Source organism: Lytechinus pictus, chromosome 12 (genome assembly GCF_037042905.1).
Source record: "Lytechinus pictus isolate F3 Inbred chromosome 12, Lp3.0, whole genome shotgun sequence".
NCBI classification, from domain to species: domain Eukaryota; kingdom Metazoa; phylum Echinodermata; class Echinoidea; order Temnopleuroida; family Toxopneustidae; genus Lytechinus; species Lytechinus pictus.
The window spans coordinates 31,526,298-31,670,476 of record NC_087256.1 but is presented as its reverse complement, the minus strand read 5'-3'; the positions used below and the strand labels follow the sequence as shown (position 1 = coordinate 31,670,476).

Below are 144,179 nucleotides of genomic sequence, written 5' to 3'. Positions count from 1 at the left end.
GTCGTTGAGTAACCTCTCCTTACTTCATCCTGCTACTACTCAGATATGGATTATGGATATTCAGCTCATCTCATCTGGTTTACAGTCCTTTTCAGGACTTCACTCATTTTCAAGAAAGAATACTTTTAATTTCCTCTTTTCATCCTATCCCGTCTTTCAATTTCAATCATTCTGCCTATATTTCCTTCCCTTCTTCATATTACACATGGTGAACCGTAAACCTTCTCCACGTTATAAACTCCACCATGCAAACCTACAAAGATATTCTCATGGAATTTTGTTGCAATATATTGGTACAGTGAAATAAGTTTATATTATTATAATATCTCAGTAAATGTGTCTAAATTACAAAGAAAAATTGTCCTGGGGGCCTTGTGCAAGACTGCTTCAAGTGTGAAATAATTAAAGACCCAAATTCACAAAGGTGGTTTTGAACACCCATAGTTGAATCCATGGTTTATGCAGATTTCCTGTATAAATTCACCTAATTTTATAGCCCGCATTTAAAAAATGTCCAATGCTGATGCTCGCTTTTGTCACAGCGCGCCAAATTGATGCCTGTTACCATGGTTAGATAAGCTATTTCATTCATGAGTCCACTGTTTGAAGAGTGGACTCATTAATTCAAAACAGTGGACTCATTGACAATGAAATAGCGTAGATAACCACGGCAACATGTGTCAATTTGGCACACTGTGACAAGCGCGCATCCCCCATTTTTTTAATACGCGGTAAAATATGCATAATTTATACAGGAAATCTGCATAAATAATGGACTCAACCGTGGGTTTTTAAAAAACCTTTGTGAATTCGAGCCAATGTCAATTGTTAGCATCATTTTTTTTTACAGAACTTTGATGAAATCTTTCCCCACTGAAAAATAACTACTTATCAAATTTGAAAATTAAAGTTAGTCAGGATGTACATTTTATTTCAATTCAACTTTCAATTTCAATTTATTTCATTGTCATTGCAAATTTCTTCATGTAAGACATTAAAAAAAACTGTAGCATACTGGAAACAAATAGCCCAAGTTTAAAGTCTTTGGGATTTAAGGATTTTGTAATTCAACTGGTTAATATTCAAAGTGTTTCTGTAGACCTGTAACATACAGACCATGTAGTTAAAGGAGAATGAAACTCTTGGAGCAAGTTAGCTTTTGTGAAAGCAGAAAAATCAAAGAATAAGATCAACAAAAGTTTGAGTAAAATAGGACTAGCAATAGAAGAGTTATGAGCATTTGAATATCGAGATCACTAATGCTATGGAGATCCTCCCATTGGCAATGCGATCAAGATCTATGATGTCATAGATGAACAACTCTCCCCTTTTGGACACTGAAAATATACCCCAAAACATCCCTTTTTGCTCATTTGAATCATATGACAAACGATTCATCAATGATATGATGTTGTGAAACCTCTGTACTTGTCCTCTCATAAACAGAACACCTCACCTTGTGATAGACTCTATAAAAGTGAGAATATAAGTGAAATAAGTACTAAAGTAATGAGGGAGTTGTACGTGTGTGACATCACAGATCTTGGTCGCATTGCCAATTGGAGGATCTACATGGCATTAGTGATCTCAATATTCAAATGCTCATAACTTTCTTATTATTCATTCAATCTTCCTCAAACTCTCAACAATATGTTTCTTTGATTTTTCTCTTTGATATGGATTCAGCTGGTTTCAAGGGTTTCATTCTCCTTTAAGGTTTCAAGATGTATCTGATTCCTGGCCATTGTACAATATTGGGAAAAGGGCTTTATCATTATTTGCTTTGAACAGTCTACACCCCATTCATGGGTGATGATGTCATCATTGATCTTCTTTTATGCAGTTCTAAGTAGAGATATCCCTTTCTTTAAAGGGATCGTTTAACTTTGTGAGCAGCTGATTTATAAAATTCTCAAACTGAGTTGAAACGTGCGTATGAGTGCCTGTATTTGTCCTCAAAAACCCTGAAACAGACCACAATAGTGCTGCAAGTCAGGCGGCATGTTCGGGTTCTGTTCGGTTCGGCAGGGTTCGGCAAATTTTTTCCGAACTTTGGTTCGGTTCGGGTTCGGCAATAAATATACAATTAAATTATCAACATATAAAACTAAAGATTGCCAACCCTCGAAGAAATTATCATGTGAAATTTCTGTCGTATATTTATAATAAATTTTCTTTCTAAAAAGAATGGTTATAAAAATTGCTGCATAACTTTCTTTTAAATATTTCAATCTTGAAACCAAAAATAAGAGTCATTTCTACTTTCATTTTTAAATTGAATAAAAAAAACCAAAGAAAATAATATTGATAATGAGAGAATGAGGACAGAAACAGAATTACAAAGAACAGAATATTTTTTGTTCATTGATTATTCCATGTAGATATGATCATGATCGATTACAATGTCATTGCAAACGCAGCTTCTCCGATTGGAAAGTGTTGATCGGGAATGTCGGAACAGTAGACAAACAACCTCCACTCAACTGTTATTATAGTTGGTAAAATTCACATTCCAAAGAATATGAAATCTTTTAGAAAGTCCCTATTTTCTGAAAAGTGGTTAAATCTGGTCAATCAGTTACTTTAAAAAGATAAAATATCAGTCCATTCTTGGTCCCGAAAGATCGACACTCGAGTGACTTCAAACATATTTCCAACACGAAAATGAGTACATGGGACTGTACTGCGTATTTTAGTGTTATGAAATCACTCGGCGTTGATCGTCAGAACCAAGACGGAACTGAAAATTTATCATTTCATTTTCAGTAAATGACCAGATTAAACCACTTTTTAGAAAATATTGACAATGGAAAAACATTTCAAATTCGGAATATGAATTTTACCAGCGTAATAGCAACTGAGAGCAGGTTGTTTGGACTTCCTGTTTCAACTTTCCTTATCAACCATTTCCGGTACACGATCAGGGAACATGCGTTGACTTGCTTTGAATTTTTATCTTTTCTGTTTTTTCTAACCTCATTCCTTCATCTCTTATTTATTTATCTTTAATATTGATATGTATATTTCAGAAGGTGAAATATACTTACTTTACCATTACTTTGTCAGTCACAAGGAATGAATTTATGTCATTTTTTTTCTATTATTAAATACAAAACAATTACATGGACGCCCGATCACAATCATGATCGATTACACTTATACGTAATTCAACTACACTTTTTAACAGAGTTTAGCTTAAAATGTCCCCACATTTTATGAGAAAAAAAAATAAATTCATGGTAATAAAAAAATTGAGACTGATAAAAATTCAATCAAAGACGAGACCGAAGCTGTCATACTTTACATTTACGAGGAATGAATCTATGTCTTGTCCTTTTTCTTAATTAAATAGAAAACAATTAGGTCCGATTACGATCACGATCGATTACGGCAATACGTAATTCAACCACACTTTTATACCGAGTTTAGCTTCAAATGTCCCCTCATTTAATGAAGAAAAAATATATTCATGTTAATAAAATATTCTTAAGTTGATAACAATTCAATCAAAGACAAGATGTGAGCTTAAATGGTGGATTTAAAAAATATTTTGTGTGGAATTGTTATTGTGCACAATCACTAACCAATATTTTTTTTTCATTTTATATTTAAATATATGTATTCCCCGCTTTTATACATATTACGTAGTGAATAAATGTGCCGATTTTTTTTTTTTTTACCGAACCACCGAACCAGGCCTTTGTGTTCGGTTCGGTTCGGTCCGGTTCGGAAGTGCCAAGTTCGGCGAACTTCCGTTCGGTTCGGCAGTTCGGCTACAGCACTAGACCACAATATAGGATGAAAAACTCTAATTTAGATACAAATAGCAATTTATTAGCCTGATTTTGAGAACCGTCTAGTAGACGGGTTCAGCTTATGGCCAGTTTTCTCCAATTCAAAAAGTCCGTTGGCTATTTTGACTGCCTTCTTTTGTGTGTATCTCCTATACACACACTATTAGCTGCACTGTACATTCAGTGTATACCTTGACACTGTATGTAGGTCATGCTGTGTTCATCTAGAATTAACGTGTTGTGGTGCACAGATTCCCTGTATACACATAGTCATTGAAACCAACTCCCAATTATTTCAAACTTTGGTTTACATCTCCAAGGTTTTAAAATTGATCCTGTAAATATAATACTTTGAAACTTTTGGGATGGTATTTGTCATAGAATGACATAGTTTTGATATTCAGATATTGTTGCCTTTTGAAATGTTTGGTTTTTTGCTGTACTTGAGTTTAGACTAATTACCCTTCAAGGTCAAAGCAAGGTCACAGCTAAAACAAGACCGTTCGAAGGTACATCGACCTTGGTCGATCCCGAGTTTTCTTCGTTTTTTAATACAAAACTGAAGGTACGTTAAATTCTGTTCGATTAATATTACAGTGTAGTTTATGCTTAATTCCTACATATATTTCTGTAATGTATTTAAGGTGATTAGGGTCAAATTTAGACCTGTCTTTAAAAATGGATAATGGAAAATTACATAACTAACGTTAATACAAACGTGTTCAACATGACAGCGTACCGAGTGAAAGTTTAATTCATGAAAATTTGTTGTTAATGTAATTCAAGGCAAATGAGAGAAACAAACATGTTTTATGATAGTTTGTCAATTATTTGAAAACACGTATTTTGTTTAATTTGGTTCAATAACTCATACATTTGAGGTGAGATATGAGACCTATTTTTCTTACGCTAATCACTTTGAAACCCAATTGTACGGATATTTTTCCACGCACGTTTTCAAAGCGGAGGAATATTTTCTGATGTTTCTTTGGTGATTCGGCTTTAAGCTAGTTTCGATTAAGTCGTTTTTTGACAAATATTACAATACTTTGCTAAACACTTTGCAAAAGAAACTGAATTGTGCAGTTTGATCATAAATAATAATAAATGTTTATGTAATTTTTAGAAACAAAACAAATGACATTTCAAACACATTTCAGTGAATAAGAAGCTTATGTTTTAATGATATAGATAAGCACAAGTGTTTACATAAAAGTGTAATGAATAATAACACGTTACAGTTGACAAGTGAAAGAAATATTGATATCATTTCCAAGTTATTAACCCATTGTAATACTATGTGAAAGGAACCATTAGTACTTAATCAAGAGTCTAAATCTTTGTTGTTTAATTTTTGTTATTTGCTACAGGATTCACACACAGTTGTTGAATATATGCTACAAGCTAGCACCGCTACTGAGATACTTCCAAGTATTAAAAGGAAGCTAATTTTAGAATACGCCTCCTTTGTGGTTATTGTGACAACGTGGTATATGCTGACACGGTCTTAACAGTTCTTCAACAACTTTGCTGTATATTATCAACGCAAGATGGCTGACACAAAGGCTCTAAAGGTTTCGAGGCGCAATCTGAAGGGACAATTGACGAGGACATTAACAGCTATTGTCAACCTCTCCAATGACTCTGCAGATACTAGTCTCCTCAAGCAGTACATCGACAAGGCCGAGGAACAGTTCGCAAGGGTAGAAGAGACGCACGCAGAGCTTGTACAGGTAATAGAGAACGACGTTGAATTTGAAGCAGAGGAAACCTGGATGGTCAACTGTGAGGCAGACTTTGTCCAGAAGATTAATGATGGTAGGAAAATCCTCAGCAAACAGCTGTCGCCATCATCAATCAACCAAGCATCCAATCAACAGTCAACTACTCCTCCAAGCTCTCCTGCTCCTACCTCTCGGAATCAATCTGCAGGTGCCTGTGCTCCCAGGATGGCGAGACTTAAATTCCCAACATTCAATGGAGATATCAGGGAATATCAGAGATTCAAGGAAATGTTCCAACATTGTACGAAGGAACTGTCGGAGATTGAATGTTTCTTCCAGTTGTCAGAATCAATGATGTCTCAGAAGGAAAGAAACTTGGTCAAAAGCTGTTCGAGTGTAGCAAGAGCATGGGAGATGCTAGACCAACGCTTTGATGACAAAGACCGAGTAGTTGACAGACTGCTACAGGATTTGGATAGTCTCAAGCCATATGAGAGTAAAGGAAAGATTAATCTTCCTGCAATGGCAAACTTCATCCAGGTTCTTCAGAATTTTGAATGCCAAGCAGAGACGATTGGTTTAGCAGGTGAGATGAATAGCAGGATTATGCTGAGCCAAATCAAGTTGAAGCTCCCAGAGGAACATAGGATTCTGTATTACAAAAGTGTTCGCGATGACAATACTGATGATTCCCTCTCAGGACTCAGCAAATGGCTATATCAACAGCACATCCTAATTGAGAAATCAAAATCTACTACATCTGAAAGCTTGGAACCTACAAAGAGAGTTTCAAGGTCCTTCAACGCAGCCATGTCGAGGGAGGATACATCAACTGCACACATCCCAAAGTGCCCTCTGCACCCAAAGACCTCATCTCATTATCTGAAAACATGCAATAAATTCAGGTCTCTTGCGCTAAATGAGAAATTTGATGTGATGAAGTCTAACAACATCTGCTTCAGGTGTGGCCATAATAACTGTATCTCAGGCAAGCCACCTTATGACCACAGTAAGTGCCAGTTCAGGTCACCATGTCGAGTCCAGATGTGTGGTAGTGATGAGCACTTTCCCGCCATTTGTACCAAAGCCCATGATGATGCCAGAGATCAGAGTCGAAGAGTCAGTGCTAATCAAGAAGACATTGTGAGACCCATGCATTCCAACAGCTCAGTTCAATCTTCTACAAGCACAGAAGTAGGGAAACTGCAGGCTACCTTACCAACTGTGATGGGTTTTCTGCGATGTGGTAACAAACGACACCCTGTACGCATCCTGATAGATGGGGGTAGTCAGGCCACCCTCGTAAGAACAGGAATCTTTTCCAGAATTGATGGCGACTGTTACCAGGACCATGACCTGAGCCTTGTAGGTGGAAGCATCATCAAACGCAAGCTGAGGATCCTGGAATGTGAAATCGAGGATAGCCAAGCAAATTGTTCATATCCCTTGAGAGCCATTGAGATCGAGAAACCCTGTGGAGATATACCTGTCATTACTCCTGAGCAGCTGAAATCCTATGACCACCTGACAGGTGTAAATATTGATGAAGCCTCATCACCAGTAATTGATCTATTACTTGGAGTGGACAATACTCACCTTATGGTCTGGGAGGAATATATCAGAGGAGGCAGACCCGATGAACCAGTTGCGGTAAGATGTCCCCTAGGTTGGTTTATTCAAGGAGGTCCATCTAACACAGCACCACTTCTTAACTACGTTAACGTGGTCGCTTCAGGATCCCTAGAGGAGTTCATTGGACTCAAGACGGCTGGCTTGGAACCCAGGAAATGCAAGTGCATTTCTGATGATGAGAAAGGAGCTACTGAATCCATGATAAAGAGTGTCAATCAACTACCAGATGGTTCTTATGAGATCCGCTTACCCTGGAAGCGATCTCCAGAAGGGTTACCAGATAACTATGAGTACGCTGTAAAGAGACAGAAGAGCCTTGAGAACCAGTTCAGAAATCGCCCAAAGGAATGGGAGGTCTACTGTCGGCAAATGAAGGATCAACTGGAAAGGGGTGTCTCTCGGCTGGTGACGCAGGATGAGTTGCAACAAGACAGGGAAACAGGGAACAAGATGTGGTTCCTTCCACACTTCGCAGTTGTCAAAGACTCAAAAACTACTCCAGTCCGAGTCGTATATGACGGTAAGGCGAAATTTCAAGGACATTCCCTGAATGATTATCTTATCAAAGGAGAGAACGTCAACTCAAATTTGTTTGAGGTAGCCCTCCGGTTTCGTGAAAATGAAGTGGGCGTGATCGCTGACATTTCGAAGATGTTCCAGGCGATCAAGATTCCCCCAGATGATGCTAGATTCCACAGATTTGTGTTTAGAGAAAATCCAAATTACCCAATGCAAGTCTATGAACTGAGGACCGTTACATTTGGGGACAAGCCCTCCCCTACTGCAGCAATAGTCACTCTCAGACATGTGGCTAGTGAACATGCACCGGATGATGACAAACTACAGAAAGTAATCACGGAGCAATTCTATATGGACGACCTGAATGAGTCAGTCAGGACCACTGAGGAAGCTCTGGAGCTGAAGTCTAAATTGACGGACACGCTGAAGAAGGGAAACTTCAACATAAGGAAGTGGCAATCTAATGTGAAAAAGGTATGTGACGAGACAGAAAACACTGAAACTGCTACAGTTCTTGGAACCAGTTGGGATCTATCTAAGGATACACTGAGCGTGAAGAAGGTCAAACCCTCTGACGATACTACCCTGACCAAACGGAAGATTCTTGCTCAAACGGCATCCTATTACGATGTTTTTGGAATGCTTTCTGGTCTGTTGGTACGCCCCAAGATTCTTCTTCAAATGTTATGGCAAATAGACCTTGACTGGGACTCCCCTATTGACAAAGGCAGTGAATTGTATGCCATGATGAGTAAGATTAACAGAGACCTTGACAAAATGGATGGCATTGAGATTCCAAGATGTCTGATACCGGAGCCTTACAGGGGAAAGAGACCTCTACCTACAGCATATATGCATGGTTTTAGCGATGCATCGGAGGACGCTATGGGTTTCGCAGTTTGGCTGAGATGGTCCCATACTGACAGTCAACAAGCTCATTTATCCTTTGTCTGTGCCAGGTCTAGGGTGACGCCACTAAAGCAAACAAGTATGCCTCGGAAGGAGTTACAAGCTCTTCTCCTTCTATCCAGATTGATGTACACCATCCGAAGTGCTCTACGCCTCAACATAGAAGGATGGAAGATATGGACAGACAGCATGACGGTGATAAGTTGGCTAAGAGGGCAATCGAAAACCTTCCGCTCATATGTTGCCCATCGAGTTGGTGAGATCACTTCTGAATTTGACCCCTACAGTGATATCACCTACGTTCCCACAGATGAAAATGCAGCTGATCTCATTTCTAGAGGAGGCGATGTCACAGACATGCAGGAGGTCATTGATGGATCAGGATTCTTGAGATTACCTCCTCAATCATGGCCGAAGACACCTGAAAACATTCCCGTCAAACCAGGAGATCCTGAACGGAAGAAATTTCACTCCCGAAACAGCAAGACTTTCGCATTATCTGTGAATGCTGTGTCCAAGAATTCTCCAATTGTTGATGCAACCAAATTCTCTAGTTGGTCTAGACTCCAGATGGTCACGGCCAGGGTGTTATCCCTCAAGGAGATCCACGGAATCAATGGCTGAAGCAACTCATCCGGCAGATCTCTGAATGGCCATCCCAAAGAATGATCAAGGAAGCAGAGCTATATTGGGTCAGGCAAGCACAGAAAGGGATAGATTTCCAAGATCCCAATATACAGAAACTCAGTCCATTCTTTGATGAGGACCAACAGGTGTATCGTGTTGGCGGACGTCTTGGTAGGGCCCCTTTGTCGTATGATGTTCGCCATCCTTATCTTCTGCCAAAGAATAGCCACATTAGCTTCCTCCTTGTACGTGATAGACATCTACATGCCCTTCATGGTGGTCATTTGCGGACTGCGAATGAGGTCAGGAAGAGGTATTGGATAGTAGGCGACATGAACATCGCACGACGTGTTGTTCGTTGTTGCATCCCTTGCAGACGATATAGAGGAAGACCGGCACACCAGAGAATGGCCGATTTACCAGAGTTCCGGATCAGCCCTTGTTCTCCACCCTTCAAGACCACCTTGGTAGACTATCTAGGCCCAGTAATGGTGAAACTGAATCGTAATACCACGACCAAAGGATACTGTGCTTTATTCACATGTGCAGTTACCAGGGCTGTCCACTTGACTGTTGTCCAGGACCTCTCAACTCAGGCTTTCCTTCAAGCCTTGGAAAGGTTTGTCAGTGTTAGAGGAGCACCTGCCATGATGGTTAGTGACAATGCCACTTGTTTCCGAGGGGCTGACAATACAATCAATGAATTGAATCTTAAACTCAACCAAACACAGGTCCGTGAGCACTGTCAACGTTTCAAAATCGAGTGGAAGTTCGGACCACCAGGAGGACCTCACCACCAAGGAGCGGTTGAGCGCATGGTCCAGGAAGTAAAGAAAGCTATGCGGCATCTTGTGAAGGCGGATCGTCTAACCTTTGTGGAATGGGAGACCATCTTCTGCAGGATCTCAGGTCTCATCAATAGCCGCCCCCTGACTGCGATGTCTTCCTCACCCATGGACCATCCTCCAATTACCCCCAATCATTTTCTTATTGGTAGAGGGGAATTGACCTGTCCAGACATCCCTTGTGAAGACTACAAAGGAGATCCACGCAAACGTAGAGAACTTTGCAATAAAATGGTGGACGGGTTTTGGCATAGATGGCTTGGCTACATCCACAAGTTGACGCCACGTCAGAAGTGGCAACATTCTGCAGAGAACATAGAGAAGAACGATATTGTCCTTGTCATCGGTGATGACAAAAGACGTGGGTCTTGGAAGATGGCCGAAGTAGTAGACACCAAACCTGGACAAGATGGACTGGTAAGAATTGTTGAAGTGAAGTTTGCAGACGGCACATGTGCAAACAGACCCATCACTAAACTTGTATCTCTGATGAAGCGAGAGGAACGTTCAGACATTTAGACTTTGAGAACGATGATATTAATTACAGGACAATTATGAACATATTGGAGAAATTGCTCCTAATGATTCAAAATGCCAAAGATGAAAAGATGGGTATTGGAGAAATTGCTCCTAATGATTCAAAATGCCAAAGATGAAAAGATGGGCATTGGACAAATTGCTCCTAATGATTCAAAATGCCAAAGATGAAAAGATGGACATTGGACAATTATATTTTTAATGAACCTTTTTTATCAAAGTTTTAACGCAAGAATTGATTGTTGTATTTGTGACATTCCGTCACGCTTAGGGGGTTGGGATGTCATAGAATGACATAGTTTTGATATTCAGATATTGTTGCCTTTTGAAATGTTTGGTTTTTTGCTGTACTTGAGTTTAGACTAATTACCCTTCAAGGTCAAAGCAAGGTCACAGCTAAAACAAGACCGTTCGAAGGTACATCGACCTTGGTCGATCCCGAGTTTTCTTCGTTTTTTAATACAAAACTGAAGGTACGTTAAATTCTGTTCGATTAATATTACAGTGTAGTTTATGCTTAATTCCTACATATATTTCTGTAATGTATTTAAGGTGATTAGGGTCAAATTTAGACCTGTCTTTAAAAATGGATAATGGAAAATTACATAACTAACGTTAATACAAACGTGTTCAACATGACAGCGTACCGAGTGAAAGTTTAATTCATGAAAATTTGTTGTTAATGTAATTCAAGGCAAATGAGAGAAACAAACATGTTTTATGATAGTTTGTCAATTATTTGAAAACACGTATTTTGTTTAATTTGGTTCAATAACTCATACATTTGAGGTGAGATATGAGACCTATTTTTCTTACGCTAATCACTTTGAAACCCAATTGTACGGATATTTTTCCACGCACGTTTTCAAAGCGGAGGAATATTTTCTGATGTTTCTTTGGTGATTCGGCTTTAAGCTAGTTTCGATTAAGTCGTTTTTTGACAAATATTACAATACTTTGCTAAACACTTTGCAAAAGAAACTGAATTGTGCAGTTTGATCATAAATAATAATAAATGTTTATGTAATTTTTAGAAACAAAACAAATGACATTTCAAACACATTTCAGTGAATAAGAAGCTTATGTTTTAATGATATAGATAAGCACAAGTGTTTACATAAAAGTGTAATGAATAATAACACGTTACAGTTGACAAGTGAAAGAAATATTGATATCATTTCCAAGTTATTAACCCATTGTAATACTATGTGAAAGGAACCATTAGTACTTAATCAAGAGTCTAAATCTTTGTTGTTTAATTTTTGTTATTTGCTACAGGATTCACACACAGTTGTTGAATATATGCTACAAGCTAGCACCGCTACTGAGATACTTCCAAGTATTAAAAGGAAGCTAATTTTAGAATACGCCTCCTTTGTGGTTATTGTGACAACGTGGTATATGCTGACACGGTCTTAACAGTATTTTTACACTATAAGCCTAATGTTAGGCCCATTTTCAGGAACCAAAAGGAGAATTTTTTAAATCAGAACAAAGTGAAATGATCACTTTAACCTATAAATGTGTAAAACTTTTTTTAAAGTCTAGATCTGAAGTTTCTAGTGAAAATTTCAAAAATTTTAATATTTAATTGGATATCATTTTCCTTCCATACTTTGAGTATGACAATCCTGTTTGGTGCAATAGTCAGATTAAGCACAATCATTCAGTTACAGTAAAAGTAAGTCATACATGTACATGTATATTCTCATTTTATAAAGGCCCATATCACTGATCTTTGAAGGTAAAGTCAACTCCAGAAAAATATTGATTACAAATAGAGAAGAATAAACTACATATGCTGAAAAATATCGGATGTAAAATACGATATTATTTATGACATTCTTAAGTTTCACTTGATATTTTCCACAAAACAGTTATATGCACAATCCATCACTCACTTTTCCTTTTGTTTTTTATTGTTTGAATTACATGTATACAGTCAGTCCGCAGCCCGTCCGAAAGTGCTCTATTTTATTCAGCGGTATGCATAGCCGTCCGTGGTTATGCATACGTAATGAGCTGTGAAGACGAACTTTCCGATCGGTGTTTTTTGCTCTTAGAATCGTTTATTCCTCACATAATTGGTCTTATTTTATAGATAAAACTTTGAAATTTCTGATCAGCTAAATAAAATGCACATTTAATGTATTTTGAAGACCGATATTTAGCTTAGAAAAAATGATTTTTTTTCAAGAAATATATATGAATAAACAGAGCGCATTTTTGCATCGAAATCACACTTGCGTCAAATTGATATTATAATCAATATAAAGCGTAGACATTCTTCTTTACGACTGAAAAAGAATTATGAAATTTCATGATGTAGCAAAGTCAGGAACCACAAAAAACCACGGCAATGTCCATCGCGAAATGATTGGAATTGTAGTAGAATTGCCGACGCGTTCTGATTGGTCAACAGCGGCGCACAGACTTACAACATTATATATAGCTTAAAAAACCCGGAAGTAGTACGGAAGAGATCGATGGCGAATTGCGTGAGTGCTATGTTTTGACGTGTGCAAGGACCCTGGTTCGAACCCGCCAGACTGTTTTTTTTTTTTTTGGGGGGGGGGGTTGATGGGGATATGTTTATGCTTTTTCTTTAAATCATATTCCTTCATCGTTCCTACCCAGCTTTATTCTCTTTTTACTTTCATATGAAGTTCTATTTAGGCCTGTATTTATTAAATCATGGAGCTATTAATAGCTCTATGATTAATTCTTACTTCTTCTTAATCACTGCTTTTGATTTTCAAGTTCTTGATTACACTTATTTGGGCAGGGGTGGGAAGGGAAGTGAGTTAAAGGTCAAGTGCACATCAACAAAAAAGTATTTGAATAAATACAGAAATTTCCCTGTTTTAACACAAAACAGTTATATACACAAAACAATGGTATGCAAATAGAGTTGATTATGTCACTCACATCAAATTACTTTTTAAATTTTTGTTGCATTTTTATTATATAAATTTTAGCAAATTTGATGTAAAAAATCTTTCTCGAATCACAATAGGTTACATTTATGGAAACTACGAATGTTAATGGAGGAATTAAAATCCCTCTCAAAATTTGTTAATGAAAATTAAAATAAAATATACATGTCATGTACATGTATCAAACAAAAAAATACACAAGAAATTAGAGTGCGTATGACATAATCGGTTCTGTAATTTGCACATTGACCAAGATGAGCATATAATTGTTTTATAAAATTAGGCAAATTTCTCAATGTCAAAATAGAATTTTTTTTATTTTGAATCATAGTTTTTATGAAATTCTCTGCAATACTTTTTTTCTTTAAATTCAAATTAATTTTTTGGTGGGGTGGACTTCTCCTTTACTCTTTGCTTCGAATAGGGAATGCACATTAATATTTATCCACGAACAAAATTGTCTAAACATATGCAAATCAGTAATTGGACACATGCTCACTTTCCTTTCATCCAGGCCACTCCCTCACATCCACCAGGTTTACAGTCTTATAACAAAAATTATGAATTAATTATAATACCATCACACCATAGCTCCATGATCACACAACATTCATACAGTGCTTCACAACAAATATTTCACTTCTGTTCATATATGCAATAATTACTGTGGAAAACAAAAACAAGGCGTAACCACATTCAAATACCGTTTAAAAGGACAAATATATTATACCTTTCGAGAAAAAAAATTGTGAACATACATGGCACTTAACCTTCAGCACATTAGATAACATATAACAGAGTTGCTTGAGAACAAAATATAATTATGGGGCATTGCAAGAAACTTATGTTCAATTGCAAATCAACTACATGTTTGTGTTTAATCAAAGGACTTACCCTTAATTTTGGAATGTGTGATTGAGTAGAAAGTTTCTTGCAATGCATTAAAAATGTTCTTTGGTTTTGAATTGTGAATTTTTATTTTTGTCAAGCTGTATTCCTGTCCAAGTCAGTATTCTTAGTCCTCCCCAAAACTGTGCTCTAATTTTGTTGTTTCCAATATCGATAAAGATCAATTTTCTGTTGTATCATTATCAGTCCAAAATTTGCAAACGAAAAAAGGGCTTTGTCCAAATCATGGTCTGACCATTATATTAGTACATGATGGAATCTCCCAGAATGAAGTAGCAAGCAGAGACCAAAGTCAGCAAGTATGCAGATCTGTGTGTAGAAGAGACAAAAAAGAGAGAAATAGTCTAAATTATTCAAAGTATGAATTATGTTACATGTAAGTCAATTAAGAGACTAACTAAGTACTGTCTGTGACAGCCACAATTTTTTTATTTGAACAAAATGGTTTATAAATACTACTGAGTACGGTAGTACCAGACTTTTTACTTTGACTTTATACTGTTTATAGTCTCTAGAGTAGACTGTCTGAGCTAATCATCATTTAATTCTTAACCGCAGCCTGGGGCAAAAATCTTCATGGGGCTCAACTTCGACTAATTAAGAAAAAAGGTTAACAATTTTCAACATAAATCAAGAAATATCTCAATCTATAAAAACTTGATGGATTTCGGAAACCTGATAATCATTTGAATAAAACTTTAGAAGGGATCTACTTATTACGCTTCGTTTATATATTATTAGCCTAAGTCTTAATTAAAAAAAAAACAAGTCCACCGTCCACAGTCACAAATATAATGCGAGCCATCTGCCATCATTACAGAAGTTTCAACGTATGGGACCAAAGGCGAAATTCTACCAACCCGCGGCGAACGTAATTTTGGCATTATTTCGCGCCATCGTGGAGTGAACGAGAAGGTTACTTCCGGGTAAAACGTAAATTTCTTGATTTTTAGGGTATCATTTTCTCTAAAATAAAAATATAAGGTGAGTTTGCGTCAAGTTGGTTCTGACATATTTTGAACAGTGACTTTTCTTCTTTAAAAAAAAACCCCATCGTAACAATTTGGTTATGTAGCAAAGTCAGGAACCAAAAGTGAAATTCCGACTACAAAATCGAAGTTAAAATATTACTAAAATAAGCATCAATTAAAGAGGTAAAAATGGTAGGTTGAAAATGTCGAAATATGGAAAATTATATACCAAAATGTAGATGAAGGTCTTGAGAATAACTTACCACTATTCGTTTCGACGTAAACTGAAGTTAGCGACCAGTACAGAGCTATAACTTCAGCCCCTCCAATTCAGTGGGAAAATCAAGCCAAATTGATCGCACGTTTTCCTTCGGAGACCGCTAGAGGGCCGCTGAATAAATCTCCGTGAATATGCTCATGATCGAGCGAGCTGCGGTCTGACTGTATACAATATTTCATTTTTACAGATTTGACAATAAAGGTCAACTTGAATGAACCATATAGTATCAAAATAATGGCTAATTCCACATACTGTTCAGGGATGAATTACATTCAATCTTTGTTTCACTTAAGACAATGAGGAGAAAATTAGAATATTTCACATTTCATATACATGTAATAAAATACAAAAGAAGTAGTGAGTGGATGATGTCATCAGTCTGCTCATTTGCATACCAAGCAGGATGTGCATATATATAACTGTTTTGTGAAATTAATCAAAATACTTTAAAATGTCATAACTTTCTTATCTTATTATAGCCAAGTGTTACGCCCGTTTCTTTTTTTATTTGAACTTTTGTATGGGTGGACTTGTCCTTTACATGTTACAACATTACAAAGAATTTACTGTATCCTTCAATTCTGTCCAATTACATTTACATGCTTACAGTAAGAATTTGTTTTATACAACAAAACATACCATACTGTACATGTACTTTAAAAAGTCTGGAACCTGGCATTGTTAAATAAAACATCAAATTATTCCTTTTGCAAAAAGGGTGAAGATATAGTGTAGGCCTACATGTATATTGCTACCATCTCAGAAATGTGTAATTCATGAGATCAAACAGCTATTCCACAAAGTTTCACAGAGATCATATACAGGCAACTTCACTTTCATAGGCCTACAGTAGATGTAAATGAAATGAAAATCCACATTTCATTGAATGAAATAAAATCTGAAATATAGAAATACTCTAATAATTAATTTTGCCCAACACTGTGCAGATTGAAGTCTGCTCTATTACACCCTAAAGGGGTACTCCGGGCTGAAAATATTTTTATCTTAAAAAAAATAGAGTAATATTCACAGAGCAAAATGCTGAAAATTTCATAAAAATCTCATAACCAATAGCGAAGTTATTGAATTTTAAAGTTTAGCAATATTTTTTGAAAATGGGTATATGCACGTCATCATGAATATTCATCAGGTGGGCTGATGATGTCACATCCTCACTTTCCATTTCTTTATATTATTAGATGAAATTAATATTGTTTCATTTTTTCAAACATGTGTGAATAATGTGTCTCCTCTATAATTCATGAGATGAACACCTAGCTTAGCCGGGTAATATAGGAGCGCCTTGAGCACCTAACAAGGTGGATATACATGTGCGCAATATAAATACCCTATATTATTATTATTATTATAATGAAATAAGTTGCAGCAATAAATATCTAATGCAAATCAGTTGTCAATCCCAATTTTTCAGTTCTAGGTAGAAAAAAAATTGAATAAACCTAATTTCATAAAATACAAAAGAACAAGTGGGGATATGACATCATCAATTTGCTCACTGAATATTCACAAAGACATGCCTGGAACTGTTTCACCGGAATAATGCCAATCTTTAAAATGCCATAACTTTGTTATTCGTTGTCCGATTTAGATCAAATTTTCAGTGTTTTGTTTGTCTGATTTTTCTTTATTTTTATATCATATTATTTCCAGCCCAAGACATCCCTTTTAATGATATGCCAAACATCTCTTAAAGTCTTTTGGTCTAACGCAGCCAAGGCTTGAATTCTGACCTTCCAGTTGTGGGATATGCACACTATATACTGAGCCAACACATCGGCTGAGGTTTACGAACACAGAAATCTGTTCAACTAATAGGAGAAATCTGACTTAATCACATGGTTTGCTTACAATCTCAGCCCAGTTTCATTGAGAATCACAACTATGGCAAGGCCTAAAAGAAAACATGTTTTTTTGCAATTTAACATAGGTAAAAAAAAATGATCGGTAAGTCGTTTTTGTCCCCCCCCCCCCCCATGTCAATTATATGTTCCACCACACCATTCGCCAGTTACAAAGATAATAAAAATCAAAAATCAAAATGATGATAGGAGGCACTCGACGCATTTGAGGGTCAAATTTAAATAAAAATAAAAGTCGGCAGGTTTGACAAGGGTTGGTCAGGTTACAGCAAACAAACATTTTGCCATTATGGCTCAGCAGCCAATCACAATCAAGATTTTTGTGGAAGTTATACAATAACGGGCAAAGTTACCATAGTTGTGGCCCCTGGTCTAAAAACTTATGGAAATTTGACTCCATGTATTGTTTTACTTGTACAGCTGACCACATGCACACCTTTCCGTTATTTTTCAAAGACCTACAGGCTACACTTTAATCATCCAGCCAAGGCAGTTAAAGCTTAATGAACGTAGTTGCAGTAAAACACTGATTTCGTGAGAAAGTCTGTAAAACCAAGGTAAAGTATTGATATATCATCGTGGATCTAGATCTGGTACAGTTACATAAACTGAACTTTGTGAAATCATAATATCTAGCCAAAAAAAGATCACACTGAAGATCGCCAACACAGATAGGCACACATGGGACAGTGTATTATTATTGCTGGAATAAAGACCCGACGGAAGTGACCGAATCCGCGCCTATTTCTCAGCAATTACACAATTTCTTCCAGAATCCTTTGGCACATATTTTTTATTCATACAAACAGACACTTTGGTGATCATTATATTAAATTCTGTAAAAAGTCATTTTGAGATCGTTCCCACAACTGGAATTTATCTTTAAATCTAGTCGAGCATGGCTGGATTCAGACTTTTGTTCCCATCATTTTCATCATGCTATTACCTCCAGTAATCCATGGTATCTTGTTTGTAATGAATAGGCTACAATTAGATGAGGGAGATCTCGAAATGCATAAAAATCCCAGTAAAAAGGACATGCTTCAACAAACTTCAACAGAGGCATCTTAATTCCATCCAGGCAGTACATGAATGAATCTCTGGTATTAGAGTGATATATCTCCTTGGTATTACCAAGTAGGTAAAATACCTACACTGTACATGAATACTGGGTTACAAAATATCTTGTAAACAAGAAAGGTGTGGAGTCACATGGCACAATTGTGATTTTACCCTGAATTAAAACAAGCAAATTTAACAAAACTAAAAGCAAAGACTATACTCTTAAAGCTGATGTATTAAAGCATCCATATCATAATTGAGAAAAATTACAAAAAATTTCTAATTGCCAAAGACAGCAGTTTTCACTTGCACAATAAAAAAAAAAAACATGAGTAGTGTTATCTGTAATTATAATATGACAAACTACAATTCAAAAAACTAGATTTTAATTCGTCGTGCGGACGAATTAGGTGGTCTGTCCTTATTCTCCCCATCATGAGTTCATGCAGATCAATCCCGGGGGGGGGGGGCCACTTACATTGACGAGTGGATACCATGCGCGACCAAAAAAACACGTAAAAAGGATGTCTTTTTCAAGATAGGGCACGTTACGTACGTAACGTGTTAAGGGTGTCAAAAACACAAAAATAATGAAAAAAGGGTATCTATTTCGCTAGGATTGCTACGTGTTTAGGGTCAAATTTGCGGGGATGATAAAACAAAATTAAAATGTTTTATAAAGGATGTCCTTTTTGCCCCAACACTACATGGCTTTTTACATGCTTAGAGTCTGATTTGCGCGAGGTGTGGAAGGTGGGGCCGTACTAAACCAAATGGTGTGTAAAGGTAAAACCGACGACCGACGGACCCGTGACATAACAATAAAATATCGCTGTACTTGTTTAGGGGTTCATTTCAGGGAATACTTGCCAAGAGTATCGTTTTGTTTCCAATCCTTGTTAAGGGTAGGGTTTCAGACGTCAATACTTGTTAAGGGGTGCATTTTCAGAATATGGAAAATACGTGTTTAGGGTGCTTTTCGAGACCCCATGGTCGCGCATGGTATCCACTCGCCAATGGAAGTGGCCCCCCCGGGAGATCAATTGGATCTTCATGATGACAACAGAATGTTCATTATGGATGGAATACTTGTGAAAGACGGGAGATGAAAAAGCACTGTGAAAAAGGTCTCTTTAATATATACAGTGTACATGTGATATGAAAAAAAGTAATTATAATCTGTTTTATCTTGCTAAATTTTAATTTTATACCTTTTAATTGTCATAAAGGATCATGTACGAGGTGGTAAAAAGAAAAGAAAAGAAAAGAAAAAAAAATCATCTTGTTTACCCCAGGACTCGAACCTTCGCCCCCGAGAACGCAAGTCAAGTGCGTTATCCATTCAGCCACGATATTCCCCATAGAGATTACACGTAAGCAAATTTGAGAATTACAAATCCAATTTTGCAAGCGACAAACGGGCATGATCCCGGCATCTGATCGAAAAATGAGGGCAACATACCGAAAGCTTAGAATCTCAGCTACAACATACTAAAAGCTCAGGGATAACTGACGAGAAAAAATGGAGATATAGCTCACGAAATAGAGGAATGTAGAATCTAGTTTTGAGAAAAAGTCATGTCCCATAGAGATTACACGCAAAATGAGGAAAAATGACATGCCTCTTTTCATCGCTGTTTTACGCCATGGTGCGTTTCTCAAAATGAAAATTTATGATTATTGACGAGAAAGAGTACATTCTAAACTACAACATATTGAAATCTGGGCGAAAAATGATCAACATTTACGGAGTTATAATCAAATTTGCATAAATTTGATGACATCATTTTAGAAAAAATGAAATTTTCAGTTTAGGCGCAATTTTGATGACGTCATGATCAAATTGAGGGACAATGGTGACATGAAATCAAATCTACAACTCATACTCTATAGATATATGAAAAAAATTGGGGGTCAACGGACTATTTAAAGAGCTACAGTGAATTTTCAATAGACATGTTTTTGCCCATATATGGCCTATAGTGAGAGCTCGCGCACACGTGCTGCAAACTTTAACAGGTGTTAATTTCGTTATTAATGGTTGTAGAAGGTTGATCAAGGTATCAAATTGCTCAAAATTATATCATCAATGCAATGATATAAAAAAAAACGGTGTTTCTGCGTTGTGTTAAGGCGTTACGCGTGGAAAGGCGCGCGCATAAGTGTGCGCGCACAAATTTTTGAAATGCTTAGAATGACCTGAAACGTACTCTATTTTGGTCAAAAAGTGATTTTGAGCATTTTAAAATTTTGACGCACGCGTACGCGCGCACCGTGACCTTCAGGTGACCTTTGATGACATGACCTGATGACCCTTGACCTGAACATGATGTGATGTAAATTTGATTGATTTTTGATAATTGATAATGGAGATATGATTGATAATGTGATTTTACAAAATGGCGTCTAGATGACGTCATCATGACCTGATGACCTTGAAAAGCTTATTTTGGCGTTTCCATGACAGATCCTATTGATGACATGAAATTCAATGAAATTGACACTGTCAAATTCGAGATATCTTGGCGACAAATATGTAGCCATTGAAAATAAATAAAAAATAATAATAAAGAAAATTCTGACGAAATTAAGAGGTGATCTGTCACAGACAGACCACCTAATAATATTTGTTTTACAGACAAAGTTATTGCATATATTCAACAAGTGGATCGCCTCTGGCAGTCTCACCTGCATTATGTGATTCAATAAAGTAGCAGTGCTGACTTTAAAAACTAAGTACTATAGAATAATTATTCACAAAAAACACCATTCATATATTACGTTCATTGACCCTAAATTACATTTGACCTTGATCATGTGACCTACATGTATGTCGGACTATGTCCATATACTTTTGAAGTAATGATGACATTTCAAAAACTTAACCTTAGGTTAAGATCTTGATATTGACTCCCCCAACATGGTAAGTTCATTGACCCTAAATGACATGTGACCTTGGTCATGTGACCTGAAACTCAAGCAGGATGTTCAGTAATACTTGATTAACCTTATGTCCAAGTTTCATGAATTAGGTCCATATACTTTCTAAGTTATGCTGTCATTTCAAAAACTTAACCTTCGGTTTTGATGTTGACGCCGCTGCCACTGCTGTCGCCGTCGGAAAAGCGGCGCCTATCGTCTCAGTCTCACTCTGCTATGCAGGTGAGACAAAAATTACTTGAATAACTATAGCCTACTATTAATGATAGTAATGTAACACCATGACAAACTAGAAATATCGCTGAAATTGAATACCTCCGCCCTACATGTATGTCATTACCATGGGACGCAGTTTCCAACATATTTGGAAAATGACTCTTTCAGATGTCTTTACCCCAAGGTAAAGGTTTGTGCCAGATTTCATGAGCAATGGTAAAAAAACTGAGGGTGCAGTTTGATCTGCAATGAGTTTTGCTGGGTTTTGGCCATATATGCAATTTATACCACACGTGTACACACGAAAAATGTGTCTTTCACATCTTTACTTTTGTGACAAATTTTTTTGAGAGTTGGTTGAAAATTAAGGAAGTATTTCAAACCATATTGTCGGCAGTCATCTGAAACCCATTTTAGAGAAAATCGACTTCAAAATTTAATAGAATTTCCACACTTTGTTCCCAAGCCTTACAACATAGGCTAATCATTGATAGAAAAATACATGTTTAGAAAGAAAGATGAAGACAATTGCTGGACAGTGGTATCTTTATAATGGAGAAGTATATATGGCTCCATATTGCGTGCATTTTAGGGACGTTCCACAGTTAAAATGAAATCCATGTCATTTTCACCAAACTTTGCACATACATGTAGATACTTTAGAACCTGAATATTCAAAATATGCAAAATTTAACAAAGGTCCACGTGCTTGATTTTTTGCTATAGAACTTCAAAGTTGACCCAACTGGATGTTCTTACGAATTGCGCATTCAAAAGAATTTGGCATTTTTAGACCTCGCAAGATCACTACAATGAGTTTAAACCTCTATTACTCAGTCAAAATACATGAAAAAGTCATCAAATTTCGCACAAGAGTTAATAATTGTATTGTTAGAATGGAGAATCTATTTATAGTGCTATTTGTTTGCAATTTTTAGTCTAACAGCACTGTCAGTTCTTAAATATGGCGTACAACATAACAAAAACCCAATCTCAAAAATGTGAAATTTCAATAACAAACTACAAAAGTACAATAGATGCTGCACTTTATTCAAAATCCATGTCATTTTCACCAAAATTTGCAAAGTTGTAGAGAAAGGTATGTGTATACCTAAGAGGTGCAAACATTAAGAAATAGGGGTTCATGTGCTTGTTTTCAAACTATCAGCATTTTAATAAGAGCAAATGTGCTTTTTAAAACACCAAAAATGCGCCAAATGCTTTGTATCTATGTGAAGAAAAAATCAAAACCACTCAACCATTTATTCAAACTCGGGGTCATATTCGTGATTTTTGGCAGCACTGAAGATTAAAGTATTTTGAAATTGCAGAGATATTTTTTAATGGTCCATGGAATAATTAAAGTTTTTTAGCTTCATAAAATAACGCATCGGATCTGCAGTTAGAGTGCAGATGTTGAGAAAAATCAGTTCATATCCACATCTAATTAATCACCTGTTTATCCATTGTGACGTCAGCGCGCAGAGTGTAAAATATGCGCAGATCATAATGCGCACAAACATAACTGTGGAACGTCCTTAAGATAAAATTTCCAAAGGCTTGAATATAAGAATCACACACTTACATATTACAGGCTGGCATCAATTCTTTTTAATCTCTTCCCTAATATATAATATAATATAAAATCCCTCCAACTCCCAGAACTACCTCAGTCCGAAAAGGAAAAGATATACATTGAAAACATGAAAAAATGCAAATACAGCTCATGGTTACATTATGTCAGGAGGGCATACGATGGCACTATTTTCCCCTCCTTAAAGTTTAAAGCCCACCCACCACTTGTCACAGAAAAGTGAGTTTGACCCAAGATGAAGGCCCATTTATAAATCAATTCTGGTTCTGCTGGATCGATTCTGAGAGTGTTTTTTCTTAGCAACCAGATCTACATGTAGCACACACCATCAATTACAAAACATTGAAGAAAAGTGATAAATACCTTTTTAGAGTTTGCCACCTCACAGAATACAAGTCTTTTGAAGAGACTTCCATCAGAATATGCAATTTAAACTAAGTTAATAGCAATATCCTGTTGTACTCTTGATCAATTCAAAATGATCCAATTATCCATCCATTCTTCAAGAAACAAGGATTTTGATCACAAATTAATGTACATTATCATTATTACCAAAGTGAATTCACGTGTTGAAGAACCCTATAACCACAAACCCCAGCTGAAATAAACTCCACAGTTAAGAGAATCCGCAAAGAAAAATAGACTGAAGAATTCCTTGATATCCTTCATGGGAATTTCTGAGGAAATCTCAGACACTCACGGACGTCTTCCAAAATCACCATATCAAATCCATCACAGACTTAGGCTAATTCCAGGAAATTTATTTTTCATTTACTCTTCAAATAAATGTAGAATTATTGGAAGAAAAATTGAATTATGCAACTCCACAATCCCATCGTATTTCAAACATTGTACATACCGGTAAGTAGCAAAGTCGGTTTCCATCATTTAGATATACATGTAACAAGGTATCAAAACTCAGTCTGAAATAAGACTGTATTGAAAACAGATGGGCAATATGTCATGCATGAATGCCTGCCCCTTGAGTTAGATATTAATGATCATGTTTTTTCCTTGTTTTACTTTGTCACATGCTGTCATCTTCGCATCATCTCTCTCCCCTGAAATTGAATTTTTAGTTACAGAAGCCCAACAAAGCAGAACACTGCTTTAATTGCATCTGTACATAGGGGGGTCTTCTTTTCATTTGGCAAACCATTCAATTTGACTATTTTTGCCATCATAAATATTTTCAAATTTTGCTTTCTTTGAAAAAAAAAATATATATATACATGTATATTATTATTAATATAGAGAAAACTTCAAATTGATTTCTTTTCTTTCTTCTTTTCTTAAAATTCTTTTTCTCTTCTCTTTTTTTTCTTTTCAATTTCTTTTTTTTATAATTATTGTTAGGTACTTGGATTTAAAGTCGAGTAGGTGTCTCAAAATCTAAAACCAGGGCTTTTACTGAAAATATGCTTTGATATATACCCAGGATGGAGATGACAGAGAAAGCAATAAGGAAAATCACAGCTCCAATCCAACACCCATACCGGAGTACGGGGATATGTCTATCCTGTTGATGTAAGTTCAACGTCTGTGAAGTCTCGATCTTTCCCGGAGACAAGACGCCTTTAAATCCTACCTACTTTGGGAGACAAGCCCTTGTAGGATGGAGTGTGATTTTGGGTGGAAGTTTGGGGGGGGGTGATTGCCTATGTAAATAGGCACATGGGCAAGTCTCTTACTGAAATCAATTTTTTTTTTAAGTATTTTTTTTATTTTGGGGGCTACTAATGGATAAGCTTTAACATTGCAGTGAATGGGGAGAGCTCTTTTCAGCATTTCGGGAGAATAACTGCCTGAGCCCCCATGTATTTTTCCCCCTTGATCATTGCATGTATTTCTCAAATAACTCTGTTTTTTACTATGTTGTTTATACAGCAGCAGTAGCAGAAGTGGCAGTAGAAATAGAAATAGTAGCATTTTTATCTATTTGGCAAAATAATGAAATTATAAAAAGAATCACATTGAAGAAAAAGCTTTGATTCCCATGAGTACTGAAAGTTGCCAGAAATAGGACAGGCAAACTGAATAACTGAAATGAATTATACATACTTGAATTGGTTGAAGGTTGTTTTGAACGGGGTATTGAGAATGGAGTTCCGTCTGTGTCCCATGTTGCAATGAGCAGTCTGTGCCTTTTGGAGGTTGATCCAGGGTGACAGGGCGGGACCAGGGGGGATCAGGGTTGGGGTATCTCCATCCCAAGTAGCCATCCCACTACCCCCCTGAGGATGTATCCCAGGGGTGGGGTGGCTGGGTTGCAGGATGACCTCCAGGATTGACCTCAGAAACCTCATTAATCAACTCATATCTCTGTATAAAGAGAATATTCAAAATGATTACTTTGATTGTTGGATGTTTTTAATAGTATAAATCTAGGCAATTTGTCAAGTCCAACTGTCCGAGCCAATTCTTTTCTGCATGAATCCTGCAAGCAGCTTTTTATTTAATACCAATATTCACAATTTCTAATGGACAACACAGGAAAGATGAACTGAAAAGACGCAAAGCACCTTACAGCAGGATTCCCACTAAAGGACACGGCACAGACTTTGGACAAGTTGCCTAAAGCCCAGTGCACACTATGCGATCCGATACGAAACAATGTGAAAGTTCCAAGAAGTAAAATTATTTTGATCAAAGTTTGGCCTAATGTTAGAATAATAAAAATCATCATTTTACTTTGCGGCAAGCCCTGTGGTCCGAGTAATGTCAAAATCAGCTGCAAGTCAAATTCCTACAAGGAGGCTCAAACTTTATTTGGTCCAGTCCTTTGTCATATTTTTATGAAATAAAGTAGGTATGTGTGAATGCCGCCGCACCGCGAGCGCTGGTTTTGGCTGCACCGGTTTCGCGCGGGTTTTGCTGCAAGTGGCATCGCCTCTGTCTGGCCGGCTCCTCGAGAATGGGGTTTAATGCGCATGCGCACATAGTGGCATGCGATCTTGTGCCTTTTTTCAGACAGTCAACGATGTGCACTTTCTGTACATATACATGTAAGTTTCAATATGGATACTCGCCTGTCAAGTATGGATATCGGAGCTTGAAAGTTCATCAAATTTTTTTATGCATAAATGATTAAGTTATAAATGATCAAATTTAAACTATTGATCTTCAAAATAAAACCAAAGTGAACCGATTCTTTAAAAACGCAGGCCAGATATAAGAGTCACAAGCTACCCTTGTCACTGCCGGTCTCTCGGCAGTCGAGCTGCCCGATGCGGTGGGCTCCCGCCGGTCTCTCGGCAGTCAAGCTACCCGATGCGGAGGGCTTGGTGACGGGAGCGGTCGATAGTGAGTCGTTCATGCTGGATTGAACTGGATCTGAATTGTTTGTTACTTGATAATATTGTGCCTTTTTCTGAAATTTTCTGTCATTATACCGTAGACTATTATTCTGATGATTTTAATATATACATTTTGTCAAAAAAATATTTTTTCCTCCCAAGGTTATGTGACTCAAGAGTCAAGGTGGTTGATTGTTCAATCATGTTTCATCATTTGGAAACTGGATTCTTTTGGAAGTGGAATATCAATGTTGACATTTTGAATTAAAATGCAAAATCTATAGTGTTTTTTTTTTTTTCTTTTGTAGAAAAAAAATATATTTGGAAACTTTCCAATCATGTTTCATTATTTTGAGACTGGATTTGCTTTTGAAAGGGGAATATTATAAATGCTGACTCTTTAATTAAAATGCAAAAATTATGTTGTTTATTTATTTATTATTTTTTTTTTTCAGTTTTTTTTCACTCTTGTAAGAAAATACATGAAAACTCAGAGGAAAGAATATTTTATTTCCAGATGGGTCTAAGTCCTGTATTTATGAGTTTTTTTCTATTTTATTAATTTTATTTTGTTTCCCTTTTTTTGTTAGGGGTGCAGGTGGGGTTTGTTTTAAACTGGAAAATGGGGATGGGATTGGTACAAGTTTTTGTGTCACTTTTGTTTCTCTTGTTTTGAGTGTTTGTTTGGAGCTTTGATGTTTTTCCTGGTTGTTTTTTGTTTTGTTTTGAAAGAAAAAGACCACCCTTTTCCTTTTCTTTTGGCTTCAACTAAATAATTTGGTGCTTTTCAATTCTATCCATGTGAAGATTGGTATTGGATTGCTAAGTTCTTTTCCACAAAATCTTGCTAATTTTTTTGTTTTGTTTCATAATAGTATGGAAGTATGTGTAAAAAATTGTGTACATTTATGTGCAATGATTTCACTCTAGAATCTGAATTTATTTATTTTTCTCAAAAAAAGAGAGCTCAAACAGGGCCTTTGTAATAAAATGTATGTATACAAATCTAAGAAATGCATTGAAAACTGATAGAATATATCAAAGCTAAATTTTTATCCTTCTTGATACTTGTAATAAATTGCATACAATGCTGCATACATATTTTACACTCAGCTGCTCATCCCTCCTAAAAAAAAATGTGATCAAATGTCCATTGTCTCTAAAATCAAAAGCTACATATTATACCACCCATGAGTTCATTTCATCTCGCGTGCGAAGGTATATCAAATGCACGCGACACATCTTTCATGGGCTTTTGCCTAATAAAAGATTATTAGGCCTACATTAAAGTTAGAATTTCACATTATGACACTCACCGAACCATATGGATCCTTTGGTGACTTCTCTTTGCTGTTTTTTTTTAAAGGAATTTTTCTTGATCTTCACATACATGTAGAGCTAACCCAGGGAGCAAAGCGGGCCGGAGCCCAGGAGTCCACCGTGCATTTACACATAGACACTGGACTAGGGTAGATTGTGGTCTCAATAACTTGGAAAAAAAATTGTAAAAACAGAAATTATACACTTACCACGATGGATGAAGGTCTATCGTGTGGCAGTATCCTGACATCGAGGCACAGACTGGAACCTAAAAAAACCGAAAAGTTCTCTCCTTCTACCCCAGTCTCAATCGGCCATTTTGTTATGAATTTTGACAGAATTAGGAGAGGTATCGCGACAGAACTTTTCGTTTTTTTGAGGTTCCAGTCTGTGCCTCGATGTCAGAATACTGCCACACGATAAACCTTCATCCATATAATCGTGGTAAGTGCATAATTTCTGTTTTCACAATTTTCTTTCCAAGTTATTGAGACCACAATCTACCCTAGTCCCGTGTCTATGTTTAAATGCGCGGTGGACTCCTGGGCTCCGGCCCGCGAATGTAGATCATGCCCTTCGATCAGCGACAAAATCAATTTTGGCCTAAAGAGGGCGCGCGATATTATTTATAAGCCGGTTTGTTTACAGTTCTGAAGCTTGTACTGCTAGCAGCATTCTAGGCGCTCAGCATTATTTTCTTTCTCGTTCAATCCACTTTCATCATCATCTTGTCAAAAGATGGCGTACTTCACAGGTATAAGTATATACATGAGATGCAACCTGTTAATTTTTTTTGTACAATTTCCTATTATAATATTATGCGCTGACGACTTGAATCAAGACTGTTCGATAGGAAAAATTATATATCTGAATGACACGCGCCTCAAAACCCAAGATAACAATAACAACAACAACATTCGCATTTCGATTGTTGTTTGCGTAATTTCCACCGCAGTGTTAAGGATCTTCGGACAGAGTATCTTGGCCGAGATTTGGAGGTAAGCGTTAAAAATCATTTTTATAAATGATTTCGACTATACAGTGTATTTTTAAAATTAAGTTATTTAATAAGATTGAAATTTATGTAGTGAATAAATGTAGAAGGTTTTGGCGTGTTTTATTCCCTAACGTTCGTGTGATGAATGAAAACGTCTAAATCCATAGTCAACTCGCATGCGTTGTGCGAGGTTAGTACAGCCAACCTCGCATGCATGTGTCAGTGCATATTATACATGTATAACAAATTGTTGAAACAATAGAATACATAAGGAATTGGTGAAACAATCAATTACATCAGAAAATAGCAAACTTGTATTTTTATTTGGTCATACCAAGTACAAAAGGAATAAAAAAAGACCCCTGCTTACAATACTCAAGTTGAAAAAGAGCTTGTAACTATATCAGAAAACCAAATAAATACATTAGAAATTACAAAAACAATACTTTAAACAAATTCATTTAGGAAATTATCTATGTACGTGATGCTGTTTTGAGGCCAACTAAATTATATTATCTATCATGATCACCTTCATTTGGCAAAAAAAGAGGCGAGTTACCACGAGTAATTGTTATTTTGCATAATTTGCATAATTAATTAGAAGAAATTATATTACACATATTAAGAAAAAATATTACAAAACATGATTACACATCAATTGAGCTTTCTTTCACCTTTCCATTGATACCTGATTTTAAAAGCAAATTACTTCAAAGGGCTCAAAAACAAAGTTAGAGCCTGTTGAAGACTTGGGTTCAAAATGAAAATGGTCACAAAATGGTTTAAAAAAAATCGGTTCTGTATTTTATTAAGACCTTGACCACAAATTTGGATGAATATGCGCGACTTAAACTAGAATAACTATATAATTTCTTGAAAATTAGAGTTCTTGCTATCATCTGAAAGGTCTTTTTAAGAGCTTTCAAATGATACCAAATTTATCGATATTTGATGATTTTCATTTTATTTGTCACATACCTAAATAGACAGCTGGCAGCCGTCTGTTTAGAGTTTTTTAACATTTTTTTAAATATTTCTGCTCGTACACAGACGGCTCGCTATCGTGCAGCCACCATTAGGGGGTTAACAATGCAAAATCCCCCCGACGGGGCTCATCAATTTTTGTCTATATTTCACAAAAATATATAATTATAAAAAGAACTGCACCGAAATACAGATTATTCCGTTTTGGCCTGAAATGCACCAAAACGGGGCAAAATAAAAGGGGAAAACACAGCGACTTACTTCGGCTATCGCGCAACTTCACTTCCCTGTTTTATCCGAACTTAATACATAAACATATTATGGCCATTGAGTCCCCTGTAAAGATCGAGCTAGAACTTCGGTCTCTGTGTTTTGGTGAGTTTAGCCAACAGAGTTCAGCGGAACAACCAACATTAAGTGATTAACAGAGACCATAGCTTTTGGTCTAAAAGTAATATTAATATAATAAGTACTAAATAAGACTAAAGTTCTAAACAACATGGATAAAGACAAAAATCGATGAGCCCAGTCGGGGGGATTTTGGCTTTGCATTGTTTGTTAACCCCCTAATGGTGGCTGCATGCTGCACGATCGCGAGCCGTCTGTGTACGAGAAAAACAAAATGTTAAAAAACTCCTCGAAACAGACGGCTGCCAGCTGTCTAACGTTAGCCCGGCCCCTAGGAGCTTGCCGCTGGCGCTGGGCTCGGCAGCGAGACAGCTCGACAGAGCAGTTTTGCGCGGCGCTTTTTTTGGTTCATCATACCGTACCCATTCATGCAAATCATTCACATACAGTACAGAAAGTACGGAGTCGACATCAATTTAACAACTAAATTAGTTAAAATCACACATGAAGTGTTTTGATTTTCGAAAGGAGATTCTCACCTGATATTCATAACATCACAATATTTATGCCATTGTTGATAACAGTCTTCTTTCCCCCGAGAAACGTAGATATTTCCGAGCATTAAATTGTAAACAAAGAGACGACATTACTTAATAGATTGCGTCTCTGAAAGGACAAATCGAAAGGGGAAAATATAGTACGGCTTTAATACAAATGTTAAAGGACAAGTCCACCCCAACAACAAGCTTATTTGAATAGAAAGAGAAAAATCAAACAAGCATAACACTGAAAATTTCATCAAAATCGGATGTAAAATAAGAAAGTTATAACATTTTAAAGTTTCGCTTAATTTCACAAAACAGTTATAACTTATATGCTCATCCTGTTCGATATGCAAATGAGGGAACCAATGACATCACCCACTCACTATTTCTTTTGTATTTTATTATATGAAATATTTGATTTTCTCGTCACTGTCATATGAAACAAAGTTCATTCCTCCCTGAACACATGGAATTCCATTATTTTAACATTTTGTGGTTCAAGCAAGAGGGTCCTAATTGTCAAATTCGTAAAAATTGAAATATTGTATAATTCAAACTATATAAAACAAAAGAATTAGTGAGTGAGTGACATCATCGACTCTCTCATTTGCATATCACTGAGTTGAGCATAGAACTGTTTTGTCAAAAATAAGCGGAACTTTAAAATGTCATAACTTTCTTAGTTTACATCCGATTTTGATGAAGTTTTCAGCGTTATTCATGTTTGATTTTTCTCTATTTATTTAAATCAACTTTTTTCTGGGGTGGACTTGACCTTTGAGAAAAGGTGGAACATTACATGTGTTGTGAATGAAGCTCAATAAGATTGCACAAAATACTAAAAATGACGATGGGAATGACTATTTTTGGGGAGAGGGGGTAAATAAAGCTGGTTTCTCTTAATTATACATAAAAGATGCCACATAATTTTAGAAGAGCCTTAATTGCTTTGTACCCGGGCTTATACTTTCTCAGCAAAACTGAAAAGGAACATATTTTGTTTCATTGCTCCAAGATATATAGTTTTTCATCTTAACCAAAATTAATTTTAAGTTCCTTTTTATCCCGACCGTATTGATTTTGAGCGATTTACCAAATTGGTTAGCCTTTGATCATGTTTGACACACACGTTACGTCTGCTGGCATGGTACTGAATAACATTTTTTACATGTGCGATTATATTGCACCAAAAATTTGTGTGAATATCAAATCCCTAATATAGTTTGAATCCTATGTGTGATCAAATGGACACTGGTCGTTTCATTTTATTTTTACTTTTATCAAAGATCCTTCAGGTATCTCTTATTACAAAGGGCTTTCTATCCCCTTTCTATCCCTGGGCCGGCTTCCCCATCTTACACACACATACTGATGCATATACTCTTACGTTCTCTCACCCTCCCTAACTTTTCTCTCCATTACCTCCCCTACCCCTCAGGTGCCAAGCAACAGTTTTGAAAGTGGAGGGGGTGGGGTCTAACCATGCAAAAGAACATAATCAAACATAATTTTTGTTTTTGTACGTCCACATTTGATTGTCACAAATTGGTATTCTCTGTAAGTTCCCACCCATCTTTCCCAGACAAACCAATAAAAATTAATGTTAGTTTTGAGTGCGACCGAGCCTTCTAACCGATAGGAAGACCAGTAAAAAGAAAGGGCGTATCCTCAATACAGTAGCTGACACTGAACGACTGCGCATATATTACTGCACTTGTAATACATGTAATTATACAGAGACAGAAAGCTGAGATTTTTTTTGAAGTGAGAGAAAAAAAAGAAACAGAGGAGAAAAAGAGGATTTAGAATGTAGGGCCTAATTACTTGTAAGCATGAAAAAATGTCATTGAAAATTGTCATGGATGATGAGTGAATCTTATACAACAATCTAATCCGAACAATATCATTGTGTGCTTAACATATAGTCACTATGGGATCTGCTAGACAAGGGTAATAAATTTGATAACTTTTTATTGTATAAGGCCTTTTAGGGAGTGCACATTTATAAATTTGCATATTTTGTGTGTATGCTAAAGAGAAGAGACAAACTTTGGGACAATTTTTATAAAAAGTTATGACATCCAACAGAACATTGATTCTGTCATATCTCTGAGAGTAGATAAGACATCAAAAAAAGACAATGTTCAGAATACAACCCCAGAGGGCTCAACCGGTTTGGTGCAAATAAACAAGTTACCACTGCAGAATAAAGGCTTTCTGGACAGCCCAACTATGGATTGTTAAGCAGGGGCCGCGGAAGCGGGGGGGGGGGGGGGGGGGGGGGGGGTTTCAGCCCCCCACTTTTTTCCAAAACCGCGTGTACAAAAACGTAAAAATTACCATATGATTGTGATTTTTGCATGGTCAGCCCCCCCCCCCCTCACTTTGAAAACCGTTCCACGGCCCCTGTTAAGTGTTACCAATTAAGCACCTAACCCCAACCTATACATAAGAGGATGATTGTGAGACTTCCTGACAAAAAGAACATACATCTCAGGTGTGGATCCAGCCAGACTGAATCAAAGATACTACAAGGGGAAGATCGGACAATACATAGAACGTGCAATGTAACGCTCGGAAGAGCGCCCCACAGCGTTAAGTAATCAACTTTTTTTACCTTCGCGTATCGCGATATGGTTGTTTACAAAACATATGAGAGAAATGGGGGAAGGGGTGAAGGAATAGACGATTCTTACATTTAAAAAAAATTTACTCAAATTTGTTTTTCTTCAGAGGTTTCAAGGTAATAAAAGGTGGAATTATTCCCATGCGCCACCTTTGAGCCCTCTCCAAAATCCCCTCTCATTTTCCCCATATGTTTTATACAAAGCAGCGTGCCGATGTGCAAGGGTTTACTTACTCAATGCTAGTGGGCGCCCTTCCCCATGAGCATTAATCGAGCATTTCAAAAAAATTGTTGAAATGTCCGATCTTCCCCTTGTAGTATCTTTGATTGAATTCAATACAATCTTAGGGACTGTATTGTTTGTAGATCCGCCATTGATTCCATGCCACTAAAAGATAAATAATGAAGCTGCATCAAAGACTATTCATATATATAAAAACTGCTTTTATTCCCTATGAGGCATATTCGAAGATAAATACCAATTATTGTCAATCGAAAAATAGATATATATATCAGTTAAATAATTACAAATAAAAGAAGTAAAAACATAAAACTGCACTTTAATTTCCTTTAAATGACACAATCTGTAGGGTTAAAACAATCTTATGAGAGTTCGCATGGTGATAATCATAACCAAAGGGTCTGGCTGCAATTTCACCATACAGTAAATTAAATATTTTATATACCAGATTATCAAGCACAGAAACTTATACATAGCTCAAAGAATATATATGTTAATCCTAACGTCAGCTAATAAAGTGCACATAGAAGTTGGATGCTACAAATATACTGCTTTGGCAACATCACATCTGTTTGATAGTTGCACCTGTATAAATGTATAAAATGTCCCATTCTGATAAGTAAACCCACATTTCACTTTAGAACAAAGACTGTAAAATAGCCTTAAAAACGGACATACTGAAGCTTTTTGACATGTACTCATCAGAGTAAAATCGCATGAATGACTAAAACGCTAGAGCAAAACAATATATAATAGGACCGAAACCAGACAATGGACGCTAAATGGCGAGCCGTGATTGGCTGTCAAGTAAACAAGTTAGGCTTGGTACCAGCCGTATATTGAAGCAAAGCAACTAAAATAACGCCAGGGTTCTTACGAACTCCTTCTGGCGGCACAGAATCGGGTCTGTCAGCTGGATATACGCTGCCTCGAGCATGCGCAAATGAGTGAAACTCCTTGCTCAGCTGAGCACCTTAAACCAAGATGAACAGAACAAAAAAGAAGAAAAAAATAAACAATTGTATTCCATCTTCTTATTTAATATTCCTCACAAAGTCAATGTATAACTTTGGGGAGCGTCCTGGTCTTAGTGGTTACGAATCTCGTCTTTCAATCTGAGGGACGTACCCGGCATGATTAATTCCTTGAATGCACCAAGCTCCTTTAGCAGCTGGAGCTACAGCTGGGGTAATAAATATTGCGCCATTGAATAGGCAACTAGATAATTGGCGCCTCATAAATGCTATATATTAGTATTATCAATATACAGTGTATTGCAATTTATCTGTATAAACTCATATAATAATTTTCTTCTTATTTCATAACAAATTTATGTATCACACAACTTGGAATAACAACTTGGTTTTCCTATCTCAATTAGAAATCCACCACCTCTCAATTTGTTTAAAATTAATCTGACAATCTACCTCGAGAATTTTCAATAAAATGACAGTTTTGCTGCAATGCCCTTTGTAGCAATATTAGGCTTCTATGATTCTCTATATCTTTATTGTTTATCTTGTCATTTGTTACATTTATCTTGGTTTTACTTACTTATGTATTTAAATACATAGTCAAGTATATCCATGCAGAATTTTCCCAATTCTCACTCATAATTATCATCTTTATTTGATATTAATGTTGGACAATGATGGACAGCAATTTGATAATAAGACACATCTCAATTCATAAGTTGACATTTAAGTGTGACAAAGAGGCCAATATTCAGTTGAAGTACAAACAGAAGTCCCCCAATATATCATTGTGACACGACATTTGCTCCGGCGACAACTACTCTGGGCTTTATTTTGTCTAAGATATAAGGTTATATAGGGTTATCACTTATACAGTTGAAATAGGGTTTTATGTTAGGGTTAGGATAGGGTATAGTGTTAAATCAAGGGTTGAAGTTGGTCATTCCATTACTGTGTGGAATTTATAGCAGAGCAATTGTCGCCGGAGCAAATGTCATGGAACCAATATTACATCTGACTGCTTTTAAAGTTTTATACATTGCTTCATGATCCTTAAACATTGTCACAATGATGGACAGCCATTTCAAAATACATCGTAAGCAGCAAAGCACAGCACTATGAAGTGTGATAACCAGATAAAAATGCAGTAGTACTTCTAAGAAAACAATATTACACAAGTCCCTCAACAGTATATCTCACTGCTCTAAACAGTTTCTTTTCGTAATCTCTCTGCAATGTCATGATGATAGTTCTGACACGTACATCAACGTCAAATATATCTCGGGTGATAAATAGCTGAATATCCAGTTAAATCACTCCTGTGACAAAAGTATTACACAGGTCCCCAGACGGCATATTTCCCTGCTCTGAAAAGTTTCTTTTGATAATCTCTCAGCATTGTCCTGCCTTTGAGTTGTAGGCACCACAGTCAAGCAAGACCCAAGTATGATGACCATCAAGATTACACAGGTCCCCCAGTCATGACTCTGAATTTTCTTTTTGATAAACTCCCATTACTGAAATAGAAGTGTTATTGGGTCAGGTGGGCTGGCAAAGTCCTCTTGTAAGGTTTTTGTAGTCACTGTAGCAATGCACTATCAAGTATGACGACCAGGTAAATATGCAATTCTGTGACACCTAAATCACGAAGGACCGCTACTGCTCTGAACATTTTCTCTTGGTAATCTCTCAATACTGTGATAGCAATGTTAAAGGTTCAAGTGGGCTGATATAGTTCTCATGTTCTGGTTTGTAAGCACCAAAGTCAAGCACATAGACTGCATGAGACAAGGCCGCATAGAGACAATGTTTGTTGAACTGAAGACTGTACACAGGTGACTTGACGTTCCCTCCCACATATATTGTCTACAAGAGGAGAAAAAGAGAGAATTAATGCGTTTCAGAAATGATAAAGAAATGAGAAGTTTATCAGACAATCACACTCTCAGATCTTTGCATATGCTGGTCGTAACAAGTACACAGCATGCAATAATACCTGGGCCCCGTAACACAAGGTTAGTGATAAATCGCTAATTTGAAAGAATAATTATGATTGGTTCCTAGTCAGTCTACTGAGCAAAATGTGCATGCAACGATGATCATGATAGGCCATTTCATTTAGCTATCAATCACTAACCTTTATGTTACAGGGTCCTGGGGCCCATAACACAAAATTTAACAAAAAGATCGTAGAACATTTATCTACGACTGATTGCATTGACTACAATGTAAAATCAATCGTGAAATCAAGTGTATGATTCATCGCTAACCTTTGTGTTACAGGACCCTGGATTAATTATGCAAAATTATGGAAAATAGCCCTACTACATTCCTATCAGGAATACAAAAAAAAACGTTATTTGGCAAGAATGGAAAATTGGGGGAAAAATAAAAAATACAGAAATATGTTGTAGGTGTACAAATATAGGTGAGTCTGCTTACAACAAAATACCTTGGGACAATATAAATCCATTTGGCATAGGCGAATTTGACTTAGCAGATGGAAATAACACATATTTTGCACACTTTTGGCCCTGTAACATAAAAAATACAATCAATTGTATAATTAAGTGTAAATGTAAGTCTATGGAAAACCATGTAAAAAAGTTACAATGCATTGTAAATATCAAGCAAATTTATTTATGTTCCATTTCCCAAGATCTGACAGAATGCTGTGACTAATGCACTGATTGTAGATTAATGCACTCTATTGTAATATGTTCTTAAGGAATTATTCTCACTTGGAAACATATATCGCTCCTTCGTTTATCCCAGAATCGAACAATACCATGACGACAGTATCCAGCAGCAATGAAGTAGTTATTATCAGATGAGATACAATAGACTGCATTGTCACTTGGTTCTTCAAACTCCATTACCGGCAATCTGCATTCAAATATGAACAAAAACAAATAAAAAACAAAAATTATTTCTGATGGCATGGAAAGAGTTAACCTGGATCTAAGATAATTCACTCAATATCATTGTTGATGGCCTCATCAGATATGGCAGCAGACTCTTGATATACTAATCGATATGATGATGGCCATTTCATTATTATAAGACAATGGAGATTTTTAAAGACAAGCTATTTCCCTTTTGTTCCTTAGCATTACGGCAAATGGCATAATAATAATGATAATACATGTAACTAAATTCACATTTCACTCTGTAGAGTAATAAAGGTGCATAAAGAAATTAGGAAGTTGAATTGAATTGAATTTATTGAATTTCCACAATCAAAATAAAAGTGTACAAAGTAAGCATATTACAATGCAGTGGAGGGGATAACAAAAGTAAAATTACTTATCTAGGTTATCCCCTTACAAAACAACAAGTACACATAAAACATACAAAATTATACATTTCAATTTAATACGACAAAAAATTTCACTAAGTAAATAATTTACAATTTACAAGTTAATAGAAAAGCATACAAAGGTGGACAAATTTATAATTTTTGTATGTAGATACTGCATGATCAAAATATCACATTCAATTATTTCAGGAAATTAAAAGTAGGGACCTTTTTGAGCAGTTTATGCTGATGGTATAGTTACAGTGGATTGGTACCACACCAGTCCTCCTAGTTTATAATTTTGTGGAGCTCAATAAATCGCTCTCCTTATTTTTAGAGGAGCTAAATTGAGCTCCTCAGAATCGCTCTCCTTGAGGAGCTCAAATCAATTCAATACAATACATGTATGATAAATTGTAGATGTATGATAAATTGTATATTTTTCTTAACATCGTATATGCAATAGCTGTGTAGCTATTAATTAATCTGTGGTGAAAGTAGGCCTGGGTCAATACGTTTACAAAATATCGCGCTCCTGCTCAAAAAAAAAAATTGCTAAAATTTCACATTTTACATCTTTAAATCCATGAAATGGCTATCTATTTTCCATAATTCCTTGAAATTATTTTTATTTAGTTGAAAACTATCACAAAAATGAAGAATATTCACCTCTTTCCCGACTCTGATTTGAATTTAAACTCGGTAAATATTGTAGTCCCATATATGTAGATTTTCATGGCAACACCATGGAAGTCTAGTTTAGGAGCGCGATTTTTTGTTCTCCTTATTTTTTTTTAGGAGCGTGGTAGGGGCGCCGGCGCCATCGCGCTCCTCAAAATGAAGGTCTGACTTATAATAATACACATAATTTCATTATAAACCAAGGATGAATTAACATAGGATCTCTCAGAAGAATTACTCTCTATAATGCAATAATGAAAGGACCCACCTTGGAGTACGTATATCCCATTGTCTGACAAAGGTATCATATCCAGCCGATAGGAGCACATTAGAAGACTCGAAAATGAGATCCAGAATACCTTCCCCTTGCCTCTTGTTTTCTCCACATACTAACATGGGTGTGTTTTCACTCCTGCATATGAAATGACAAAACAGAAATAAATTATTCATCCATTTTTCAAAATCACTTGTGACCAGCCACCCTGAAACCAATATTAAGTCACCAGGAAGATTCTCTGTAAATAACTGAACTATTTTTTTTCTTCAAAAAGTACAAATTATAAAATTACCTTATCTGAAAAAGCAATTCTTCTTGTACTGTAGACATTTATGTCCCTTCTGTCTTTGTAATCATGTAAATTGCTGAGTAAATTCAATTGCTCTTTGTTGAAATGCTGAATAAAAAACAATAAGGTCAAAATTTCAAGTTTTAAAGACGAGATTCAAGATTTTTTTTTTTCAAGACTGCTTGGAAGTTGAATGAGATTGCAGTGTTGTACATCTCACAGTTGAGTGAACCAAAAACTTCAAACAATGTTTCCTCTTTTTAAGGTCTCACTGAATTTCTTTCTTCTGCATTCAATCAAGTACTATTGTTGCTTTTTTCTTGATCAATTTTGACAAGTTATACATCATTTTAAAGCTAAGGGTGATTTTTTTTCAAGTATGATAGACATTTCAATATCAATTTTGGGTGACTTGGTTTTTGGGGTTGGCAGATCACATTTTACAATAAGTCAGTAGTCCAAAGTTTTAAATCCCTTTGACGATGTTGAACAAGATGTCTGGATTCAACTAACACTCAGAGCGATTGCCCTTACCCCCTAGATGGTACTAAGTGTGGTTTATGGTACTAATGTCTAAACAAAATTATGTTTCCATTCATTTTGGGGGGTACAAAATTATGTTTCCATTCATTTCTGGGGGTACAAAATGAAAGTGGTGAGGATCCTTGTTATTTTAAAAATTAACCTAATCTGAAAACCATACATTTTACATTGATATCTGTCTATATTGACCATTCTAATGGAAACACAAATGTGACCTTTACAGACAGGTGACTAGACCAGTTGTTCTATGCCTCAATGAGAATCTGTTTTTAGCGGTCAATATAGGCAGGTGTCTGCTATAGGCAGGTGGCCGCTGACATGGGTTTGAATGTACCAATGGCTATGACCTCTCATCACTTGTCATAGTTGATAATGGTAAAAGGCCTTAACAGAGCGCCATCTATCTAGAAACTATCTACTCAGAAAAGTACTTTATCATTATCCTGGCTTTAGCTCATTCTGCCATTTCCAAAGTTGCGCATTCAAGGAATTAATCCTGCCAGGTACACATTCCCCTCACCTGGGTTGAGTGTAGCACAATATGGATGATTTTTTAAATGAAAGAAATTACCGTAAGTAACCGACTATAAACCGCACCCATGGATTAACCGCGCCCCCAACTTTGGACTAAAAAAAAAAAAAAAAATCCTCACATTATATTTGAGGTACGAAGAAACAAAAACTAAGTTAAAGATTTCAAAGTATTCAAAGAGATTACCGGTATGCGGAAATCTGCTGTTCTTGATCAATTCATCTACAAATGTTTGCAAGAAAGAAAGGTCCCGACAATATTGGCCACTTACACACTCACTCACCTCACTGTCACAGTGTACACACACACAGCACTGCCGTTCTTGTACATTGCAAACTACGATACGGTACCAGTACATCTTATCAAATAATGATCTGTGTCTTTCCCGCCGTAGGAGGAAGAAACATTCACATTTCTTGCATCACAAACTCACAATCACTTTCAGAATTTGTCTAGCATTCGATGTCTTAGCATGAATTTTGGATACAGGATTCCAGGAAGGTTCAAGAAACAAAGAAATTGGCATTTTTTACAGTTGTTTTGACGGCTTTGTGCCGTCTCTCTCGTTGCGTGGTGTACATGGTATCTTCTGAAAAGCAAATGGGAAAGAAAAAATAAGCTGGCGCGAAACAGGACTTTGGAGGGGATCGAGGGTAAAAAATGAATAGCGCCAGCTTAAGTCGCACTATAACCACAATATATACAACGCAAGCTAGCTCAGCTGTGACAAAATATTACCGAGTATGCTTGGCTTCTCTTTGAACTTAGCCAGGGAACTTCGCTGCTTTGAACCGAGAATAAAGTCGAAATTAGTGTCATGAAGGTGGGTGCGTTTGTTATAATCGCTTCTCATTACCCGCAGCTCATACCCCTCTAAACGACATTGCCCTGGGCGGCTACGCCCGGCCACTCGATGTGTTGTGAACTGGCAGAGGGGTTACGACGGGCTGGCTCAGACCCGTCACCGTGGATAAACCGCACCCCCGACTTTTGCTTCTATCCTGCCAAGAAAAAGGTGCGGTTAATAGACCGTTACTTACGGTATGCCATGGCTGGGATTCGAACCTGATATTAGGCAAATATATGCCTGGTCATTTGGTTGGAATATAGCTCATCATCTTTGTATTAAGTATTGTATTACTCACGTTGCAATGTCCCAGACTTTGAGTGATGTATAGTCAGTGATTCCTGATGTGCCTGTGGCAAATAACCTAAAAACAAACAGGAATGGAAGTACAACGTCAAAGAACCTGATGGAGTCATGAATATTTCATACATCACGGTCAAGCAGTGGTTCCAATTATTTGATTTTTGGTTCCTGATAGTGAGTACATAATGTAAAGTACTTTTAATTTGAAAACAAATCTTTCGGCATTATGTGTTTAAGATTGCATGCTCGATCTGTAATGAAAATCATAAGTCAGAAAAAATTGGAACCAGTGGGATTCGAACCTGCCATCTACTGCTTTCTGGGCAGCGACTTAACCACCAGGCTATTCTGTTTCACGGCTAAATCACAATGAACTGGAATTCAAATACCCTCGATCCTCTTCTTTCTGACTCATTAATATGCAAATGCAGTCCGCCGTGGACAATAGATAGTAAATAAAGAGGCTTTTAATAGGATGTAAAGTAATTCATAAAAAACGTATCAATTTTCTCATGACATTAAAGATAAATTCCAGTTGTGGGAACGATCTCAAAATGACTTTTTACAGAATTGAATGATCACCAAAGTGTCTGTTTGTATAAATAAAAAAAATGTGCCAAAGGATTCTGGAAGAAATTGTGTAATTGCTGAGAAATAAGCAAAATAAGCGCGGATTCGATCACTTCCGTCGGGTCTTTATTCCAGCAATAATAATACACTGTCCCACGTGTGCCTATCTGTGTTGGCAATCTTTAGTGTGATCGTTTTTTAGCAGGATATTATGATTTCACAAAGTTCAGTTTATGTAACTGTACCAGATCTAGATCCACGATGATATATCAATACTTTACCTTGGTTTTACAGACTTTCTCACGAATTCAGTGTTTTACTGCAACTACGTTCATTTAGCTTTAAAATTACAGAACTCCATTTATCCTCATCCAGGCAATTTGTCCAGGCATTCGCATATGTACATCTATTGACAACGTTGCATAGTTGTGAGCCCTTATGAAATGGGCCACAGATCAATCTTAATTATGAAAAAAAAAATCTATCACTGCTACATTTCTTCAGACTGTAAACGTCCAAAATGTCCCTAGGGAAACAAAGGAACAAACTGATTTGCTCAGACAATGATGATGTACAAGAATATTCATAGCGAGAAAACACTTTGAACAAATGGTACATTTTAGATGTTGCCTTTGCTGGCTTTCCATAGTTGTGACTGATCGGTCAAGAACAACTCTCTGTACAAAACCTAATGATTTACAAAAAAATATTGGTTAAGGATGCACTCAGCTATCATACCTTTGTGTAGGATCTACTATGAGAGACCACACCCGATCTTTCATGGGTACATTGCACACCCCTCTACCATCCGATTGGCTCCACATCTGCACCCCTCCACCATTGGTACCAGCAACAATGATCTCCCTGGTAGCATCAATGCTAACTAGGCTGCCGAAATTAGACTGCAGGGCTTGTATTGTTCTTCCACTTGCCTTGTCCCACACAATTGCTCGACCATCACTGGGATGCATAATAGTGAAACGAAATGTAATAATTATACAAGTTTTGGAACTCACTTTTTTTCCAGCAGTAATTCATGACGACTTCCTTTTCTCCATATACTATGGTTTCTTCTTGGCTGTGAAAGATCGCCTTCTGAAATTTTGACTCATAATTAACTACTAACATGAAAATGTACATGTGAGTCAGGGTCACAATCTTACGATAACACCAGAGGAGAGTTTCAGTAGTGATTTCTACTATATTAAAAAAATAAGTGGAATGCCTCTGGCTGTCTCGCCTGCATTACGCGATTCAATATAGCAGCAGTGCCGACTTTGAAAACAACTGTTGAATAATTATTCACAAAAAACATCATTCATATCATAATAAAATACGATGTTCATTGATCCTAAACGACCTTTGACCTTAATCATGTGACCTGAGACTCGTGCAAGATGACCAGCGATACTTGATTACCTGTAGGTCCAGGTTTCATGAACTAGATCCATAAACATTCAGTCATGACAGCAATTCAACAAATAGTTACCCCAACATGGATTGAGTTCATTGCCCTTATGACCTTCGACCTTGGTCAGGTGTCCTGAAACTTGGACAGGATGTTCAATGATACTTCATTACTCTTACATGTATGTCCAACTATCATGAACTAGATCCATAAACTTTCAAAGCTATGATGGAAATTGAACAAATACCTCCTACATGGCCAAAGTTCCTTGACCCTAAATGACCTTTGACCTTGGTCATGTGATGTGAAACTCAGGCAAGAGTTTATGTCCAAGTTTCATGAACTAGATCTATATACTTTTAAAGTTATGATGACATTTCCAAAACTTGACCTTGGTCAAGATTTCAATTTCAATTCCCCAAGCATGGTCAAGTTCATTGACCCTAAATGACCTTTGACCTGAAACTCAGGCACAATGTTCAGTAATACATAATTACCCTTTTTAATATTTCCAAGTTTCATGAACTAGGTCTAACAGCTTTGAAGTTATGATGACTTTGGTTAAGATTTCACAAGCAAACTGGTCTACACAGAACATTGGCTAAACCTATTTGGTCTAATTTGATCTATGCTACCCTTGGTCTAAAACCTATTAAATCTCATTGCCCTTTAGTCTGAAGGCTAGATGGTCTAATTTCTAGTTTGCCTACTTTTTATTTTTTACCTTGTCAAAATTTGGTTCATAAACAATTAATCTAACTATATAGACTGAGTGATTCTAGACCAAGTTCATATGAGATGAAATGGGCATAGCCTATTACTGATAATAAGACAAACTGGCGAATTGGCTAGATGACAATAAGGCCAAATGATTTCAAACTGGTCAAAGAAAACTAGAATTAGACCAAGTAGGAGGAGACCAAATAGAAAGTAGATAAAGCGATGAGTGCAGACTAATTAGCAAATGTGCCCACTTACCTTCCTCCACCGACAACATTATTCTCCTTAACCACAAATTTATTGACGTCTTGAGAATGGCCAGTGTACTTGATTTCTTTCTTGCTGCTTTGTAAGGAGCGCAATCTGCCTCCTGATTGTACCTTGTATCTGCTGATCTTATTCATATTACTAATGTAGAGATGATCAGTAGTCAGCTGTAACCATGGCAACAAGCTAGAGAGGGAGAGAGTAAGAAAGAAAGAGGAGGGGGAGGTGGGAAGGGAGAGAAAATTTTAAAAAACATCCAAATATGATCAATGTAAATGTAAATATACACATAGATGTAAAATGTTATGTAATTTAAGTGTAACTGTAAACATAAACAAATGTAAAATGTTAAACGTTATGCAATCTAAAAGCAAAGAAATTTGGGACACAATTTTACATCCTGGTTTATATTTAGTCATGTTACAATGAAACCCTTTACATTAAATCAATTGAGAAAAAAAATACAGGTATGGATAAGCCTTATGAACTCTTATTGCATATGCTTAAGGCAGGCAGTCATTTGAAGTGAAGGAGTTTTATATTGTATTGCCTATTGGAATAACATGTTTGACCAAATAGGTGTGTAATTATACACGCAAAATCATCCCTTGATTATGTGAATAAATGATGTGAGTAGACTCAGTTTTTTTAAAGTCAATATTCATTTCAGCAATAAGTTGACAGATTGCTGTACTCCACTGAAATAGAAGTGACATAACCTCTAGGAAAGGCTTTTTCTATAACATGAGTGTGACCCCATTATTTCAGACACCACTGAACCACCATTGCTGATACTCCACTTTCATATGAATCTTTGAACAGGCAGAATTTATATTTTGTGAATGGCCTTTGGTAATTAGGAGAGGAATCATCAGATTCCATATCACATTCTTGTTTGCTAGTTGCAGTTTTCATCATGCGAGAAATATGATAAACTTCATTTTCGGGAGATTTTAAAATGGGTAAGAAAAAAAATGTGATCTAGTGGATGTGTACTTTGATCAGGGATAATAAAATGTTATGGAAGGGACATACATTTGTTAGTTGAGGGAATAACAGTGTTATGTTCTTAAGAGCGAAGAGATCATCTTTGGCTGTACATCTATCGCAGCTACATGTAGATATTAAAACCGACGATATCCAGTAGCGCCGGCAGTGTAACCAATCATCTGGCTGCGGTGCCATTTTTTTTTTACATTTATAAGCCTTATAACGGAAATTACTTGAACATAATGAGTGATTCCTTACCAAAAGGCAAAAAACAGAATAACAATTCACTGTGGACAAAAGTAACAATGTGACAATGGGTATATCAGGTGGTGTTTGACAAACTAGGGTCACATAATGGAAATTTTAGGGAACCAAGACATAACACTTACCCAGTTTTAAATCTTATATAAATATGTTCCGTATGAAACCCTGTGCTCCAATTGTGTGCTATTCTGCACTGCTCCCTTAACGATAAACTTTCCCTATAAAAGATAGTGACAATACATTCACACATAAACAAAAGAATACAATCAATGATGTCATAGTAATAGTCAATTTTAATTGAATTACATGAAACATTCATTTTTTTTATTCAAATTATGCATCCGTACTCATGCAAAATTTGCTGTTTATAATGTTCAATTCTGCTTACAGCATTTACTCAAAACTTTAATGTTTTGGATATCAATATTGCAAATTTGAAAAAAAAAATGACTGTGAATGGTTACCAGTGAGACTCAATAGAAAAAAACCATGCAAAAATAATCTTGATTGGCCATTGTCATGTTACAATTTATTATCTTCAGTCAGATAAAGATGTGCATGAGAGAATCTTTCCTGGTATTTCTTGATAATTACTTGGTAAAAATTTATATCAAAATTAGTGTTTGCCACATTATTGACAAGTTTTCCTGAAAACACCTTCAAACGTTGTTGAATTAATGTTGGATTGGGAAAGAAGAACTTTAAAATAATCATGAGTCATTATCAAAATGCACTGATTTTGCTCTTGGCACAGAGGTTCTACTATGAACCAACAATGTTTGAAAGGGGATCACGTCCAATTCCAGACCATTTCCTTTAACGGTTCACGATTTATCAAAACAATACTGATTTATATAATATGCAAAATTCATACAGTGCTTTTAATTATCAAATGTTTCCAAGTACTGTATACAGTCCGACCTCTCTTATCCGGACACGTTGGGACCAGCACCAATCCGGATAAGGGATTTATCCGGATCTGGGAGACCCAATATTAAATACACGCAGCTGCCTCTCCAACGGCGGTACATGTAGCTACACGTAATCTACTGTAGTGGGCGTACAGACAGTATTCACTGCAGTGTCAGTGCAAATTATAGGCGGTATTTTTGCGAAAATGAAATCGATCGATGGCCAAAACTGTTGGATAATTTACCTGCTAAAATGATCGAGGTATACATCGAGCATACCTTGAAAGAAAGAGAATGACTCGATGAAACTAAGTTTTACAATTAGATCATCGCGGCGGGTATCGCAGCTTCGCAATGTCAGCCATTGTTATACTGAATGTAGGCTCAAACATGATAGATGGCGCTGTCCGTATTGAGGCCTAGCGTTGGCTATCGAGATATGTGTTGTATTTCCCGGGAAACAAAAAGAGAATGTGATGAAATGTTAGCGCTGCGCCCTGGGGGGCGTTTCATGAAAGGACTTGTCGGACGTTTTATCCGACAAGTCCCATTTTATCCGACAGTTACCATAGTAACAGTACCTCTCAGCCAATCAACATCAGAGAAAGATGTCAGATCTGACAACTTGTCGGATGAAAATGTTGATGAAACACTCCCCTGATTTACTGGAAAATTATCCTGCCTATTAAAGTTCGCTAAGTTCTTTCCGTGATTTGGGTGAGATATTTTCATGAAATTGAAAGATAATGTTGTTGTAGGTAGACTAAATTAGAAAATATATGTAATCAAAGTGAGTTTGTGTATATAGGATTGAGTTTAGATTGAAAATCTCATTTCCTCACGTACTAGATTGAATTGGAAAAAAAAAATCTTGGCAAGTGTGCATCCGGATAATAGAGAGATCCGGATAAGGGGAGACCGGATAAGAAAGGTCAGACTGTACATGTATTTCTACCCTGGCTTTAGCATGCCTAACCTGATCAGGGACCTGTTTTATAAAGAGTTGCAACTCTTCACCTAGGTCTAGTGAAGTTACCTGGTTGAAAGGAAATCCTTGAATGCTCGCTTGCATCAGATTTTGATTGGCTGCTGAGCCCTGTTGCCATGGTAGTTGCCATAATGGCAAAGTTACAACAGTTGCAACTCTTTATGAAATGGGCCCCTGGTGCAAGTGAGCATTCAAGGATTTCCTTTCAACCAGGTAACTTTACTAGACCTAGGTGAAGAGTGGCAAATGAAAATAAATGCCTTGCAAAAGGACCTACTTACTTTTGAACCTGTTATTAACTTACATATTTGTAATCAATTCTCGACCTGAAGAATTCTCAAAGTGTACATAGCTCTTTCCTAGTCTTCTCCAGATAAGAAGCCGACTGCAGACCTCCCTCATGCGTCTACAGGTCTCACACATTCGATTCAAGTCTCTGACTGGAAGATAGTCCAGTACTGCTATTATTAATTCCACTGGAAAATCCAAGAAGTTGGGCATGATCGCTTTCTGTGGGGCCAACTGTTCTCCATCCATATTCTGAAAGATATAAATAATATATAAAGATATAAATAATCTTTCTCTATACTACATGTATTATTTCCTATTTCCTTTATTCTTGCTACATCCCCCTCTTTTTCTCACCCTTTCACATGCTTACTCTTGCTATGCTTGCTCCTTTTTCCTGCTCCTCACCTGCCTGCCTGTTGATTAATTAAATCTGTTTCATTATATACATCTGCTCATTCAATATAACTTTGTTGTTATGTTATAGCATTTTTAAATATTTCTTTTGTGTAATTGGTTGAATAATGGTCACTGCATATATATATATCTATTTTCTCTTTTAAAATGTTATGTGTTTATTATTGTGAACTCACATTGTTAGTCTTTGGAATTTTTGAGGAGTATCTTTCAATATTAAAAACCAAACTGAATTGAATTGAATAATATGACATGAAACTATTCTACCACACATCACTTGCAGCAGCTTCATAAAACTTGACAAGTTACATGGAACCTGCATGGATCAACAAACTCAACAAACTTGTGTGTTCAATATCAATTTTCAAATTTAAACAGTAACATGAATCATGATTGAAAACGCTATTGCAAAACACAGTACACAAACACAATCAGCAGTGCACCGTTCAGTGTCAAAAATATAAAGCTGCTTATATGACGATAATCTTTAAAATTTCCCGCTTTCGTCAGCGTAACTTTATTGTGCAGTTTGACCCATCACAAGAAAGGTCAATTCTGACACATGCTTGTTTCACATGTAGGTTTCCACTGCAAGAGCAAATTTAAAAACGTTTCAAAACTCAATCGTGTTCAATGTCACATTCGCGATGCTGAAAATCTGAGCTGATGGCATTTCCATCACATCCATATCTTATTGGACCTTTAAATTTTCCTCCGAATCATGACTTGAAAGAGGTGTACTTTTACGACATTGACACGCCCTTTGTTTCTCATTATATCTGCGATTTGTAATAGCGTTTGCAATCATGATTTAAGTTGCTGTTTAAAGTATATTTGGAAACCGACATTGAACACAACCTAAGTTGAAGAGAAAACTGACCCTGCGCCAAGGTGTTGATTATGAATGCATTGTCGCTACATTGTACAGCGCGCGGTTATCCGTTTATCCGGCCTCTTGGCCGTGTTGTTAAATAAACCACACACTCCCACTCAATACTCCGTCTGGTAAATTATCTTTATTTCTATTTGTACTGGCGTGGTGGCAGCTTGTGGTCTGAACCTAAGGCCCTAAGGTGATCCTACCAACAGTCCGATAATTCTTACTCTAAACAAGGGGCCAGGCGCTCCGTTAGCCTAACGGTGATAGGTTTGAGTTCTTATGATTTTGAGTGTGTGTAGTCCCTTCAACGTATATTCATGTACAGTATGAATAGTTGCTCGACGATACATGTGGGCGTGTCCGCGGCCAAGGGCACCGCCTCGCGAGAAAGCGTGGCGGTTAACAGTAGAATGGAGCAATGCTCCAATCCTTGTAACTTAGTTATATCCCCATATTTTCATGCTATTGGTGGTTATGACTATAACTATGATGAGAAAGAAGTAGAAGTAGAGATTAGGAGTGCGTGTGAGGTGAATTTAATCAGCGAATCAATGGCAGAGATATTGGGATTGGAGATAGTGATTGATGAGATGATGATTGAAGAAGATTACATTGAAATAATACCTAAATATGTAAACAAGAATGGTATCATTGGCCTGACTTATTTCTCACTCTTCCGTAATGGCCTAGAATTACAATTTGATGGTTTGGTTGTTGAGGATGATGCCATGACAAATGCTGGAATTATTGCTGGTGCCCCATTTATGGAGGCAAACGACATCTCTGTTAGACCCGCTAGGCATCTGATCACATTCAGTGATGATTCTGTTTTTATCTATCATAGTAACTCAAGCGGTGTCGTGATCGACAAATCTTTGGTGTGCGAGAATGCTCGTGTAGATCTAGATCAGTCTACTCATGATGAGGTTGGTGGTGATGTTGATCCTATGCATGTGGCGTCTAGGCCAGACCCCATTGCTATAGTCCCAGGGAATAGTGAGCAAGAACTTGGTGTCTACTCGAATGAGAGTCAGCCGAATCTGAGTGTCGTGTCTAAGGTTGTCCACTCCTCCGAGTCTGAATGTTCCTCCACCTGTGTAGAGTCAAGTGGGATTAGTCAAAACCAACCGAACAGGAATCTCAGTGAAGTTGTTCACATTACTCCCCTAGTGCATGATGTCGTTGAGCATAGGCCTACATCCGATATTGTACCTGATACATCCGACAAGTTTCGTTTGCCTGTCTCGATGGCTCAGTCTCATCTGTCAGGTTCTAGTTTGACCGACCAAGAAGTGCAGCTGCCTGAGCTCGATGATTTGCACTCGCCTGTTTCGGCCTGCTCGTTACACAAACCCGATTCTATCGTTTCGCTGCTCACGTCTGATTCTCACGTTTCGCTGCGCTCGCCCGATTCGTTAGATGTTAAGTCATGCTTGCCTCATTCGATCGTTTCGCCGTGCTCGCATGATCCAGCAGCTGATCAGTCAAACTTAACCGATTTGGATCCACTCAACAAACAGCGCTCGTTCGTTTCGCTCGGTGACAATTTCGTGGTTGAGTTGGTGTCTAACATCTTGACATCTCCTCACTCACCTGGTCATTCACACACTACACCCCACAAACATGACACGTCACAAGCCTCGTACAATGATCCTTACATCAGTACACGGTACTTTCAGTCACATGACCAACCACACACGGATAGCCTGAGAAATCTTCCTCCGGCCATTGTTCGTACCATCGAGATGACTGATAACCACCCTTGTCGCTATCCACCAGATTCTGCAGAAGTCATCCCTATGAAAGTAACCTGCGATACAGCTCTTGACTCAGAGTTGCCAAATCATGTCGCCTTTGATTCCACCCCAATGAAGGTAGCCTGTTGCGCCGATGGACACGACTCTCCGTCACTAGCCCATGGTGCCCGTGACCGTGGTCCTTCAGTAGAGCAAAGAGCACTTGATCACCGTCCTCCATCTTTAGCCTGTGGTACCCATAATGACAATTCTTCATCAGTGACAGTAGCCCATGTTGCTCATGATCACAGCTCACCAGAGACAGTCACCCGTGGTGCCCATGGTCACAGTTCTTCAGTGACAGTAGCCCGTGATGCCTATGATCACGGTTCCTCAGAGACAGCCCTTGGTGCCCATGATCACGGTTCCTCAGAGACAGTAGGCCGTGGTGCCCATGATCACGGTTCCTCGGAGACAGTGGCCCGTGGTGCCCATGATCACGGTTCCTCAGAGACAGTAGCCCGTGGTGCCCATGATCACGGTTCACCTACCTCGAGAGCCCATGGTTCCCTTGACACTGACCTTCAGATGACAGCCAGCCTTACCGACCATCCTCAACTGACAGCCTGCGGTTTCCCTGACCCTCCAGGGCCCCAAGCTGATGACGGAATACATATGTTACCGGCCCCTACTCCATTTGCCATTCCTCAGCTCAGTAGTCCCACACCCATCCCTCCTGACATCCCTGAATGTTCTAGTAAGGTGCCTCTGCCCCTTTCTCACAAAGACAGTAGCCCGCCCATAATTCCCAATCTTTCCCAACCCGCAGGTTCCAGTCTCCATACGGCATCCCATATCTTTCAGTCAGGTATCACCCCCGATATCCCAGCAGCGGATGATGACTACCCGATCCAGCCTTGCCTGTTCACCACAGCCCATGACCACCCTCCAGAGTTTTCCCCTCTCGTACGTAAAGCCCAGGACTTTCACCTGCCCCATTGCTAGTCATCCCCTTGGACCCCCCATCTACCCCACATCATATGATTTGTGCTCATTAGGACTGGATTTTATATGTTGTATGTGTTGACTTTTTGCATGTACATTTTTCAGATTGTACTACATTAAACTGCTGTTTACCCCGATGTTGTGTATGTTTTTTCGTCAACCTGGCTTAATCGTGTTTGATTATATCCAATGTACTTTCTCATTTCTTTTTCCCTTTTTTAACGTGTATTTTGACACTGTAATTAGAGTTGACTGTTGATTAATGTTTCGGATTATTGCTGAGTTTAGGATGTGACTTTTTCTATGTTTGTTGATGTGTGAGTTAGTGTCTTTGATATTTGCTCTCTTGTTATTACATTGGAGGTAGAGAGTGTACTAAGTATTAATGTTTGAAGAGTTGACTGGACTGGAATGACTGAAATGCTTGTTTCATGAATGAGGGTAAGGTGCAAGAATGTACCATGATGCAGGTTGTGTCACGGTGTTCCTATGAAGTGAAGGTGGGATGAAGAGATAGAGTGAAGAGGTACAGTGTAAGGTGCGAGAATGTACCATGATGCAGTTTGTTATGTTATCCTACCAGTATGAAGTGAAGGTGTGATAAAGAGATAGGGTGAAGAGGTAGGGTGATGAAGAGATTACTACTTGATTGTTATTGGAATTGTAAATGACAGCTGATGCTTAATGATATGTAGCAGATTTATTGTATTGTTTGTACTGTTTACACCAGCCTACAATTTAATTATGGAGTAGTGTTTTGATAGTTTATTGACAAGTAATCATTGGTACAACTATAATCCTCATGTTTTGGTTTGCTATTTTGCCTCACATTAATGTTCAGATTACTTACTATAGACATTTGTTTATTGATGCATATCATATCCTTGTTTTATTTGGATTTAATATAGTCTTACTAAATAATTGTTTATCATCATACCTGTCATGTGTCTGTTATTGTTGTTTTATCATCAATTTGGTATAGGCATTATGAATAATTTGTATTCTCCTTTGCTAGTGGGATATTGTTTGTGTTTGATTTAACAGTGCATTTTATTATGTAAATATGTTTGTATGTCAATTGATAGGCAGGATTTATTTTGTATGCAGGCAATTTTATTATTTGAAAGTTTCTTGCTTTTCATGGATAAGAATTTGATTGGAGTTTAGTATAGCTTCATTTATCTTTTTAGAGTGTCATTGTATTTTATTGCTGTGTTTTATTATTTTAGCAGACTTGCCTGATTCACCCTTTTTGAATGGATATTAAGGAAATGATTTATATGTGTCTTTTAAAACTGCTTAATTATGTGGATTTGTAATGTGTATCTTTGGATGATTGCTGAAGTTTAATGGGATCTTTTTATATGCAAGTTATATGCAAGTAGTAATGATTTGTATGTTGAAAAGCATTTGATTGGTTTTTAGTTTGTAGATGATTTAAAGTGTTGAAAGGCAATTTAATATTTTATGCTGTAAGGAGAAAGTAAAACAAATGAGATCTGCTTAACAATTTTAGATATGTTAATGGATTAGTTGGTGATACATAGAATTGTGTTATGTTAGATTTAGTAGAGTTCTTGTTACTATTGGTTGGATAGTTTAGATATTGAGGGAGAAGAAAATATGAAGGAAAAATGAGTCACGCCAAGGTGTTGATTATGAATGCATTGTCGCTACATTGTACAGCGCGCGGTTATCCGTTTATCCGGCCTCTTGGCCGTGTTGTTAAATAAACCACACACTCCCACTCAATACTCCGTCTGGTAAATTATCTTTATTTCTATTTATACTGGCGCTGATAGAATGACAGGCATGCTCCAAACTTTAATAGAAAATAGTGTACAGTACTTACATTTAAAGTTTCTGTTAAGTAACGTACACAAAATTTTGGTTTACTACCTAATGTATAGCCGCTAACCCAAAGAGAACAAGAATCAAGATTGTGGACCGAGTCAGTAAACATGGGAAAACCTATATCACCTTTGTTATCCCCCCACTTTATATTCATACTTTATTTCATATACTTATTAATGATGTGGGAGGAAATTCAATAAACTAAAGATTAAACTAAAATCCAACATCATCCCTAATTTTTCACATAATCTGAAATGTGACGAAATACTTTATTTCATACACTTATTAATGATGTGGGTGGAAATTCAATAAACTAAAGATTAAACTAAAATCCAACATCATCCCTAATTTTTCACATAATCTGAAATGTGACGAAAATTCTAAAATCAATTCTGTACTCCATGATTTTAAAAGAAAACCTATCTATTTCAGTTTTCAACTTCTTTAGTAAAGCTACAGCTGAGCGTAGGAAGGTGCCGGCCGATCAGCCGGCGCAACTGTACGCTCAGCTGTAGCTGACAGCGATCAAACAATCAAAGAAGAACCTGGCTGATCCTGATCTGTTTGTCAACAAACTGGGGAATTTATCATAATAATAATTACTTATAATGAAGTTTAAAATTTCATTATTTGTTAAATAATATTTTTTTCTATAAATTGTTCTTAAAAACGGCATTTTGTAACATCGCTTATCGAAATTAACAGTATTAAACTAATTATTCATAATTACGTAATAAATTTTAGTATTTGTGAAATAATAATTTTTTTCAATAAATTATTCGTCAGAACGGCATTGCTAGCCGGAAGTACGTCATACATAAACAGTTCAAGGGTCGACGCTATTGTATTTCCGTTGTTTACATGTGGATTGAGGGGTCTACGCGGCATCAGTTAGGTAAGAAACCTTTATTTTCTACATTTTTATTTAATAATTTTTAAAACCTTCCTACGCATTAGGCGTAGGAAGGTGTGAAAATCAATAAAATTCCTAAACTTCACGTGATTTTGGTTTCAAAAGATGGATTTCCTAGGGAAATCTATCTTTGTTTTGGTCCTTCTCTTCTGCGACTATGGGAAGAGTGTCAAGACATCAATGATGAAGAAGTATATTTCATTATTTTAAAAGTCATCATCATTGCGTCCTCAAGACTAGGACTCAATGGCCATATGTTTATGTATTAAGTTCGGATAAAACAGGGAAGTGCAGTTGCGCGACAGCCGAAGTCACTCACTGTTTTTTCCCCGTTTTGGTGTATTTCAGGTCAAAACAGAATAATAATCTTTATTTTGGTAGTTCTGGCAGCCGTCTGTTTCGAGGAGTTTTTAAACATTTTTTATTTTTTAGATTTCTCCTCTTTGTACACAGACAGCTCGCTATCGTGCAGCCACCATTAGGGGACTTACAATGCAAAATCCCCCCGTCGGGGCTCTTCAATTTTTGGCTTTAATGAATCAAACTTTTGAAAATTAACACGACTGAAATGCAAATTAATATTCCCTCTTGGCATTAATTGCCAAAAAGCAGGGGAAAATCAAGTTAAAAGGAACAAAAACAGTGACTTACCTCGGCTGTCTCGCAACTTCACTTCCCTGTTTTATCCGAACGTAATACATAAACATATCGAGCTAGAACTTCGGTCTCTGTATTTGGTGAGTGGAGCCAACGGAGTTCAGCGGAACAACCAACATAACAGAGACTGAAGCTTTTGGTCTAATGAAGGTGTAGACCCTATACTATAGCCTATAGTATACTCGTATAGATAAATACAATGGAACAAATTTATGTGATTTGTAATTGTAGGTTTAAAGGGGAATCCAACCCAAATAAAAACTTGTTTTTATAAGAAAAAGAAAAATCAGACAAGTTGATAGGTGAAAGTTTGAACAATATTGGACAAACGACAAAAAAGTTATGAATTTTTAAAAGTTGTAAATATTGGTAATCACTATACTCATGGAGACTTCAAATTGGCCGCATATGGGATTCATAGTGATGTAAGGCAAGGACTACTCTTCCATGTACTCCAATAGTACATATTATGGCTAAAATGTAATTTTTCCCAAAAGTTTTATTTCAAATTATATTTCCTTTCATGAGGACATTAAACTATATTCTACCTGGGTTATATTTAGATTACTGCCCCAGGGGAATGGGTACTTAGGAGAAAACCACAAATCCCTGATAATAAAGTACATGGCCTATGGGAAAGTTGTCCTTGCCCCTTGTCATAATTTACTTACCCAGTTGCCAATTTGAAATCTACATACTATTAATGATCTTAATTTTAAAGCAGCTATAACTTTCTTATCGCTTGTCCGATTTCTTTCAAACTTTCACCATTTTGTTTAATTTATTTTTCTCCTTCCCAACACACCATTTTTTGGCCAAGGCTGGATTCCCCTTTAAAGATGGATTTCCTAGGGAAATCCATCTGTGTTTATAATATGTCCAGCTTAGGCATGTATGGGGAGGGTTGCAAGGCTTCGTGATGAAAAAGTATATATGTCAAAATATTTAAAAACACCATCAGAGAGTCTAACGTAACGAGTCCGGATGATCAATTTTAATTTAGAAAGTCATACAAGTAAGTTTCATCAATTTTTAGTACAAAATGTTAGGAAATAATATAGAGAACAAAATAGAAGATGATTACAACTATTGAATTCATATTTTTAGTGTAATCTAAAGACAAAAAAGAAGGCTTCAAGAATATAAAGTGTCCGGACACCCGACCCCCCATCTAGACAGCTGGAGCCGTCTGTTTCGAGGAGTTTTTTAACATGTTTTTATTTTTTTTATTTCTCCTCATACACAGACGGCTCGCTATCGTGCAGCCACCATTACGGGACTTACAATGCAAAATCCCCCAGTCGGGGCTCTTCAATTTTTGGCTTTAATGAATCAAACTTTTAAAAATTAACACGACTGAAATGCAAATTAATATTCCCTCTTGGCATTAATTGCCAAAAAGCGGGGGAAAATCAAGTTAAAAGGAACAAAAACAGTGACTTACCTCGGCTGTCTCGCAACTTCACTTCCCTGTTTTATCCGAACGTAATACATAAACATATAGCCATTGAGTCCCTGTACAGATCGAGCTAGAACTTCGGTCTCTGTATTTGGTGAGTGGAGCCAACGGAGTTCAGCGGAACAACCAACATAACAGAGACCGAAGCTTTTGGTCTAATGAAGGTGTAGACCATACTCGTATACGGTATAGATAAATACAATGGAACAAATTTATGTGATTTGTAGGTTTAAAGATGGATTTCCTAGGGAAATCCATCTGTGTTTATATGTCCAGCTTAGGCATGAATGGGGAGGGTTGCAAGGCTTCGTGATGAAAAAGTATATATGTCAAAATATTAAAAAACACCATCAGACTCAGTCAGAGACAGAGAGTCTAACGTAACGAGTCCGGATGATCAATTTTAATTTAGAATTAGAAAGTCATACAAGTGAAGTTTCATCAATTTTTAGTACAAAATGTTAGGAAATAATATAAAGAACAAAATAGAAGATGATTACAACTATTGAATTCATATTTTTAGTGTAATCTAAAGACAAAAAAGAAGGCTTCAAAAATATAAAGTGTCCGGACACCCGACCCCCCATCCTACTTCTACTAGGCCGACCGGCACGGGGCATGATCATGATGATTGACGCTTCGATCGTTGCCGTATCCTACTCCTAGGATTCCTAATCCTGCACTGCTGCGTGCTGGACGTCCGAATCAACGATTTTACACTTTTCTTATTCTATTTCTATTTTCTCTTTCATCCAAGAAATTATCTTCTGAAACTTGTACTTACATTCACGAAGTATTTTCTGGTGGAACTTGTAACTTAAAATGTTAAATGGATTCTCAATCCTGATCCAGCCGTGTTGCGAATGAGATCGCTGTATTACGCAATTATGAATGACGTCATATACCGGTATCTACCGGTAGCTAGTAGGGGAAGGCGGGGTAAGTTGTGACACTTTTTGCATTTTGCATGTTAGAATTGATATGACCAATAATATTGTAGTCATAAGTACCTTGCCTTTAAATTTGATTCTTGGGAAATATTTTTCACCTATATATAACTTTCTACCCCCACATTTAAAGTCAATGTGACCTTTGAAAAAAAACCGATGTCAAATGGCTCAACTTACCCCATATATGGGGTAAGTTGTGCCCCCCTCTGGGGTAAGTTGAGCCACAAAAACTATGTACAAAATCTATGCGGGAAGAACCAGCATGTCATTTTTTTTTTACTTGCTAATTCGCTGTAAATACTAACATCCTCTATAAGTAAAAGAACTGTCATGTGAATTTGCTCCTTTCTGCCTGCATATCAATGGCTTTTTAAGGTTTGTTTGTTTTTCTTATTGTACATTACCATAAGAATTACCATGGCTCAACTTGCCCCATGTTGTTTGGCACAACTTACCCCATTCCGAACTTAATGCAATATTTTCACATCCACACATTTTCTATGCATCTATCTTGTAAAAGACCATGACAAGAATGAGAATTCATATACCTGGACTAACAATATTGTTCTTATTTCTTTATTATATTTAAAGACGTGTGTGTGTAAAAAGCAATGATCTATTTCACACCCTTTTTTACTTTTTTGGCTGAAATTTGTATTTTTCCCTCTAAAAAAGTACTTTTTGTTTTAAAGTTGAAAACAATGTGGTGGGGTTAAGGGTTATGTAATGGGTCATCAATACATGACACCATGCACCATAATGTCTGACTCATTCATTATTGGCCTGGGGGTGGTGGCTCAACTTGCCCCTATGCTCAACTTACCCCGCCTTCCCCTACTTGTCTGAGATGCCAATTCTCGATTCATACACTTTCAGAATCGACTGGACTAGTGGCAATGAAATGAATGCCGCCGTGACGTGACCCAGTGCCCCTGCCGTGCCCCTGTCCCCCTACCTATTTACCTCTGGAGTACAGGGGGCCGAGGGGCCCGCCCCCCCCCCCCCTATTGGCGGAGCAAAAAAGGGGCGGAAAGAAAAAAAAGAAAAAGAAAGGAAAGGGGGGGAAAAGAGGGGGAAAAGAGGAGGGAGACAAGTGAATGTAATAAGGTGAGGGGAATTAGACTTGGGGAGTCATATCAATATATAAAATTTTCGCTCGCGCTTCGCGCTAGCATTGCATGATAGATACCTATCTTGCTCAATAGGCTGACATGGATCGAGCTTAAAATATCAAGTTTTGTATAGTCAAGATATATTTCAGCTCGGACATCGAGCTTTCTTTATTTTGTTTGATATACAAATTGATTTTGAAGAAGTGCTCGGTAAAATATCCGTTTTATTGTCTGAGTATCAAAAATTTTCATGCAGCTCGCGCTGCGCGCGCTCGTATTATCTAATTTGTCAATGACCTATATTCCATGAATGAGTTCTCAATCAATATTCAACTAGCCCTGCGCGCACGCATCTGATTGGTGCTGAGTTGAGCAATGCATACCTTAATAAAGTAATTCTTAAAAAAAAATTATTAAAAAAAGTACTTAAAAGTCCCATTTTCATGACAGTTTATCAAAAATCTCGGCTCGCGATTTGCGCTCGCATATATATGTTTAAGATATATTAACCCATGTATCTTATTCATAATTGCGAAATTGCTTAAAATGTCAAATTTTCAGGCATTAATATCAACAAATTTCGCGCTCTCATTAGGCTTATTAGATTAATAGATAAGATGATTATTAACAATTTCATGAATTCCTAACAATTAAATTGTCCCTTTTTCAGAAAGGATTATCGACAAGTTTTATCTCGTGCTTAGGAAGAGGAATAGGAAGATAATATTAATTTTCATGTCCTTAGAATGCCCCGGTCCCAGGTCAAAATAATAACAGTAAAAATATCAGCTCGCGCTTCGCGCTCGCATCATTTATTAAGTGCGATCCATATCCACTTCGTGATTTTGCTACACAGTGCTTGAATAAGTCCTTGAATTAACCCTTTTTCAGATCGGAATATCAAATATTTTCAGTTCGCGCTTTCCGCATATTATTGATTTTCATGAATGTATTCTAGGTCTAAATTTAAAACACGCACGCATTGAGATATGCAATTTTCTTTATTTCAAACATGCTTAAATTATCAAGTTTCAGATCAGGGGAGCGTTTCATCAATATTTTCATCCGACAAGTTGTCAGATCTGACATCTTTCCATGATTTTGATTGGCAGAGAGGCACTGTTCCTATGGTAACTGTCGGATAAAATGGGACTTGTCGGATAAAACGTCCGACAAGTCCTTTCATGAAACGCTCCCCAGAATATCAAAAGTTTTTTGCTCGCGCTTCGCGCTCGCATTATTAATGTAGGAAGATACCCAATTATCCCGGGAATTACTTCTTTTCATGATTTGCAAAACATGAATAGAGTGTCCCGTTTTGGGGTCTAATTTTTTTTTTCCGCTCGCGCTTCGTGCTCGCATTGTTTAGTTATATACCTATCCCGTTGTTGATTACAAAAAGTGCTTAGAATATTAGGTCGGAATGTCAAAAATTTTCAGCTCGCGCCGTTGCGCTCGCCTTATTTGATTGTTGAAATATGTATCGTCGTCATGGCTAACAAACGGTCCTTTAGAAATTCGATCAGGCCAGAACGCAGTGGCGTAACTACGGGGGGCATGGGGGACACGTGCCCCCCCCCCCCCAATCGGCTGGCCAAAAAAAAAAACGGGAGAAAAGGGTGAAAAAGAGGGAGAAGAAAGAAACGTAGTGGGAAAGACGATATTATTGCACATTACAATGTTATATCATATTGTATATGTTATGTTATATTACATAAGAAATATTTTTGTTTTAACTTTATGAAACATAATTTGCTCAGGGCCTATTTGTTCATTATTCCTGGTACTCGCATTGTCTGTTTAACGAGAATTATAATCATGTTGTACTAAAACGTCTTGTTTTCAAGTCAATATGCACCAAATATATTTCATCGCACTTCGGGTTATTATTGTTTTATGTATATAGTGACATACGCTTCTTTTTCATGACTACTTAAAGTGATTGCCCCATTTTAAGGTCTGAATGTAAAATGTTTCCTGTCCGTGCTTACGTTCGAATTAGTGAATTGATGAGATGTCTGCTCTTCATGAATTCTTAAAATCAGTCCTTAAAATGTCTCTTTTTCTTCGCGCTCGCATCATTTGGTTAGTGAAATACGTATGGTCTAAGTAGATTCCTACAAACAAGCCTTAGAAGCCCCTCTTCAGATCTGAATTTCCTATATTTTCAGCTCCCACTTTGCGCTAGTGAGATGCGTATGATAATCATGATTACTATGACTAAAAAAGCTCTTCATGTGTTTGGATGTGATTCTATAACAAAATCAGCAACCGCTTGGCACTCGCGTTAGATGACTATGCTGAGATATGTATACTCTTAATGGATTCAAAAAAAGAAATAGTCCTTAAAATGTCCTTGTTTGGGGTCAATATATACAAAATTTTCAGCTCGCTCTTCGCGCTCGCATTATTTTGTTAATACGCATGATCTTCGTAAATTCCTACAAACAAGCCTTAAAATGTTTTTCTTCAGGTCTGAATTTCTTAAATTTTCAGCTCGCGTTTCGCGCTCGCAATATTTGATTAGTGAGATGCGTATTTTAATCATGATTACAATGACTACAAAAAGTGTTTCATGTTTTCTAGCAAAATCAGCAAGCGCTTGGCACTCAAAATATTAGATGAGTATGGGGGGAGATATGTATTCTCTTGTTTAATTCCTAAAAATAGTTCTTAAACCGTCTCTGTTTGGGGTCAATATAAATACAAAAATTTCAGCTCGCGCTTCGCGCTCGCATTGTTTGTTTAGCGAAACAGATACGTATCTTTATTTTTGAAAAATTGCTTATTATATTCCCTTCTTATGTCTGAATATCAAAAATTTTCAGCTCGCGTTTCGCACTCGCATCATTTGATCAGTGAGATACATTACATATTCGTATAATGGCACAGTCCTTAAAATCTCTCTATAAGGTCAATAGGCCTATACCAGGCAATTGAGCGCGCTTTGCGAGCTCACTGAGTGACTCAAATTTTTTTCTGGTGCTCCCCCCCCCCCAATGCCGTGACCCAAAGTACGCCACTGGCCCAGTGGCGTAACTACGGGGGGGGGGGCATGGGGGCACGTTCCCCCCCCCCCAATCGGCTGACCAAAAAAAAAAAAAAAAAACCGGGGAAAAGGAGAAAAAAGAGGGAGAAAGGAAGAGAAACGTAGTGGGAAAGAAGAAATTATCATTCATTATAATGTTATATTATATTATAATTATGTTATGTTATATTACATAAGAAACATTTTTATCATAACTTTATGAAACATAATTTGCTCAGGGCCTATATCTTCATTGTTCCTGGTGCTCGCATTGTCTGTTTAACGAGATATATAATCCTGTTGTACTAAAACCTCCCGTTTTCAAGTCATATACACCAAATATATTTCCTCGCACTTCGAGTTATTATTGTTTTATGTAGTGACATAGGCCCCCTATGCTTCTTTTTCATGACTACTTAAACTGATTGCCCCATGTTAAGGTCCTAATATTTACTTTTCGTGATTACGTTCGCATTAGTGGATTGGTGAGATATGTCTGCTCTCCATAAATTCCTAAAATCAGTCCTTAAACTGTCCCTTTTTCTGAATATCAAAAATTTTCAGCTCGCGCTTCGCGCTCGCATTATTTGATCAGTGAGATACATATTCGTTTAATGGCATTATCCTTAGAATGTCTCTATTAGGTCAGTATACCTGGCAACTGAGCGCGCGAAGCGCGCTCACTAATTGACTCAAAATTATTGCTGGTGCCCAATGCCTTGACCCACGGTACGCCACTGGTAATATAGGAGTACGTCAAGGAGAAAATTTGTCACTTTTACTATTTGTTATGTTCATAAACGATTTTAAAGAATTTATCAGTGAATGATGATGGTTTTGATGTTTTACCAGATAAGCTTAATTCATTATTAAAAGATCATGGAATTGATGTGTACATGAAGTTGTTTATAGATTACTTTATGCAGATAATACCATTGTCCTTGCCAAATCTGAACAAGAACTTCAATGTGCGCTCAATGCAGTATCAGATTATGGTACATGTATTTAAATGTGAATATAGACAAGACGAAAATTGTTATATTTTCCCGTGGAAAAGTGATAAAAACGGGTTATTTTACATTTTATAATCAGGCTCTTGAAGTAGTATATAATGACTATCTTGGAAATACCTTCAATTATAATAATTCATTTCGGAAAGCTCAAGCTAAACAACTGAATCAAGCAAGAAGAGCAATGTATAGCATGTTGAATAATTATATAAGATTTATCATCTTAATTTACCAGTGGATATCCAAATTGAATTTTGATCAAGTTGTTTTACCCATACTCTTATATATGGGTCAGAGATATGGGGTTTTGACGTGATTAGAGATCTAGAAGTAGGCCTATTTCACATGAAATTTTGCAAGCAGATTCTTAAAGTTAATAAATCAACGGCAAACTGCATTAGGCGAACTTGGAAGATTCAAATTAAAGAAATATATTGAAAATAGAATGATAAACTTCTGGTATATGGATTAGCTCACGATATAGTAAAACAAAATGGTTTATGAGATAGTAAAAATACTTTCTGATCAAGGTATATATCAGACAAGTTGGTTAACGATGATAAAGCAAACTCTTGATAGATTGGGCATGACGAATTTATATGACATTTCTGATTCCTCGAGCAGAAATTGGATAAAACAAGCTGTAGATCTACGAATAAAGGATGCACATGCAGTTGCAAAATTGGTTTACGTTCATAAACGAAACCTCTCAGTGTGTTAACTACAGAATTTTCAAAGAAAATCTTCGTCTATAGAAAGTTACCTCATCAATATGAATTAAAAAAGATAAAATCACTTTTTGTAGATTCCGCTGCAGAAATCATCGGTTTTCTATGGGCTATTGTTTCAGGAAGATATGAAAATCGTCAAAGAAACATGAGGCTTTGTACATTATGCAACCTTCAATCTATTCATTTGTCCTTCTTTTGCTAAAGACAGAAAGTTTCATCTTAAAAGATATTACACTGAAAGACCGAATACACTCAAAATGAATCAGCTATTTAATTGTGAAAAACCAGACATCCGTTCTAACCTTGTTAAATTTTGCAAGAAAATTATGCTTCGTTTCTAAATAAGTTATGCTCGAAATTCAATATTTTGCTGAGCTTTTATTTGAATAGTGGTATAACAGCCAATGATATGCTGATGCCATTACTTGCCTTCTGTTAGACATAATAATGTATAGGGGAAGGCGGGGTAAGTTGAGCAACCAGCCCCAGGCCAATAATGAATGAGTCAGACATTATGGTGCATGGTGTCATGTATTAATGACCCATTACATAACCCTTAACCCCACCACATTGTTTTCAACTTTGATACAAAAAGTACTTTTTTAGAGGGAAACATACAAATTTCAGCCAAAAAAGTAAACAAGGGTGTGAAATACATAAGTGCTTTTTACCCACACACGTCTTTAAATATCATAAAGAAATAACAATATTGTTAGTCCAGGTATATGAATTCTCATTCTTGTCATAGTCTTTTACATGATGGATGCATAAGAAATGTGTGGATATAAAAATATCGCATGAAGTTATATGTAGGACTGGGGTATAAGTTTCGCGAGCCAGCCAACATGGGGCAAGTTCAGCCATGGTAATTCTTATGGTAATGTATAACAAAAAACAAACAATATTCAGGCAGAAAGGAGCAAAACCACACGACAGTTCTTTTACTTATAACAAAAAAAAAACAATCTTTTAAAAGCCATTGATATTCAGGCAGAAAGGAGCAAAACCACACGACAGTTCTTTTACTTTTAGAGGATGTTAGTATTTATAGAGAATTAGCAAGTGAAAAGACTTTAAATAAAAAATTGGCATGCTGGTTCTTCCCGTATACATTAATTTTTGTACATGTTTTTGTGGCTCAAATTACCCCAGAAGGTGGCACAACTTACCCCACAGATCATCGGGCAAGTTGAGCCATTTGACATCGCTTTTTTCAAAGGTCACAGTGACTTTCAGTGTGGGGGGGAAAAAGTTATATATAGGTGAAAAATATTTCCCAAGAATCAAATTTAAAAGCAAGGTACTTATTTCTACAATATTATTATTCATATCAATTCTAACATGCAAAATGCAAAAAGTGTCACAACTTACCCCGCCTTCCCCTATATAACAGCGAGGAGGCGCGATAGCTCAGTCGGTAGAGCGGGGGATTCGTATTCCGGTGAGGCGGGTCCGATTCCCACTTGGTGCGCTAACTAGTGCCCTTTGGTAAGGCATTAATCATCAGTAATCAGTACCAGGTCCTTCGGAGAGGACCTTAAGCCGTCGGTCCTCTGGTTGCTTGCTTACAAGCATTCACGCTTTCTTAGCAATCAGGTAAAAAAAAAAAACACCAATCAATCAATATATATGTTAATTGTAAGTTTAAAAGCTGGGTTTTTTTAAGCTTCAGGGCATTAATCCATTATTTCAACTGTAGGCCTAATTTTCAAATTTTCTAAAACTTTGCTACGCTCGAAATTTAATATTTTGAGCTTTTCAATAATAGCCAACGATATGATGATGTCTTTTTTACATACATTTTTCTTTTTTTTTAAATCATGTGTCAATTCTGATTAGATTTTTGAAGCTTCAGGGAATACTATTTCAACCGTAATTATCAAATAATTCTTAATGCTAAAATGGGTATTTTTTAACTTTCATAAAATATACTCTATTTGTAAGATTACTTGATAAAATAGTATTGATGATTTTGTACATTTTGTTTTGTATGATTGTTTTCTCCAATACAAACTCTATGGGTGACATGGGAATAAATGTCATTGTCATTGTTTAGCTTTAGAGAAGTAAAAAGGGGAGCGTTTCATCAACATTTCTGTCCGACAAGTTGTCAGATCTGACAACTTTCCTCGATTTTGATTGGCTGACAAGCACTGTTACTATGGTAACTGTCGGATAAAACAGGACATGTCGGAACGATAAAACGTCTTACAAGTGCTTTCTAATTGAAACGCTACCCGGGAGTGAACTGGGGAGCGTTTCATGAAAGGACTTGTCAGACGTTTTATCCGACATGTCCTGTTTTATCCGACAGTTACCATAGTCAGTGGCGTAACAGGCGGGGGGGCAGGGGGGGGGGCAAACTGCCCCCCTGGCGGATTTCACCGGGAAAATTAAAAAAAAACGGGAAAAAAAGAAAAGGGAGTGAGAAAGAAAGGGAAAGGAAAGGGGAAAGGAGAAGGGGAAAAAGAAAAGAAAACGAAGCGAAAAAAAATAATGGAAAAGGAAGGAAAGCGGGAAAAGGAACGAAAAAGAACATTTGAGAAAGAACAAATAATTCCGAAATAGGCCTATGTAATGCAATTGCATGATGGGAAATAAATTAAAAGATGACAAAATGGCAAACAATAGCGGGAAATGAAGGTAAAATGGAATTTGTCAAAAACTAAATTGGAAAACAAAGAAAAGGGACAAGAAAAAAAATAACACGACCGGGCTGCCGAGGATTGAAAATAAAGAGCGGGAAGAAAGATGGACTGCATACAAAATTGTGCTATAAGCTTGCTAAATTTTATGCAAATAAGGCTTTGCCCCAGACCCCACGCTGTAGGGGTTCTTCATCTATAATTTTCAAATGGCTCTATAACGCCCCCTGTAGGGACCCTTCATACATTAAGCTTTACGTTTAATCACTGGCGTACAGGCGCGGGGGGGGGGGGGGGGTCTTGGTTCCACACCCAAGAGGAAATAAAAGAAATTATAGGAGACAACGTATAATGAAATAAATGGAAACAATGAAATGTGTTATTCACTGAATATAATGGAAAAATCTATCACAGAATTCAATTTCATCAGGCATTTTTTTTCCAGCTCGCTTTGATCGCTGGCGACTTTTTACAATTTTTCCACATTGCTTTGTTTTGCCCCCTCAAAATATTTGGTTCAACTGGGTTAAAGAAGAGTGTTGTCTAAAAGCTATATTCTGTATATACCCGCGATTTGATTTAAAATAGCGGCAATCTGCGAGGTTTGAATGGCTGTGATATCAAAAAGTTCCGGGTTCCGCCCCGGACCCCAATCGCATAGCACTGCCGTACAGGGTTGGGCCATGGTCCCCAAAACTTCTACAACCAAGAAAAAAAGGAGGAAAGAAAAGCAAAGGTAAAGTGTAGGATATGATTTTATTTACTGAACATAAACTTAAAAAATATCTCAAAGTTAGATTCTCATGAAAAGGGGATTTTTTTTTTGTTCGTTTCGCTCGCTCGGAACTTATATTAAGCAGCTTTTTAGCACATGCGCTATACTGCGCCCCTCGTTTTTTTTTTTACTCTTTCACATGCACTATTGCCGCAAATAATCCTGTTCACAGTGGCGTACAGACCACAAAAAATGAATGGAAAGAGCGAAGAGTGATATATTATTCTCTGGATATCACGTCAAAATCTAACACAAAATTGGATTTTCGTATTAAAAATGTCAAAATTTTTGCTCGCTCGCTTCGCTCGCTCGGAACTCTTTTTTTAAAAGATAAAATCTGCCTGATACGCAATATCTGACCCTCTCAAAATCGTCGCCTTATTACACCATTACGCCTGTTCATATCATGATATGACAGGGAATTTTTTTGGCTCTTGCCCCCCCTGGCCACCGACCCCTGTTACGCCGCTGACCATAGTAACAGTGCTTCTTAGCCAATCAACATCAAGGAAAGATGTCAGGGCCCCGTTGTACGAAGAGTTACGATTGATCCGATCAATCGCAACTATGGAAAGCCAGCCTAGTCAACATTTGAAAGGCATGTTTGTTAAAAAAAAATTCTAGATATGAATGCATATCCATAAATTCATTGATTTCTTGACAATTTGGGGTGTTCTCCTTTGATTACAAAGGATATTTTGCAAATTTCCTGTAGAAAACATTATGACACTGATGGATTTCCATAGAGTTACGATTGATCGGATCAATCGTAACTCTTTGTACAACGGGGCCCAGATCTGACAACTTGTCGGATGAAAATGTTGATGAAACACTCCCAAACTTGCATGTTTGGGGTCATTAATATCTAGGTCGTCTGAATTTCCTTTGTTATGCGTCGCGTAACCTGTCTAGAATAAGCTTGTTTGTATGCGTACTAATATGGCGTAACAATGCATTTGGGCGCAATTAAGCGCATTTCATTGTTGCCATCATATTTTGCATTGTTGCGCTTAAGTTTTACGCGCTCAAGCCTTTAATTCACCACAAATTAAGTTTGTTTTAATTTCGCTTTGCATGCTTTTTTGATACGGTAGATCTACAAAAGCTAAATTTTTCTGTTTCAGTTCATTTAGTTAACTAAATTTAAATTTTCTTGTTAAAATGAATCTCGTTTCACTTTCGAGTAATGAATCACTGAAGTCAAACATTTTGAGGAGGGTCATGGAGGAAGAAAAGCAGACGACGTCATCGGAAGCCGCAAAAAAAGACAAATTCAAAATTAATGCACGTGAACGAAGATTTCCCATCACGAGACAGACTTCAACTTCACGTTCTTTTGGCTTGAGATTAACTTATAAATCTCAAGTGAAAGAATCAGAGGAATCGAATTCAAAGAGACTGAAGAGTAATATGGAGAACAGAGGCAAATCCAGAGTTTGCAAAGGATCACACAAACCACTTGGCCTGATTGGGTAAGTATGGTAGGGGGTCCTAAAGCTGCGCGGGTCCTAAAGCTACGCACCACTCATCGCGCATGCAGTTTTTATGGCAAATGCGCACTCTGTGTGTGGAACTGTGTGACTGCAGAGTGACGAACGATTCCTATTCAATTTTTTCAAGAGGCTGCAGTAAATCTCTAAATGCAGAGAAAACCAACAACTGTTTGGAATTTTGGAGTTATATTCGCTTAAATTTCATTTTATGCTATAATAATATGAATATATTTTAGAAATTGAGGCACGGGATATACTATTTTTTTGCATGATAAATCGAGTGCGTAGCTTTAGGACCCCTTCTATATCGGGTGGCGAAATCAAGAGGTGTTCGGAAAACACGGCGGGATTTTCGTATAAGTGAGTTTTGCGATATTTTCTTCTTGGTTAATGATCTTTAGAATGTTTGCCACAAATTAGTGAAAGATATTTGTTGAAATATTAAAATTGGGATAGTTTTTATTGTTTGAAAACAAAGTGCGTAGCTTTAGGTCCCCCCATCATACTAAGAGGGGCGAACCGGGGGAGCGTTTCATCAACATTTTCGTCCGGTACGGTACCGGGTAGGATGGGGGTCGGGTGTCCGGACACTTTATATTTTTGAAGCCTTCTTTTTTGTCTTTGGATTACACTAAAAATATGAATTCAATGGAAGTAATCATCTTCTATTTTGTTCTCTATAATATTTCCTAACATTTTGTACTAAAAATTGATGAAACTTCGCTTGTAAATTTTTCCAAATGACTTTCTAAAATTGATCGTCCGGACACACAACAACTGGGTACCGGTACCGGTACCCGGTACGTACCGGGAATAGGCTATACGGTATGATGGTGGGCCCCAAGTCTGCGCACCTAACAATTTGAGATAAGATTTAACATGAATCTCTTCTTATTTCACAAAATTTTTCAGTTAATAATGTTCCTTATATTATTAAGAGTAGGAAAGTGTACCAAATTTCTCATTAAAAAATGAAAGAAAATATAGGCCTAGGATTTTCTGGAAAAAACCTCGGGCAGTCATTTTCAGATTGAAAAAATAAATGGTACCCCATGTCTGCGCACTCATTCACTTTGCACACGATTCGGGGATTTTGATGAGAAAGGCTGCATTTTGAGGCCGTCACATGAAATGCCCTAAATTCATTATTTTTCCACGATTTTGAGTCGGATTTTTTTATGAATACCTGTCTATGTATTGCATGTGTAAAGTTCGTGCTCGTTGCGTATCTTCTTTTAGTAGAATCGCGCAGATACGCGTGTGCGCAGACAAGGGGGACTGCGCAGACTTGGGGGAACTTGCCATACTATAGCCCCGGCTCAGGCCCTAGCAAGCTAGGCCTAACGTTTATTTAGGGGTCTAACGTTAATGTTCAGGCTCAGCTTGTGGTTTGCTTTCGGCATCCTGTGTTTGTTTGTTTGGGATTTTTTTTTAGCCGGACCTAGTCCAGAACCAAACCTTAAATTTAAAGTTTAAAGTTATGTAACTTGTAACCTTATGTAAATGTAGCCGGCCTAACTTAAACTTAAGTTAAGTAACAAGTTAAATCTAACGCTACATAATGTTTACAAGAATCTAGCAAGTAGCATAGGCCTAACAGATCTAAAAGTACCGGTATACCCAGTTGTTGTGTGACCGGACAGGTTGTGTGTCCGGACGATCAATTTTAGAAAGTCATTTGGAAAAAATTACAAGCGAAGTTTCATCAATTTTTAGTACAAAATGTTAGGAAATATTATAAAGAACAAAATAGAAGATGATTACAAGTATTGAATTCATATTTATAGTGTAATCCAAAGACAAAAAAGAAGGCTTCAAAAAGATAAACTGTCCGGACACCCGACCCCCCATCCTACCATACCGGTACCAAGCCTGTGGTTTATCTTGAAATTGCTTCCTAATTTTTGTTAAGTTTCAATTCTTTGTGTTGCATTTTGTATCTCAAATCAATTAGATATAGACTTGACTCTATAAAATAATAATCATATAGGATGGGGGGGGGGGTCGGGTGTCCGGACACTTCATATTTTGAAGCCTTCTTTTTTTGTCTTTGGATTACACTAGTAAAAATATGAATTCAATAGTTGTAATCATTTTCTATTCTGTTCTTTACAATATTTCCTAACATTTTGTATGATGGTGGGCCCCAAGTCTGCGCACCTAACAATTTGAGTTAAGATTTAACATGAATTTCTTCTTATTTCACAAAATCTTTCAGTTAATAATGTTCCTAATATTATTATAAGTGTACCAAATTTCTCATTAAAAAATGAAAGTCAATGGAGAAAAACAAATTTCAAGACTGCTCTAAAAAGTGATTACCGGTACTTACCTTTTCTTTGGTGTTTAAAGACTGATTAATTATGAATACTGATTAATCGAAGTGAAAAAATTGTGAAAATTGAAAAATATGAAGAAAATAAAAAACAATAGAAATACATAAGAAATTCATGAACCCATTAAAAACAAGAAAAACAAATTTTTATATGGCTAATTTCTTTTTCGGTCATATCAAATATGTCTCATTAGAACATTTTAAAAGAAAAAATTATTTTTGTTATTTCCGTACTTCAATTTATTTTAATTTTTGAAATCATAGGGAAAATTGTGTACATTCTCTATGGGGACAAAATGTCCAATACGTAACATGTCATTAATTTGTTTAATTAGAGTCTGTAATTAGAGGGTTTTAGCTTATGACATGAAACTTGCCTTAGATATACTAGTGTTGTGACTTCTAATATGTTCTATCACACTAAGTTACAAGTTGTCAAATGAAATACTTTCAGAGAATTCTCAACTTGAAAAAAATGTTTAAAAAATTGTCTTTTTTCTGCGTCCCATACGTTACGGCACATCTTTTCTCCCTAAAAGGTCAAGGTGAAGTTCATATGTCACCATTTTTGCATGATTATTCTTCTCCTAGATGTCTAACATGAGGGTATTCAATCTAATCAAAGTCATTTAACACTATTTTTCAGGTCCTTAAAGCCTCTGAAATGTCCCATACCTAACGTGCGCAAATTCTTGGACTTGCCCAAAAACACATGTGGACAAGAATTCAGAACAGATTTGTATTCAATATTCTGCCTGTGATTCAACTCAACTTAGTTCCCAGCTTGTTGAGTTGTGATATCACTTTCTTTTCAGTTTTGATCAATTTCCTTATTGATCTTCAGTAGATGTGGACATAGTATAATTTTCTTAAAGGACAGCAAATAAAAAGCTTTAGTTTAGAGTTATGAAATTTATATTAGTGTCAGCCTTAATTTTCCTAGAAAGGGTTTTCTACAGGATTTAGGAGACTTTGTAGACAATTATGAGGTGGCCATCAATGTCATAATTAAAAAAATACATGTTCTTTTCTGAGTTAGTATTTTTTCAATGTACGATTTAAACAGCCCAGTGACAATATGCTGTAGCAGTAGCTTGTGTTTTATTTTTTTTCAAAGCATTTTTCTTTGATTTTTTTTATTCATAAATTTTCTATAAACTTGAAATATATCCATATCTACTATAGATCATTAATGATCTATAGTAGATATGGATATATTTCATCATATCAAGCTACGACATCATAACTTGAAAATTATATAGACCTAGTTCATGAAACTTAGACATAGGGTTAATTTAGTATAACTAAACATCCTGTCTGTGTTTCAAGTCATATGACAAAGGTCAAAAGTAATTTAGGGTCAATAAACTCAGACCATGTTGGGGGTATCAACATCAAAATCTTAACCTAAGATTAAGTTCTTGAAATGTCATCATAACTTAGAAGGTATATAAACCTAGTTCATGAAACTTGGACATAGGTTTAATCAAGTATCACTTAACATCCCGTGTGAGTTAAAAGTTACATTACTAAGGTCAAAGGTAATTTAAGGTCAATGAACTTTGGCCATGTTGGGGGTAATTGTTGAATTGCAATCATAAATTTGAGAGTTTATAGTTTAAATGTGGACATCGGGGTAATCACGTATCACTGACAAGTTTTAGGTCACATGATCAAGGTCAAATGTCATTTAGGGTCAATGTAAGTGGTCTTATTTCATTATATGAATGTTGTTTTTGTGAATGATTATTTTATAGTAGTTTTCAAAGTCAGCACTGCTGCTATATTGAATCATGTAATGCAGGCAAGACTGCCAGAGGCGCTCCACTTGTTTCTCTTTTCATTGTTTTCTTCTTTTACTTCATTATATTTCCTTATGTAGGGTGAAGAAACTTGTCCCATCATGCAAGAAGAAGAAAAATATGCATAGTTCAATTCATCTAGAATCTTCAGGGGATTCTAGAGAAGCAAAACCACACCCAGGTCCAATCAAGAGGCGTCTACGATCATCAACCTCTCTGGTTTCTACCCCTAGGTCCAAAGTTCGTGGAAAAAATGACCGTACAAGAGAAGTGACACCCTCTAGATCACCAAGTTCTGCCAGCATGAAGACTCCTTGGGTGGTATCTGAGAGTCCACATGGCCTTGTCATAGTAGAAACAAAGCAGTCTCCAGCACATTCCAAGAAGATGCCGGCCTGTGAATTGACTGAAGCATTTTGTTCTTGTACAGATGAGATGAGTTGTGCTGATTCAACAAGTGCTGGAAGAAAGAAAAAGACAAAGGTTCGCCTGACCAAACGAATGGATGATTGTTGCCTTGAGAGCAAAGATCTTAGCAAAAATGGGCAAGCAAAATCAAAGTCCACCAGAAGAAAGGTCTCCAAGCAAAGGAAGATTGGCAGTAATGGGGATCTGCGTGCGAAATGCTCTACATGTCAGAGATCTAACAATAAGATTGGAGAAAATATGCCCATGCAGAAACCTTTGAGAACTGATGATCATCCAAACTATTTCCTTAAAGACTCAGAGAATTTGGAAATTACTTGTGAAGTGATAAGTCATACATCCGAAGAAAATTTCAAGGAGGAAGATGACAGAGAAATTGTCCGGCAGCTTATCCACCAGAGGATTGATGAGACTTTAATAACTCAAAATGACCCAAAGAATGATACATCTTCCATGAAACCCTCTGTGGATGTAGTTATGTCAACAGATAATTCTCTAGCAAAGCTTCAACTGATGGAAAATGACACTAAAACAAAGTCTCAGTGTGAAATAGAATCAACCACTGTGACAAATACTGCAGCTGCTGAGGCAGCAAAAGCAGTTGGTGGGATATCACTGGTGCCTCTCCTCAAATCCAAACACCCAGTGTCTTCACCATGCACACTAACAATGACAGTCATGAAGGCATCATCGGGTCAGATTATTTCATCGACAACCATGCCATCTGAATCCAACTTGAAAGCTTCAAAGACAAAAATGTCAGATGACCTGAGGACACCCCAAATAGCTTCAAGTATTTCAGCTCCATCTGTCGCAAGTGTTCCTCAAAAAGTGGCTCAGTGTAAATATGTTGCCAGCACATCAACAGTTCCAACACCTTCCACAATTAAAGCAGGCAATGTCATAACCACAGGACAACCGATTCTTCTTTCTTCAGAGGCATTTCAGATCCAACCTGTATCATACCCTGGCTATAAGCTACTTGACATCAGCTCATCGGTACCTGTCACCAAGGAGCCAAAGCCAAAAAGAAAGCGAAACTCTGGTAAAAAGAAGTCTCTTGACAAGAAAGCCCAGTCATTGCATTCAGGAAACGATTCTCAGTCACTTACAGTGGTGTCCATCTCCACCATTTCATCTCCAACCATCAGTGAATCTTCAGCAGATCACCCGGATACTGACCATACAAGATCTGATGTCAAGGACTCATCGCTTGATGAGAAGGGAGAGAAGATCAAACGACCAATGAATGCTTTCATGATATGGTCTCGCCAGCAGCGTGCGATCCTTGCTCGTCAAAAGCCTAGGATGACGAATGCTGAGATAAGTGTCAAGCTGGGTATCATGTGGAATGATCTTGACTACAACATCAAACAGGAGTACTTTGATGAAGCAATCCAGCTGAAACTGCAACACCGAAAAGATCATCCAGGTGATTAATTGACCTCTTTTCAAAGCTTTAAAGGAGAATGAAACCCTTGAAACCAGCTGAATCCATATCAAAGAGAAAAATCAACGAAACATATTGTTGAAAGTTTGAGGAAGATTGAATGAATAATAAGAAAGTTATGAGCATTTGAATATTGAGATCACTAATGCCATGTAGATCCTCCCATTGGCAATGCGACCAAGATCTGTGATGTCACACACGTACAACTCCCTCATTACTTTAGTACTTATTTCACTTATATTCTCACTTTTATAGAGTCTATCACAAGGTGAGGTGTTCTCTTTATGAGAGGACAAGTACAGAGGTTTCACAACATTATATCATTGATGAATCGTTTGTCATATGATTAGAATGAGCAAAAAGAGATGTTTTGGGGTATATTTTCACTGTCCAAAAGGGGAGAGTTGTTCATCTGTGACATCATAGATCTTGGTCGCATTGCCAATGGGAGGATCTCCATAGCATTAGTGATCTCGACATTCAAATGCTCATAACTCTTCTATTGCTAGTCCTATTTTACTCAAACTTTTGTTGATCTTATTCTTTGATTTTTCTGCTTTCACAAAAGCTAACTTGCTCCAAGAGTTTCATTCTCCTCAATCATGATTAAACACTTATGCATACACAGTATCTAAAATGTAACCCTATTTAGAGTTTAAAGGCAAAGTTCACCCTGCCGATAAAGCGGTTTTAATACTTAGAAGCAGCTAAATAAAAAAAATATAAGTGAAGGTTTGATGAAAATCCATCCAAGATTAAGAGAGTTATGGATTTTTAAAGTTCAAAATTTGTGATGTCATATGTGAGTAGCTCTCCCATATATCATGTATTGAATATTCCATACATTCAATTTAACATAATGAATAAAAATATTTTATAGAAATAGAAAGGGGTATGAAACAATGTCTGATAATATATCACTGCACAAATATAATCACTTTCAATTGTTTGGTTCTAGGCTATCTCTCAAATCAATCATATAAATATTACATTGATTATGATGAAAGATGTAATGTCAAAAGCAATGCAAAAAAATACATTCTGATTTTATGTTTAAACTTTCATTTCTTTATAAAAATTAATTCATCCCAGTTAGTTTACTATTTTATACTCATTTTTCTCAATCTTAATCTTACGGGAACTGAAAATGGAATATTTTTTAACGAATGGAACATGTAGGAAATGCACTGTAAAGTTACTTTCTTTAATAAGCAACTATTCTGATTGATTCTTTATACTTTATAGATTGGGTATACCAGCCGAGGCCTCACAAACGTCCAAGTCGTAGAAAACATCTTGCTGTCCCCATGTTTGGAGGTGAAAACCAGTCGATGCCTTACAATCAGATGGTACTGATTATGGCTGATGGGCAGGAGGTACTATGCCCAGCTATACCTGTTCAGACTAGCCAAAGGCATGGATCCAGTAAGTACTCATTCCACAGGAGCTGTCAGTCACATTGGGACCTGTTGCACAAAACTTTTAGCCAGCATAAGCCAACATACATGTCAAACCATTTTACCATTTACTCCCATTATTTTCAAGAATTGCCATTTGTTATTGATACAAAATTATTACTTTACATCAAGAAATAATTTCTTGGTCACAAGAAGTAATTTCTTGTTCACAAAAATGAAAAACAGCTTGCCGCATGACTGTTTTTATATGCTGGCAAAGTAGTCCAGGTGTAACAACCCCCAAGTGAATGTCTCAAAATGCTAATGAAATTGCAAATGATAGATGGACCTTTTTCTAGTCAAAATAGGATTTTTCTGTCCATATTGCACTGTTTTGTTAATTCTCAAGTCTTTCATTTTCATCCCAAATCATGAAATATATTTTTTTTAAATGACTGTGTGCTAATTTTTTCCCATGTTAATCAGTCTAGAGACATGAATGATATTTTTTTCACACTTGCAATTGAAATTTGAGTAATTCAAAATCTTTACGTTGATTTCATACAAGTTGTAAATTGGAATGACAAATGAAATACTAGTTTTGTATAAAAAAAAAAAAGGTTAAAACTATGTACATGTCAGTTACAGAAAATTTGTCGAGGAAACACTGTTCTGTAAAAAAAAAAGTTTTATTGTGAAATAAACTGTGCCTTGGAGTTATGTGCAAGAGAGATTAAAAGAGCTTGCTGAAAGTTAAGTTGTCCCTACTTGCTCTGCTCTAATTGTTATACTTCATTTTACACGATAGTGATGACCATGAAAGGACCAGCCAAAAACATCAAAGATGTAAAGACAAATACTAAATCAAAGGAACAAGTTCCAAAAGCTGGTAAGCCTCACAACTAGTTTATTTTTAATAAAACTAAAATTTCTGCTTTTCAATGAAAGAGGTGAGAGAAAGAATACCCATCACTTACAAACCTCCTGGGGCGGTATTCTGAAAACAGTGTTAGCACAAAAACGGTGTTAGCTATTCACAATTGGTATTCTGAAAATCGTGTTCACATGAAAAACACATGGCCCAAGTGGTAACACCGCGCATGGTCATGAAATACGCAGTGCGCAACGCGCAACCCCCATACGCGGTGTTGGGGAGGAAGATAACACAAAATTTGGTATTCTGAAAATGGTGTTAGCTAAAATTTGGTTCAAAGATAACACGAACATTTAACACTGCGTTAAGGAGAGGTTAAGTTGTGACGATCGATGGCTGCACTTTTTCTAGCAGACACAAACGTCAAAAAGAACATTACGGGCATATAGCTATCGTCTGCCAGAATTTACTTTAATATTCTTTCATTTTTCCAGCTTTATTTTCCATCTACCTTTCTCTCTACTAACAATGATTAAACAACAACAATTTCTTTGGAATTTCCTGTGAAAATACACTTCAAATGCAAGTGAAATTTTTTTTTTTTGGCTGATCGCTATACGCATAAAATTTTAATAAAGGAAAAAATTACAATTTTGTATGTTTGATATTTCTATGTCAGGTTCAATTTTTCTTAAAGTGCTTTTCAAAATTTACATTGCATATTTTTTTTTTTTAAGTTCTCAAAATTATTGGGGGCATGTATAAATTATGCTTGCCCCCATATTTTAGGGGCGATCGTCCCCTGCCCGCTCCACAATCGATCTTGGCCTTGTCTCCTGTCATAATTTCGTGTCCATGCTGTCTGAAATAATCCATTCTTAATTGTCACAATTACCCATCCCGACCCATCCCCATGTCTCTTTCTAGCTCTAAATTTTATTTAGCTGTCACAATGCAGGCTTCATGTCATCGAGCGCGCGCTCCCCTTTTCCCTGAAAATTTTGCGCGATTTGTTTCTTTAACAGCGCATTTGATTGGATTAAATAGATGCAGAGTGGGAGGAGCTGAAGATAACACGACATGAGATAACACGCAGATAACACGGTTTTCAGAATACCGATTTGGGGGTATGTTATATGGGCGTGTTAAATCAGAGAGATAACACGATATTTAACACCAAAGTTAACACGATTTTGAGAATACCGCCCCAGGGGTACATTGCAGAAAGAATTGCAATCAAACTCACCAATCAGAATTTCATTAAGAGTTTGTCAGTGATTTTCATTGACAGATTTTATAAGCTAATGGAATTTGCCTAGTGAATATTGCTCAGTGAAAATCTTTCTGCAACACGCGTCACCAGGGGCCCTGTTTCATAAAACTTGTTACAATAACAACTTTGCAATAACAGTTAAAAGCTACTGAAATGCTTCTCTCTGATTAGCTGATGGTAAATTTGTCATAGAAATTGTGCATTTGTTACTATAACAAGTCTTTATGAAACAGAACCCATATCACTCAGAATTCCTCTTGAAAAGTGTCGATTTGAATGATGTAACTTTTATCTGATGGGGAGATCATATGGAATTGGCATGTCTTTGTGGCCTAAAAGAACAATATATTAAAACAATAATAAAGAGAGTTGTGAATTTGTCAAGTTTGATTTTGGTATGTCACGTATGCGAGCTGGTGTCCAATATGTCTTGTTATACAAATCACTTTTTTAATGATTTATGACTAAAATATTTTTCTTGTACCAGCCGTTCTGAAATTATATTGTAAACTGCATGCACAGTATTATGTAAAACCATTTTCAATATTCTGAGAAAATGGCATTTTATGGACTTTATATTTGACATGACATGTGGAAGAGATGCTTGCTAGAGTGACTTCATAAACTATCATTTTAATAATCCAAAGCTAGTTTTATTCTTTGAATCATGTTTGCCACATCTTCATTTTATTCTCTTATGCAGTGACAATAACTACTGATAGCAATGTGACTCCTAAGCCCACAGTGGAAGTTGTAGAGAAAAGAAAGAATGCAGCTGAGACAAAAAAGCAGACAAAATCTAAGGTAATTCATTTAAAGCAGACTGCTGTTTCTATCCCTGTTGATAAGTTGGTCCACTCCAGTGAGGAAGTTGGAACTTTTGCTGTTTTAATGCAGATGAAATTTTAGAAATTGGACTACAGTTATCATTTACTTAATCCTTGATGGGAAATTTTTAGTATCCGATATGATAATCGATATAGCAAAGCATTCTGAAGTTCATAAATACAATAAAACTTATTTATTCCAATGACAGATCCAGGGGTACCCAAGGGGAGGAAAAAACTATAAAATTTTGATTTTTTTTTTTTAGGCTCCAACCTCTGGTGTCAAGAAGGAGATTTGTGTGATCGAGTATGCATTAATTGTTTTTTTCCCATGAAAATCTTAGATGCCTGCAGTTGTACACAATGAAGAGCAGGCAATATGCCAATCAAATCCCCAAGAAGGCAGCCAAGGAACTACAACTCGTAAGTGTAAAATGACTCGTGAAATCTGTGCCCAGTTGCATAAAAGCATCAAATGGTAACTACCATGGTAACGATGCTCAATCAGCCAATCAGAATCAAGGATTCCATGGATACCATTGGTACATTGTTGCTATTATACAAATAGTAAAGAGGCATGAGTGAGATGGTGCGAGATTTCGCATAAGACGAATTAAAGAAAGATCCTCTATTCAACAAGGCGTTAGCCGAGTTGAATAGAGCGTCTCTTTCTTTCACCAAATGCAAAATCTCGCACCATTGCACGAATAAGAATTGTGTTGTACAACGCCTCGGAATTTAGCGAAAATATGAAAAAACAAGAGTTTATCTCTGTGGTAATCTACGAAAAGGGAGCAAAATACTGAAAGCGGAAAGCAAAATCCCACAAGTGTACATGACCTTGGGCAGCATTTTGCCAGCAGGCTTATACGCGCATTGTACCTTCGTTTTTACTGAGCGCAATGAATTAAATCGTATTGTGACGTCACCTCCAAAAGCCGTGCAACGGTACATTTTGGATGGTACGTCTTTTGTGCAGCGGTACGAATGTTTGACATTCAGCCTCCCATTTGCTCGCGTACAACAAGATAAGTAGGCGTTGTACAATACATAGTGGGGCACTACTTTTCCAGTTAGCAACTATAATAAGGTTGAATGACAGCATACTCTTGCTTTCCTGTTAATAATTTTGGCAGGAAATCAAAAGTGAAGTATCAATTGCCTGCATCAGTTGTACCGCAATATTGTAATCGGACAATAGGAGGGGCGGAATTGTGTGTTACAATGGTTCGCCCGTCCTATCAATGTCTTCTTAATAGTGGAATGTCCCCGAGCCATTGGCTAGCATGACTGATATTTTAATGCATGCAATCAATAGCAACACCATATACCATCATGGTACTAATTCCTGGCAGAGGGGAGGGATGTTTATGTCTATTTTTGCAATCTTTAATCTATGGTGAATGATTCATGAATGAAAATCAATTTTGCTATAATTTTGTTTATCTATCGATTACAGAAACATCTGATATCACAGGTGTTGTCACTTCTGGACCCCAATTAGATGTCAGAAATATACAGAATAGTAACCAGAACAACAATCAACCAAAGCCACAGGTATGTTATACCAAGATGGTATATCTTTGCTGAGTTATTGAATGGCAAGCTTGGCAATATTTCATGAAAGGACTTACGGGATGTTTTATCTGAAATTTAAAGATTTGCGCTTCTCTACTGATCAAAATCAGGGATAGGTGTCAGGTATGGCAAATGTTGATGAAACGCTTACCAAATACGCTGAGACAGCTAGATTACCCATCTTTAGCATAAATAAAGAAGAAATTTCAGATAATCCTGTGGTATCATAATGTCACATATGTTACATTCTGACATAGTGATATCATTATGGTGTCATGAGAAATGTTTCTGCGTGTCTATGGGCACACTGTTTTGTTACAACCTTTCACTATTTGCAACCAATTTTTTGGTGGGATTGGGCGTAGTCCTTGTAATCAGATAATCTACAGTCCTTTGACAGACAAGTCCTAATCCAGACTCTTTCACTCCCATCGAAAACATTGTCACCTTCCATTTCTTTATTTTCATTTCTTCTCGTTCTCCTCGTTTCACCGTCTTAACAGTCTTTTTCAGGACTCCACATGGCGAACTGCAAACCTTTGTGTTATCTCCACCACCATGCAACCCTTAAAAGAACATGTGTGTGGCAGTTTGAAACTTTGTTTTGATTATTTTGTTGAGATGTGGAATCAATTCAATTCATGGATTGTAGTGGAAACAGACTTTTCCATTGAAAATAATTTGCTTATCAAGAGATACGTGCATCACTCTTGATTCTATCATTCAAAATAAAATTGTTCAGAAAGGAATATGACCATTCCATCATTTACATTGTGTAATGTTTATAGAAGAAAATCTTTTTTTTTTCACATTTAAAGATTTCCTTTTCCCTTTCATTCAGTACTTATTCTTTGAATAGATAGTTAATACTTAAAAAAAGAGCCATTTGAAAAGGTTTAGTAACATGTAAATATAGAAATGAAAAAGCACAGGTTAAAATGTTTCTAGAGATGGCTTGCTAATTCCGCCACATGAGATCATTTCAAATATCTTGATATCTCTTTGATTTAGGTTAAAATGTTTCTAGAGATGGCTTGCTAATTCCGCCTCATGAGATCATTTCAAATATCTTGATATCTCTTTGATTTGTCAGCTACTGTTAGTCCTACCTGACGGGAGGCATGTCCTTTGTCCGCAAGCATCAAACTCACCAGCAGTAGATGCCAAAGTTATGAACAAGACTCTTGGTTTATCCAGTGACCATTCAATAGCTTCTGAGGTGAGTAGTGGTTCTGACTCCTATCATCGGAGGAGAGTGGGTTTGAATCCTACTCCTGGGGCCCAATTTCATAGGCCCGTATTCTGAACTCAGGTTTAAATTAAACCCTGGTTTAAAGTTGTGGTTTAACAAAGGAGAGCCAATTGGGGCACAAATCCCTATCAGCACACATCCAATTCATTAACTCATTTGACACTCATATTATCCACAATTGTCTGTGAATGATATCTGAAGTACTTTCCGTCATTATGAAAGCAAACGAAACCAAAATAGTAAACAAGAAGAAATATATCATTATAAACAGGATTTTTATATTTTTGGCATCCCATAATTTTAGTACAGAGTTAGACCGTGGTCTAAGTTAACTTAAACTCGACTTCAGAATACGGGCCATAGAGACTACAAAAACTATTGCATCTTTGCCATTATTGTAACTACCATGGAAACCTGATTAGCTGCTGAGCCCAGTTACCATGGTAGTTGACACAAAGGCAAAGTTACCATTGTTATCAATCTTTGCCTCCCCAGGGCCCCGTTGCATAACAGTTACTATTATAATGTAACTTTGCCATCCAATGTTAAGGACCATGGTAACGCTGATCATCAGTTAATCAAAATCAAGGATTCCATGCAAGTTACCATTGCATGGCAATAACCATAATAATAACCATAATGGTAACTTTTATGCAACCGAACCCCGGTAGTTAATTTCCTTCCGCCAAAAATTCATCAGTATTATCCTATAATCAACCCAGGTAGAGAATATAGGAACGTGGGTGAGGTAATTTGGGATCTGGGTCCTGTCGCAGAAAATTTACCATTAACTTTGCCATCCAATGGTAAATTTCTTGGAATCCTTGATTCTGATTGGCTGTTGAGGAATGTTACTATGGTAGTTACCATTGGATGGCAAAGTTACCATTATACAAATGCTGTTTCCCAGACAAATTTACTCTCAACAAATCACATTGCACATTTCAGATCCTTGATAACAGTAAACAGATTTATGAAACAGGACCATGGTTGAATAAGGTTATTTAATTATTTTAGATGAAACTATTTCAATCTGTTGCATTCTCAAGAAAATGTTTTCTTTTACTTAATGATATTCGACAACTATGTTTGCTTACATGCTGATATAGACCCGTTTTACGTTGTGTGTCTACATCTTGAAACACTAAAGACTTTGGCCCTTATTCTAAAGTCGGGTTTGATTTAAACTCTGGTTTAAAGTTGTGGTTTAACTATGGATAGCCAATTGGGACAAAAATATCTAACAATAGGAGTTCAATGTGTCAGCTAATTTGACTCTCAATTCTTCAACTGTCTGGGAAATATCAATAAGATAATAATTGTCTTTACCATTACATTGGGGAAGATCACGCACGGTAAACATAAGAAACATACAATGTAAACAAATTTTTGGCATTTGTGGTTCCCATAATTTTAGCAAAGAATTAGACCATGGTCTAAGTTAGACCTGGCTTCCTGTGATACAGTGTATTATCTGTCTGCTTGATGTGTGGCATATATGGTAATATTCCTACTCGATACCATATCACTCCCCTCCTTATTTCTTTCAGGAGAAAATGCTTATAAGAGTGAAGTCAGAGAAGGGTGGAGAGAGGAAAACTATCATTCCACTCAAGTCGCTACCAGGTTTAGCTAATGCAACCAATCTTGGTCCGGTACACAAGGATACAGCAGACCCAATCAGCAAGGCAGTGTTGCCACCGGTCAGCATCCCAGAAGAACATGTGAGTTCAGAAGATGATCAGAAGACAACAGAGACAGTGAATATGGCCACCTCCACAAGGATGTCAGTTCCAACTATAAAGTCAGAAACACCAGACAGTGATCATGCAGAATTTATGAAAACACCAATCTATGCTCAGACAGCCCATTGTGGTACTCCTTGTGCAGTAGGAAAAGTAGAGTTTTCAAAGGAAGGAGTTAATCAGTCCGTTGCTAAATTACCTAACCAAATGGGGCTCCAGTTGTCAAACCTGAATCAGCAGAGTCCTCTGATGGAGATGAATTCACTGCAGATGCAACCAACCAACTATCAAATGCCAATTCATCATGTTGTCAATTCCTCATGGGGGATCATGGATTCCTCAAGGCTACTCCCTGATGTCCAGCTGGCTCAAATTGGTTTTCAGCAATCAGTATCCAATCAAATACCTATGCAGCATGTCAATGGTACCATGATTGGGACCAGATCACAGCCTGATGTTACATTGGTGCCATTCAACCTTCAGGGTTCTGTCAATCAAGTGCCTATTCAGCAACTTGGCAATTCTTTCAAGGTGACTACAGATCCATCAAGACCTCATTCCAATAATCCATTGATTCCACAAGACCTTCAGGAGCCTGTTGCAAGTCAACAACCAGTTTGCAAGAATACTGCTGTCCAGACATTACAAGACTGGAGCTACAATGTTCCCACTACCCAGTCACATACGTCTCAGTTTCCAAGTTCTGTCCTGAAGACTCAACCAATTGACATGGTATGGCACCCAGACACCAGGATTCTTCAGCCTGCTAATATGTCAAACAAAGGTACGTCCACTTCGTCCCTTTCCCATCCGTTTTACTTCACGCCTATCCCACAAGACCAGGGTGGTCAAGACACCTCTCCTCTTCCACCAATCTGTCCAAAATCTCTGCCTGCAACAACGGACAGTTGCACAGTCCCTTCAGTGACAGGAAACATGAAAAATAGTGATCCTTCTGGTGTTGCCATACCTGCTCCACAGTTTTCAGACACTCCTGCCCTTTGCGAGATCAATGAGTCCGATCGTCTCCTGGAGAGTCTGGCCATGAGTGGTGTGGGGATCAGTGAAGACGAAGCGGAAGAAACAGAAAACTTGTTTCAGCGAGTAATGAGCATGGTTTCGAACAACTAACATCATAAACTGGACATGGTGGCTCAGTGGTAGAGCGTCCACCTAATGAACGGGAGGTCATGGGTTTGATCCCTGGCAGAGTCATACCAAAAACTTTTTTAAATGGGACCTTCTGCCTTCTCGTCAGGTGCTCTATGTTTTTAATGGAGAAGGGTAGTAATAATATTATGTTATGCAGGGCCCGGTGGGAGAAGAGTTCATTAGAGCTGAAGTGGCTACCTTGGGTAAATAAGAAAAATTATTATTTAATATAAGTTCAGTAGTTCATTGCTTTATATAGTCAGTGATGCCAGAAATTTCTGGTCAAGCAGGGCTTTGTTCAGAATGCTGCAGCACTCTCAATACAATACAAAAGATTTATCTAGGCCTTCCCACTTTACGCATTCCGTGTCTGGAATGATTTCTGTTAATGGAGAGTCATTGTTTTGTTGTCAGGAAAGAACAGGCTCAATAGAAAAAATAACGTTCCTACTAAAAATACCAAGATTCACTGTGAAAGGTATCGTACACTGACTCAGTAGTAAATTCATAATAGGCAGGTAGTAGCATAGAAAACTAGGAGAGTAAAAGGAAGTGAATCTGCACAAGAATTATTGACCTTAATAGGGTTATTTCAAATCCACACACTGCATACCACTGCATACATCAATAATGCAAGGGCCAAAACAAGCCAGAGACCATGCACTGTCCTTATTCCCTTTAGATGATGATTAATTTTGCCGATCATACATGTAAGGTGCAATACATACTGTACTTGAATTATAAGCATACATGTACTTCAGAACAATTGGTCCAATCACATGATAAAGGGTAGTTTTGACTATTAATCGTCACAGTGCTGGAACTATTTGTGTTTCGCTGATCACTTCAGCTCATCTGGTCATTATGCATTATAATTTTGAATACATACGAAAAGAGGTAATTGCCAATTAATTTTTTGCTCCATTCTTCTCTATCACATGCAGTGAGGATCGCACAAGACCTAGATGTGCGCAAGCAGTCAACATGCGCGCTACTAATAAAACTTTACGCAAAACGATAGTGCAATGCCCCTCAATTGTTTTGTTGTTAGGGTAAACTTCCTTTGTGAGCTCACAATAATCTTGCTGGAGCATGCGTGTAGTCAAAAACACATGTGCCAGTAAAAAAACATGGATTTGTTAATTTTTTAGGAAACATTTTTTTTTAAATAAAAATTCCTTATTGTAGAGAAGCAGAAATATTTTTTTTCTAAGTGGTTCAGATGTGGAAAATGAATCATATAATCACCACTTGATTTCAGGTGAAGAGGCAAACTCTGCAAGCTGGATGTATAGCTACATCCAGCTTGCCTCAGAAATGACAGATTACCCAACACCTTCACCAAGGGTGATTACTAACGGGTGAAAGGAATACCCAATTACTAGGTTCCCAAGAAAAAGATATACATAATATTAAACAAGCCTATTGGGAACATTTCTGACCAATTTGCTTCTTGTGCTAATTACAGGTTAGTAGTTGCAGTTGGCCCGCAAAAGTTTTGCTACTGGTCAACTAGGAAAGGGTTGCCAAATATTGTGATGAATACTGGGTGATCTTGGCTTCTGCCATGATAATTCGTGCAAATTCTTGCCATACTTTTAATCACCCACTTGACATGTTTATATGATTTGATCCTTTCAGAAGATATTCTTTGAAAGTTGTAAAGGTTGCGTGCCTTGTTGACCTACGGCAATCAGTTTGTCAGGTCAGGGAGATGTTATTACTACTTTAATTCTTAATAAAATGGGATATTTGTAAATATTTATAAGTTAAAAGTTTTTTAACATATTTATTTATGAATACATTGTGATGTTCCCTTTTATTATAAAATATTATAGTTGTTTGTTAACATGGTTGTACATAATTGTTTCTGAAAAAAAAAATTGTTTTTGGATATGCCAATGTCTTAAAACAAATAGAATACAAATTCATTATTCCCCGATTTCTGTCAGCCAGGAAGCTCTTAAAAGTTTATAACGTAAGATGGACAGCTGGGGCCCGTTTCATAAAGGACTTACAACTGTTGTAACTTTGCCATTATGGCAACTACCATGGTAACAGGGCTCATCAGCCAATCAGAATCAAGGTTACCATGGTAGTTGCCATAATGGCAAAATTACAACAGTTGCAGGTCCTTTATGAAACGGGCCCATGCAATCCAACTCCAAGCTGTGGTCATCAGCCTGTTGTGGTGGTTGCTGTGTGTTATCACCTCTTATCAGCTGTCAGTCCACCCCTCCAGTTTAAACAAGAGAAATGAAAACTCTCCCAAAAACTGAAAGTGGGGTGGTAAATACCCCACTTGAACTACCATTGACATAAAACGCAAGGCGATGGGGTTCCTGTGTTATAAGCTGGTGGGGTATTTTTTAAACAGAGGAAACATGTAATATGCATTTCTATATCATTGAATGTAAATTTTGGTTTGGGTTTTTGACTTTTCTATTTTGAATGTGTTTTATGTTATGACAACAAATTTGCAATTTGTGAATTGACAATATAAATCTGAATTTACATGTATCACAATATCTGAAAATACATTTTACAATACATATTACTGTTAAATCTTCTGATTAAATCATAATTTTTTGTTGAGGAATGGTGAAATATTTGATGTAATATGAATTCACTGTTTATTGTTACATGTTTAATTTTAAATCATGATTCTGTCTTTATCTCCTTCATTAAAGATCTATTTCTTCAGGTCAAGTCATTTGCTCTTGCCTTTTGCCCTCCCCTACTTTTATATTTAAAACAGTTTTTACATTATCATAAGCTATGATGAGATTTTTAAAAACTATTTTTGATCCTTTGGGTTTTAAGCAAATGTCTTTTCCTTTACCTACTCAGGTGTATCTATTCCCTCATACCTACCTTTATAAAAAATTATAGGATAAATGACGTCTTCCTTTTTTTCTGATAGAAATATGATAGGATGTATTATTTGTACAATTAATGAAGAAAACACACTCCATAATGCTATATTCATCTTTATCTGTATAATGTCTTACAACTAACTGAAATATTGAATAGACTCAAATTTAGACAAGCATGCAAATAAGAACAAAGCTATATTATTGCATTTTCAATTCACATTTATTGCACTTATAGAAACATATATCCATACTGGCAAAGAAATATATATCCACATTGGCAAAGAAATATAAATGTGTATACATTTGCATTTTTCTTGATGTTTTGTTGTATTTTACTGTCTATTTCATATGTGTTCTTTGTGTTCAATAAAATTGTTATGATAACAAGTTTATGGCTAGAGTGGTATTCATTTTACTTTATCAACTGGTAATGGACATGTTTTGTAACTACTTAAAATGATACGTCCAGCGCACACTATGCGACACGATTGCGCTAAGATGCAACAAAATCACAGAGTGTACGCCAACCTGCAACGCATTGCAACTGCGATCCGATTTGCTGCAGAAGAATCGCACACCAAATCTCAGAAAATTTGACGTCAAATTTTCTAGCGATTCTTGTACGATTTTGATTATTTGAGCCAATCACCTCTGTCCTAGAAAATGGCATCATGACCAATTTGCTGCGCTGCTGCAGAGCAGATAACATATGTGTAAGAGGAGGTGCCATGGAGATGCAGCATATTGAAGAGCTGTAGCAATGTGTGCGCTGGCCTGCAATGTGATTGCTTGGTAACTTGTTGCAAGCAATCGCATTGGCTATACACTTAAATAATTTTAGGCATTAAAATCATTTATAAAATTTTTCTCAAATTGGATACAGAAGTAAACTAATCTCGGTGCAGTAATGATATGGTGATGATGGTGGTGGTGGAGGTAATGATGATAGATGATTATGATGATAGATGATGATTATGATGATAGATGATGGTGGTGATGATGATGATAAATGATGGTGGTGATGATGATAGATGATGGTGATGATGATAGATGATGATAGTGGTGATGATGATGATGATAGTGGTGATGATGGTGATAGTGATGATGATGATGATGGTGATGGTGATGATGGTGATGATGATGATGGTGATGATGGATGATGATAGTGATGATGGTGATGATGATGGTGATGATGATGATGGTGATGATGGTGATGATGATGATGGTGATGATGGATGATGATAGTGATGATGGTAATGATGATGGTGATGATGATAGTGGTGATGATGATAGATGATGATGATGGATGATGATTGTGATGATGGTGATGATGATGATGATGATGATGGTGATGATGATGGTGATGATGGTGATGATGGTGATGATGATGGTGATGATGATGGTGATGATGATGGTGATGATGGTGATGATGATGATAGTGAAGGGAATGAAGGTGGTGATGATGATGTTAATAGTGATGATAGTGGAATGGTGGTGTAGATGACAATACTGACAAACATGATGGTGATAATTACATGCATGATGGTGATGATAATTATAATGGTAAGGAAGATGTTTGGAGACAAATATCTTGTATGGTATCAGAATTCATAATGGCTGAGCACAATAATGCTCCATACAAGATGTACCTGCTTCAGTGATTCTTCTTGCAGAGATCTCCCCAAGTAACAATAATTCAGAAAAATGTTTTAGTACTGACATGGCATTACTCCTACCAGACTAACGTAGACTTGTTCCTCGATACCACATACCGAAAGGCAGGACTTGTTTGCCTTCAGCAAGTAAATTGTGTTGCACTCAACCCGGGTAAGGTTAATGGTTGCCCGGCAGGATTTATTCCTTGAATGCACAGAGTGTTATTGATGAAGCGACAGCTCCAGCTAAAGCCAGGATAATGACAGCTGGCTATCCTCTGGAAAAGGTGCTAAGTAAATCCAGCTACTGTTTATCATTGTAAGTATAACCCATCAAAAAGAGCACAGATGGCATTTTCAGTCTGGCTTCCCAGATTTTTCTTTGAGATGAGCCCTCTTGTGTTTGATGATTTCAGAGGATGTGAATGAAAATGTCTCCTTACACATGGAACATTCATACAGCCTTCTGAGAGATTCCATTCCTTGCTTTTGTGTACTTGACGGGGAACCAAGCTCAACTGACTTGGTGGAATCTGAAAAACACAAATTCATAAAATTGATCAAATTCTAAATTAGAAAAACAACAAAAACAATGCAATGATCATCACTGCTGGAATATGTTAACAATTATAAAATACTAGTTATGTCACTGATTTTCAGGTATCCAATGATCAGAGCTGCAAACCTGAACAAGAATAATTCAGTACCTTCAATGCTGAAAATCAGTATTTTCAAAGAAATTGGGCAACACATAAAACTAAACTTGCGAAGTCATTATTCTCATTTTTTATTTCTAATCACTGAAAACGTTTTGTACATGTCACCTAAGAACACACATTTCATGTTAAGAACACTGAATTTACATTTAGAAAATTGAGAACTTTAATCAAGGACTAGAATTACCACTGACTCACAAAATTATACTTATAAATAACTATTGTAACTATTGTGCAATGATGTTCTGGATTAGATTGGATCGAGGGAGGGGGGGGGGGCATTTCAAGCAAGTTACCGGTTCTGGAGTGAAAATATAAGTGAAATCTTTGGTTTTAATTGACTGAGAAACACAGGTCTCTGGTTGTTTATCATAGTTACTGTTAACTTGTCAATGTTATGATTCTCTGGGCCCCATCTTACCAGGAGTTGCGATTGATCTGACCGATCGCAACTATGGACGGCCAGCAACGTCAACATCTATTATGAATGTTTGTTCAAAATATTTTCTACCTATGATGTATAATTCATGCATTCATTGTTTTCTTGAAAATTCACTATGCTTCTCTGTGTTTACACAGGACATTGTGCAAATTTTCTGTAGTAAAAATTATGACAGTGATGGATTTCCATAGAGTTACGATTGATTGGATCAATTGCAACTCTTTGTAAGACGGGGCCCTGATTTACCTTTCTCACTACAGTTAACATACCTTCAACAATACCAGCAGAGCAATCTGCTTCGTGCTGTAACCGCTCCATCAAAGTCACAACAAGACCTCGTTCACACGTAGGGCATGTCCAATGTTTCCTTAGCACCGATGTATAGCTGCTATCGAGGTTTGATGCATCCTCTATCAAACTAAAGGGATATTGAAATATATTTATTTAAGGAGAAATTCCAGTAGTTGCAGTAAACACTGATTTCATGAGAAAGTCTGTAAAACCAGGCTTAATTGTCAGTATTATCATCGAGGATCTAGATCTGGTACAGTTACATAAACTGAACTTTGTGAAATCTTGAAATCTACGCTGAAAAATGTTCAGACTGAACTTCCCCAACACAGATAAGCGCACGTGGGACAGTGTATAATTTTTGCCTTGAGCGTCGGGCCCGACGCTCTACCCGAATCCTGTGCTTATTTGCTGATTTCTCAGCAATTACACAATTTCTTCCAGAATCCTTTGGCACATGCGTTTTATTTATACAAACAGACACTTTGGTGGTCATTTCATTGGATTCTGTACGAACTCATTTTGATATCGTTACCAAAACTAGCATTTACCTTTAAGGCAAATTGGTCTGTATTCAGACTAACTTGGGCCAAGGTTTACCTGTAACTCTGCTAAAATCATGGGAGGCTACAAATATCAAAATCTGTTTTGTAATGTATCTACATTTTAATGGTGAAAAATACCACTTTGTTATTTCTAGAGATTTATGAATGGTTCGAGTGTCACATGAGCCAATAAGTCAAACCAGAGCTTATCATAAAAAGGGTATCGAAATCCCTGCAATCTAATTTGTCAATCGTTACGCATTTAACTTTCCTGGCTGATGATCGAGATCACATGTTCGGGACGATATTGCGCAAGTAGGTCATTGTGATGTCATTGCAAATGAAAACTGATGTGCAGTATTCGCAACATATTCTTAAAATTACTAATTTGATGGAAACCATAGATCTACTTTGTAGACCCCTTGAATACATTTTTTTGCTGATTCTCGCTATTCTATTTGAGATTAGACCCAGTAATCCGTAAAGGAAAGTTAGTACCATTAAGTAAGTACCAGTAACTGAAGACAACCAAACTAACATTACAGGCTTTGCGTACAGCTGTATATCACTACCAACTAGCTAGCCGATGGTATTACAATTGCACAGGCTACCAGACCTGGGAGGCTGGCTGAGTGCCCCAGCTAGGCTCTAGGGCCACTAGCCCTAGCCGAGTGTGTATCTGGCAGTCTGAGTGTAGTAAGGCATACGCTCACAAATTATGAAGTAAGGTATACATGTATCTAGAAGGCATAAATTTGGTAAATCCATGCTAACAATTTCTCAGAAAGGGTCTTTTAAACTTTAATTACTCATGAATGGATGCAAAAAACATTATTTTTTTGCCAAATTGTGTGTGTATCGGGGGACTAGTGAGCATGTGGTAACTATGGAAACACACAAGGAGAAGCCTTGTGGGTTAAGGGTTAAGACTTGTTTCCATAGTAACCACATGCTCACAAGACCTATAAATGCAATCACTTCTGGGCATCATTAGTATATTAAAAATTTGTTCATATAATTACAACTGTAAAGCCCTATCTTTATTTTTGTTATATCCCCTCCTCCTGAAGTGCATGTCACTATTCTATTTCATTACTAGTTTATAGTCATGCATGTACCCTAAAGCAGTTGTGTTTAATTGTAAAGAAATGCATAAAGCACAATGACACTCAATTACGTCATAATGTAAGTCACATGTCACCGACCAAATTTGATTTTATGAAGTAATGATGCCATAATGTTAAGGAACAAGACTAGTTCAATCAAATTTCTCCCTCTTTATTTATTTATTTATTTATTTTTTTTTTTTTGGGGGGGGTGGGAATCATGATAATAATTACATTGAATGGCTTTATTTCATGGAATACCAAAAATATTCCCCTCGTTAGAGCCAATATTCCATTCATCTATGATTCGTATTTGCCCGAACGCTTGGAATATTTCTGGTATTCCATTCTGAGCCATCTAATATAATGATTGAACTTTAAGCAAAGCTTTTATACATGTCTTACCAGCCATACGTCATGAAGTCAGTTACTTTCCATCCTCCTTTGGTTGGATGAGGTTCTGAATCTTTGCTGAATGTACTGAAGAATTCATCATCAGAACTGTTAATCACACCACCTGTTAAAAGAGATAAAATAGAAGGTATTGACTTTGAAAACACAATGATACTACTTATAATAAAAACATTCTGCTCATCACACCAGAACAACATCTCAAACATACCGTAAGTAACGGTGTATTAACCGCACCCGTGTATTAACCGCACCCCCAACTTTGGACTAAAAAAAATCCTTCTCACATTTACATGCATATTTGAGGTACGAAGAAACAAAAACTAAGTTAAAGATTTCAAAGTATTCAAAGAGATTACCGGTATGCGGAAATCTGCTGTTCTTGATCAATTTATCTACAAATGTTAGCAAGAAAGAAAGGTCCCGACAACATTGGCCACTTACACACTCACTCACCTCACAGTCACAGTGTACACACACACAGCACTGCCGTTCTTGTACATGTACATTGCAAACTTCGACACGGTACCACTACCAGTACATCTTATCAAATTGTGAACTGTGTCTTTCACATTTCTTGCATCACAACCTCACAATCACTTTCAGAATTTGTCTAGCATTCGATGGCTTAGCATGAATTTTGGATACGGGATTACAGGAAGGTTCAAGAAACAAAGAAATTGGCATTTTTTCCAGTCTTGTTTTACGGCTTTGTGCCGTCTCTCTCATACGTGGTGCACGGTGTACATGGTATCTTATGAAAAGCAAACAGGAAAGAAAAAAATAAGCTGGCGCGAAACGGGACTTTGAGGGGGTAAAATGAATAGCGCCAGCTTAAGTCGCACTAAAACCCAATATTCAACGCAAGCTAGCTCTCGGCTCTTGCTCAGCTGTGACAATTATTACCGAGAATGCTTGGCGTCTCTTTGAACTTAGCCAGGGAACTTCGCTGCTTTGAATCGAGAATAAAGTCGAAATTAGTGTCATGAAGGTGGGTGCATTTGTTATGGACACTATATGATTAAGATCGTAATAATCGCTTCCCATTACCCGCGGCTCATACCCCTCTAAACGACATTGCCCTGGGCGGCTACGCCCGCGCGCCCGGCCACTCGATGTGTTGTGAACTGGCAGACTTCTTACATGTTCGGCAGGGGTTACGCGGACGGGCTCAGACCCGTCACCGTGGATAAACCGCACCCCAGACTTTTGCTTATATCCCGCCGAGAAAAAGGTGCGGTTAATACACCGTTACTTACGGTATACAGAAACTATATTGATAAAAAAAGGACCAAAGGATACTGGTTAATTACATATTGAGTTTATATCTGAATTGAAGTACATGAAATTCTTTAACTATTTCTAAAATATCCATTTTCTTTTAAATGAGATTAATATAACAATACCAGTATCCAATTGTTATCATTTTCTTCCTCTTCTTCTTTGCCACCTATTACATTTTTTTAGCCTTAACCCTAAAAGGATTGGGGGGGGGGGGGCCATGATGACCCCCCTCGACGCTTCACGCGATATTTCCGAAACGCAAAAAGATAGCGACACAAAATTTTATGATTTTTTCTTTGAAGTCTCACGCAACTTTAGAGACCAAATTCGCAACATACGGGTATATAGCATCGCCAAGTCACATGATCTTTTACGAGACAATGTCATGCCGAAAATGGCTCATTTTTATACTTTGTGTACAAAGTCTATGGGAGATGAAATTAATAAAAGGGTGATTATTTTTCGTTCTAATTTGTCTGCTTCATTAATTTAGGGTTTCATTTAGTTGTTAAATGGTCTGTAATAATTTCCATTGAAAAAATCAATGAAAAACAAAAGATGAAAAAACAGGGAAATACATAAGAAATTCTAAAAACAAAGATACATAAGGAAAAAATTGGCTTTTGCGATTTTTCTTTGTGGAAACCTTGACATAAGATTACATCTGCAAAAAAAAAGAAGAAAATTTTAAGTGATATTGGGTGTTAAATATGCAAATAATGTTTTTCATTAATAAATTTGCACATTTTATTCATAACAAATAAAAAATAATTATTTTCAGAATTTTTTCTAATACTAGCTTGTAGTTTATATGGTAAAGAAAGGGCGTGGCAATTTCCGCGCGATAGAGCGAAAGGCGGCCGAGATCAGAAGGGGGGGCCATCATGCCCCCCCAGTCCTCAATACATCTCAAATAGCCCAGTCCTTTTAGGGTTAACTCTTTCTCCTCCTCTTCTCTAGTACTCATTTTTTTTATCCTTTCTCTTTTCTCCCTCCCTTTTTTCCTCTCCCTATCTATTTTCCTATGCATTCTCTTCCTCTTCTAACTCTTCTCTCCCTTCCCACTTCAATCCTTTTCATCCCTCACATATCTTCCTTCTTCTTTTTTCCTCTTCCATAACCACCTCCTCTATCTCCTCCCCTTTTTCTCTTTCATCGTTACCCCTCCCATTCTCTCTTCCCATCCCTCTCCTCCTCTTTCCCTTCCTCTCCCTCCTCGCCTTTTCCCTATTATTTGCCTATCCTCTTCTGTCCTTTCTTTCTACTCTTTAATTCTCTTCTCCCTCTATCTATTTGCCACTTTTGGAATATGGTGATGGTGAGAATATCAATGAAAACGTACCTGATGGTCCAATGTACAGGTGTTGGAGATCAGTTCCACTGAGTTTTCTCATTGTGTATTCAACGTGACTGGACAGATATTCGGCAAGCTTCCTGGCTAACAGACGCTCAAGGTGAATGACCTTCAAATTTGTTGCACCAAAATTGTTGGTAAATTGAGATTCTGGAAGAAAAGAAATGAAAATTGTATAAATTTTATATATGTAACATATAACGCAGCATATCATCACATTCACGATTGCAATAATCATCATTACTATCATCATCACCATCACCATCATCATCATCACCATCATTACAATCATCATCACCATCATCATTACAATCACCATCACCATCATGATCATCACCATCATCATCATCATCATCATGATCATGATCATGATCACCATCATCATCACCATCACCATCATCATCATCATGATCATCATCACCATTATCATCATGATCATCATCATGATCATCATCATCATCACCATCACCATCACCATCATCATCACCACTATAATCACCATCATCATCTATCATCATCACCATCATCACCATCACCATCATCATCATCATCCTCATCATCATCATCATCATCCTCCTCATCATCATCATTATTCTTACCTTTTAACCTCATTTCCAGAACTTTCATCCAGGTAGCTCTAAGATGAAGGACTACCGGTAGAATGTCTTCTGCAGCCTGGGAATCAGCAAAACAGAATTCTAGCCATTCATCTACAATCAGCCTGGTCAAAAACATCAAATGATATTTCATACTTCATACTTTACACCAGAATTCTAGCTACTTGCCAAATGTGATATTTAAAATGAAAGTATTGATCAGTGTTATCGGATTACTCATTCCAAGATTCTTCAAAATTATTCAACCAGCACACAGATTATGATATAATTTTATAAAGGATGAATCAGCAAAGCAGAAATTCAGATATTCTTACATTAAACCTCTCCATTTGTATACAACTACAATGATCCATTTTCCCCTGCACTCCCAAAGATTACCTTGATTACTGAACGAAACATAATACCCCATGAAATTGTGACTTGGAGCAATATAACAATATGTGTGCGTGTGTTATTGTGAGTAATAATATTATGCAACCTCTAACATTTATATAGCGCTGCATACTATCATCAACTGCTACCCTGAATGGGCGCTCAAGGAATCTTCCTACCAGGTACCCATTTAACATACCTGGGTGGAGAGGGCAGAGGGACGCAAGTGTTGTAGTGGGATTTGAACCACAGTCCTTTTGCTTCAAAGTCAAGAGACTCATCCACTGAGCCACAACACATCTGGTTTGTAAGGGTTGAATGGTATGTGTTAGTTAACAAAAAAAAAAGTAAATACCTTGTACAATGCTGGTTTGTATCCAGACTCCTGGCGTAGAGTAACATGGTTTGCAAGGCAGGTACTCTCATTGTATTCATCAAGTAGGGCTTGTTGGTTTCTAATAAAGACCTAAAAATGATAAAATCAATTAACTAGTGTGGAATATATAAGCAAGTAAGTGATGATATTCTTACCCTCTAGTCTTATATATTTTCATATTTTATTATCCAGATTTACATCATTTTTAACTTGAACTATCACTGAAGGTGATTAATACCCTGCTCTACGCTGTTACCATGACAAAAGTTTCCAACACGGAAAAAAAAATGTCTTGCCCATCTCTAACCCAAGACCTATGTGTGAGCAAAATTTCTTGAGAACTGGTTAAAAATTGATGAAGTAGTTTAAACCGCAAGATTTTTGCCTAATTTTTGACAAAAAATATGCTGTTACCATGACAACACGAATTCCGATACACACACAAAATATGCGTCTCGCACATCTTTACCTGAAAACCGATGTGTGAGCCAAATTTCATGGGTTGAAAATTGATGAAATAATTAAAACTGCAAAGTTTTTAATCCAATTTTTGCCATTTAATATGCTGTTACCATGGCAACATGATCTTTGACACACACAAAAAGTATGTCGCGCGCATCTTTACATCATTACCAATGCATGTGCCAAATTTCATGAGAAGTGGTGAAAAACTGAGGGAGTAGTTTGAACTGCAAGATTTTTACTTTATTTTTGCAAAAATATACTGATACCATGGCAACACGATTTCCAACACATGTGAAAAATGTGTCTTGCACATCTTCACCCCAACACCAACATATGTTCCAGGTTTCATGAGAATTGGTTAAAAACTTAGGAAGTAGTTTGATGCGCAAAATTTGCATCGGATCAACCATACGCTGATTCCTATATACCCCCTTCAAACTTTGTTGGCGGGGTATAATAAATAGTAGTTTGCAAGACAGGTACATGTACTCATTGTATTCATCAAAAACAGTTTTTTTTTAATTTCTGACAATGATATAAATGGAAAAATCAATTTATTTGTCCATCCAGAGGATTGATATTATCAGAATCTAAACTTACACATATGAAAGGAGTTGATGTTTAGCACTCAACACTCCTCTCTTCCCGGTTGTTTCTTCTGGTAGCGTATCCCCATCCGGAGGTTCCAGTAAATCAGGGTTATTAGCGAATATTCCAGTGGGGTGAAGTACAACAAATGGCTTAGCCTGTGTGAAAAGACAGTCAAAACATCAAAAGGGAATAGAAAGTTTTTAAATACCTTTCAAGAGATACAAAATAGTAAAATAGTAAATGGACGCTAAATGGCGAGCCATGATTGGCTGTCAAGTAAACAAGTTAGGCTTGGTACCAGCCGTATATTGAAGCGAAGCATCTAAAATGAAGCAAGGATTCTTGCAAACTCCTTCTGGCGGCACAGAACTGGGTCTGTTAGCTGGATATAGGCTGCCTCGAGCATGCGCAAATGAGTGAAACTCCATTTAGCGTCCATTGTCTAGATTCGGTTCTACTATATATTGTTTTACTCTAGCGTTTTAGTCATTCATGCAATTTTGCATGTCGAAAAGCTTCAGTATGTCCGTTTTTAAATCTATTTTACGATTTTGCGGTACCTAACACTTATTTAGATACAAAATATATGGAACCAATGGGTTTACATACCTTTGTATGGAAGACCTGATCAGATTCCTTTCTGTATGAGTTACAGTCATCAGCAATAGCCAGTTGAGGATATAGTCCAGAGCACAGTATCACCTTCAGTAGGTTGATCTCACGGTTCAGAAGACTGCGATTCATGTTAGACTTGGCCTACATCAAATGAAGACAATAAACTTTGTGAAAGATAATTTGAACCAGAAGTTCACCCTGGGGATTAATCGGTTATAATAAAAGCAGAAACAGAGAGGTTTGACAAAACCCCTCAAAAAATGAAGAGATTTTGACATTTTCTATTAAGTTCTCAGCTTGTGATGTTTGCCCCGTATATAATGAAATATTAAATAAATTTTCATTTTTTATGCATGGAGAATGCATAGACATTCTTACCTCCATTTCTGTGACATCATGGGAAAGTTTGAATTGGATATCTGCAAGCTTGGAAGCATCATCATCACTCTCTTCATCTTCATCACTCACATCAACATCCTGAAATTCATGAAGATTGCATTATTCGTATTGATTAATATAACATATACACATCAGCAAAGGCATTGATTAACAAAAGCTACCAGAACAAAAATGGTTGAACAAAATGATATATATTATTTTTTTTGTAAAATAAACATATGAACTACTGCAATGCTCTCATTTAGAAACCATGTCCAGGGGCCGGTAACACAAAGCTTGGCGATGAATAGCAAATATGAAAGAACACTTCTGATTGGTTCTTAGCCGGCACTTTGAACCAACTGCGCATGAAACATTGATCTTGATTGGTCTATCGATGTAGTGATTGATCGCTAATCTTTGTGTTACGGACCCCAGAATACATTACGTATGCCCACTCAATGCTTGCCATAGGCAATGCAATTCTGTAGTTACACAAGTATATCCTGCCTATCCAGAAAACAAGCACTCTATCGCAAGAAAGCCCTAATTCACAAAATTTAGATAGGACTTAAAATGGCATTTAAATTTGAATTTGTAAGCACTATATTACAGCATCCATCAAACCAGGCTTAAGGAGACACGAGCTCCTGGGTTTAACATTAAACTTACGTTTTGCATGAATTTAAAGTCACAAAAATCCCTGTCATAAGAAAATGGCTGGTTTTGAATTCAGTATAAGAAATAGTAGAGTTTGCTTCTCAGGGCGAATACATGCAATAATAAATCTTTTTGTACATCTAACCTCCTTCATTTTTCCTTCAGATATAACTATTTTCAGCCCAGACCATCCCTTTAAGTGCATTATAAAGAACTAGAAAACACAAATAATTCCAGAAAAAGTCTCACATATAGGAAGTCAGAGATATATTGTATGTGGAATTTCTAAGCAAATAAACTCTCTGTAAGTCAAGTAATCTTAATGTGAAAAGATTACTTTATAGCAAATCTTGAATCATAATTGAGAGAGAGAGATGTTATAACTTACCTCACGTTCAAGTTTGAGTAATTTTCTTCTTTTTGTAGCATTCTGTGTCTTCCTCTTCAGCTCTTTTAATCTCTTTCTCTCTCGATTCCTAGATTGTCTCTCAAGACTGGAGAATTCACGCTTCTCATCTTTGACACCAAGAAGATTGTTGGTCTAAAACAGATTCACAACCAAAATTATGATCTTTTCAGATATCTTAATTTTCAACCATTCAAATTTACAAGAGTTTAAACCATAGTCTTCTACATTTCAGTAATTTCAGAACTAAAAATTATAAATTCTGTTAAAAATAGAAGTTGATATCCATTGTCCTGCAGGTGAAAAAGTCAATGGCATCCTGAATAAGGTAAATTTCATAAATAAAACTCATTTAAAAAACAAACAGGCAACATCTGTGGTCCCTATACAGGGTAGGAATTAATTATTTTTTTTTAGGGGCTACTTTTTTTTTACATTGGGGCTACCACTGAATATCTTGGGGCTATTTTCTAATTCATGGGGCTACTTTTTTTTACCTTTTGACATTCCGAGACTCAATGTGATGCCTAAAAGCTCAGAACATGTTTAACTGTAATTACTGTAGGCTACAGGCCTTACAATAAACAACAGTGATCCCACCAGAGCAGTGGCGAACCTAGGATTTTTCACAGGACAGGGGGGAAAATTTGTCCCCCCAAAAATGTGACAAGCAAAAAAAAAGTCTTCAACCACAAATATAGGATTTCGTACCAAAAAGCAAAAAGCAAAAAAAAAAAAAAAAAAAAGTGCATGGGTTGTGACTCGTCGGGGGGGGGGGGGGGGGGGCAGACTGCCCCCCGTAGGTACGCTGTCGCCTTCAGCTTCACACACTTCAAATTCGAGCCAATCGAGGCCCCAAGTCCAAGACTTTATTGTCGATTGTCTCTGTAGTCTGTACAGTAGGCCTACTGTTTCTTTTTCTGTTTTTTTTTTTGCTTATCCTTCTCAATAGTATCTCGATTCGGAGATGCTTCTGGCGCTGGCTCTGGCTGTTTGGCAGAGCCAGGTTGAACTCGAATTAGAAACTTATCCATCTCGCACTCCGACTCGACGATGTCGATAATCAGCGCTGTCACAATCACCAGCTGATCGCATACAATTCTGTGCATGCCTAGTACACATAATATACATGTACCGTACGATGCACGTGGTCTCGTTACCAGCTGTGCAGTCTAATCGTGCACGCTTACATGTACATGTATATAAGCCATGCGACAAGTGCGTCAACAATTCTAAAAACCCGTGCTAAAGACTATGCGTACTCCGCATCCCATATTGCATTGCGTGTTTATTTATAATCGCGAAGCTTCCGGTGTTACGGAAGGTTCGGATATTGCATCGACCGTTCAACTTAAAGCTGGCAAGGGCGATATAAAAGATGCGCTTGCTCCGCCGCCGGAGAAAGTAATTATATGTGAAGTATTTTTTACATTGTCGATGGTATTTTATTGGGGTGATTCTGAAATAAATAGTCGCTCCAATGCATTGTGTTTTGAGAATTTTTAGGGGCGATTTGGGCTGTCATGGGGGCAAATTCGGCCGTCGCCCCCGTGTAATTCCGACCCTGCCCCTATATGTTTTCCATGCTTTTGTCTTTGTGTACAAAGAGCACAACCAATATATGAACAATTTTGTCTTACAGGGAATGTACCTATAATGTTTTATATGAATTGGCATATCTTTGTTTTCATTTCATTCTGAACACAATATGCAATAATGCAATTTCAATTGAATAAAAAAATAATGAACTTGAAGAGAACTGAACTGTCAATGTAAAAAATCATATCCAGAAAGTATTCTGCAAAAAAAGATTTTAATCTCAGTGAAAACAAACTTGTCAAAAAACACATTGAAATCATCTTAAAATTGAAAAGTCTTACATCCAATAATTCTTTGAATTGCCTCTTGAGTTTAGACATTTCATAGAACCTCTGCTCCTCCAATCCTCTTCTTTTACACCACTTACGAGATGATGAACCTCCGGATGCTTTCATCTATAAAAATAAACAATTCAATCAAATTCATTTATTTCCTACAAATGCAGCATATAAAATCAATAATAGTAAGATCATATTTTACCCAGGGTAGCCACTTCAGTTCTGAAAACTGTTCTCCCAGAGGGCCCTGCTTAACATGATAATGTTATTATTACCCCCGCTTTAGCGCGGCTACCTTGATCAGTCGCTCAAGCATTCAAGGAATTCCTTTCTACTGGGTACCCATTCACCTCACCTGCGTCGAGTGCAGCACAATGTGGGTAAATTTCTTGCTAGGGGAAAATATGACATGGCTTGGATTCCAACCCACATCCCTCTGATTGAAAGACAAGAGTCGTAACCACTAGGCCACGACGCCGCCCCCAATTGTTGATATCACAGAATAAATACAATATAATACAATAACAGAAACACTTTAATAGAAACATATCAATATTGACAGTATGTACAAGAAGAATATGAATAAAAACAAGCAAAATATAAACAAGTATGATATATTCAAAGTATATTGATTTGGAATATGAATGAAAGGTTTACTTTAACTTGGTCTAAAATCAGTTGGTTTACTTCTCCGATAGTTTCAATGCTAAATCTATTTGGTCTACTATCAAGGTGGTCTAATGGCCGTAAAAACATAACTTATTGAGGTAATTAAGGAAATGGAGGTAAAAAGCAAATAAAAATTTAAGAAAGGAAAACGTTATAAAAGATGAAGAAACTTTGTTATGCTACTACACACAGTAGAGGTGTTGTGGCTCAATGGATAAGTCTCCAGACTTTGAACCAGAACCACAAGGCCCGGGGTTCAAATCCCATTGCAGTAGTCGCGTCCTTTGGCAAGGCATTTATCTACATCTACTACTCTCCACCCAGGTAGGTGGATTCCCGGTAGGACGGGATTACTTGAATGCTAAAGTGCCTTATCAGGGCAGCCCTGCTAAAGCCGGGGTAACAGTATGGAATGCTTTAAGAATATTGTATTAAGTGCTATACAAATATTGCATATCGTTATTATTATTAATATTATCATTATCATTTACTGATGAATGAACATACCTGTATCCATTCATCATACGCATTGAGTAATGTAAAGGGATCTCCATGTTCTGATTCAAGAGATTTTCTTGCACTCTGTATAAAAGATAAACATCATCATTTATTTTACAATTAGCATTTTAATTCCACAAAGAACAAAAGTAGTGTATTTCTACAGTAATTTAACAGTTTTTTTACAAGCCTAGTACTACAAGGTACGATAGTATTCATTCAGTAGTATTTTGTCACATATGACACACCTATATATCATAAATTTCCATAATGTGTATATTTATGTACAAAATATTCTTAACATCGATTTCTTAAATTTCATTGAGTACAACATTCCATTTTATTTATTATATAATTTTTTGCAATTCAGTTCTTTTTGTCGCGAACCTTGGTCAGTTTTCAATAAATCAAAATCAAAGTTGAATTGAATTGAAAAAAAAAGTATACTTTTGGTTGAATGAATGAAAACCATGCAATTCAGTTGATGAGTTTGGGATTAAATGGCTATGGGCAATGAAAAGAGGAGTATTGAAAGTAGCAAGTACCAAAGTGATGAAATAAAAAAATCCCTCATTTTGCTTTTCATTTGGCCATACCTTGGGCTACCATACATCATCAATTTATGTCAAATTTGGTATATGGAGATTTTTATCATGCTCTACCGAAATATTATTATTATTATTATTATTATTATTTATTCGGCATAATCAAATACATAAACAACATATACAAACAATAGGAATAGGAGAGTCACATGGATGCCGGGAAAGGAAATAGATTAACTAAATAACTATAACCCGAAGGTCTTCCTTTCCAATCCATATAGTCATGAACATGATAAAATGCACAAGAAGAAATTCGATGACATAACCCCCTCCATACAGACCCAGCCCAACGCCCTATTACCCATGTTTATACATTGGCGATTGCAAGAAAAGAAATCTGAACTAGTATCTCAAGCACTTCTTTACAATCTTGACACTCTTTATGCAATAAGTTTTTAAAAAAACAAGTCACTGCATGTTTGCACACCAAGCCCCCCCCCCCCGCCCTCATCCCCTGTCTCGTCTGTCTCTGAAATGGAGAGAGAGCATAGGTGGAAGGGAGATAGAAAGAATGAACTTGTAGAAAAGATAAGGAGAAAATTGTGACGAGTGAAAAGAAGAAAAAGAAGAGATGGAGTGGAATACAAAGTTTCATGGATATGAAACTTTATTTAAATGCTCGCACTGACAGAGATCATTGACATGTTGACATGCTTGAACTACCTTCCATTTCTATTGTTAATTAATGCACATGCCTTACCTGTTGCTATGTTAGACAAATGTCAGTCAAGCTCTATATATTTACATGTACCAATGTTACGTAATTGCGACCAGTTTACTCTGTTATTCAAATGAACTTATCTTCTAATGCCTACATTTCTTCTCCCTCTTCTCCATCTATGTTTCTTTTTCTACTCTTAACTTTCTTATATATGCAATTACATATGATGTCATTACAGTACGTAATTTATTTGTATCTGGCGACCCCAACTCAAGCTCTGCTTTCAGGGTTTTCGCCTCCTTCAAAATTGTGTCGAAATATATACTGTATTCGTTACTATGTCAAATATTATTTTGTATCTGTTTGAAGGAAATAAATGTGATTTTCAATCAATCAATCAATATGGAAATAATACATTGTAGTATAAAGGCATATAATGAACTTCTTTACAAGAAGCAAGATGAACAGACAGCCAGTACAAATTAAGTATCTTGGAGCAACCTTCTTGAGCCCAGAAACGAGACCGTTTTCAGGCAATATGAGGTTGCTACCTTCGTCATATTTCTAAAATACATCTTTTTCTCTGCTGCCCTCATTTTTTTGTTTAAACTTGAGATACAAGGTGTTAACACCTCATCAATTGTATGGTATATTGATGGATCTAAAGTACTTACCATTGCATCATGATCTCTATGAGCTCTACTTGTGAAGGGAGATTGTACACTAAGAGCAGCTGCTATTGAAAGCACAGGGTCAATCATCTCAAAACATAAACAGAAAAATAAATATTCTTATTCTCACTTCATCATTTAGCCAAACTGAATAATATACTTCAGCTAGCAAAACAACTAGGCCATCATACTGTTGATAATAACCAGTAATACATAAGTATGAATGATATTAATATATTTTTCTCCTATCATAAATGTAAATCTACAGAGCCCTTGAGGGGTCATGACATACAATTGTTCTCACAGGTTACTAATTTGTTCCCACAACATAAGTCATTGGAACAAGTTAGTAAGTTGAGGAAATGACTAAATTATGAGAAAGATTAACCCTATAGCACCTACAGATTCCTATGCATAATGGCAATTACTCACTGGAGGAAACAATAAAACTGGTAATAAGTAGGCATTGTTTCAAACAAATTGAAATAGTTTTTATAAATTTACTTTTGTTCATTACAAGTTATATTTATTTTGTAGCATAGGACCTGTTGAATAGAATGGTACATGGCAAAGTTCAATCAGATGTACGAATATTGATCTTTGACAATCGTTTGCAGAGCGAGAAGAAAAAAAACAAAAGTTCGGGTTTCAGCCGCCCCAGTCCCACGCCTTCAAAAAAATGTAAAGTATCACTGACAGAATACTAAAGTTTTCGCCAAATCTTGGATCAAATATGTCAAAAATTAATTCCAACTCACATCTAGATGTCACTCTGTGTGATATCCAACGTTTTGATGAACATATAGCAACGCCCGAGCTTCTTCGGCGAAGTAAGTGGTTTTCCGAGACATGGACGCAGCCATCTTTGCTGAGATCGACTGCGCAACAGTCTGGAACTTGCTACACACCGATGCATGTCAATCGGTTTTTCTCTATTATACTCAATAGGAGCATACACTTTTCTATGCAGATCTATATAGCAGCCAACCTATACGGTATGCACACGCAATATTACCACGGTAAATCATAGACAAGAGATACTATAGCGCAAAGAAAATGTACGGGCGGTTAAGGGCGGTTCAGTGTGTAATAGGAAGGGCGGTCTCGGGCGGTTCAGGTGCTATAGGGTTAATGAAAACCCCATGTCATATCACCCTAGGGGCTCGGTAAAACACAGTATTGTTACTCTAGGCAACTTCTACTTTCACATTTCTGCTTTCATTTTTTAAAGAATGGATACCCATTTACTAAACCTGGGTGGAAAGTGGCAAATTTAGATGAATGCCTTGCCAGAAGATGGTGGGGTTCAAACTCCGGGTCTTGTGGTTCAAATTCTGGAGACTTATTCACTGACCTACAACACCTCAGATTAAGAGCTGGTCCGCTAAAACCAGGGTAATTATGATACATTATTATAGAGTACCTAGAAACTTATTAGATTAAATTAAAGTACAGTAGAGATCAAGTAGATGATAAGCACTGTATACTGTAATCAAATATAATAATAAGGGAATATTGGATTGCCTTGAGTGGGATACGTAGAAATATTGTTCTTCAGCGAGTAACAATATTTCTACGCATCCCATGAAAATTGAGCATCCAATATTATCATTATTATTCAGATACCCCCACACACAAAGCTAAAAATAAATTGATAAAGAAAAAAAATTGTTTTTACACACCATTTTATGTCAATCCTGTAAATCATGAGCATGGCGACTAAGTATTAAAAAAAAAGAAATCTCTGTAAGATGCGCTAGCGTATAGTGCAAGCGCATTTGATTTCAATGAATTGACGCAATCTCGCTCTTTTGCCACACCTCCTGGCAACTAACACACAATGTAATTTCATTGTGACGTAACAATAGCTTCATGCGCACAATCATTTATTAACCAATGATAATCTGGTGGGCGGGGCAAAATATTCATTTCATCCGATATGGAAAATATTGGATGGTCTTCATAGACATACATGTTAAGAAACAGTTTCAATATTTTGTCTCTTTAAAAACAACCGCGCAAGACGCCAAAAAATATCTGCGCCTCTAAAATCCTACATCTAAATGATAATAATAATCATTATTATAACCTGAGAGCACCTACCTTGAAGATAGTACCCATGATAAGCATCTTGCCAATGACAACATCAACAGGGAGCTGAGATAGCATACGACCAACAGGAGTAAGAGTCTCCTTCTCAGACAGGGCTCCTTGCTCCTTCAAAAACACGATAGAGTTCTCTATGCTGGAGGCAGGAGGGGCCTCGATGAAAGGAAACCTGCAGAATTATACAAAAGAAATTATTTATCCTAGACCTAAGATATTTAATAGGAGTTAGTGTCGACCTCCATGTCAAAAAAGGTTCAGTGCTCCTTAGAAAAAATATGATGGGTTCTTAATTACAAGATTCATTAAGTTGCTCTAAACTTTCTGACTTTGACCTTTACAAATCTTCTCTCCCTCTCTCTCTCTGTAGTAATTTTACCCCTGAAGGGTATTAACCACAATCTGAACAAAACAATACTCTAAGAATCATTGTTTTAATAGTGATATATTATTTTTGCAAGTTTAGCAATCAGTCTACTCTAATATTTGACTATTTTCATTTGAAAAGAATCTCAAAGATCATACAACTTAAATGAAGAAAACTTGAATGAAACATCATGAATAAACATCATTACTTATTTGTTTCTTTGTTTTGTTTTGTTCATGCATGTCTATTATCTTTCTATAAACTAGTGGAAAACAAATTTCTTTGCAATTTTAATGTTGCGAAGACAAAATAAAATATCTTGTATCTTCTATGAAAAAGAAGTACATCAATCTATTTATTAAAAAAAAATTGAAAAACTTCTGTAACTGAAAACTCAAAGATATAAGTACACCTATGAAATGTTTAGCAAAGTTAGCAGTAAATGTATAATAATATTGATTAGACTTTAATGCTTTTCTTGTTGTCTCCTCTAACTATAAGAAAGAAAACAAGACATATACAAAGTTTTCCCTTATGCAAACTTTCAAACTATCCCTATCACCCTTCCCCCTTCCTCTAAAAATATAGGAAACTTCAGGAAGAAAACAACTTAATAACAACTGCACAATATTCATGAGAATGACATTAATGTAGATAACTCACTCTCTGGGGTTTTTAAGACCGAGAGCGACCATCTGAAGTAGTAGCGAGTCCAGAGGAACCCTTTGTATTTCTGGTGTGGAGTAGGCCTGGAAAGCATCATAGTCCGACTCTGCATACAGCCGGAAACACACGCCAGGACCAGTACGCCCTATGAGTTCAAGGTGCAAAACATTGAGTTAAACATGACAAAAAACACAACATTTGATTTTCAAGATAAAGCAGCCATCTGAAGGAGGAGTGAATCTAGAGGGACTCTTTGTATTTGGAGGGGGAGGGGAGAAGGCATCAAATATTTGATATATCCTTTTCTCAAAATGGTTTTCTAAAGGTGCATATTACTTATTTTATATTCATTCACAAAGTAAATTTCCCTGCCTTACCCCGGCTCAAGAAATACTTGCTGTTCTCAAACAAAGCTTGATAACCCAAGACTCATGGTAGCTTATGAATATTCATGAGTGCTCTGTTGTGCACATGCTTTCATTTAACACTTGTTGAGTCCAATCAGGCAGTTGGATGCAGCATGAATATTCATGGAAGCTATATGTCTGATTGGACATCAGAATATAATTATTATAGTGTCAATGGTTAAAGAAAAATCACAGTCAAAATATGATATAAAATGAATGAGACATATGTACAGTGGTGCTCGAAAGTTAGTGATGCCATCAGAATATGAACATATTTAAAGTGTTCATGTTCTGCCATGTTTTAGATATTTAATTGTGAAGTCACGTGATGAAATATTACACTTAATGAAGTTTGTTTCTCTTGACCAAACATGGTAGCGTTGTCTACATTCAACGCTCAGCATGAAGGAGTGGATTTTGTGATGGGGTTCACTAACTTTTGAGCAAAACTTGAATACCATGGGAAAAATCTTTTCTGTTTGGGGATAATTTACCTCCATCTGTCCACGTCAAATAACATTTTGTACTAAATCAAAGTTTTCTAAAGCAATTTCAAGGCCTTTTGAAGGAATATCTTGATGGTGATTTGCCCTCAGTCCCTATTGGAGGCTGATGTATGTGTTATGTACATAGAATAGTATGACTGTTGGATACCACACCCTACCTGCTCTCCCTTTCCGCTGCTCTGAGCTAGCTCGACTGATCCAAAACTCCTGAAGCTGCTGCATCTTAGCCTGTGAGTTATAATTCATCTCTTTCACCTGTAGAAAGGTCAAAGGTCATAGAGGTCAAATATTACAGGTCATAAAACGGCAGAATGACAACAGTAATGGCATACCTAATCTTGGGATAGGCAGAAAGCTGGCTAAGTCAGTGCTAATATCAATCCATGAATCATTTTCATAAATGAGCTATAATAATAATAATAATAATAACATAGGGTATTTATATTGCGCACATATCCACCTTGTTAGGTGCTCAAGGCGCTCCTATATTACTCGGCTAAGCTAGGCGTTCATGGCGCACACAGCTTTTTAAGGAATTACTTCCTACCGGTACCCATTTACCTCACCTGGGTTGAGTGCAGCACATTGTGGACCAGTTTCTTGCTGAAGGAAATTACACCATGGCTGGGATTCGAACCCACGACCCTCTGTTTAATCCACTGGGCCACAACTATATCACCTTGTCATAATAATGAAATTCAAATATGAATTGCCGATGATGAATGGGCATTATTTAATGATACAAATCAAAATCAAGCAACTCACATATTAAAAACAAATAAATTGTTAAAAACATAAACAAATTTTATAAGCATATCTTTAAGACAAAATAAGAAATCACAAATATGGATAAATAAAGGTTTCTTTCCATGAGAGTAATGCATTATTTCTAGAGTGACTTTCAATGAATTTGAATTGAAATGAAAGAGTTTGATGATAATAGCACTTTGAAGCAAACTGGATTGATTACGTCCAATATGTGGGGGCGTCGTGGTCTAGTGGTTACGACTCTCGTCTTTCAATCAGAGGGACGTGGGTTCGAATCCCAGCCATGGCATGTTTTCCTTCAGCAAGAAATTAATCCACATTGTGCTGCATTCAACCCAGGTGAGGTGAATGGGTACCCAGTAGGATTTATTCCTTGAATGCTTTAGCGCCTATACGGCGGCTCAACTACGGCCAGGGTTATGATATAATACCAAGTATCAAGCGCAGTAGAGTATATGCAATTATAGTAGCTGCGCTATACAAATGGAACATATTATTATTATCATAATATACACTGTACAATGAGAAATCATAAGCTATTACAAACTAACAAAATCACACCATCTGATTGTCTGAGAGCATCTTTGTCAACTAATTTCAATTTTTTTTTTCAAAAACATGAAACATGAAACTGTAATATGATTCAGTATTACTATACCTTTCCTGAATCCACAATAAATCTTACTCCATCGATTGTGACAGAAGTCTCTGCAATATTTGTTGATACAATGCATTTCCTCACTCCCTCAGGTGCTATATCAAAGGCCTTTAAAAACAATCATTGATTAGAAACTGCATGAGGAAGAGTGGAACCCCGGGGGGGCCACTTCCATTTACGAGTGGATACCATGCGCGACCATGAGATCTCAAAAAGCACCCTAAACACATATTTTCCATATTCTGAAAATGCACCCCTTAACAAGTATTGGCGTGTGAAACCCTACCCTTAACAAGTATTGGAACCAAAACGATACTATTGGCAAGTATTCCCTGAAATGTACCCCTAAACAAGTACAGCGATATTTCAAACACGGACGTCGGTTTTACCTTTACCTTCATCATTGGGTATAGTACAGCCCAACTCACGCAAATCGTACTCTAAACACGTAGTGTTGACTCCTGGGGCAAAAAGTACATCCTTTATAAAACATTTTAGTCTTGATTGTTTATACCCTCGCAAATTTGACCCTAAACACGTAAATTTCCTAGCGAAATAGATACCCTTTTTTATTATTTTAGTGTTTTTGACACCCTTATTACGTTACGTACGTAACGTGCCCTACCTTGAAAAAGACATCCCTTTTACGTGGTTTTTTGGTCGCGCATGTTATCCACTCGTCAATGTAAGTGGCCCCCCCGGGAGTGGAACAAAGGTAACTTCTTTGTATATCATTTAAAGGGAAACCAACCAAAATAAAAGTTCTTTTTAGAGGAAAAACTAAAATCAGACAAGTTGATAGGTGAAAGTTTGAACAATATTGGACAAACAGTAAGAAAGTTATGAATTTGAACCTAAGGAAACTTCAAATTGACCGCATTAGTGATGTCATAGTGATGAAAGGCAAGGACTACTGTTCCATATACTCTATATATAAATGGTTGAAATTTCGTTGTTTTTTTTTCAGAAGTTTTACTTCAAATAATATTTTTCTTTCATGAGGACATAAAACAATATATTTATTTTGATTACAGTCCCAGGGAGATACATGTAGCTACTTAGGAGAAAACCATAAATCCCTGATAATTAAGTACATGGCCTATGGGAATGTTGTCCTTTCCCCTTGTCATGATTTACTTACCCAGTTGCCAATTTGAAATTTACATAGTCTTAAGGATTTCAATTTTGAAACAACTATAACTTTCTCATCACAACATTTTTTACTAAGGTTAGATTCCCCTTTAACAGAAGTGCATAGTTCTCTAATGGATAATAAAAGTAACACAAATATATTTTTGTATAACTGTCAGGCCCAGATCAGAAGGGGGGGGGGATCCAAACTTTTAAAAGAAAATTATTTTGTGCATCCCCCCATATAAGATAACTTTTTTTTTTGTAGGGAAATTGTGCAGAATCAACTAAATTCTACACTTTCACTTTTCAGAAATCTATATAACTAGCTAAAGTCAGGGTAATGATAGGAATAGTGCACTCCAAAAATGAATTTCTAAAAAACGGAACACATGAAATATTCAATAATATCAAAAGTTAATAAAATCACTAAGAACTTATAATCAAAGAAAGAGACCTTATCTTGTTCAGCGACTGAGAGTGAGCTGTGAAGTGGAAGGACAATCCATCTCTTTGTTTGACTAGCATACATTCTGGCTGCTTCTACTACACTGGTGATCTCTGACATACCACTTAGAAAGACTAGTAAATCTCCTCTCTCGGTGTCAGGGTATTTGTGGTCTATACGCTGCATGATACGGAGATAGGGCCTGGGATCCAGTCTTTCTGACTTACTGCTCTGCTCCTGTTTACAGAAGAAACATACCTTGGGTCACATCAACACTATTCCCATTGCCTAAATTAATTGCATAATCAAATCTTAAAATAAGCTCATTATGAATTAGCTACTGTTCATGATTTTTTTCAAAGCTAATGAACAAATGTGAAGGAAAATAGTTGAGCTTCGATCATCATCTTATTACATCATTCTAATTGCAATTATATAATATTTAGCCCTATCACGGAAGATATTTGTTTTTATTGTCAATTTCCTGCTCCCCTATCTTTCATAATATTTCTTCTTTCCAAATTCTACTCATATTTTTTGGTAATAAGGTTAGCTTTTCAATTGGACTGTTACTTTTTCTTCAAATGTACAAACTTCAGGTCCTACTAATATTTACTGGACCTACATTCTGACATAACCAATGGTACGATAGGTAAACACTTACCGATTCATTGATAGGTACATACTCCACCTGAATGGGATACAGCCGTCCTGGAACCTGCAAGAGCATGAAATGATACATATGAATATCAATATGACGCTACAAGTTACTTAGAAATAGACAGAACCAAGGAAAAATTCCTTTAAGGGAAAGTCCACCCCAACAAAAAGTTGATTTGACTAAAAAGAGACAAATCGATCAAGCATAGCACTGAAAATTTCATCAAAATCGGATGTAAAATAAGGAAGTAATGACATTTTAAATTTTCGCTTAATTTCATAAAGCAGTAATATGTACATCGTAGTCAGTATGCAAATGAGGGGACTAATGACATCATCCACTCACTATTTCTTTGGATTTTATTATATGAAATATAAAACTTGATCTTTAATGATACTTTCTATTAATAATTACAATACAATTAATCTTAGGAAGTATAATTATGAAAACAAATTCAAATTTTCATTTTCAGTTATTTGTAATTCAATCATTTTGTCTTATCTTTAAGACTACAAAATTAAATAAAAGACAGTATGGTGAATTTCACTACTTTGAATATAAAATGTTGCCAAAAAATATCATTACATTTAAATCTGCAAATATCAACATTCCATATATCCATTAATTGCCTAAATCAAAGAAATTACATAAAAGTCTATCAGATTTAAGAGGTCCCAAGAGATTTCACTTTTGCAAATGTTACACATACATATTTGTACATTCAATGGGTGATTTCAAGTACAATGCTAACATCTGGTGTTTTCACAACACCAACACCAGTCACAACACGGTACTACTTGTAATGAGGCTGGTGTTGAACTTGAAATTGACCTTGGAAAATAACACATTTCCAGGAATTTACGTTGAGCGCTGGTGTTGAATGTCATCTGCTGAACCGAGCATTACAGTTGGTGTAGACGATCTATGTGTGATTTCCCCATTCATCAACACCAACCCCCAGGGATTGGGAAAATCATGATTTCATGTTCAGTATTGGTGTTCTTGTTGGTGATCTGAAGGTCACCGACAAAATGAAACATCCTTGTAAAATTGCACTAGTTACAGTTAAGATGAGTGCAAATCATTAGAGATTTACATATTTTAATGAAAAATAATTTACTCTTTTGGATTCATCAAGAGATTTTACTTCATTTTCTCCCTGATTTCTCCTTCATTGAGATAAAATTGAAAATGATCAGCAAAGCTGCACAGTGGTGTAACGTCATGAGGTTTTGATAACGCGGTCGGTATTGCATTTCTGAACCCACCTCAATGTTAGATCTCAGTTCAGGTGCCTTTTTCATGCTCATAACACCAACACCAGACTTGAAATCACCAAATGTAATATAAAAACTTCAATGAAGTGGAAGAATATTCTGTATATCAAAAAAAAGAAGACTATACACTCACTCATGAAATGGCTACCAACTTAAATTATAATTCTGAGGGAGAAGATTTGTACGACACCAAAAATTCTGAAAATATTCATGCTTAAGTGCAAGCACGACTCAATATTGTGTAAAAGGGGAATTGAAAACAGGAATAACTTTTTTTTAAGACACAGAGTAATGGTGTTTTTTTCAATTTTACCTGAATGACTGGGGCATCCTTGAAGTAATTTGAGAATAGATTGATGTTGATGGTTGCCGACATGAGAACCAGCTTGAGATCATCCCTTTGCTCCATCATACACCGGAGGACACCAAGGAGGAAATCACCGTGGAGATGACGTTCATGAACTTCATCCAAGATGAGGACATGGTACTGGGAGAGGACTGGATCAAGCTGGAGTTGACGTAAAAGGAGACCTGGGGTACACATTTACAAAGCATAAGAGAAAAGTTAAGCTCTTTCATTTGCAGGCGTCATGATGTAGTGGTCATAACTCCCATCCATCAATCCAAGGGTTGTGGGTTTGAATCATTCTCTAGACGTTAATTTCCTTTAGCAAGAAATGTATCCGCATTCCGCAATGTGCTGCACTCAACCCAGGTAAAGTACTATGTAGGATTTATTCCTTGAATGCTTTACTGCCTACTATGGCAGCTCATATATAGACAGGGTAGTAATATATATTGGGCACAGAAGAAAAGGCTTACATACAGGTCAATAGGTGCAGGGCTATATAAATTAATATCATTTGCCTTGAAATTAAATTCTTGATTGAGATATATGTCTAAGCATCCATATTTCGCAATCACCCTATATTATATTTGGAAAATTACAAACTTAACAGGGATTGTTCACCATAAAATCACATCAAAGCATTTTGTACGAAAACATTGAAGAAAACATGTCATCTCCTATCTATTATACAGGACACATGCAGAGATAAAAACTGTATTATTCACCTTTCTGGAAGAATCATAGTGAAGAATCAGATAAAGCTTCTAAATGTTCATACAATTCAATTAACAAATGGATGAAGTGGTCATTACTTGTCATTAATACCTTACCTGCTTGCTTAGACAGCATGAATGCTTTGAAAGTAACACAGGACTGAGTGCATGAAGTCTCTCAGAAAGAATTGCTATTGAGGATACATTCCTTACCAAAAGGCACTAGCTCATGGACTTGAACCAAGGATTGGAAGATCACAGATTTTAAACTGTGTGGAAGGAATAAGAAATCTTATGCCGAACGTACACAGACTACCAAACTGATAGGTCTCATATTATGCCATCTTACGGTAGTGAACAAACTACAAGAAATGCTCAGAAGCCTCAACATACCTTTGGTGAGAAAAAGGTTGTTGGTGTTCTCAAATCTGACTATAAAGCCTTCGACCTGGGAACCATATTAAGGTTCTACAAGATATGGTCTGACCCTCTTAGTGAATGAAATATGAGAAATGCTCAGAAGCCTTGACATACCTTTGGTGAGAAAAAGATAATTGGTATTCTCAAATTTGACTTAGCCTTCAACCTGAGAACCATAAGGTTCTACACGATACGGTCTGACCCTCTTAGTGAATAAAATACAAGAAATACTTAGAAGCCTCTACATACCTTTGGTCATCTCAAACCTGATTTAGTCTTCAACCTGAGAACCATAAGATTCTAAAATATATGGTTTTATACCTGACCCTCTAATACAAGTAATGCTGAATGATAGAGAGGCCGTGACATACCTTCAGTAAGAAAAAGAAGTTTTGTGGCCTGTGTCTTGGTTGTCTCAAATCTGATTTGGTATCCAACCTGAGAGCCATACTCGTGAAGTGTTTCATATCCGACCCTTTTAGCTAATGAGATGCAAGCAATACGTCTTGGTTGTGTCACAGCAACTGAGTCAAAGCCTGCACTCATAAGATACTGAGGTACCTTAGGGCAACAAAAGTTTATTAATGATGATGATAATAACATTTATTATTGCTTTATTTCCTAACAAGGCAAAAGCAATTTTGTGTCTCGCCCACTTATGAAAACGACCAGAAATATCGTGATTTGCGAGGGCACGCAAGAGAATTATATCGAAACTTCATTGTGAAATGACTAGGATGGAATAACACTTGTCATAAGAGCCTTGCACGTAAACTTTAATGTTGACCTGAAAATGACCTTTGACCTTACCATGTGACCTCTGACTGGAGCATAACATGCAGGTCGCCTAAGTACATCTACCATCCAAGTTTTGTTGAAAAGTAACTTACGGTTGTGGAGTTAGGTGTCATAAGAGAGTCTTGCATGTAAACTTTAACGTTGACCTCAAACTGACCTTTGACCTAACCATGTGACCTCAGACTGCAGCATAACATGCAGGTCCCCCAAGTCCATCTACCATCCAAGTTTGGATGAAATGCGACTTACGGTTGCGGAGTTAGGTGTCATAAGAGAGTCTTGCATGTAAACTTTAACGATGACCTGAAAATGACCTTTGACCTTACCTTTTGACTTTGACTGCAGCATAACATGCAGGTCCCCCAAGTACATCTACCATCCAAGTTTGGATGAAATGCGACTTACGGTTGCGGAGTTAGGTTTCATAAGAGAGTCTTGCATGTAAACTTTAACGTTGACCTGAAAATGACCTTTGACCTTACCTTTTGACTTTGACTGCAGCATAACATGCAGGTCCCCCAAGTACATCTACCATCCAAGTTTTGTTGAAAAGTAACTTACGGTTGCGGAGCTAGGTGTCATAAGAGAGTCTTGCATGTAAACTTTAACGTTGACCTCAAACTGACCTTTGACCTAACCATGTGAACTCTGACTGCAGCATAACATGCAGGTCCCCCAAGTCCATCTACCATCCAAGTTTGGATGAAATGCGACTTACGGTTGCGGAGTTAGGTTTCATAAGAGAGTCTTGCATGTAAACTTTAACGTTGACCTGAAAATGACCTTTGACCTTACCATGTGACCTCCGACTGCAGTATAACATGCAGGTCCCCCAAGTCCATCTACCATCCAAGTTTGGTTGGAAATCGACTTACGGTTGTGGAGTTATGTGTCATTAGGTTTGTGATGGACGGACGGACGACATTTGGATCCCTAAGTCTCGCCTTCACCTCCGGTGGGCAAGACAAAAATTACTTTTACCCTACCTTACCTAGGCTATTTTTCAAAATTTAATCCGGGGGAGGTACCTTTATAGCCCTCCCCTAAAAACTTTACTGCGAATTGCACAATCGCGACAACAAATTTGAACGAAGGTAGAGAATGATATATTCTGTGCGGTTGCATAGGTAAATTGCGCGAAATTCATATATTCTAAACCCCTCAAAAAAAGTTTGGAAATCCGTGTTTGGCCATTGATTTCTCCCAACTCCCAATTTTTCACAAAGCATATTTGATATCATTCAAAAGATCATTTAATTCTCTTTAAAATGATACCATGCTTGTTATGATCATGCCATCACGCAAAGAGCAGGATTAAAAAGTGTTGGATGAGGTCTGAATTGAAAAGCTGCAAAACGAGCAAAAAAAGTTTGGAAATCTGAGTTTGGTCATTAATTTCTCCCAACTCCCAATTCTACACAATGCATATTTGATATCATTCAAAAGATCATTTAATTCTCGTTAAAATGATACCATACTTGTTATGATCATGCCATCACAAAAAGAGCAGGATTCAAGTGTTGGATGAGGTCTGAATTGAAAAGCTGCAAAAACGAGCAGAAATAGTCATGAAGGGTCAATACAGAACATGATTTTTTTCTCTGTGTCAACAGAGATGAAAATCCATTCAAATCAAGTCCCTGCTTTTGTAGTGATGGTTCTGTGAGATAACATGGTTTGAAATACCCATGCATGTTTGTTTGTTTGTTATGTGTTTGCTTGTGCAGAGGTGTGTTTGATTCCATGTTAATGTTGATGTTAAGGTGCATGAAAACAAAAGAAACCGCTGAGAAACTCACTCATCACCACAGAAAAAAGAACAGTGACTTTCAATATTGTGTCATTTTGCAACTTTTGAAATTTGACCTTGCCCCACATTTCAAGGCACTGCACCTCCATGTGAAACATAATCATATCATGTAGGATATCATTTTAAAGAAAATTAAATGATCTATTCATTGATATTAATTACACATTGATATTTACTAAAACAAATGAGGAATTATCGATCAAAGTCAAAAGAATCCGCTGAGAAACTCACTTATCACCAAGGAAAAAAGAACACAGTGACTTTTAATATTGTGTCATTTTGCAACTTTTGAATTTTGACCTTGCCCCACATTTCAAGGCACTGCACCTCCATGTGAACCATAATCATATCATGTAGCATATCATTTTAAAGAAAATTAAATGTTCTATTCATTGAAATTAATTACACATTGATATTTACTAAAACTGAGGAGGGATTATCGATCAAAGTCAGATTTCCGAACTTTTTTTGAGGAGTTTATTTTCAGATTATAATAATAATAATAATAGCTGGATTTATAAAGCGCTTTTTGCCAGAGGATACAAAGCGCTGCTATTATTACCCCGCTGCTATTATCATATTAGATTATAAGTTATTCATGAAATCATACTTTTTGCTCGAATTCACTATATAAAGCTCCTAGAAAGCTTATTTTCTGTAAAAAAATATTTTATATAGCATAAATTATGTATTTCTGATTTGTTCCGTTTTATTTTTATTGTGTTTTTTGACAAGATTTGTCTATGACATTATTTCAGCCATACAGACCATCAAACTAAATGACTGTTGTCAATAGAAGTAAAAATAACGACTAATTTATGAATTTTAGCTGAAAACACACTTTGTTTTGACTTTGTACATGAAATCATGTTTTTAATACCAGTGTGTTGGTTCAGTTGGTACAGTGTTCGCCTCACAACCGGGAGGTCGGGAGTTCAAACCCCAGCCGCGTCAGACCAAAAGACATTGAAAGAAGGTACTTGCTGCTACCCTATTTGGCGTTTGACAACAAATTCAAGGGATAGAGCTACATGTACGTTGATCAGGGGCTGCACAGTGGCTGCCGGGCCCACCATCAACTTGGCACAACAAATTTTCAGATTATTTCTGTTTCAGATCTGTTTCGAACAATAAATTGTGGATTTTTTCATTTTTTAAGCAAATTTTTGGTCTGACACCTACACAATGTTCATAATTCTGTATTAAACCGCGTACCCGGGCATCACAAACTTGGTCTAAAAAAGTTGTGCGAGACTTTAAAGTAAAATTTCAGCAAGCGACACAGTAAAAAAACTTTGGATTTATCGCAAAAAAGTAGAGAGGGGGTCAAAAGTAACCCCCCCCCCCCTTGCCGAGTTAGGGTTACAAGAAGTCTCTGAGCACTCTACAATTGTGCACCATTTAAGAACTGAAGGACAGCTCTTGCTGAAAGGCACCACCTCCAGGTCCAGGCACCAAGTCTAAACTGAACAAAATGTACAATAATCCTACTCAAGGACTCTGCCATTGGAAGTATTCAAAGCACCATTTTTTTTATAGATATGATATTCATTTGTATTTGTATCTGCACATACATGTGTTTTACAAGTGTGATTTCACATTCTGCAAATACAAATCAGTATAATCATAAACCATCGTTACAGTAAAAAGAAACTCGGCAAATAATGAAAGTATTGAACGAAAGACAAGGGGAACCCCTGATATGCAGGGCTTGTAAGGTTAAGCTACTATTACCCTTTTTTCCTTTTACCTCTTTTTTATTAGAAGGAGGAAGAGGAGAAGGAAGAGAAGAATAACAAAAAAAAAGAAGGAGCAGCAGAAGAAGTTCAAGCAAAGATACATGTACTACAAGGGGAAATTTGGACAGTACATAGACAGCGTAATGAAACGCTCTGGAAGAGCGCCCCACAGCGTTGAGTACGTGACAACCTTTTTTTTACCTTCGCGTACCGCGAGATGGTTGTGTACAAAACATATGACAGAAATGGTGAAGGGTTGAAGGAATAGGCAATTTTAAAACGTTAACATTTTTTTCATTCATTTTTTCTTTCTAAAATTAAAGATGAATATATTTCAGAGGTTTCTGGGTAATAAAAGGTGGAATTATTCCCATGCACCACCTTTGAGCCCTCTCCAAAATCCCCTCTCATTTTCCCCATATGTTTTATACACAGCTACGTGCCGATGGAAGATGAGGAGGAAATGAGCAATAAAAACAATTAATAACTGACCTGTGTAGATTTGCCGCAACCTGTATCTCCTGCAACAATGACAACACTGTTCTTTCTAACAGCTTCCACTATGGTTTCTTTGTACCTTGCTATAGGGAGATTAGACTGATCCTTACGAAGCTTCACCACTTTGTTGAACTGAGAAATCAAGCACAAATTTATCATCGATGTAGTGACAGTCCCAACATTTTAGGAAAAATACCCCTTTTTGTAACCAGGGTCCCGTAACACAAAGGTTAGCGATTGATCGTACGCTTGATTTTTATGATTGATTGTACATTGTAGTCAATGGAATCAATCGTAGAAAATGTTCTACGATCATTGCTAAGCTTTGTGTTACGGGCCCCAGATGATGTACATGTACATGTATGAAGTACACGGGTCGTGTGGTCCAGTGGTTAAAACATTGGACTCATAATCGCAAGGTTGTGAGTTCGAATCCCCATTGTCTCCACTTTGATAAAAAAAGACCCAAGAGTAATATCTGTCATCTATAAGGTCAGCAATTATGACTGATTAACCTAGACGTAAAATATTTCCTAGGTAATTGGTTATATACCAGCTTGGCGTTTTTCCAGCAAAACGCTGTCCTGCAGAGTTCCTGCGGGGGTTACCATAAAACAGAAAACAAACAGAAGTAATGATGAAAGCTCTCTGCCTTGCCTGTCACATCCATTCAAAGTATATGTACTCCACTGTGCATTCCATAGTAATGAGGGTGTATCAAATCATGAAATAAGAAGATGACTTATTATTCTTCACATACCTGTTGTTTCTGATTGAAATCCAAGTAAAGCAGAAGAACCTTCTTAAACTCTAACACTCTCTCTGATGTCAACTCATCCCTTTCTTCTACAAAAAAAAAATACAAAAGAACTATACTAAATTTTAATTCCTTACAATCACTTCTGTAATTCAGATAATTAAAAAAAATATTTTCTAATATTCAAAGGGAGTGTTTTATGAGGTGCAATATCCATAACTGGTCTTCTTTATTTCTTTAATCATAGAATATTTAACCAGAGTTTCAAAATCTGCTCCATTTCTAGAGAGAAATACAAGATTTTTTTTTTTCAATCTGCAAATGTCTTTCATTCAAATAATGGAACAAAGTATGAATCAGTCTTTTGACGTTTGGGGATGGCAAAATGACATAATAAAGGTTGACTTTATTTTCTATTTTTATCTTAATAGAATATTAGGGATATTTTGCTCTTCATTCTCTTTTTTTTAAATAACTACTCAAAAAGTCCCAAGGCCCCCCCCCCCCGACAACATACCTCCACTTGCTGCTACATGACTGTATGATTTCAAAGTGTGTTTGCTAGGGACAGTTAGATCCAGGTTAATGCGGTGTCTCTTGTCATAAGTCCGAGGGAGTTTCAGCTTCCCGGTCTTGGTATGCTTGTCAACTTCTGTTTGTTTCGCTGCCAATGAAAGACAAGAATGGTTGAAAATCATAATAATGCATTTTGGTTTTTAATTTCATTTTCTTTACGTATTTTTCATTCAAATTTGTTAGAGTAATTAAGATCATAGCAGGCATCATATAATTAGTCAGTGTCAAAATTCATGCTTTTAAAAAAAAAGAAATGAATTCACATCAAATGACAAAAATAGCACCATAATTTTACACTATACTTGCATAAATTGAAAACAATCTGTCAAATTGACAAGTGATTAGTTTCAACATACAGCATTCTAAATTAATGTGTAATCTACTGTCCTCTCAAACTGAATAAAATTAACTCTAAACATCTTTTTCTCCTTCAAACGTGTCCTCTTACCTTTCTGCCCACCTGTTCTTGTTAGCTTCTTGCTCTGAAATGACTGGTACCGCTCAAAAAACGACCAAAAGTCAGCATAATCAGAACTACCCCTAATGTTGTTTGAAAAAAATATAAGGTAGGTTTCAAATAAACTAGCTTCAAAGAAATATTCTCAACCAATTTAGATCCAGGTTTCTTTAACCCAAACTTCCCTGGGCTACTTGCAAGCTTATCTATGTGGTTGCATAGGTAAATCATATATGCACATCCTGGCCAATATGCAAATGAGGGAACTGAAAACATCACCCCCTCACTATTCATAATCACATCATAATATTATGTATGAAATATGTCAATTATTCTTCATCATAATGTGAAACAAGATTTGATTCCTCCATGAAATATGTGGGATTGCCATTGTTGATACATGTGGCATTCCATGAAAATGCTTCTTCTTGTCAAATCTGAAAAAAAAATGGGGGGGGGGGGTGGACTTGCCCTGTAAGGACTTTACCTTATATCATGAAAAATAGTTCACTCTATCTCTCTCCTTCTTTCCTTTTAATTTTCCTATATATCACTCTACGATCCCAATGTTCCTTTTCAGGACTAACCTCATGGAGAACTTTAAACATTTTCTACGTTATCTGTTCCACCACTATCATGCAAACCTTCAAAGATTATCTAAGCAAAACATGTTTAGTTTTCTCAATAAAATTTCCACAATGTCCAACAGATTTTTTTAGATTTAAAGTGATTCAAAATGAGACAGAAATACTTGTAAATATTCTACAATCACAGGGCAAATAAGGATTATATACCTTTTAAAGACACCATCATCATCAAAGAAGAGTTTATCAAGCTCATAGCGGTGAGAATCCCAGTCAAATAACCCTGAAGTTGAAGAGGTCTCCATTTCTGACTTTAATTGCTCCTTCGCTCTTTTTTTTTCTGCATGCTTCACCTTCTAATAGTATGGAAAATAAAATGGAACGGAGATGTTTATCTTCTCTTTCCTACAAGGAATTTTATAGTACTATGGAAAGCCATCAATGTCATATTAGATAAAGGAAATGTACACAACATTACACACTGGAGCACACTATTTATCAACAAAACGATGCAGGCATGACTATTTATAACATTCATTTTGAAACAAAAAATGAACTGTCATATGTGACCACCCACCCCAAAACCAACAATATATAACTTGTCAAAATTGATCAACAGTAACTTTCACAAGCACTTGATTGAATGCAAAATTCAATGACAGCTTAAAAAAAATAAGGAAAACAAGGTTTGAAGTGTGGGATACACTCAAGCATGAGCTGTAAAATGTCCAAGCAGTCCGCAAAAATGGGGTCAAAGAAATTCTTGTATCTTGTCTTTTATTCAACTTTACAACTTCAAATCTTGACAGTATAAAGGAATTTTTCCAGATACACTATTTTTTCATTTTTGCTGTTTGAAGATTAAATTAATCTTTTGGATATTTACAGGGCACCTTCTCTGGTGACTTATTGTTGATTTTAGGTCGGTTGGTCACAACCTTCAATGTTGCATTCTATCCATTATGATTGATCAGAACCATTGTAACTCTTTGTAAGATAGGGCCCAATACCTGAGTAAGATCTTGATACTGTTCCTTAGTCTGCTTTGATGAACTGCCTGGGAATGAAACTGATGCCTGTGTACCTGTTGAGGTCTCCGTTGTGTCTCTGTCCTTGTGAAGTGTTTCCGCATCCTTGAGATCATCTGATGTGTAACCATAGTAATTCCAAGATGGCTTCTGTAGCTCTGAGGCTCGGCCATGTCTCCTTTCATGACGGCGCTCTGGACTGTCCCTCAAAGACTCCTTAGTTTTCAGTCTGTCTTTATGCCCATGCCTAGAGTCATCATAATGTGACTTACTTGAGTCAGATCTATGCCTATGATAAGAATGCCGTTTGCTGTGATCATCTCTTGAAGAATGTTCTGAATATGAACTCCTTTCTCTCTGACTCTCATAATATGATCTCCTATTGTCTCCCCTTTCACGACGATGATGTGAATGATGCTGACCTTCACTCCTATCCCGAGGCATTTTTATCTAAGTTATAGAAGATAAATACTACAGTTTAGTAATTTAAACTCTTTCAACCAATAACAATTAAATGCGATCTCCAGGTATAAAATTTATGCTTTCCATCACAGATTGACCGCAATATATATCCCTTAAAGGAGAATGAAACTTCTGAAACAAAATAGCTTGTGTGAAAACAAATAATGAGAAAGTTATGAGCATTTGAATATTGTGATCACTAATGCTATGGAGATCCTCAAATTGGCAATGCGACAAATATGTGTGATGTCACTTGTGAACAACTCTCCCCATTACTTTAGTATACATTTCACTTAAATTGCCTCTTTTATCACATCTATCAGTAGATCATGTAGTCTTTCTATAGGAGGGCATGTAATACAGATTTTTAAAGAATACATCATGGATAAAGAGTTTGTATCACCATAAGAAAAAACAAAGAGACATTTTGAGGGTATTTTATAGTCCATCAAAGGGAAAGTTGTTCACATGTGACATCACACATCCTTGTTGCATTGCCAATGGGAGGATCTCCATAGCATTAGTGATTGCAATATTCAAATGCTCATAACTTTCTCATTATTTGTCCGATTTTTCTCAAACTTTCTTTGTTCTTATTCTTTGATTATTCTGTTTCGACACAAGCCTACTTGTTCCAAAGGTTTCATTCCCCTTTAACTTCCTGCTTGGAAAGAATTCCTTTTGAAACAGCCATACAAAAAAATCAATCACTATTAATTGACTAGCTAACATTCTAAGAGGGGGCAATTTTTTCATGGGGGTTGATTGAAAAATGGGGCATGGAATTTGGGGGGGGGGGGGTATAAAAAATTATTTTGTTGTCATTGATGTCAATCAATGTCTTTCCATCTCTCTCTCCATTCCTTTTTCTCTAAGGTTATATGTCTTTCTCTTTGTCCGTCTACCACATCTGTCTAGAGATAATTTCTAATTAATCAATCTTTGCTGTAAACAGCAACTATTTGACTTTGGATGACTGACTGTGATGTCAAATAAATATTCAATATGAAATAGATTATTAATCATAAAATGTTATTCATAATAAAATTACAGGACTAAAAATTTTCAGCTTTTTATTACTAAATTAAGATGACATTAGCCTTTAGGCCATTAGGACGATACTCAAGAAAATTCATAAATATTTTCAAATCAATATTTCAGAAATCCAGAAACTACAAAGAACAAAGACATATCTTAGGCTTAGACAGGGCTGTCAACATTGGATAACTTATTAACTAGAGTGAGAATCCCATGGCCATAGGCCCATACTCCATAGGCATAGCCACATTTTAGGGGTAAAAAAATGAGCCAACTCGAGAGAAGACAATAGAAATTCATACAAATGAAAGCAATTCTAGAGTAACAAAGGACCAAAATAAGTGAGCCCACTCTCAGCCCTTGCTTAGAATATAGTTAGATTAGATATCGTACAAATATTAATGTTAGACTCCATTTGAATGTAGACCTATGGCTATGTGTAAACAAGTGGACTGACAGTTGAAGCGCCAATGCCACCCCGAAAATTCGATTTCTGTCCACCTCTGGCTCTGGATGTGGTTTGAGGTCGCCTTTGAGGCAGCGTGAAGTCGGCTTCTCGTATGTGTTAACACAAAGCGGACTGAGGTTGGCTTTCGAGTCACGTACAATGTCACATGATCATTGGCTTGTGCAATAGTTGGGAAACGTCATCGATCTACTTATCTAGCTCTATCGTTATCACGCGCTTTCAAGTGGCCCTGCTGCGCCGCCGCGTTGGCCGCCGAACCGTATGTGAAACATTAAACAGTAGAGGCACACAGCCAATATGGGAGACTGTCTCCCATGAAAGAGATCATCTCCAATGTCAGAGACTTTTGTAAAGAATTTGGGTATCCAATATCAAAGACAGTATCCAAATTGGGAGACCAATTTCCTTTGACTTTGTTTACATTTGCTGCAAAAGGATTAGCTTGGCGGCAAATAAAAATGCACTGTAGTTTAGCTTTGTTCAACTGCACCAAATGTCATGTGTTTTTGTGATTGCAGCCTCAGCCAAGTACGACTACACTCTGTAAAGAGGACTGTACTCAACGGAAGAAGAAATGTGATAAGGCAAGCAGATTCCTCATGAAAAATTACCCCTTTTCACCATCAACTTTAAAAATCTACCATCTACTTTAATTGTTTTGATAAGGATTTTTGTTGTCATCCACCTGTCCACACACAAAACAAATGGGCTTCTGTCCTCAGCTAGCTCAAAAAAATATGCTTTTGTTGGTGTTATTTTATTCTTTTGCAAAACAAGTCTCCAATATGGGAGACAGTCTCCCATATTTGGAGAGTCTCCAGCTCACATTTGATATTGGCCCTGCGCCTCTAACGAACGTTACTGTTAATGTTATTCACTCACACGTATTGGAAGGTTAGTACTAATTAGTATACTAATGGACTTATGGGTTTGTCAAGGCGCCTTCAGCTTAAAAGCTCAAGGCGGCGTCAAGGCCGAGGCTCAAGCCGACCTTAAAAAAAGACACTTTCATAATTTTTTGAGGCGGCTTGAGCCTTGACGCCAGCGTGATGGTAAGGCCGACTGAGAGCTATAGTCATCAATTTCCAAGACAGTTACTACATCCACAACACTGCTCTTCAATTTTGCAAGAGTGGAAAATATCTTGGAATTACCCTATCCAACGACTTCAAATGGTCAACCCATATCTCAATGATCTGCAAGAAAGCTACCCAACAGCTAGGCTTTGTCAGGCGTAATACAGGGTTTCTGCCCCAATCATTCAGAGAGGCAGCATACAAGTCCCTTATACGCCCTCACTTAGAGTACTGCTGCAGTGTCATGGATACACAGAATTTGGAAAGAATCCAAAGGCAAGCGGCTCGCTATGTTTTAGCTGATTACAGTAGAACCAGCACAGCAGCGTAACCAGCATGCTCACCAAGCTCAGCTGAAGTGGCCTAGTCTGTCTTCTCGACGCACTGTAAGCAGACTCAGCATGGTGTATAGGATTGTGAACGACCTTGCTGCAATACCCCAAGACAAATTCTTTTCCTTAAGCACCACTGTCACTAGGAAAAATCACAACAAGTGTTTTCAGACATATCGTCCAAGGGGCAATATTGACAAATTTGCCTTTGCCCAACGATCTGTACCTGATTCAGTGAATGGAATAAACTCCCTCTTTAAGTTCAAATAGTTAACATGGTTAATGCAGTCTCGCTTGACAGCTTCCAAAAGCTTCTGCAAAATCACCTTGAAAATCACCCATGGGTACATTACCGCCGCCGTGCACAGGATAACCACTGGCACGGCACTTGCAGTAACATTGATGCCTTTTATTTTTATGTTAAAATTAGAAATAGAGTATAAATCAAGTAAGCTCTGTATATGAAACTTACCAAACGATATGAAGCCAATTTCAATTCCTCTCTGTCTTTCTGGTACTTTATATCGATGATTTTACTTGATGTCGAAGCAGGCATGCGGCCAATTCGCTGGTTTTCTCTATACGCACAGAGAGGGCGCGCGATATTATTTAATAAACTTGCTTGTTTACGTCGTTTACGTCAGATCAGCTGTACTGCTGGTTGCGTTCTAGGCGCCCCGCATTTTTCGCTGTTCAGCGTTATTTTATGATGTAGCGCCATCAGCGATTATACGTGAGATGCCTGTTGATTTTTTTGGTACAATTCCCTATTATGCGCCGGCGACTTGAATCTAGACTGTTCGATAAGAAAAATTCGCATTTCGATTGTTGTTTGCGTAATTTCCACCGCAGTATATGAGTATTAAGGATCGGACGGAGTATCTATAATCTTGGCTGAGATTTGAAGGTAAGCCGCTGCGTTTAAAATCCCTTTTTATGAATATTTTGGAGCATATTTTAAAAATTAATTCAATGAACAGATTTAGATTTTAGATGAATAAATTTAGTATATTGTGAAGATTTTGGCGTGTGTCATTCTCTCAGTCTCACATTCGTGTGATGAATGAAAAAAAAAAACGTCAAAATTCATTATGAAATGACATGCGTTGCACGAGGTTAGTATAACCTCGCATGCTTGTGTGAGTGCTTGAAAATATCCCTCACTCCTCCTCATAACGTGCGTCCAAGTTTAAGTTCATCTCCGTGATGGGCCCTTTGAAAATTGAAGATTACAGCAGATGGTGATGTAGACCAAAAGCTTCAGTCTCTGTATTTTGGTTGTTCCGCTGAACTGCGTTGGCTCCACTCACCATGGGGATTAAAGTAAAATGTCAGAAATTGTTGAATAAATCCCCAGAAACGACGGTTATTCCTGTCTAATGGTGATGATGATGATGACTCGATGAATGTTTCATTCACGTGATGGGACACGGATCTAAACGTGTGGGACTGGCATCGAGGCTCTAATTTGTTGCCGTTTGACCACCGATGACAAGGTTTGGGTTTCCGAATGGCCTAAATCCTGATCTATAGTCAAATTACGAAACATATGTTCTATCTGTCGAAAATTTACCACTAAAAACAGCACCAAAGCAACTTAAATCATATATTTCACCTACCAAATTAGTTACGAAAAGAAGAGACCAGTCGCACGTCGACGACAGAAAATAGTCTTTATTTCAAACATTGAGATTCTGTGTGGATATCCCCAGCTCAACAGTCAGGCTTCTTCCAGTTGATGCACGGTATAATGGTAGTGCTTGTCTAACCAAAGGTCTAATCCATTCATTTCACTAATTTTTCTTAACTTTTCAGAGTAATATTTTAACTTTCCTATAAAATTGATAATTGATTCTCGTTTAAAACTGAAAACACAAACTTTTTTAGTAGTCTGAATGCCCAGACTACTTATAAAGTTTGGTTCACCCGCTGCATTCATGGTCCAGCTGCAGTGTACACATCCTGGGGGCCGTTTCATAAAGCTGTTCGTAAGTTAAGAGCGACTTTAAGAACGACTGGTGAACCTTTCTTACGTGCTAAACCATCGCCAATGGAGTATACCATTTACCAAAAGAAAGGATCACCAGTCGTTCTTAAAGTCGCTCTTATCTTACGAACAGCTTTATGAAACACCCACCGGATCCAGAGAACAAGTTGAAATGAAATGGGGCTCATACCCAGGGCTCATCAAAAGAAGAATAAAAAGTCGGCCTTTATTGAACCTGGGTCAGTATATCTTCATGTGAATTTTAGGAAAATCAAACCCTTTTTAAAATTCTTCACATAGGCCAACTGTATAACAGAGTATGTGGAACATTACTCCCAGAGTCCCACTTATTATTATTATTTTTTTTTTTATAGATTTATTGATTTATTTCATTTCTTTTCTTTCCATTTTTCACATACAAGTCAAAAATACATAAATACAAATACATAAATACAATTAGAAAAATAAACAAAAGTAACGACCTTACATTTGCAAAGATTTGGTAATTATACGAACAAAATACGATACTTATATCCTCATTTTATAAAACTTAACATTCTTAAAAGCATGAGTATTCGTGTGTATGTTAAAAAAGAAAGGGGTGAAATGAAAAGAGAGACCAGCTGAGAAGCTAGGCTTGTTGGACGCTGATCTCTCGAATTCGTAAATAATGTAAATAACGTAATATAATGTAAATTTGGTAAATGATCATTCGAATCAAGGGAACATAAATAGTAGGAAAATCGCTGAACATATGGAAGATAAATGCATGGTCATGGATGATATAACAAAAAACAAAAACAAACAAACAAAACAAAACAAAAGAAACAGAACAATGGACGGGGGACAAGGAGAAAGAATAAGATACAAAAAAAAAAAAAAAAAACACCAATCATTACAAAAACATGAATGTTACAATCATATTATGATTTTATGCATGTTCAGTTCCCACACCTTTCAAAATTATTCCCCCGTACATGCAGTATATAACAAACCAACATATTGTTCATAATAAATAATCATTAGTTTGAACATATATATGACCCGGGATCACCGGCGTAAATCCACTCTGAGAAGTGGGGGGGGGGGGGATGATTGACTTTTTTGACGATTTTTTTTTTTCTGTCGATCTGGACAAGATGAAATTGATGTAAATGAAGTCAATATTAACATAAATAAAATACAAGAATGGTGTGTTGCAAACAAGCTTACTATCAACTCTATGAAAACGAAATTCATGTTGATTGGTAGCAGAAGGAAAAATATTAGACTAGCTGGTAAATTGGAAATAGCCGGAGAGGAGATTGAAGAGGTTAATGAAGCAACTTTTGTAGGTATAACAATAGATAAACATCTAACTTGGAAGAACCATATTAGAATAGTTAATTCATGTATACGTAAAAGAGTAGGAATTATATTTCGGTTGCGACATTTTGTACCAAAAATATACATTAGTATTATTATACAAGGCATTCATAGAGCCACACATAACTTATGGAATCGAGGTGTGGGGGAGTACTTACAAGAGTAGCTTAAATTGTATATTTTACACCCAAAAAATGGCAGTACGTGCCATCACATTCAGTGAGTGGCGAGCTCATACACGTGTATTATTTCAGAATTTAAAGATCCTAAATGTATTTGAAATGCACAATTTATCTATATGTACCTTCATGTATGACCTGGGTAATAATAACTTACCTCACTCTTTAGTAGATTATTGCGATGTAATAGAGCATAGATACCCAACAAGACAAAAAGAAGGTCGACAAGTACATTTACCAAAATTACGGACTACTCAAGGACAATTCTCTCTATCTTTCTTAGGAAGTGATTACTGGAATAATGTACCATTAGCCATCAAACTAAAAGTATCCAGAAACGATTTCAGGAATTCATTACAAAATCATTTATTAAATCAATAACTTATCATATTGCTCTGTATATAACATAAAATGTTACACTCATAATTTTATTTTGTTTTTTTGTAGTTGTTGTGTTTTTTTAAAAAACATACTTTAAAGTTCAATATTCGCCTATATTACCAATATGTGTAGGGGCCAGCTAGGCTCGACTAGCACGTGTGCTATTTTCTGGTCCCTTTTATCAGTTCTTAACATATACATGTATGTTTCATTTCTGTAATATTTATATGCATGACATAATAATGTAATATGTAAACATCTGTAAATATGTTGTTATCGTTGGTGAATAAAATAAAATCAATCAAATCAATCAAATCAATCAATCTCACACTTAGGTATAAGCACACACTCTCACTGACCCCCACAGACCCCCTTACACACATTTTACTATTTATTTTGCTTAATTTCAGAAAACAATATGCACATCCTGGTGGGTATGCAAAATCGAGGAGACTGATGACTGATGACGTCATCCACTCACTATTTCTTTTGTATTTTATTATATGAAATAGGGAATATTCTAATTTTCTCCTCATTGTCAAGCGAGACAACGATTAATTCCTCCCTGAACATGTGAAATGAGCATTGTTTCATACTATATAATTTAGTCAAGTCGGTCCTTATTGTCAAATAAAAAACGAAATGTTGTATAATTCAAACAATAAAAAACCAAAGAAATAGTGAGTGAGGCACATTATCGAATGTCTCATTTGAGTTGTGCATATCACTGTTTTGTGAAAAATAAGCAAAACTTTAAAATGTTATAACTATCTTATTTTACATCCGATTTTTATGAAATTTTCAGCGTTTTGCTAGTTTGATTTTTCTCTATTTATTCAGATCAACATTTTTCTGGAATACTTTACCTTTAAGATCTTCGGGTGGTCCTGCATCCCCCCCCCCCCATACCACAATATTTCGCTCTTCGCGTGGATAGTGGAGCAGTCCAAATTCTCAACAAGAAATTTGGCGCTTCAACAAAATTAATTGAGAATGGCTGGGCCCTAGTAACGGTTTTTATGTGATATAAACTAACTACTGAAATACAGTTAATATTCAAATCCGAGCGAGCGAATTTTTAGTAGTTGGAAGACAGAATGGTTTCCAAAAACGTCTTTCAAGGAAATACGGAGAGAATAAATGCGCCGAGCAAACGTATATAAGAGAGACTTATATTAAGGATTAAACAATATATATTTGTTCAATGAAAACTCATTTGCCCATTAGTTACAGGTGAGTTGAGAATAAAAAAAATGGGATCATGATTATCGGGAATAACGGTGCCTCATGAAATGAATAAGACCATCACAAGTCATATAAACTTCAAAAAAATGAGAAAATGGCACAATGATGCAAATGAAAAGGAAAAGATTGCAGAAAGGAAAATTTTTGAATACTTATATAAGATTATATTGGGAGATGATGCTAAATTCAATATTTCGCTCAAAATTCATATTTAACATTATATTATAGATTGTTGCATTAATTCATTTGATTGAAAAGATTCCTATTAAATTAATAAAATTGTTAGAATAATTATGTGGGGAATAGTACTGTCGTAATGACTGAGTCTAAGTGGTTCAGTAACGGCAATGATTTTGTTCAATGCCATCAGTAACTCATCGTACAACAAACTTCACGTATAGGATATAGGCTATTTTTAAAAGTTGTTTGAATTATTCAATTCATATATGTCATAACCATACTCATATGATAGAGGATAAAACCTTTGCAATAACCTACGTAAAGATTTGACATGACCAAATTCTTGTAAGAATAAATACTCACGCGGTCGCTCCGCTCCCGCATGAGAAATTTTGAGGTTTATTGGATGCAAAATTAGGCCAATTCATATAATACACTGCATGTTACTGCATTTAAAGATGAATCCACGCATTAACAGTAGGGATATATCCCCCGTCCCCCGGAATTCACGCCCGTGCTTATAGTATATGCATGATTAGTATACATACGTGATCAAGGTCAAGGGTCATTTAGGGTCAATTAATTTAATATTCCATCATCATACAAATGGTATTTTGTGAGTAATCTTAGTTGTTTTTTAAGACAGCATTGCTGCTATATTAAATCGAATGCAGGCGAGACTGTCAGAGGCGTTCCACTTCTTCAAAAGTTAGAATCATTTCATAATCATAGATCCAGCATCACCATTATCACTGTCAACAACATCATCATCATAATCATCGTCATCACAACCACCATCATGACCATTGTCAACCCAATCACCTTAATATTATCATCATCATTACCATTACCATCACCACCACACTGTTAAAAAACCGTGATTTTACAGAAAAAAAGAAAATTTTGCAGAAAGCAATAACAGAATCATTCTGTAAATTCGTAAAACATGAATTTTTCTGCAATTTAACAGAACAGGTCTGTTTAAAAAGGGGAAAAGGGTGTTTTATTCAAGGAAATTTGTAAGATTCCATACACCAAATACACTTTCCTGTAAGATTACGCAATCTGGTAAGATTACAGGTGTTCTCGAGACTCTGCTGCAGGAACTTCTTTTATTTTAAGGATAAATTTTTAACAGTGCATAATCCAAAATCACGACTCCTCCTCATCATCATCATCATCATCATCATCATCACCATCATTATATCACCATCATTATCATATCGTCATCACCATTTTCGTATTTATTGTCTCATTTCCATCACATGGTTCATAAAGACAGTATATAGGGACGTGACAGAAGAAAAAAAAACTCAAGTTTTTTATAATAAAAATAAAGAAATTTTGTTTTATTTACAATATAGTAAATCATAAAAGATATTCAAAAAATATTTTTGTTCAATTGCTAATTATTTAAAACTTTTCATTTTTCATCGTTGTCATGATTAACATGCGAGTTACCCATAGTTGCGTTTCAACTTTAGAAAAATAAGCTATCATGTAAAAGGGCCACGGGCATATGTCATCCAATGGTAACTTCCATGAAATCATCGAGTTCGATTGGTTGTTAAAGGTCAAGTCCACCCCAGGAAAATGCTGACTTGACTAAATAGACAAAAATCAAACTAGCACAACACTGAAAATTTCATCAAAATCGGATGTAAAATAAGATAGTTATGATATTTTAAAGTTTCGATTATTTTTCACAAAACAGTGATATGCACAACTGAGTTACATGCAAATGTGATAGTCGATGATGTCCCTCACTCACTATTTCTTTTGTTTTTTATTGTTTGAATTATACAATATTTCATTTTTTACAAATTTGACAGTAAGGACCAACTTGACTAAAACATATAGTATTAAACAATGCTAATTCCACATGTTCAGGGAGGAATTAATCGTTGTTTCACTTTGCAATGAGGAGAAAATTAAAATATTTCATATTTCATATAATAAAATACAAAAGAAATAGTGAGTGGATGACGTCATCAGTCTCCTCATTAGCATACAGACCAGGATGTGCATATAACTGTTTTGTGAAATTAAGCGAAACTTTAAAATGTCATAACTTCCTTATGTTACATCCGATTTTGATGAAATTTTCAGTGTTATGTTGGTTGGATTTTTCTCTTTTTATTCAAATCAACTTTTTGTTGGAGTGGACTTCTCCTTTAAAGATTGTTATCATAGTAGTTACCATTAGAAGGTAAAATTAACATTAAACGGTGCGTGCCTGCTACTGGTCCCATGCCCTTTCATTTTGCGAAATGTACAATGTTAGTTTTTGTGTACATGTTAGAGATATTTTTTTGACTTATCGGTTAAAGTCATTATAATATTTAGGTTCGATAGATATTGGTAAGTTTTTTTTTAAGAAATGCACAAAGATTGTATGACCCATCTGTTGCCGAGATAATATTTCGTTTTTGACTAGCACAGGAAGATATATATATATATATATATATTACAAAACGAATAATTTTGACTAGTCGACAACCTTCCTTTCCGCGCGCATATTTCAGATTACTGATAGTTTTGTTTTAAAATGTATATACATTATCATACAAGATATCCGATCGAGTGAGAAAAGAAAACTAGCTTCGTCTTCCGAACCAATTTCTCATCTTCTTTGCCAGCTTTTGTGGCAGAAGTCTAAAACGAGCAAAAGTGGCAGGATAGCTAGCTTCATTGTCTTTGGCCAACTTGGCCATGACGTCAGTAGTCTCGATGGCAATTCTTTCATTGCCTTCGTCGAGGGCCTCTCCGTCTGCACAAGATGCGGCAGAAAAGTCATGGATGACTTGTTTAATTTCTGCAGCATGATCAGACGATGGTCCCAAGTTAAGACGCTGACGTCTTGTGGCCATTCTCTGTGCCCGTCTCTGTCTCTGAGCCGATATTTCTAAGATGGTTTCAGCTGGAATAGAAGCACTGCTCGACGGGGAGAGTTGGGTCATGTCGAAAGCAGTACCGATTTCAGCTCCATGGTCGACTACCGACCCGAGAGCAAGTCGTTGACGGCGACCGTTCATACGCCTTGCCCGGCGGAGTCTCTGACCCGACAATTCGATGTTTATTGGAGTTGTGAAGATCACCATGCTCTAAAGTAACAACAATATGTATTAAAAAAGAATGTCTTGATTGGAATGAATATCTATTTTAATCCAATCATACGGCATTATTATATCTTTTCTTCCAAAATACAGTCCTCATTTACCTCAAGCTTGGGGTGTCTATTTTCCGTTATGAAAGATAAAGATAAAATACGAGGGCGGGTGAACATGGTCATGCATTTAAAAACTTTACCCCGGCATTTTTCCTATTCATCTTTATTTTCTACAAGTAATGATTTTTTTTTTAAATTTGTTTAATTAATAAACGATTGATGTAAATGTAGGTCCGATAGATCGATTGACCGAACATAATTTTCAAATACGGGTCTGTGTGTTATCATAGTTTACTATTTGTAATTTTTGGTGGGTAACCCTTAAAGAAATTTTATTTATTTCGTTATTGAATCTTCTTAGTTCTATCTTTCCTGTGCTTTATCATAAACTCACCTTAAAAGACTGTTTATACAATCTAACTTAAACAGAATGACAGCTAAGAATTTCAGCAAATAGCTTTCGGAAACTCGAAAGAAGAGATACGTGTTCTCGACTCTACGATAACTCAGAAAGTGAACGGATTTGTTGTGGTTGCGATCTTGGCAACGAGCGATTGTTTCTAAGGGAGCCAGCGTGACGTAAATAAACTTTCAGCCAATCAGCAGTGGCAATTCGATCACATGACTATGACGAAACAATGCCTTCGCGTATTTGATTTATTGTAATGTTACGTTATTATTTATGCGCATATTATGCATTATCCAGGGGAGAGTGGATGGGGGCTGTGGCTATGTGAAATTGAATCTTTACCACAGGCGCCGAAAGCGGGGGGGGGGGGGGGGGGTGTGCATTTGTCCCCCCCCAAAAAAAAAAAAATGGGGGCAAAATGAGTTTCCCCCCCTTCGACCCCCTAAAAGTAGGGGGGAATTACTGATTTAAAGACAAATGCGACCTGAAAATCTTAAATATTTCAATCTGAAAACCTGCCACGTTTCCATATAAAGAACAGATTGTGTTTCTCAATGTACATTTTATGTATTTACAGATCCGTAAGGAAACCTGTTAACAATTTTTTAACATACTTTATGCCAATTCTCCTCTTATTTTTCGTCATTTTCTTCCTTCGTCTTTTCTCCTTTCTCTTTTTGCTTTGCCAATAAGGGCCGAGGGCGCTCCAGCCCAGTAGATCCACATAAAGGAGCCCGTATTTTCCCATTATCTTTCACTTTCTAATGATATTTGTTTGGTATAAGAGGAGATAGGGGATTTTAGGCTCCTAGATTCACAATTTTGTTGAAAAAATTAACAACTTATATTTATTCCCCTCTTCATGTATCCTTTTCCCTCCCTCTTCGATTTCTCCCTCTCCCATTTTCCTTTCTTTTTCTCTTCTAAATTTTTTCCATAATCTTTCATTATGTTCACTTTCCTTTATTTGTCTATTCTTTCTCTCCTTTTCTCTCCCTCCCGCCTCCTTTTCTTTTCTCCTTTCCTTCTTTCTTTTTCTCTTCTAAATTTTTTTCCATAATCTTTCATTATGTTCACTTTCCTTTATTTGTCTATCCTTTCTCTCTCTTCCCCCTTTCTCTTCATTTTCTCCCCTCTCTCTCTCTTTTCCTTTTTTGAGGGGGGGGGGTGGAGGGGGGGGGGGGTGCAAGGCCCATTCGCCCCCATGGATCCGCGTCTGCCTTAAACATCAGTCTTTAGTTAAGACTGTCCCCTCAAGGCCTCAAAAAATAAGCTTTTAATGGCCAATTCGTAGAAATGTGGATAAATGTATTTTTACGTGCCCAAAGAAGATTTTGCCCCCCTCAGTTCCTGCGCGCCTGATCTTGTGGCCTAATTTTCCATTCTAAAACGCTCAATCCTGCAATAATTTGGCCATGACAAAGTCCTATACGTTTGGCCTAATTGCAAAGGTTATATTAGTCCAGATTGGACATTGGTGCATGGAAGTTCCCTTTCCCAATAGAGGGCACATTATTACCCCCCAATCTCTGATCCAGCGCCAATCCCCTCCTCACCTCATGGGCACACATGTGATATTACTCAAGGGTCATATGTACCAAGTATAAACATAATTGGTGCAGAAATAAAGAAATGAGAGCAAGTTGAACAAAAACTTTAACATTTTTGTAACCGACGAACAGGAAAAGTGATTACTAGGTCTCTGCCGAACTTTGTTAACGCGAGACAAAAAGTGAATAGAATGCAGAATGAGATATATGAATGATGAATATCAATCAAGCATAATGCTGAAAATAAAAATTGGATGTAGCCTGAAGTACCAAAATTATGACATATTCATACTTCAATTTATTTAAAAGTTACTGCATGTATAGGGCTTGATGCAGAACACAAAGATGTACAAATTATGTCAAGCACTCCCTTTCTGTCATAGGTGTCGATCGGTGTTCATGGTTGAGGGGAAGACTGACCAAAACTTTGTTATCTGTAAGGGATTTTTTTTTTTTTAGTTTAGGGAGGGGGCCTTCATTCATTTTGGTGCTGTGCTAACATTAAAATTGGCCCCACACCAACACTTAAAGGTCAACACTGAATTTGAAATCTATTTGAAAGGAAACTCCTGCTCATCTCTGAAAACCTCTTTCTCACTCCTACCTCACAATCTACTATGGCACTCCCTCAAACCATACACAATAGGTGATTTCAAGTTTGGTGCTGGTGTTGTAAACCTGATTTAGATTGGATTCCCTAGCTCCAACACATTAAAGACAGGTTCCAGTTCTGGTAACGATCTCAAAATGTGTTTGAACAGAATCCAAAAGATTAACCACCCAAGTGTTTGAATCATGAAAATTATCTGTTTTCAGCTAAGATTGCAATATACCAGACCAAGATCTATGATAATATGTTGGTAATTAACCTTGATTTTAAAGGTTTTCTAATGAAATAATAGTTTGCTGCAATTACTTTCTTTTGTCTTTAATGTGGGTTTACAAAAGCTCTGTGCACCAAATGAAACTAGTCCCAAGATGCACAGCACCAAATGAAAATAAGGCTTTATTTTCATTTGGTGCTGTGCTGATGTAAAACTTGGCCCAACACCAATGCCAAAATGTCAACATCAAACATGAAATAACCAATTGCTCATTTTTGTAACTCTGAAAGACATAAATCATAACAATAGCATGATCATATTATTTAAACTTTGTGTATATTTTTTTATTCAAAATTATCTTCTTGACTATAGAGTGCTAGCAAGGATCATTTAGATGAGGAATTTCAAGCTGTTGACATGACAGTCAAACCTACTTAATGCTAGGTCACGACCCACCATGCATATTTTTATTCTTAACTTTGTTTGGGGGAGGCTACAGCCCCCACGATTTTCTGAAAAAGGTGAGCGAGTGGCAAGAGTAGGGAGGGGTACATCAACGTATTGCTGTGAGTGGTTGTGTGCATCTTACTTTGGGCAAGTGGTAAGTAGGTTGTACAACGTATAATCTCCATGCGAATGCCACATTATTGTTCGGAGACTGGACGTGTAATACACGTGCTGCTCACGTATGGTGTCCTTGCTCACTCTCAAGTTTAAAGTGTATACATTGGCAGTAGAGATAACGCGCATCACTCGTACTGGGAGTGAATCCATCATAGTCCGCACACGGCAAAAAATCCTCATTCAGTGAAAGTGCTACGTCCTGTCTGCGTGCTCCCAATTCCGTACGGAGGCGGTACTCACCATGTCCTCAAATTTTGCCCAACTTTTTGCAAGTGGACAGCAGGCACTTGCAAGTATGGCCGGTTGGGGGATAAAGCCTTTACTGACTACCTGAATATAATATAATGAAGACCACAAGTGTGGTTTCCTTTTGAATAATTTTCCCATTGAGAAATGCATGAATGAAACTGTCTTTAAATACCACCTGCCCAGGAAGACCGCTTTTCTTGTTCCCCTTAGGTGGCCTTTATATGATTTCCCTTATACATGTTACAGGTAACACTACGTACTCCAAATCCCTAGGGGACCACAAAAATTTGTTAGACTTAAAGAAGAGAAATATCACAATATAATCTCCATAATTTGGTTTAATTATGATAAAAATCCCCACATTCTTTTTAATAAAAATCCACAATTTTAAGGATTTAAGTTCTGGTAAATTCAAGAAATTCTTGTCACAAGAATGATTTATGTCTAGGTATCACAACCTTATAGAAACTTATTTTAAATATATGATAAAGACTATTGTAATGTTGACAGCAATAAAGCTATTGAAAGTGTTGGTGCCTATAAAATGTCTTGGTTCGCTCCTGCCATGCAGACTATTTAATACACATCAGACAATAACTTTTGAATCACAAAGACAAAAACATTAGATATTCATCAACCCAAAGGCACTGCTTTCCACATGTATTTTGGTGATATCAATTTGTCTTCTTCAAGAAACAAAAGATAAAAATACAAAGAATAGAACATGCAGTGTTCTAGCTCAGGACTTTTTAGTGCTGGTCTCAATTTCAAAGCAATACAATTTTTTTAGGCCGAGTTAGTGATCTTAAAGCCAAAAGTGAATGAACATCATGGAATGACAAACTAACAATAAAAAATCTTTGAAAATAAACAAATATAAATTTATCAAATGTAGTAATGTTTATTGTAAATTATGCAAATAAAAGAAGATAATAGATGGAAATTAATGCAAGTGCAATTCTTCTTTGCAAGGAGTTGTGTCTGAAACACTTTTCTTTTTAAATTAGTGGTGGTCAGAATGAGTGTTTTTCATGAGTGGTGGTCAGAGATCTCCTAAGCTGGCTGGGAGGAATACTGCCAACCACTGTAGCTATATCACTGAACATGAGCACTAACGGCAACCAAATCATTTTCAGTATATATTGTCAAAATAGGAATATGATTAACAAAGGTCATGGATTGCAACATTAGTACAAAAAGGTAATTTTTGCAGCATTCTTAATTCTAATCCCTGCCACACAATACATAACTTTTAGATGGCCTCTTTGATGTAACCACCAAACAAAGTGTTGGGTCAGAAGACTAGATCACACGACCAGATAGCAAAGTTTTGGCACATTTAATTCGTCCAAATAGTCGTGAGCCCCATCTTAACTTTCAGCCCATCATGATTAAGTATTTCATTGATGTAACTCTCTGCCTGACTTGAAAATATGATATAAGATTGCAAAATCTTCGTACACACACTACCTTGGATTTAGTTTTGCATCAGGTCAACCATTTCAAGTTGATTGAAGAGCTGGAAACTGTTTGTCATGTGCTTGAGTAATGGCCTCAAGCTCTGATCAGCCACCATCCAAGATTGATTTCTGGTCCTTATTCCAATTTTGTAAAAATCTTTCTCCTCCTCTGGATATCCCCTCCATCCCAAAAATTAATCAAATATTAATTTCCTGGAGAAAAAAAAATCCAACCTTGTAAACAATTACCTCCTTTTGAAATTGCTGATCCATGCAATAAAATTTCCTTATGAGCATAGGCTAGAGGTACAATTGGCAGCAATTTCAATAAAAAAAATAGTAATTTCCATACTTTGAAGAAAAAAAAAAAGAATATGGATAATTGGATACAACACTTGTCAAATGATTGGTAAAAGTACACTTTTCACGAATATGTATAAATTTGCATCTTTAATCTGATCTTGTAGCTTTTATTGTCAAGTTAGTATTGAGCTTTAACAGCTTTTACTCGGGAACGGAATCACATACTGCACTGTCATCTCAGGTTGGAAGCATCACGATCAGGTGGGTCAGCATCAACTTTGTACTTCAATGGTCACCTTTCTCCATATTCATCTGGTCAGCTTTCAGTGTGGACACCAGATGTACTCACAATATCATTCACGAAACAATTTCATGGTGATTATTGCTGTTTAATGTTCAGAGTTTCTGTGTGTGTGTGTGTCTTCTGCTAGCTGGCGTAAGCAATGTACTGTGGTTGAACTTTTGCGACTTTGCGGAGTTGTTTGTCATGAGTCTTTGGACATGTCATCTCACACCAACTCGTAGGAACCATGGGAACACCTGAAGCAAAATAGGAAACAAATATTTTCAATAACTTATAAGGTAATGGTGAATACAGGGTGCTGAAATAGATGGGGCGCAAAGAGAAAATTTAAAAATAGAGGGGGCACAGATCAAAATTTGCTTAAATATACCTAGGTATGTTCAATGGTTAAATGAAAAATAAAGATAGTTCCTTGCACCCCAGTCTTGATCTGCCTTTGAACCAAAGCGAAAGGAAGAAAGTTACAAAAGTATAATTTGTTGTAAATGAGCAATGTGTGTTCATCATTTAAATAGGTGTCAATGCAATTTAACAGCATATTCTCTTCAATATCTTTCCATAGAACGATAATTTCTTCCCAAAATTTTGCCTGAACGTGCAACATAGAAAGAGTGTTTCAGAAACAACAATAACTCAAATTTGACTGATGTGTCACTTGCTTCCTATTGCCAAAAATTGGGCAGTATTTTTTTTTTGTCTTGTTTTGTCATGCATTGTAAATATCGTAACTCATTTTGTGTACTATACCCATTATTAATATTATTTTTTTATTCAAAATATATTTATTTGCTGCATTTGTATCACTGTAATTTATTGGTTATGGATCTCCCTACTTTTCAAGCCACTGGCTCTCCTACATGTATATGGTGTTTGATCCTCACATGGACATACATGATCCAAATATGAAGACAATCCGTCAAATGGTTCTTGAGTTATTGCAAGAACAAAAACGAGACAAACAGATGGACAGATGGACTAACAACCTGTAAACAAAATGCCTCCGTCACCACCTACAATGCGCAGAGGCATACAAATGTCATTTTATCAAAAGTTGGACTCGGTAAGATATTATCGTTTCACAAGATCACTGAGGTGTTCAGTGTTGCTATACACTACGTTATGAAGGCAAAGGTAACGACAAAAAATTCAGGCCACTTTCTTTAACTGAAAGAGTCTGAGCTGAAACTAGCTAGTGAGAGGGAATTTGATATGAATTAAAAACCAACCTGCTTCACTCTTGGCAAGCACAACACCAAGTTCATTTTCTGCTGTAGTCAAAAGATACGACTGGGCATCTCCTAATGAAAGCTGCACATGATATGTCAAGGAATATTAATTGACCTATGACCTTATACTATTCAAATTCATTCATACTGAGGGACACTCACAGTGGACCTAGCTACAAAATTCCATGAGAATAGGTTGTGATTGAGTGACATTTAAAAGGTAAATAATTCATCTCATACCCGAAAATACAACATTTTTGTAGTTAAACAATGATAAGCAAACAGTCTCATACTGTAATAAGATGGAGAGGGTGTTTAAGTAGTGAAAGTCTGAGCCATTATCTGAACATTAGAGCACTATGCATTAACTTTAGATTCCTGAACCTCAGGCAGGATGTTCAGTAATACTTGATTCCCCCAACATGGCCAAAGTTCATTGAAACTAAATGACCTTTGACCTTGGTCATGTGACTTAAAACTCAGGCAGGATGTTCAGTAATACTTGATTAACCTTATGTCCAAGTTTCATGAACTAGGTCCATATACTTTCAAAGTTATGATGACATTTCTAAAACTTAACCTTGGTTAAGATTTTGATGTTGACGACGCCGCCGCCATCAGAAAAGCGGCACCTATAGTCTCGCTCTGCTATGCAGGCAAGACAATATAAAACAGCCTCATTCAAGGAAATTTTACTAGTTAAATACAGCCTTTATAGACAGGCAATTCTCACACACAGGTGTTAGCTAAAAGAAGTGTGGTTTGAGAAAGGATACAACTCTCGCAAGGACAATATCACCAGGCCTGAATGACTTGTACACCTCCACCTTATCTTTCTCTGTAGCACGGATATCTTCTTTACGAATCATTCCTCGAAAAGTCTCTGTCAATGGGATGCCCTCTACACTCAGGATATCACAACGGCAGAACTTTGATGTGATACTCACCACCTGTACACAGACATGACAAATTTTCAAGTCCAAATAAATAATAATGAAATGCAACATTTACTTACAAACATTTCCTAGCACTGTATTATCCTAGCTTCAGCAAAGCTACCCCGATCAGTCACTTGAGCATTCAAGGAATTCCTTCCTACATGTACATGTACCAGGAACATTTCTTCTACACCTGGGTGGAGAATGCTATATGTAGAAAAATGCCTTGCAAAAGGATGCAAGTGATGTGGTGGGATTACGTTTTACACTGGACTGTTTGAAAAGAATTGGAAGTTTAAAAAAAAAATTAAGTATGAAGGGTTTAAATTAAACATATAAAATCTTTAATATATACCTTCTGCAGTTCTGCTTCTGCATAGTCTGTTCTCATCAAATTGAAACAATTTTTGCAATTTTCATATTGCACAATGGTAGGGAACATATACAGAAAAAAGAAGCCACAGATATGATCTACATGTTGATGCTGCAGCCTCTCATAAAATCATGACAGTAAGCTTTAAGAGGTGACTTTGACAAGTAGGAATTTTGAAAAATTGTTTTGTGTTTTGAGGTGCAGTGGTTTATGATAATAATAATAATATACTGGTCTAAGTTTGAACTTTTCTACTGATGGAGAGGATGTAATTCCATACGGGAAGCCATTCCATAATTTTGGGGCTGTGCAGGTGAAAACACAATGTTTTACAGTGTATGTTTAAAGTTTACTTCAGATTTCAAAATGTTCATTTCGGTTCTTGGAAATAGGCTAAACATAAGGTTTATGGTGTAAGAATACCAGTCCCAAAGTATCATATCTACATGAACTCTTTTAAAACATTAGAGATGTAAACCAAAGTTTGAAAATGAATGAAGGTTAGTTTCAATG

At 36.7% G+C, this 144,179-nt stretch overlaps 6 protein-coding genes across 11 annotated transcripts in view; 3 read left to right on the top strand and 3 right to left on the bottom strand.

The window, feature by feature from the left end:
* The first annotated feature begins 4,226 nt into the window (after nucleotides 1-4,226).
* Nucleotides 4,227-11,952, top strand: LOC129283252 (uncharacterized). 2 transcript variants are annotated; one of them, XM_064107753.1, is made up of 3 exons: nucleotides 4,227-4,359; nucleotides 5,165-10,662; nucleotides 10,763-11,952. In XM_064107753.1, exon 2 carries the CDS (start codon nucleotides 5,345-5,347, stop codon nucleotides 9,200-9,202), a length of 3,858 nt encoding a protein of 1,285 aa, XP_063963823.1. In that variant the 5' UTR covers nucleotides 4,227-4,359; nucleotides 5,165-5,344; the 3' UTR covers nucleotides 9,203-10,662; nucleotides 10,763-11,952. The 2 variants fall into 2 exon arrangements, with proteins under 2 accessions (XP_063963823.1, XP_063963822.1); XM_064107752.1 differs by having other exon boundaries at nucleotides 4,227-10,662.
* On the top strand, nucleotides 9,244-10,569 carry LOC129283253 (uncharacterized). Its single transcript, XM_064107241.1, has one exon. It carries the CDS (start codon nucleotides 9,244-9,246, stop codon nucleotides 10,567-10,569), a length of 1,326 nt encoding a protein of 441 aa, XP_063963311.1.
* A 21,964-nt stretch (nucleotides 11,953-33,916) lies between the features above and the next one.
* On the bottom strand, nucleotides 33,917-57,696 carry LOC129272802 (F-box/WD repeat-containing protein 4-like). 4 transcript variants are annotated; one of them, XR_010295301.1, is made up of 11 exons: nucleotides 57,588-57,684; nucleotides 47,899-48,134; nucleotides 45,821-45,913; nucleotides 44,433-44,627; nucleotides 42,785-43,006; nucleotides 41,472-41,537; nucleotides 38,954-39,097; nucleotides 37,448-37,592; nucleotides 35,719-36,572; nucleotides 35,001-35,511; nucleotides 34,243-34,381 (listed from the first exon to the last, which is right to left on the bottom strand). XR_010295301.1 is itself a non-coding variant. In XM_064107671.1 (9 exons), exons 2-9 carry the CDS (start codon nucleotides 48,129-48,131, stop codon nucleotides 36,396-36,398), a joined length of 1,275 nt encoding a protein of 424 aa, XP_063963741.1. In that variant the 5' UTR covers nucleotides 48,132-48,134; nucleotides 57,588-57,696; the 3' UTR covers nucleotides 33,917-36,395. The 4 variants fall into 4 exon arrangements, 1 of the variants encoding a protein (XP_063963741.1); XR_010295300.1 differs by having other exon boundaries at nucleotides 33,917-35,511; nucleotides 57,588-57,686; XR_010295299.1 differs by having other exon boundaries at nucleotides 35,001-36,572; nucleotides 57,588-57,696.
* A 10,643-nt stretch (nucleotides 57,697-68,339) lies between these two features.
* LOC129272800 (uncharacterized) lies at nucleotides 68,340-87,168 on the top strand. Its single transcript, XM_064107563.1, has 9 exons — nucleotides 68,340-68,526; nucleotides 72,765-74,542; nucleotides 75,806-75,985; nucleotides 76,766-76,846; nucleotides 78,808-78,908; nucleotides 79,276-79,354; nucleotides 80,391-80,488; nucleotides 81,603-81,728; nucleotides 83,312-87,168. Exons 1-9 carry the CDS (start codon nucleotides 68,465-68,467, stop codon nucleotides 84,635-84,637), a joined length of 3,831 nt encoding a protein of 1,276 aa, XP_063963633.1. The 5' UTR covers nucleotides 68,340-68,464; the 3' UTR covers nucleotides 84,638-87,168.
* Nucleotides 87,169-87,729: 561 nt separating this feature from the next.
* LOC129272746 (probable ATP-dependent RNA helicase DHX34) lies at nucleotides 87,730-128,605 on the bottom strand. 2 transcript variants are annotated; one of them, XM_064107560.1, is made up of 28 exons: nucleotides 128,520-128,605; nucleotides 123,506-123,973; nucleotides 122,706-122,851; nucleotides 121,903-121,994; nucleotides 121,396-121,542; nucleotides 120,882-120,967; nucleotides 120,116-120,253; nucleotides 115,648-115,837; nucleotides 114,108-114,325; nucleotides 112,521-112,574; nucleotides 111,866-112,093; nucleotides 110,278-110,385; nucleotides 109,010-109,106; nucleotides 107,936-108,083; nucleotides 106,903-107,077; nucleotides 104,803-104,889; nucleotides 102,872-102,946; nucleotides 101,699-101,812; nucleotides 99,801-99,953; nucleotides 98,753-98,851; nucleotides 98,369-98,515; nucleotides 97,769-97,914; nucleotides 96,683-96,793; nucleotides 95,938-96,059; nucleotides 95,327-95,488; nucleotides 92,695-92,806; nucleotides 90,617-90,765; nucleotides 87,730-89,722 (listed from the first exon to the last, which is right to left on the bottom strand). In XM_064107560.1, exons 2-28 carry the CDS (start codon nucleotides 123,965-123,967, stop codon nucleotides 89,547-89,549), a joined length of 3,942 nt encoding a protein of 1,313 aa, XP_063963630.1. In that variant the 5' UTR covers nucleotides 123,968-123,973; nucleotides 128,520-128,605; the 3' UTR covers nucleotides 87,730-89,546. The 2 variants fall into 2 exon arrangements, with proteins under 2 accessions (XP_063963630.1, XP_063963631.1); XM_064107561.1 differs by having other exon boundaries at nucleotides 87,869-89,722; nucleotides 122,706-122,848.
* A 9,909-nt stretch (nucleotides 128,606-138,514) lies between these two features.
* LOC129272799 (exosome complex component CSL4-like) overlaps nucleotides 138,515-144,179 on the bottom strand; it is a 12,812-nt gene continuing 7,147 nt past the window's right edge. The window contains exons 4-6 of the mRNA XM_054909903.2: nucleotides 143,132-143,305; nucleotides 142,356-142,437; nucleotides 138,515-141,365 (exon numbers count right to left, since the gene is read on the bottom strand). Coding sequence (XP_054765878.2) covers nucleotides 141,253-141,365; nucleotides 142,356-142,437; nucleotides 143,132-143,305 — 369 coding nt within the window. The 3' untranslated portion in view covers nucleotides 138,515-141,252. The remainder of the gene's footprint in view (nucleotides 141,366-142,355; nucleotides 142,438-143,131; nucleotides 143,306-144,179) is intronic.

Bases quoted from the DNA above. Each gene is read 5' to 3' on its own strand.
- LOC129283252 (XM_064107753.1), top strand. From the start codon at position 5,345: ATGGCTGACACAAAGGCTCTAAAGGTTTCGAGGCGCAATCTGAAGGGA.
- LOC129283253 (XM_064107241.1), top strand. From the start codon at position 9,244: ATGATCAAGGAAGCAGAGCTATATTGGGTCAGGCAAGCACAGAAAGGG.
- LOC129272802 (XM_064107671.1), bottom strand. From the start codon at position 48,131: ATGGATGGAGAACAGTTGGCCCCACAGAAAGCGATCATGCCCAACTTC. The intron at 45,914-47,898 runs GTAAGTTAATAA...TATCTTTTATAG, and splicing joins CGAGAATTGATTACAAATAT to GGAAAGTTTATCGTTAAGGG. The intron at 36,573-37,447 runs GTGAGAATAATT...CTCCTCTTGTAG, and splicing joins GGAGCGATATATGTTTCCAA to ACAATATATGTGGGAGGGAA.
- LOC129272800 (XM_064107563.1), top strand. From the start codon at position 68,465: ATGGAGAACAGAGGCAAATCCAGAGTTTGCAAAGGATCACACAAACCA. The intron at 79,355-80,390 runs GTAAGTGTAAAA...TATCGATTACAG, and splicing joins CAGCCAAGGAACTACAACTC to AAACATCTGATATCACAGGT. The intron at 80,489-81,602 runs GTATGTTATACC...TTGATTTGTCAG, and splicing joins ACAATCAACCAAAGCCACAG to CTACTGTTAGTCCTACCTGA.
- LOC129272746 (XM_064107560.1), bottom strand. From the start codon at position 123,967: ATGCCTCGGGATAGGAGTGAAGGTCAGCATCATTCACATCATCGTCGT. The intron at 104,890-106,902 runs GTAGGTGCTCTC...TTATGTTTTGAG, and splicing joins TCATGGGTACTATCTTCAAG to ATGATTGACCCTGTGCTTTC. The intron at 98,852-99,800 runs GTAAGTTATAAC...CATGAATTTCAG, and splicing joins TACTCAAACTTGAACGTGAG to GATGTTGATGTGAGTGATGA.